At 45.6% G+C, this 134,383-nt stretch overlaps 1 protein-coding gene, 3 long non-coding RNA genes and 2 other non-coding genes across 9 annotated transcripts in view; 2 read left to right on the top strand and 4 right to left on the bottom strand.

The window, feature by feature from the left end:
• The window catches only part of LOC114674913 (uncharacterized), an 8,425-nt gene extending 7,716 nt beyond the window's left edge, over nt 1-709 (bottom strand). The window contains exon 1 of the long non-coding RNA XR_003726007.2: nt 593-709. This is a non-coding gene — a long non-coding RNA (uncharacterized LOC114674913). The remainder of the gene's footprint in view (nt 1-592) is intronic.
• A 46,010-nt stretch (nt 710-46,719) lies between these two features.
• On the bottom strand, nt 46,720-46,822 carry LOC114675164 (U6 spliceosomal RNA). The gene has a single exon (XR_003726259.1). It is a non-coding gene; the product is annotated as a U6 spliceosomal RNA (small nuclear RNA).
• Nucleotides 46,823-61,496: 14,674 nt separating this feature from the next.
• On the top strand, nt 61,497-118,924 carry ZNF157 (zinc finger protein 157). 4 transcript variants are annotated; one of them, XR_013412807.1, is made up of 7 exons: nt 61,497-61,739; nt 65,780-65,966; nt 105,414-105,540; nt 105,732-105,913; nt 107,127-107,249; nt 107,517-109,203; nt 117,980-118,924. XR_013412807.1 is itself a non-coding variant. In XM_077988617.1 (6 exons), exons 2-6 carry the CDS (start codon nt 65,895-65,897, stop codon nt 108,740-108,742), a joined length of 1,644 nt encoding a protein of 547 aa, XP_077844743.1. In that variant the 5' UTR covers nt 61,497-61,739; nt 65,780-65,894; the 3' UTR covers nt 108,743-108,875. The 4 variants fall into 4 exon arrangements, 2 of the variants coding, with proteins under 2 accessions (XP_077844743.1, XP_014982776.1); XM_077988617.1 differs by lacking the exon at nt 117,980-118,924 and having other exon boundaries at nt 105,818-105,913; nt 107,517-108,875; XM_015127290.3 differs by lacking the exons at nt 107,127-107,249; nt 117,980-118,924 and having other exon boundaries at nt 105,818-105,913; nt 107,517-109,652.
• LOC144338583 (uncharacterized) lies at nt 61,515-63,288 on the bottom strand. Its single transcript, XR_013412823.1, has 2 exons — nt 63,040-63,288; nt 61,515-62,214 (listed from the first exon to the last, which is right to left on the bottom strand). It is a non-coding gene; the product is annotated as an uncharacterized LOC144338583 (long non-coding RNA).
• Nucleotides 84,379-84,507, top strand: LOC114675246 (small nucleolar RNA SNORA11). Its single transcript, XR_003726333.1, has one exon. It is a non-coding gene; the product is annotated as a small nucleolar RNA SNORA11 (small nucleolar RNA).
• LOC144338577 (uncharacterized) lies at nt 89,568-97,894 on the bottom strand. The gene is made up of 3 exons (XR_013412818.1): nt 96,698-97,894; nt 91,716-91,895; nt 89,568-90,673 (listed from the first exon to the last, which is right to left on the bottom strand). It is a non-coding gene; the product is annotated as an uncharacterized LOC144338577 (long non-coding RNA).
• Nucleotides 118,925-134,383: the final 15,459 nt, after the last annotated feature.

A 134,383-nucleotide genomic window follows, 5' to 3' on the forward strand; every position in this document is an offset into this window, starting at 1 on the left:
AAGGGGTTCCAGGGGAAGGAGAGACCTGGGGAGGGTTTTCATTAAGAAGAAGGATTTCATGAGGGGTGAAAGCTTGACATAGGGAGGGTCGGGATCTAAGGTAGAAAAAAGCCTGAATATAGAGAATCTCTTGCCATTTGCCATTCCTGGTTATAAAGTTGTCAAGATCCCTGAGAATTTGAAAGTTAAAGGTGCCATTTTTGGGCCATCGTCTGTTGTTATTTAATCTGTATTGGGGCCAAGCCGTGTTGCAGGAGAAAATTAGACGCTTTGGCTTTAGGGTCCCCTGTAAGCCAAATTTGGTGAGGTTGTGAAGGAGACAGCCCAGTGGGGAGGACATAGGAATGTGGGATTGTTTGGCACCCATGTGGACTGATAAGAGGAAGCCAAGGGTGTCTGTTTTGTTTTAGGCATCCCCAGACAAAAGACAGAGACCCAGAATCTTCTTTCCAAAAGAGGATAGTTAAGCTAAGAAGAAACTGGGCTTCCCCAGGATTTCCTCTAGCTTAGTCCTGTTGGTCCTCTGAGGACCTGGATAGCAGGCTGGACTTTTTCTGGTACTGGGAGAAAGCCAGGAGAAGGCAGATCTTACCAGTCAGCTGAATTAGTGTCCGATGTTGGATGTTCCGGTTGGAATCAGCAAGGGGCCTCCCAGACTGGAGCCACACAAGGAAGAGAGAGAGAGAGCAAGAGAGCGAGAGAGCAAGAGAGAGAGAGAGAGAGAGAGAGAGAGGAGACAGAGAGAGAGAGAGAAAGAAGAAGGAGGAAGAAGGAGCAAGGGTTAGGGAGTGAAATACCTGTTACAGGCGGTCGGAGGTAAATTCCTGAGACCTGAGGGTTTTGAAAGCTCATGGGGGAGTAGCCCCAGCCTGAGCCTTGCAGTCCCCTTCAAGTCAGTTGTCCTCCTCATGCAAATCACTAGAAAATTGAAGTGAAAGAAAAGACTGGGAGGGTGGCCAGAGACCCTCAGGATCCGGGAGTTAACTCAGGATGCACTGCCATTGTCCATTGGTTCCTGGGTTGCAAGAGAGTCTCTGCCCCCAACACCCGTCCTGGGTTTCAGATCAAATGTAAGAATTAAAGAAAGAGGAGAGAAACATGGAGGGTAGCTTGACAGTCGACAGGTTTATTTTAAACCTGGGAGGGACTTCTGGCTTCTGGTCAGAAGCTGCACTCTCTTACTTTAAGGGTTCAGGGCAGGAGAGTTTATCAGACGCTTGGACTGCTTCTGTGTCTCTTTGTTGTGCTTATCTGGGAGGGAGAGTTTTGTGTCTGTTCACATACATCTTCCTGCAGCTGCAGGCATACCCCCACCCCCCCGAGTCTGCCTTTAGCTTCCCTATCTTAGTGCACCTGAAGGGAAAGGAATGTGCTTATTAAGGCCCACTGTTTTACTGGGGCCCCGTTGTACGGGGGTGAAGTTTGGCAGTTACCCAAGAGACTTTCTCCCTGCCTTCCTCTGTGCCTGAGCTGTCTTGTCTGTGTCTTACTGTCTGTTCTTTTCTGGCTGCTTGTAGTTAGAAAAGAAGTGATTTCCTTGAAATGCATGAAGCTGGAAAGGCAGCTGGAATTTAAAGTGGCAGTGTTTGAGATGACGGTGCTCCTGCTCTGTCAGCCTCGACCTCCTGGGCTTAAGCAATCTTCCCACCTAAGCCTCCCAAATAGCTGAGACTACAGGCATGCAGAGCTAGTTTTGTTATTATTAATATTATTATTAACTTTTATTTTATGTTCAAGGGTAAATGTGCAGGTTTCTTATATAGGTAAACTCATGTCATGGGGGTTTGTTGTACAGATTAATTCATCACCCAGAGGCCTAGTACTTAATAGTTATTTTTTCTGATCCTCACTCTCCTCCCACCCTCCACCCTTAAGTAGGCCTCAGTGTCTATTGTTCCCTTCTTTGTGTACATGAATTCTCATCATTTAGCTCCCACTTATAAGTGAGAACATGTAGTATTAGGTTTGCTGTTCCTATGTATTATTATTTTCTTTTAGAGATGGCATCTCCCTATGCTGTCCAGGCTGGTCTTGAACTCCTGGGCTCAAGTGATCCTCCTGCCTTGGCCTCCCAAAGTGCTGTGATTGCAGGCATGAGCCACTACACCTGGCCTGAATCATTTATTAAAACAGGAATAAACCAATTGTGTGTCCCTCATAGGAAACAAACTCTTTGAGCAGAATTAAATAGCTGGAGGCCAGGTGTGGTGGCTCACGCCTGTAACCCCAGCACTTTGGGAGGCTGAGGTGGGCAGATCACTTGAGGTCAGGAGTTCAAGACCAGCCCGGCCAACATGGTGAAACCCTGTCTCCACTAAAAACACAAAAATTAGCCAACTGTGGTGGCACATGCCTGTAATCCCAGCTACCCAGGAGGCTGAGGCAGGAGAATCACTTGAGCCCAGGAGGTGGAGGTTGCAGTGAGGCAAGATCATACCACTGCACTCCAGCCTGGGTGACAGAGCAAGATTCTGTCTCAAATAAAAATAAAAATAAAAAATAAAAAAGTAAACAGCTGCAAAGCAGGCTGGAGTGCTTCTGAAGAGGACGATGATGCTATCACTATGACCTGAATATTTGCATCCTCCTGACCCCCAAAAATTCATCTGTTGAAATCCTAACCACAAGATAATGGAATTAGGAAGTGTGGCCTTTTAGAAGGTGATTGAGTGATTAGGGACTAGTGCCCTTATGAAACAGGCCCAGGGAAGCTTGTTGGCCCCTTCCACCATGTGTGGACACAGTGAGAAGGTGCCATCTGTGAACCAGAAGGAAGGTCCTCACCAGACACTGAATCTGCTGATGCCTTAGTCTTGGACTTCCCAGCCTCCAGAACTATGAGAAATCCATTTCTGTTGTTTACAAGCCACCTACTTTGTGGCAGTTGGTTACAGTAGCCCAAACAGACTGAGACAGCCCTTAGAGTCAGCAGGGCCCCACCACTATGGCCTCCTCAGAGTGCACTGGATTTTGTTAATAGGTTCGTTACCACCTCAGCAGCAGCATTTTTTTTTTACTTAAGGTCTAGGACAAGGTTACCAAAGCATTCGGAGACAACAGGTCAGGCCAGGAGATAACTGTAAGCAAGAGCCCAAGAGAGACTAAAATGGTTCCAGCTCTACACCTCTCCTAGGCCACTCGCAAAACCCAGAACCCAGTTTCCATGAGGTGGGCATGGAAGGGACAAAGGTAGAGTGGAAAGGATTCCTTGTGTGGTTTGGGTCTCTTACAGCCAGTTTGGGCCTCTTCCTCTTCCCCTTGAATGCATAATTAAACATTTTATCCAAATGGGAAATGCTTTTTGGACAATTGCCACATTTAGAGCCTATATTGCCTGTTTTAGATATATACTTTGCTAGGAGCTAAACCTTGGTGATCCAGTTATCTTTTTTTTTTTTTTTTTTTTTTTTTTTGAGACAGGGTGTTGCTCTGTTGCTCAGGCTGGAGTGCAGTGGCACAATCATGGCTCACTGCAGCCTCAACCTCCGGGACTCCTGTTATCTTCCCTCCTCAGCCTCCTGAGTAGCTGGGACCACAGATGTGTGCCACCACATCCAGCTAATTAATTTTTCTTTCCTTTCCTTTCTTTCTTTCTTTCTTTTTTTTTTTTTTTTTTTTTTTTTTGTACAGACAAGGTCTCCCTATGTTGCCCAGGGTGGTCTCAAACTCCTGAACTCAAGTGATCCTCCTGCCTCAGCCTCCCAAAGTGCTGGGATTACAGGTGGGAGCCACCACTCACTGCCTTTTTAACTATTAATTTAGAAATAATGAGCCGGGTGCGGTGGCTCATGCCTCTAATCCCAGCACTTTGGGAGGGCAAGGCGGGTGGATCACGAGCTCTGGAGATTGAGACCATCCTGGCTAACACAGTGAAACCCCCCATCTCTACTAAAAATACAAAAAATTAGCTGTGCGTGGTGGCAGGCACCTGTATTCCCAGCTACTCGGGAAGCTGAGGCAGGAGAATGGCGTGAACCTGGGAGGCAGAGCTTGCAGTGAGCCGAGATCACGCCACTGCACTCCAACCTGGGCGACAGAGCGAGAGTCCATTTCAAAAAAAAAAAGAAATAATGATACATTCTGTTGAAGTTGGAAAAAAAAAAGTACAAAGTTTCTGTGAATAATTTACGCAATTTTTGCATAACTATAGTATAATATCAAAAGGAGGAAATTGATACTGGTACAATCCACCAATTTAATTCAAATTTCTTCAGTTTTACAAGCACTAATTTGTGTGTGTGTGTGTGTGTGTGTGTGTGTACTGCTATGCAATTGCACCACACACATAGATACACACAAATAATTCGTTACATGAATCACATGCGTAGATTCATGTAACAACCACTACCATTGAGATTCAGAATCATTCCCTCAGCACAAAGAGCTGCTGCTAGCCTTTCATAGCCCCTTTTCCCCATCCCTGTCTCCTTGACAACCACTAATCCCTTCTCCATTTCTGTAATTGTGTTATTTCAAGAATGGTACATAAATGGAATTACACAGTACAAAACCTTTGAGATTGGCTTTTTTTCACTCAGCATAATTCTTTTGAGATCCAACTAAGCTGTTGCATTTATCATATGGAGGTACCACCGTTTGTTTAACCATTCACTCACTGAGCAACATCTGGGCTAATTCCAGTTTTTGGCTGTTATGGATAAAGCTGCTAAAGCCATTCATTGTACAGGTTTCTGCGTGAACGTAAATGTTCATTTTTCTGGGATAGATGCCCAGGAATGTAATATTGGGTCATATGGTAGTTACATGTTTGGTTTTATAAGAAACTGTCAAAATATTTTCTGCCAATCTGTAGCTTGTCTTTTCACTCTCTTCAAAGAGTCTCTCTGAGGGCAAAAATTTTTGGTTTTGAAGCCCAGTTAATCACATTTTCTTTTTATGGACTGTGATTTTGCGTCATGTATGACACTTCGTCAGGCCTGAGGTCATGAGGATATTTTAGGCTGGGGGTGGTGACTCATGCCTGGAATCTCAACACTTTGGGGGTCCGAGGCGAAAGTATGGCTTGAGCTCAGGAGTTTGAGATCAGCCTGGGCAACATAGTAAGACTCTGTCTCTATAAAAAGTACCAAAGGCTGGGCGCAGTGGCTCACGCCTGTAATCCCAGCACTTTGGGAGGCCGAGGCGTGTGGATCATGAGGTCAGGAGATCGAGACCATCCTGGCTAATGCGATGAAACCCTGTCTCTACTAAAAATACAAAAAAATAAAAAATTAAAGTACCAAAAAATGAGCTGTGCATGGTGATGCATGGAGACTGAGGTGGGAGGATCGCCTGAGCCAGGGAGGTTGAGGTTGCAGTGAGCCAAGATTGTGCCACTGCACTCCAGCCTGGGTGAGAGAGCGAGGTCCTGTTTCAAAAATAAATTAATTAAATTAAATAATAAAAAATAATAGTGTACTCTATTGCAAAGGTTTCTGATCAGCTTGTGACAGGCTATTAGTGTTGTCACTTTCCTATGTTACTCTTATCTCTAAAGCAAAACCTGTTCTTAAACTAAGAATGCTTTTTCTTGTTAAAGTACTAGGACATTTCCATAAGTTCTGGGTCTTTATTCAGTTAGTTAACATTATTACCTTGTTCCCTCAACCACGAACATCTTGTGACCAAGAGTGCCCAACCCTCGGGGAATGTAACCCAGCAGGTTTGGCTTTTTCTGGCCTTTATTTTTTTTGAGACAGAGTCTCACTTCGTCATCCAGGCTGGAGTGCAGTGGTGCAATCACAGCTCACTTACAGCCTTGATCTTCTCCCGGGCTCAAACAATCCTCCTACCTCAGCCTCCTGAGTAGCTGGGACTATAGGTGCACACCATCACATCTGACTATTGTTTGCATTTTTTGCAGTGAGAGGGTTTCACTATGTTGCCCAGGCTGATCTTGAATTCCTGGCCTCAAACCATCCTCCCACCTAGGCCTCTCAAAGTGCTGGGATTACAGGCGTGAGCCACTGCACACTGCTCCTTTCTACCGTGTTGTCTTCCAATCCGTGAACATGATATGTCTCTATTTATCTGGATCTCCTCTGATTTCTTTCATTTATATTTTGTAATTTTTTTTTTTTTTTTTGAGAAGGAGTTTCACTCTGTCACCCAGGCTGGAGTGCAATGGTGAAATCTCTGCTCACTGCAACCTCCGCCTCCCAGGTTCAAACGATTCTCCTGCCTCAGCCCCCCAAGTAGCTGGGATTACAGGCATGCGCCACCATGCCTTGCTAATTTTTGTATTTTTTAGTAGAGATGGGATTTCACCATGTTGGTCAGGCTGGTCTGGAACTCCTGGCCTCAGGAGATCTGCCCGCCTCAGCCTCCCAAAGTGCTGGGATTACAAGCATGAGCCACCATGCCTGGCCTATATTTTGTAATTTTTAAAATACTAACCCTTTACATGTTTTGCTAGCTGTATACCTAAGTATTTTATCTTCTCTGGAGCAATTATGTATGGTATTGTGTTTCAAATTTTGGTGATAATATATAGAAATGCTAATCATTTTTTGTGTTCCAATAAAACTTTATTTACAAAAGCAGAGGTCCACCAAGGTCAGGAGTTTGAGATCAGCCTGGCCAACATGGTGAAAACTGTCTCTACTAAAAATACAAAAATTAGTGGGTGTGGTGGTGGGCACCTGTAATCCCAGATACTTGGGGGGCTGAAGCAGGAGAATCACTTGAACCCAGGAGGCAGAGGTTGCAGTGAGCCGAGATCATGCCATTGCACTCCAGCCTGGTCCACAAGAGCGAAACTCCATCTCAAAACAAAAACAAAACCAGAAACAGTGGTCCATATTTGGTCACAGGCCATTGTTGGCTGGGCCCTACTCTAAGAGAACATAACAATAACTAGGCCGGGCACGGTGGCTCATGCTCATAATCCTAGCACTTTGGAAGGCCGAGGCAGGCGTATCACCTGAGATCAGGAGTTCAAGACCAGCCCAGCCAACATGGCAAAACTCCGTCTCTACTAAAAATACAAAACTTAGCTGGGCGTGGTGGTGGGTGCCTGTAATCCCAGCTACTCAGGAGGCTGAGGCAGGAGAATCGCTTGAACCTGGGAGGCAGAGGTTGCAGTGAGCGGAGATCGCGCCATTGCATTTCAGCCTGGGCAACAAGAGCAAAACTCTGTCTCAAATAAGTAAGTAAATAAATAAATAAAACTTAAAGCAGATATACTCAGGGTTTCTTCTCACAGGCAGAGTTCCATTATTTCTAAATAAGCAAAAAATGACAATTATCTTTTCCATTTAAAAATTTTTCTTTTCTTTCTTCCTTCTTTCTTTCTTTCCTTCTTTTTTTTTTTTAGACATAATTTTGCTCTGTTGCCCAGGCTGGCAGGCTGGAGTGCAGTGGTGCAATTTCAGCTCACTGCAACCTCTGCCTCCCAGGTTCAAGCGATTCTCCTGCCTCAGCCTCCCAAGTAGCTGAAATTACAAGTGCATGCCACCACACCTGGCTAATTTTTTGTATTTTTAGTAGAGACAGGGTTTCACCATGTTAGCCAGGCTGGTCTTGAACTCCTGACCTCAAGTGATCCACCCACCTCAGCTTCCCAAAGTCCTGGGATTACAGGCATGAGCCACCACACCTGGCCCATTTTTAGAAATTTCTAACATATGACTGTCAGAAATATTATGATTAGTCCTGGTGCGATGGCTCAAACCTGCAATCCCAGCACTTTGGGAGGCCGAGGTGGGAGGATCATTTGAGGTCAAGAGTTCCAGATCAGCCTGGCCAAGAGTTTGAGACCAGACTTGGCAACATAGTGAGACCCTGTCTCTACAAAAATAAAAAATGAAAGAAAAATTAGCCAGTCATCATGGCATACAACTGTAGTACCAGTTACTTGGGAGGCTGAGTGGGGAGGATTGCTTGAACCCAGGAGTTCAAGGCTGCAGTGAGCCATGACCCACTGTACTCCAACCTGGGTGACAGAGTCAGATTGTCTCTAAAAAAAAAAAAGCTGCGGGCCGGGCACAGTGGCTCAAGCCTGTAATCCCAGCACTTTGGGAGGCTGAGGCGGGTGGATCACGAGGTCAAGAGATGGAGACCATCCTGGCCAACATGGTGAAACCCCATCTCTACTAAAAAATACAAAAATTAGCTAGGCGTGGTAGGCACACGCTTGTAGTCCCAGCTACTTGGGAGGCTAAGGCAGGAGAATCACTTGAACCTGGGAGGCAGAGGTTGCAGTGAGCTGAGATTGTGCCACTGCACTCCAGTCTGGTGACGGAGCAAGACTCCGTCTCAAAACAAAAAAGCTGGGTGCAGTGGCTCATGCCTGTAATGCCTGCATTTTGTGAGGCTGAGGCAGGTGGATCATCTGCAGTCGGGAGTTCAAGATCAGCCTGGCCAACATGATGAAACCCCGTCTCTACTAAAAATACAAAAAAAAATTAGCCAGGTGTGGTGGCAGGTGCCTGTAATTCCAGCTACTCAGGAGGCTGAGGCAGGAGAATCCCTTGAACTCAGGAGCTGAGATCTCGCCACTGCACTCCAGCCTAGGCAACAAGAGGAGAACTCCTTTGAAAAAGAAGAAGGAGAAGAAGAAGGAGAAGGAGAAAGAGAAGAGGATGAGGAGGGGGAGGAGGAGGAGGAGGGGGAAGGGGAAGGAGAGAGGGAAGGGGAAGGGGAAGGGGAAGGGGAAGAAGAAGAAACAATATGGTTAATTTTAGGCCAGAGTCACATAGGCTAACACATATCTCCATGACTAAACCATATCAGTTCTGAATCCCTTTTACATATCTCCTCATCAAATGAAAATAATCTCTTTTATGCTTTTTCCCCTGGATGAAACCTTTAGATGGAAGATCACACATGGCCAGAAATTCAAGTGTGGGGGCCACAAGCTGTTGGCCCTTTAAAGGTTCACTGAAAATCACTGACACGAGGTGAATGGATTGACAGGATAAAAGGCATCCAGATGTATTTAACAAGTGTACACAGGAGGCTCCTTAAATACCACTTTGAGGTTACAGGAAGAATGGAGTTTTAGATTCTGGTCACCCAGATTATGGGAGGGGGAGAAGAGGCTTGGCTGGCAAAGGTGGCCTTGTTATGCAGATGAAGTATCCTCCCTCAGAGAGAATTGATGGTGAAGTCTTTTTTTTTGAAACAGAATCTGTTGCCCAGGCTGGAGTGCAGTGATGCGATCTCAGCTCATTGCAACCTCCGCCTCCCGGGTTCAAGCAATTTTCCTGCCTCGGCCTCCGAAGTAGCCGGGATTACAGGTACGTACCATCACGCCAGGCTAATTTTTGTATTTTTAGTAGAGACAGGGTTTCGCCATGTTGGTCAGGCTGGTCTCGAACTCCTGACCTCAGGTGATCTGGCCTTCTTGGTCTTCCAAAGTGCTGGGATTACAGGCATGAGCCACCGCACTCAGCCTGATGGAGACTTTTAAAGGTGCCGGATTCTCAATCTCTCCTGGATCCAGGAAAAGGCAGAGAAAGGGAGGGGACATGGATGCATTTGTGAAGATTCTCTACAGATGCACATTCTCCTCACTTCAGACAGCTCTGCCAGGCTGCTGCTGTCAAGATGGCCAAGCGGCAGCCATTTCCAAATATGTCAAAGAAATGTATTCTGGGGTAAAATATTTTCATTTTTTTCATAAGCAACCTGTTGGTCTTTGTTATATACATAGCAAATTTGTTGTCAAGCCCTTTTGTATTATCATATGTTGTGTATCAATTCTCTTTTTTTTTTTTTTTTTGATGGAGTTTCACTCTGGTATCCAGGCTGGAGTGCAGTGGTACGATCTTGGCTCACTGCAACCTCTATCTCCTGGGTTCAAGTGATTCTCCTGCCTCAGCCTCCCGAGTGGCTGGGATTACAGGCATGCGCCACCCGCCCAGCTAATTTTGGATGTTTAATAGAGACGGGGTTTCGCCATGCTGGCCAAGCTGGTCTCGAACTCCTGATCTCAGGTGATCCGCCCACCTCAGCCTCCCAAAGTGCTGGGATTACAAGCGTGAGCCACTGCACCCGACCCATATGTATCAATTCTGACATTTACCTTTCTTCCCCTTGTGAAAGGAAACTAAAAACGCAGGACCCCAATTCACTCTTCCAAAAGGAAAAAATTAAGCTGAAAGCTGAGTCATGCAACTAACTGTCTTTCCTTTTGTTCCTAAGCCAATAGCTACAGATAGAAGGTTAAATATCTGTAGGGGTAGCTACTCTGTGCTCCCTTATCTTATGTAAAGTGATTTACTGAGATGAATACATAATTGACTCTTCCTCTGCCTGTTCCTTTCCTCTTGCAGCATGTGGATGACCCATACCCTCCTCCCTCTTTCCCCTCCAGTCCGCTTTTCCCCTTTAAATATTGAAGCCCTCAAAATCATCTTTGGAGAAAGGCACAGATGTGTCTCCTGGGCATTGTCCTTAACCTTGGCAAGTAAAAAAAACATTTTTTTTTAAATTGAGACGGAATCTTGCTCTGTCACCCAGGCCAGAGTGCAGTGGCACGATCTTGGCTCACTGCAACCTCTGCCTCCCAGGTTCAAGCGATTCTCCTGCCAGCAGATAGCCAGGGAGTAAGACTCGAGAAATGACATGGTGCTGAGCCCTGTGGGTTTTCTTACATATCCAAGACCAGGTGCTAGAGAAACCAACAACCCAGAACATCAAGCGGTGCAGACAAAAAAGACCCAGGAAAGCCTGGCGGGCACGGTGGTGCGCGCTTGTAGTCCCAGCTATCCAGGAGGCTGAGGCGGAAGGTTCGCTTGAGCCTAGGAGTTCAAATCTTACATGGGCAACATAGTGAGACCCCCATCTCTAAACAAACAAAGACCCAGAGACCCAGGGAAACTTCTTCCCCTTAGCCAAAGGACCAGGTAAAGAAGGGGCAACCTCGTAAGAGGGTGTAAACCAAAAAGCATCTCAGACAGGTCTCAATCAGTTTCGAAGCTTACTTTGCCAAGGTTGGAAAAAAAAATCATGTACATTTAAAGTAATTAGTAATATATGTTTTTTATTTTTTTATTGAGACAGAGTCTTGTTCTGTTACCCAGGCTGGAGTGCAGTGATGCAATCTCAGCTCACTGCAACCTCTGCCTCCTGGGTTCAAGTGATTCTCCCGCCTCAGCCTCCTGAGTAGCTGGGATTAAAGGCATGCCCACCACACTCAGCTAATTTTTGTATTTTTAGTAGAGACGGGGTTTCCCCACATTGACCAGGCTGGTCTTGAACTCCTGACCTCAGGTGATCCACCCGCCTCAGCCTCCCACAGTGCTGGGATTACAGGCGTGAGCCACTGCGCCTGGCCAAAAGTATCCCAGACAGGTCTCAATCAATTTCGAAGTTTACTTTGCCAAGGTTGGCCAGGCATGGTTGTTCATGCCTGTAATCCCAGCACTTTGGGAGGCCGAGGCGGGCAGATTACCTGAGGTCAGGAGCTCAAGACCAGCCTGGCCAACATGGTGAAACACCCTCTCTACTAAAAATACAAAATTAGCCTGGTGAGGTGGCGCACACATGTAATCCCAGAGACTCTAAAGGCTGAGGCAGGAGAATCCCATGAACCTAGGAGGCAGAGGTTGCAGTGAGCCGACATTGCACCACTGCACTCCAGCCTGGGCGACAGAATGAGATTCCATCTCAAAAAAACAAACAACAAAAAAAAATGTGCATGCTAAGTAATTAGTAATATGTTTAGGCTTGTGTCTGCCATTTAATTTTATTTTTATTGTAAATTGGCAAATTATAATTGTATTTGTCTATGGAGTTCAAAGTGATGTTAGGATATATGTATACAATGTGGAATGATTAAATCAATCTAATTAACATATTCATCACTTCAAATACTTGTCATTTCTTGTGATGAGAAATTTGAAATTTACTGTTAGCAATTTTAAAATATATAATATGCTATCATTAATTATAGCAATCATACTATGCAAAAGGTGTCAAAAAACTTTTTCCTGTCTAACTAAACTTTGTACCCTTTGACCGACATCTCCCCATTCCCCTCACCTTCAGCCGCTGGTAACTACGATTCTATTCTCTGCTTCTATGAATTTGTTTGTTTTAAATTTCATACACAAATGAGAACATGTGGTATTTGTCTTTCCGTGTCTGGCTTATTTTACTTAGCATAGTGTCCTACAGGTTCATCCATGTTAGTGCAAATGACAGAATTTCCTTCCTTTTAAAGGCTGAATAGTGTTCCATTGTGTGTATTTACCACATTTTCTTTATCCATTCATGCGTTGATGGACACAGGTTGATTCCCTATCTTGGTTATTGTGAATAATGATATCATGAACATAAGAGTGCAGATATCATTTTAACAAATTGATTTCAAATCCTTTGGATGTATACCCAGAAGTGGGATTTTTAATTTTTAAGGAACCTCCATACAATTTTCCATAATGGTTGTACTAGTTTACATTCTCCCCAACAGTGGGTAAGTGTTCCCTGTTCTCCACATTCTCACCAACATTCGTTATCTTTCATCTTTTTAAAAATTGTATTTTATGGTCTGGGTGTGGTGGCTCATGCCTGTAATCCCGGCCCTTTGGGAGGCTAAGGTGGGTGGATCACGAGGTCAGGAGTTCAAGACCAGCCTGACCAATATGGTGAAACCCTCTCTCTACTAAAAATACAAAAATTAGCCGGGCATGGTGGTGCATGCCTGTAATCCCAGCTGCTCGGGAGGCTGAGGCAGGAGAATTGCTTAAACCCGGGAGGCAGAGGTTTCGGTGAGCCAAGATCGCACCACTGCACTCCAGCCTGGGCAACAGAGCAAGACTCTGTCTCAAAAAAAAAAAAAAAAGGAATTGTATTGTTTTGTTTTTAGAGATGGGGGTCTCACTATGTTGCCCAGGCTAGCCTAGAAGTCTTGGGCTCAAGCAATCCTCCCATCTCAGCTTCCCTAGTAGCTGATACTAAAGGCATCCACTGCTGTGCCCAACTTCGTCTTTTGGGTAACAGCCATTCTGACAGGTGTGAGGAGATATCTCATTGTGGTTTAAATTAGTATATTTTATTACTTTTTTCTGTTTGTTCCATCTGATTCTTATTCCTTTGTTTCTCTCCCTTTGCCTTCCTTGGGGTGGATACGTTACCATTTTTTTAGAATTCCATTTTGACTTATTTATATAATTTTTGAGCATATCACTGTTATGATTTGAATGTTTTTGTCCCTTCCAAAAATTCATGTCTAAACTTGATCCCCAATGCAACAGTGCTGGGAGGTGGAGTCTTTTGGGATGTGTTTAGGTCATGAGGACTCTGCCCTTATGAACAGATTAATGTTGTTAGAATAGGGCTTGATGGAGGGAATGCCTCCCTTTTTGCCCTTTCCCCTTTTTTGCCATATGAGGATACAGTGTTTCCCCTCTCCAGAGGATGCAGCATTCAAGGCACTGTCTCAGAAGCAGAGAGCAGCCCTTCCCAGATGCCAGACCTCTTGGTGACTTGATCTTGGACTTCCCAGCCTCCAGAACTGTGTGAAATAAATGTGTTTTATAAATTTTCCAGTCTCAGGTATTCTGTTACAGCAGCACAGAATGTACTACGACAATCACTTTGTATGGTCTTCTTAGTGATTGCTGTGGGTATTACAACCTGCAACTGTGTAACTTATCACAGTCCACCCATGTCAGTGTTTCACCACTGTAATTGACATGGAGGAATTTACATCCCTTTAGATCCCTTTACCCATCCTACTTTCAAAATGTAATTGTCCTAAGTATTCCCTCTATATACATTGAGAACTGTATCAAATGTTGTTACAATGTTTTGCTTCAAACATCAAATATGGTTTAAAAACCTCATGAGAAAAAAAAAAAGTTCATGAGAAGAGTATTTACTCCTATTGTAACCCATTCTGTTGTTCTCTTTTCCTTTCTGAAGTTCCAAGTCTTTGTCTGTTATTTCACTTCTGTTTGAAGAACTTCCTTTCACCTTTCTTTAATAGCAGGTGTCCTAGAAACAAATTTGATATGGACTGAATTTGTCTCCCCCAAAATTCATGTGTTGAAGCCTTCACCCCCATGTGACAGTATTTGGATGTGGGACTTTGGGGAAGTAATTGGGTTTAGATGAGGTCATCAGAGGCCCTTGTGATGGGATGAGTGGCCTTATAAGAGACACCAGAGAGCTTGCTTCCCCTACCCTTCTCTCTCCTCCCACCATGGAAGGACACGGCCAGGAGGCAGCCCTCTGTAAGCTGCGAAGAGAGCCCTTTCCGGGAACCAGATCAGCCAGCATCTTGACTGAGGACTTCCCAGCCTCCCGAACTGTGAGAAATGAATTCATGTTGTTCAAGCCACCCATTCTATGGTATTTCGTCATGGTAGCCTGAACTGATTAACACAGACTTGTTTTAGTTTTCCTTCGCCTGAGAATGCCTTTATTTCTCTCTCATTCCTGAAAGATACTTTTGCCCAATGTAGGACTCTCAGTTGACAGTTCTTTCAGTACTTGAAGAATATCATGCCACTTCCTTTTAGTTTCCCTAGTTTCAGATGAGAACGCCACTGTCATTCTAATCAGTATCCCCTATGCCTCGTGTGTGCGTCGTTTCTCTCTAGCTGCTTTCAAGGGTTTTCCTTTGTTTTTAGTGTTAAGACGTTAAATGATGACGTATGGGCGTGGTTTTCATTTGGTTTATCCTACTGGGCTTTGCTCAGCTTCTTCAATTGGTAGCTTTATATCCTTTGCCAAATTTGGGAAGATTGGGCCGGGTGCGGCGGCTCATGCCTGTAACCCCAGCCCTTTGGGAGGCCAAGGCGAGTGGATCACCTGAGGTCAAGAGTGAGACCAGCCTGGTCAACATGGTGAAACCACGTCTCTACTGAAAAAAAAAAAAAAAATTAGCTGGGCGTGGTGGCGTATGCCTGTAGTCCCAGCTACTGAGGAGGCTGAGGCAGGAGAATTGCTTGAGCCCAGGAGGCAGAGGTTGCAGTGAGCTGAGATCGCACCACTGCACTCTAGCCTGGGCAACAAAGGGAGACTCTGTCTAGGGGGAAAAAATAAAAAATATAAAATATATATACATGAAGCTTTCAGCCGTTATTTCTTCCAATATTTTTTCATCACTACTCTGTTTCTTATCTACTTGTAGAAGTCCAGTCCAGTGATATAAATCTTAGATCTTTGTTATTGTTCTGTAGGTCTCTGAGACTGTCCATCTTTTTTTCAGTGTATTTTATCTCTGTTGATGAGATTGGACAATTTATACTGTTCTGTCTGCAAGATCACTTCTCTGTCACATTCATCATGACATTGAACCCTTTGCATTAGTTTTAACTTTTTTTTTTTTTTAAGATGGAGTTTCGCTCTTGTTGCCCAGGCTGGAGTGCAATGGCACGATCTCGGCTTACCACAACCTCCACCTCCCAGGTTCAAGTGATTCTCCTGCCTCAGCCTCCTGAGTAACTGGGATTACAGGCATGCGCCACCACGCCTGGCTAATTTTGTATTTTTAGTAGAGACAGAGTTTCACCGTGCTGGCCAGGCTGGTCTCGAACTTCTGACCTCAGGTGATCTTTTTGCCACAGCTTCCAGTCTGCATAATTGTCAGTCTCTGGCATTCAAAAGGCCCATTAGGCCTGACCTGCCCAAGTGTGATGGCACTCTGTATATCCCGTTGGATTTTTTATTCAGAGCACTGCCATCTCTATTAGGTTTTTTGTTTATATACAATGATCTTCCCCCCACCCCTCCTCCATCTTGTGTTATTTTACTGATACCTCATGGTTGGGCGAAGGAAGCCAGATGGACTCCTGCTTGTGTTCTATCCCACGGCTGCTGTTTTAATTGTAGCATTCCTCCATTGAGAACATCTCATATAATCTGGAGAAGGTGGGGCATAGTGGCTCATGCCTATAATCCCAACACTTTGGGAAGCTGGGGTGGGAGAATTGCTTGAATCCAAGAGTTTGACACCAGCCTGGGCAACATAGCAAGACTATGTTTGTACAACAAATACAAAAATTAACTGGGCATGATGGTGCACACCTGTAGTCCCAGCTACTCGGGAGGCTGGGCAGGAGGATTGCTTGAGCCTGGGAGGTAGAGGCTGCAGTGAGCCATGATTGTACACTACACTCTAGCCTGAGCAACAGAGTGAGACCCTGTCTAAAAAAAAAAAAAAAAAAAAGAAAGAAAGAAAACCAGGAGCAGTATTACACATCTATTATTACAGTATTTTTATTATTTATTTATTTTTCTGGAGACTGAGTCTTGCTCTGTTGCCCAGGCTAGAATGCAGTGGAGCAATCTTGGCTCACGGCAACCTCTGCCTCCTGGGTTCAAGTGATTCTCCTGCCTCAGCCTCCCAAGTAGCTGGGATTACAGGCATGCACCAAGGGCTAATTTTTTTTTGTATTTCAGTAGAGACGGGTTTCACCATGTTGGCCAGGCTGGTCTTGAACTCCTGACCTCAGGTGATCTGCCTGCCTCGGCCTCCCAAAGTGCTGGGATTACAGGCTTGAGCCACCGCACCCAGACTATTGCAGTACTTTTAGCAGCATCAGTGCAAACCACTTGGGTGTGTGTCCATCAAGTAAAACATGACACAGTTTGAACAAGTATTGTTCGCAGTGGCAAATCCATGTGGGTCTGTGGCAACCTCAATCCTTGCCTCATAAGAAGAAAGAATTCAACCGAGGGGCATAAAACAGAAAGAGAGACTGAGGCAAGTTTTAAAGCAGGAGCGAAAGTTTATTAAAAACCTTTAGAGTAGGAACAAAAGGAAGTAAAGTATACTTGGAAGAGGGTGAAGTGGGCGACTTAAGAGTCAAGTGCATGGTTTGACCTTTGACTTGGGGTTTTATACTTTGGCATGCTTCCAGGGTCTTGCGTCCCTTCTCCCCTGATTCTTCCCTTGGGGTGGGCTGTCCCCATGCACAGTGGCCTGCCAGCACCTAGAAGGGGCCACATGCACACTGGTTTACTGGAGTTGTACGCAAGCTCACTCGAGGCATTCTTCCCTTACCAGCTGAAAGGTCAGTACCAGTTAAACTCCGCCTCTTAGTGCGCATGCTTGAGTCAATTTGCCCAACTCCTGGGATCTTATCAGAAAGCTGCTGATCTCCAGTTTCAGGTGTTTTCTATTTATTGGGAGACCACCTTTCCCTGGTGCCAATCTCAACCAATTACCATTTTAGAAAAACAGTTTAACAACCACCTGACCGTCGTCACCTGATGGTCGCCTGACATTCCTGGGGGTGGGGAGTGGGGGCTCTCCTGCCCTGCTCGTGTCTGCCTGACTACCTACTGTAACAGTATCAACCATAGTGAGGCACCCCTGAGAACCTGAGAGGGTGTCACAGTTTCGATGTGGTCAATCTATTAGGAGCAGGTGGGGGCCAATGCCTAGTGTAATGGGGACTCTGTAACCACAAGACTAATGGACTGATGGTCTGGCATCCAAATCAGAAATGTAGAGTTCTCTACTTTGTAACAAACAGCAATTTTCCCCCCTCTTGGCTTCCAGAGAGCTGAGTATTTTGAATCCACCCCTGCAGATTCAGTATAAGAAACTTTACTTGGCAAGCAGGGCTCTGGATTTTGTTGGGGTTGACCAGCTACCCCTGCTGGTGGAGGCGAGACAACACCTTAGTTGGGGCTGTTGAGACTAAGGGTTTTTGTTTTGTTTTTTTTTGTTTTTTTTTTTTTTTTTTTTTTTTGAGACGGAGTCTTGCTCTGTCACCCAGGCTGGAGTGCAGTGGCCGGATCTCAGCTCACTGCAAGCTCCGCCTCCCGGGTTTACGCCGTTCTCCTGCCTCAGCCTCCCGAGTAGCTGGGACTACAGGCGCCCGCCACCTCGCCCGGCTAGTTCTTTTGTATTTTTTAGTAGAGACGGGGTTTCACCGTGTTAGCCGGGATCGTCTCTCGATCTCCTGGCCTCGTGATCCGCCCGTCTCGGCCTCCCAAAGTGCTGGGATTACAGGCTTGAGCCACCGCGCCCGGCTTGTTTTGTTTTTGTGTTTTTTTTTTTTTTTTTTGAGACAGAGTCTCGCTGTGTCCCCTAGGCTGGAGTGCAGTGGCGCGATCTCGGCTCACTGCAAGCTCCGCCTCCCGGGTTCACGCCATTCTCCTGCCTCAGCCTCCTGAGTAGCTGGGACTATAGGCGCCCACTACCGCGCCTGGCTAATTTTTTGTATTTTTAGTAGAGACGGGGTTTCACCGTGGTCTCGATCTCCTGACCTTGTGATCCGCCCGTCTCGGCCTCCCAAAGTGCTAGGATTACAGGCGTGAGCCACCGCACCCGGCTTGTTTTTGTTTTTTTGAGATGGAGTCTCATTCTGTCACCTAGGCTGGAGTGCAGTGGCGCAGTCTCGGTTCATTGCAACCTCCACCTCTTGGGTTCAAGTGATTCTCCTGTCTCAGCCTCCCGAGTAGCTGTGATTACAGGCACCCATCATCATGCCCGGCTAATTTTTTGGTACGATTAGTAGAAACGGGGTGTTGCCATGATGGCCAGGCTGTTCTCGAACTCCTGACCTCAAGTGATCCACCTGCCTCATCCTCCCAAAGTGTTAGGATTACAGGCGTGAGCCACTACGCCCAGCCATGACTAATGCTTTTGAATTGCCACCCAACAGAACATCAGCTATGTAGTGAAAGCTCCGGACATCAGAGGGTAGAGGCACTTGCACTGATAACTCACCCACTGGTGACAAACGGTAGTAGAGTTTTCCCTGTGAGTGCTTTTTACATGTGGCAGTGCCCTGAAAAGAGAAAAAAAGCATGTGTGATCAGACCTGGGCGGCGGTGAAGGGCGTGGTGGGGGATGGACGGTGTCACCTCATTGCCCTTAACTTGGCTTGCAGAGCTCCTCTGTCTTCTCTCCAAAAAGACATTATGACCTTACTTGGCTTCACATTGGATGCCAATTTGTCAAGCGGCCAAGCAGTTGTTAAGCAGCAGCACAGTAAAGTTGGCTTGTCACATTTCTATAGATTCAGCTGGTAAGGAGACAACAAACTCATTTTTATTTTTGTTTTCATTTTTATTTTTTTTTTTTCAGACACGGTCTTGCTCTGTCACCCAGGCATGAGTTCGGTAGCACAAGCACGGCTTACTGCAGCCTCGACCTTCCAGGCTCAAGCGATCCTCCCACCTCAGCCTCCTGAGTAGCTGGGACTACTGGTATGTGCCACCATGCCTGACAATTCTATTTTTATTTTTTGTAGAGATGGGGTCTTGCTATGCTGCTTCAGCTGGTTTTGAATTCCTGGACTTAAGCATTCCTCCTGTCTCAGTGCTGGGATTACAGACGTGAGCCACCGCGCCCGGCTTTAATGGGCAAATCTTAAATTTAGCTGCTTAAAAGAAAAAAAAAAAAAAATGAGAACAGGTGCAGTGGCCACGCCTGCAATTTCAAGCACCTTGGGAGGCTGAGGCGGAAGGATCGCTTCAGTCCAGGAGTTCAAGGCTGCAGTGAGCTATGATCGCACCACTGCAATCCAGCCTGGATGACAGAGAGAGGCCTTCTCTCAAAAAAAAAAAGAAGGCCGGGCGCGGTGGCTCAAGCCTGTAATCCCAGCACTTTGGGAGGCCGAGACGGGCGGATCACGAGGTCAGGAGATCGAGACCATCCTGGGTAACACAGTGAAACCCCGTCTCTACTAAAAATACAAAAACTTAGCCCAGCGAGGTGGCAGGCGCCTGTAGTCCCAGCTACTCGGGAGGCTGAGGCAGAAGAATGGTGTGAACCCAGGAGGCGGAGCTTGCAGTGAGCTGAGATCCGGCCACTGCACTCCAGCCTGGGTGACAGAGCGAGACTCCGTCTCAAAAAAAAAAAAAAAAAAAGAAAACTAAAAACTAAAGGTCCTTTGCATTCTGACATTTATCCTTTGTACAGTTGCTGTGTATTCATAGCATAGTGACTTTATTTTATTTTATTTTATTTTGAGACAGTTTCACTCTTGTTGCCCAGCCTGGAGTGCAATGGTGCCATCTTGGCTCACCGCAATCTCTGCCTCTCGGGTTCAAGCAATTCTCCTGCCTCAGCCTCCCAAGTAGCTGGGATTATAGGCTTGTGCCACCACACTCGGCCAATTTTTGTATTTTTAGTAGAGATGGGCTTTCTCCATGTTGGTCAGGCTGGTCTCGAACTCCCGACCTCAGGTGATCCACCTGCCTCGGCCTCCCAAAGTGCTGGGATTACAGGCGTGAGCCATCGCGCCTGGCCATAGTGACTTTTTGCAAACCCTCAAGGGCTGTAAATAAAACAACTTTCCATTGCCAGAGAATTATATTTAAATCAATGTTCCTCTCCAAACATTTAAATGTCTTTTAACACATGGTTACTTGTTTATTTCTTCTCTATTCTTCTATGCAGGATAAATTCAGACTCTTGTCCTCAGGAGTCTGTATTAAAAATATACTTTGTATTGCTGGTAATATTGTCATAAAATTAAATTTTCTTAAAAGGATACATTAAAAAGCACAGGGAGGCCGGGCGCGGTGGCTCAAGCCTGTAATCCCAGCACTTTGGGAGGCTGAGACGGGCGGATCACGAGGTCAGGAGATCGAGACCATCCTGGCTAACACGGTGAAACCCCGTCTCTACTAAAAAATACAAAAACCTAGCCGGGCGAGGTGGCGGGCGCCTGTAGTCCCAGCTACTCGGGAGGCTGAGGCAGGAGAATGGTCTAAACCCGGGAGGCGGAGCTTGCAGTGAGCTGAGATCCGGCCACTGCACCCCAGCCTGGGCGACAGAGCAAGACTCTGTCTCAAAAAAAAAAAAAAAAAAAAAGCACAGGGAGTGCTGGGCTTGGTGGCTCATGCCTGTAATCCCGGCAATTTGGGAGGCTGAGGCAGGTAGATCACTTGAGGCCAGGAGTTCAAGACCAGCCTGGCCAACATGGTGAAACCTTGTCTCTACTAAAAATACAAAAAAAAGTAGTGGGGAGTGGTGGCATGGACCTGTAATCCCAGCTACTCGGGAGGTTGAGGCAGGAGAATCGCTTGAACCTGGGAGGCAGAGGTTGCAGTGAGCTGAGATCACGCCACTGCACTGCACTCCAGCCTGGGAGACCCCGTCTCAAAAAAGAAAAAAAAGAACAGACAAAATGAATCTACAGTGCAACAGGTGAGAAAAGTGGTTACTTTGAGGAGGTAAGAGGCAAATGCTTGGGAAGGACACAAAGGGAGGTTCCGGGGGTGCTGGTGATGTTCTGTTCCTTGACCTAGGCATTGTCACTGTGGGGAGTGTGTATTCACTTTGGAATAATTCGGTCAGTTGGACCCATGGGTTGTGTATATATTTTTTCCTGGCAGGTGAGTGGTTACACACTCCACTCCTTAGTGGATTTTGGCTTCCATGGCTACCATCCCGCTGCTTTGTACATTTTTCTGATAAAAGCTTCAGTGAAAGGTTTTACGAATCAACCGAAAGAATAAACTATGAAGAGGAAAATGGCCTGGGAAAAAAATGATTTCATACAGATAAGCTTCCCAGATGCTCTTGTTTCCTGGCTCCTGTCCAAGCGCGGTGACCAGCCATCTAGGCAGCCTTCCTCAGGCTTTCTCTCGGCTTCCGCCTTTGTCTGCAGCCCTCCTTTCCTTTCACTACAGGGGCTCTTTATTGATCTCCTTGCTGCCATGCCTTCTGTTCCCATGGTAACGCAGGGACTGCCCCATGCTGTTATGCACTTTTCTCTCCTAGGCTCAAAACAAGCATTGCAGAAACGGTTCTTTGGAACGTGAGTCCCCCTAGATACTCTATGGAAAGAGAAACCGGTTCGTCGTCAAAATAATTTTCGGGGGGCAGATATGGTGGCTCACGCCTGTAATCCCAACATTTTGGGAAGTCGAGGTGGGAAGATCGCTTAAGGCTAGCAGTTCAAGACCAGCCTGCGCAGCAAAGTGAGAGACCACCCCCTCCCCGCCCCCCCCACCCGCCGCCACACACACACAATCTCTAAAAATAAATAATGAATGCCCTTACTCTTGGAATTTCCCAGTAGATATTAGCATCTTAAAGGCTCTGCACCTGTTTAACTACAATTTTCCCTAACTTCTTTGACCCTGGAGAGCCCTCCCACCGCTTTCCCTTTAACATTTGTTGGTGTCCTGGGGGACTATCTTTTGTGGCAACCTTTTTGGGAAACGCTGCCCTTAGCCCTTTTATATAACTATTTGATGGATAGCTCTATCTGGATGTCACAACGATACATCAAACTCATCTTGTTCAAAACAGGTCTGATACTGTCCCTATAATCTTCAGTTCCTACATCTAATCAGTCCTCCAACCCTAGGATTTACTTTCTTCAATGTCTCTCAACCCCCTGACACACCTCATGCTTACTGTTTTTTTTTTTTTTTTCCCCAATGAGATCTCCCCCTGTTGCCCAGACTGGAGTGCAATGGCACGATCTTGGCTCACTGCAACCTCTGCCTCCTGGGTTCAAGCAATTCTCCTGCTTCAGCTTCCCAAGTAGCTAGGATTACAGGTGCCTACCACCACGCCCAGCTAATTTTTGTATTTTTAGTAGAGATGGGGTTTCACCATGCTGGCCAGGCTGGTCTCGAACCTCCAGCCTCAGGTAATCTGCCGCCTCAACCTCCCAAAGTGCTGGGATTACAGGTGTGAGCCACCATGCCCGGCTGCTCACTGCTTTTTAAAAAATTTATTGATTTTTATTTTTATAGAGACGGGGGTCTCCATTATGTTGCCTAAACAGGTCTTGAACTCCTGGCTTCAAGCAATCCTCCTGCCTCAGCCTCCCAAAGTGCTGGGATTACAGCCAGGTACTACCATGCCCAGCTAATTTTTGTATTTTTAGTAGAGACAGGGTTTCACCACATTGCCCAGCCTGGTCTTGAACTCCTGGGCTCAAGTTATCCACCCACCTCAGCCTGCCAGAGTGGTGGGATTACAGGTGTCAGCCACCACGCCCGACCTAATACTCCAATTTAACAAGCTCTGACTTTGCAAAAGAAGATCTTGGTTCCAGTTGTCAAGAAAAGGTTTCCCTGGGGTCAGGGTGTATGGGCCAGGAGGTGCGCATGCAGTGAGCTAACAGGGAAACTGGCTAAGAGTGCTCCCTATTTTTACTTCAGGCCTTGATTACATTTTGCACCTGAACTACTGCAGTAATATCTTAAATATCTCTCAGATCCCCACTTCTCTCCCACTCCTTAAATGTACACTTTGCACGGCAATGTGACTGCTGGAAATACACCGTGATTATGCTATTCCCACTAGTTAAAACTTCCCATTGGGCCAGGCACCGTGGCTCACACCTATAATCCCAACACAGGGAGGCTGAAACGGGCGGATCACTTGAGCTTAGGAGTTGGATACCAGCCCAGCCAACATGGCAAAATCCCATTTCTACAAAATATACAAAATTGGCCGGGCGCGGTGGCTCAAGCCTGTAATCCCAGCACTTTGGGAGGCCGAGGCGGATGGATCACGAGGTCAGGAGATCGAGACCATCCTGGCTAACATGGTGAAACCCCGTCTCTACTCAAAATACAAAAAACGAGCCGGGCGTGGTGGCGGGCGCCTGTAGTCCCAGCTACTCGGAGGCTGAGGCAGGAGAATGGCGTAAACCCGGGAGGCGGAGCTTGCAGTGAGCCGAGATCGCGTCACTGCACTCCAGCCTGGGTGACACAGCGAGACTCCGTCTCAAAAAAAAAAAAAAATAAATAAAAATAAAATATATATATATATATATATATACAAAAATTAGCCAGGTGTGGTGTTGCGTGCCTGTAATCCCAGCTACTCGGGAGGCTGAGGCACGAGAATCACTTGAACCCAGGAGGAGGAGGGGGATGTAGTAAGCCGAGATTGCACCACTGCATTCCAGCCTGGGTGACACAGCAAGTCTCTGTCTCCAAAAAAAAAAAAAAAAAAAGCGAAAGAAAGAAAAAGAAAAGAAACAAGGTAGGGTGTGGTGGCTTACGCCTGTAATCCTAGCACTTTGGGAGGCTGAGGTGGGCGGATCACAAAATCAGGAGTTTGAGACCAGGTTGGCCAACATGGTGAAACCCCATCTCCACCAAAAATACAAAAATTAGCAGGGCGTGGTGGCAGGCACCTGTAATCTCAGCTACTTGGGAGGCTGAGGCAGGAGAATTGCTTGAACCCGGGAGGCAGAGGTTGTAGTGACCCGAGATCACGCCACTGCACTCCAGCCTGGGCAACAGAGCGAGACTCTGTCTCAAATAATAATAATAATAATAATAATAATAATAAATTTGAAAAGAAACAAACCTCCCATTGGTTTCAATGAAAAGCTTGAATTCCATCACCTCTGAAGCCTCTCATGCCCCACCTTCTCTTCCCCTGCTCCGTGTACAGATCACAGAAGGTAGCAAAGGTATTCCCACCCTCCACTCACTCTGCCTAGAATTTCTTTATCATCTTTATAGTTTAGTAAAGTCAGACCTGGGTTCAAATCCTTGCTTTACATCTTGCTAGTTATGTGACCTCATGCAAGGTATTTCAGCACTACAGGCCTAATTTTCCTCACTTCTTAAATTGGGAATCATCATAGACCCGGTGCTTAGCAAAAACAAGCAAACAGGCCAGGTGCAGTGGCTCACGCCTGTAATCCCAGCAGTTTGGGAGGCCGAGGTTGGTGGATCACATTAGGTCAGGAGTTTGAGACCAGCCTGGCCAACATGGCAAAACTCTGTCTGTACTAAAAATACAAAATTTAGCTGGGCATGGTGGCATGCGTCTGTAATCCCAGCTACTTGGGAGGCTGAAGCAGGAGAATCACTTGTACCCAGGAGGTGGAAGTTGCAGTGAGCCGAGATCGTGACGTTGGACTCCAGCCTGGGCAACAAAAGCAAGACTCCGTCTTAAAAAAATAAAGAAATAAATACAAATAAAGCTGTGGCCGGGCACAGTGGCTGATGCCTACAATCCTAGCACTTTAGGAGGCTGAGGCGAGAGGATTGCTTGAGCCCAGGACTTCAAGACCAGACTGGGCAATATAGCAAGACCCTGTCTCTATAAAAAATACAAAAATTAGCTGGGTGTGGTGGAGCGTGCCTGTGGTCCCACCTATTCAGGAGGCTGAGGTGGGAGGATCACCTGAGCCCGGGGAGTTGGAGGCTGCAGTAAGCTGTGATCGCGCCACTGCACTCCAGCCTGGGCCATAGAGTGAGACCCTGTTTCAAAACAACAACAACAACAACAACAATTTTAAGACTCAGTGTTAGGCCGGGCGCGGTGGCTCAAGCCTGTAATCCCAGCACTTTGGGAGGCCGAGACGAGCGGATCACGAGGTCAGGAGATCGAGACCATCCTGGCTAACACGGTGAAACCCCGTCTCTATTAAGAAATACAAAAAAAACTAGCCGGGCGAGGTGGCGGGTGCCTGTAGTCCCAGCTACTCGGGAGGCTGAGGCCGGAGAATGGCGTGAACCTGGGAGGCGGAGCTTGCAGTGAGCTGAGATCTGGCCACTGCACTCCAGCCTGGGTGACAGAGAGAGACCCCGTCTCAAAAAAAAAAAAAAAAAAAAAAAAAAAGAAGACTCAGTGTTTTGTATACAGTCCTTATTCTAACTCTGAATCTAATATTTAACCAAAAGTTACACATCTCAAGCCAGGTTCACCCAGAACACTGCTAGAGAGAATCAACCACCTTAACCCCACCCAGCTTCAAGCTTTACAAGGAGACCCAAGCTGCACACGGGCCTCTGCTTACAATGCAGAAGAGAAGGTATGTTGTGAGCCTGCATGCCCCTTCACTCTGAGATCTGATTCCCTGTCATCTCCGACATCCTCTCTTTCTTCTCTCTTTCTGGTCGCCCCCCTCCAACTTCCCTCAAGCCCCATGCCTCTATATTACACCCAGTAACTTCTCACTTCAAGCCTTTGTGTTTGATCTTTCCCAGGTGCCTCGGTGGCTTCCTGCTCCCTCCTGTCTTTGCTCCAATATCACCTCTGCATGGAGGCCTGCCTTGACCTTCTTTCCCCAAGTCAGAAAGCCATCATCCAGAATTTGAAAATGATAGCTTTTCGTTGGTATATCCATACCGATGGATCTATTGATTTACCTATTGATAGATATAGTGCCTTCTTTAACTTTCTTTTGGCCTGACCTGTCTGGAGTGCAGTGGCATGATTTCAGCTCACTGCAGCCTCCACCTTCTGGGCTCAAGCGATCCTCCCACTTCAGCCCCCTGAGTAGGTGGGATTACAGGCATGCGCCACCACGCCCGGCTAATTTGTGTATTTGTAGTAGAGACGGAGTTTTGCCATGTTGCCCAGGCTGATCTCAAACTCCTGAACTCAAGTGATCCGCCCCCTCGGCCTCCCAAAGTGCTGGGATTACAGGTATGAACCACAGCACCTTGGCCTTGAGGAGATCCTTAATGTAATTGTTCACTTTACATTATATAAAAGTGTAAAATGATTAATTTCTATATAATTATATATGTATATCTCTAAATTTATACTTTCTCGGTTTCCCATGTTGATATAAGAGCTGTTTTCTTTATTTAATTAATTTATTTATTTGAGACGGAGTTTTGCGCTTGTTGCCCAGACTGGAGAGCAATGGTGTGATCTCATCTCACTGCAACCTTCGCCTCCCGAGTTCAAGAGATTCTCCTGCCTCAGCCTCCCGAGTAGCTGGGATTACAGGCATGCGCCACAACACCCAGCTAATTTTGTGTTTTTTGTAGAGATGGGATTTAGGCTAGTCTCGAACTCCCCACCTCAGGTGATCCACCCGCCTCGACCTCCCAAAGTGTTGGGATTACAGGCGTGAGCCACCGTGCCCAGCCTTCTTCACTTTAAAAGTATGGTCTGCCATTGAGATTTTATTAAGTTAACCATGTTCTTAAACCTGGCACAATCCCCATAGGCTCCATCTAGGAAGCTGACAGTCTCCTTCGGGCAAGCTCACTAGGGATTTGCGGTTGTAGACGAGGGGAGTAGGGCGGTGCTATTCATCCTTTAGCATCCTTTGCTTCAACCTCAAACAAAATGGCGGCGCCCACACTGTAGCCTTCCTCGGGAGCCGCCATGTTGGATGACTTTTAGCTTCTCACTCCCCCGAGAGTCAGCTCGGTTTTAGCCACGCCCACCCCTGGGCTTGCGTGATTCCCCCTCCCCCAGATGCTCTGGGCCTCAATCCCATCCTCCTCACCACACCTGGCCAGGCCTGGGTACGATACAGTCTCCAGGACAGATATACTCTGCGGAGCATTCTGTCTCTGATCCTGACCTCCAGGCCTCAGCGTGACCTGCCAAACGTTCCCAGGGGAGGTCCGAGGCCTGCATTGCTAGTGCCCCCACTGTAACTAAGGGGCTGGCTTGTTGCTAGGAGTTTCCCTGTAGCTAAATTCCAGTTTAGGAACTTAAGCTGCTTGATTGCAGGACAAAACCCTAAATCCCAGGCCTAAGCGTAGTGTTAATGTCAGTCCCTAGACTGATCACCAAGCCCAAGCTTGCGCCCCTCAACCGATTAGACGCCCACACACCAAGGGGAATGCCTTGCCTGAGTCCACTCTCAGCACTCCCAACGTCACCCCACCCCCGCTAGCGTGACACTCTTGACCCTGTCTGAGCCTCCGTGTGGCCACCTGGTCCCATTCAGAGGTGGAGAGCAAGTGGTGAGACGCACAAGAGTTTATTCTGAGCTCCTTGCGTTGGCCCCTCGCACACCGCTCAGTAGCTTTGTCTCGAGGCTTTCTCAGTCCTCGCATAGTGAGCCGCGAGCAACGGTCGGCTTCTGCCGTCTGCCTGGGTGGATCATGCACACTGAGAGGAGAGACATGGTACCTGCGGGGAGAGCAGCTGGGGGCCGCTGAGGAGAAAGGGAAAACAATACAAGAGAGGATGAGGGCCAGGACACAAACATCCCTACACTCTCTCCTCAGGCTGTCCCCTTCACCTTAGGACACTGTCTTTCCCTCTTCCTCCCTCCCACACTGCCTCCCAGGCATCCCTCCCTGCTCCTGGGGACAAGCAGGTCCCTGACATCATTTTTGGCCTTTCAGGCCCACTCACAAGTGCCAACCTGTTCTGGCTGCAGTTCACAGGTCGGCCCGGGGAAACAGCTTTAACTCTTATACAGGAGTACACACCTCTCATGCCCATCCAGGAAAGAATGGGTGAGCCTCTGCCTGAATGACCAACATTCACCACTGCCACCCAGGACCTTCAGAGACGTCTTGAGGCAGGAACTGGCGTCTTGGGAGGTGATGGTCATGATCGTAGAGTCCCTGAGACCTGCCCACTGATATTTGTCATCCATGAGACTGTTAATGCCCACTGGGGGCACAGTGGGGGAGGACTTGCAATTGTCATCAGCAGCAAGAAGTTACTTCTGGGGTAATGACTCATTTGGAACGCAGTGGCTCATGCCTGTAATCCCAGCACTTTGGGAAGCTGAGGCGGGGGGAATCAGTTGAGGCAAGGAGTTCAAGACCAGCCTGGGCAACATGGTGGAATCCCTTCTCTACAAAAGTACAAAAACTAGCCAGGTGTGGTGGTGGGCACCTGTAGTCCCAGCTACTCAGGAGGCTGAGGTGGGAGAATTGCTTGAACCCAGGAGGTGGGGGAGGTGGAGGTTGCAGTGAGCCGAGATCACCCCATGGCTCTCCAGCCTGGGCAACAGAATGAGACCTCAGGTGATCCACCTGCCTCAGCCTCCCAAAGTGTTGGGATTACAGGTGTGAGCCACCACATCTGGCCAGCTCACATTTATTTCAATATTTGATATGAGAAGTATCTGGGGTCTTTATTTAGAAGTTTGGTGATATTTTGGTGATCAGAAATATGCCATAGGAGCTTAACTCTTGTTATGTCAATTAGTCTATGGAAAGATTGGTTTTTGTTATATGTCGTTTCTTCTAAAGTCAAAGTTTCCAAGAACCTATGGAGAATGTTAAGTGAGGACTCCCTGTATACCAGATGAGTTGAAGAAAATTTCAAGATGTGAGTGAGAAAGCAACTAGGGTTTTACAATGTGATCTTATCTTTGTAAAAAAAAAAAAAAAAAAAAAAAATGCCGGGCGTGATAGCTCACGCTTGTAATCCCAGCACTTTGGGAGGCTGAGGCAGGCGGATCACCTGAGGTTGAGAGTTCAAGATCAGCCTGACCAACAAGGAGAAACCCCATCTCTACTAAAAATACAAATTAGCCAGGCATGGTGGCACATGCCTGTAATCCCAGCTACTTGGGAGGCTGAGGCAGGAGAATCGCTTGAACTCTGGAGGTGGAGGTTGCAGCTAGCTGAGATCGCGCCATTGCACTCCAGCCTGGGCAACAAGAACGAAACTCCATCTCAAAAAAAAAAAAAAAAAAAAAAATACAACCCAACCAAAAACAGTTCAAATATGTGTTGGTTGTGTGCCCTTGAGAAATTTCCTCAGCTTCTCTGTTTGGCAACACCATGGCAATAATAACAGTATGGGGTTTTTGTAAAATATAGTATATATGTAAAGTCCTGGTTCTTGCTTTGTAGTAAACGTTCAATACATGTCAGCAACTTATCAGAAAAAGGCATGGAAGGACATTGCCAATCGAGAAAAATGATAAGATAAGTCTCAATCATTTTAGAAGGTTTATTTGCTAAAGGTAAGGAAGTGTGCCATGACACAGCCTCAGGAAGTCCTAATGACATGTGCCCAAGGTGGTTGAGACACAGCTTGGTTTTATACACTTTAGGGAGACATGAACATCAATCAATACATGTAAGAAGTACACTAGTTTCATGCAGAAAGGCAGGGACAGCTCTTGAAGCTGAGAGGGGGTTTCCAGGTCACAGGTAGGTGAGAGAGAAATGGTTGCATTCTTTTGGTTTCTGATAAGCCTTTCCAAAGGAGGCAATCAGAATATGCATCAATCTCAGTGAGCAGAGGGATTACTTCGAATAGAATGAGGCAGATTTGCCCTGAGCAGTTACCAGCTTGAAGGGGCCCAAGATATTTTCCTTTCACAACATAAACCAAGATGCAGAAACTGGTTACCAAGTGGAAGGAAGAAAGAAAACAAAATAAGATTAAAATAGATAGCTGTGAAAAATCATTATAATGACATAAATATTATGATCCACTTTGGTAGAATTACGTGTGTGTGTGTAGTGCTAACTGTACGGTGGTAGGATTTCAAGTCATTAATACTTTTTTTCTTTCCTTTTTTTTTTTTTTCTTGAGATGGAGTCTCGCTCTGTCACCCAGGCTGGAATGCAGTGGCATAATCTCGGCTCACTGCAACCTCTGCCTCCCAGGTTCAATGATTCTCCTGCCTTAGCCTCCCAAGTAGCTGGGATTATGGACCCATGCCACCACACCCGGCTAATTTTGTGTTTTTAGTAGAGATGGAGTTTCATCATGTTGGTCACTCCTGACCTACAGTGATCCACCCAACTCGGCCTCCCAAAGTGCTGGGATTACAGGCATAAGCCACTGTGCTTAGCCTTTTCTTTCTTTTTTTTTTTTTTTTTTTTTGAGACGGAGTCTTGCTCTGTCACCCAGGCTAGAGTGCAATAGTGTGATCTCGGCTCACTGTAACCTCCGCCTCCCGGGTTCAAGTGATTCTCCTGCCTCAGCCTCCCAAGTAGCCAGGATTACAGGTGCCCGTCACCATGCCTGGCTAATTTTTTGTATTTTTAATAGGGATGGGGTTATGCCATGATGGCCAGGCTGGTCTCAGAGTCCTGACCTCAGGTGAATCACAGGCGTGAGATACCACACCCAGCCCCAAACCATTTGAAAGTTAGTTGTACACGGTAATACCCTTCAAGTCTAAATAATTGTAAATAATTCCCTAATATTCTAAATAACTCCCTAATATCGCCTGATATCCAGTCCATATTTAATTTTCCCCAGTTGTCCTTTTTTTTTTTTTTGAGACAAAGTCTCACTTTGTTGCCCAAGCTGGAGTGCAGTGGTGAGATCTCGGCTGACTGTAACCTCCACCTCTTGGGTTCAAGCAATTCTCCTGCCTCAGCCTCCTGAGTAACTGGGACTACAGGCATGTGCCACCATGCCTGGCTAATTTTTGTATTTTTAGTAGAGACAGGGTTTCACTATGTTGACCAGGATGGTCTTGAACTCCTGACCTCGTGATCCGCCTGCCTTGGTCTCCCAAAGTGCTGGGATTATAGGCATGAGCCACTACGCCCGGCCCCCATACATCTTTTATAACTTTTTTTAAAACACAAGACTCAGTCCAGGCTCATTTATTCCATACGGTTGCACCTCTTTAGTCTCTTAAACTAAAACGATGTGTTCATTTTATTTTTATTTATTTATTTATTTATTTTTTTGAGACGGAGCCTCTCTCTTGTCACCCAGGCTGGAGTGCAGTGGCACGATATGACTCACTGCAACCTCTCTTCCTGGGCTTAATCGATTCTCTTAGCCTCAGCTTCCCAAATAGCTGGGATTATAGGCACCCACCACCATGCCCGGCTAATTTTTGTATTTTTAATAGAGACGGGGTTTTGCCATGTTGGCGAGGCTGGTCTCGAACTCCTGACCTCAGGTAATCCACCTGCCTCGGCCTCCAAAAGTGCTGGGATTATAGGCGTGAGCCACTGTGCCTGGCAGTGTGTTCATTTTAAAGATGCTGACCCCCAGCATTTAAAGACCCCTGTAATCCCAGCATTTTGGGAGGCTAAGGCAGGCGAATCACTTGAGTTCAAGAGTTTGAGATCAGCCTGGACAGCATAGTGAGACTCCTCAATCTCTACAAAAATAAAAATAAAAAAATTAGGCAGGCATAGTGGCAGTATTTTGTTTTGTTTTGTTTTTGAGACAGGGTTTCAGCCTGTCACCCAGGCTTGAGTGCAGCAGTGCAATCTCAGCTCACTGTAGCCTTGGCCTCCCAGACTCAGATGATCCTCCCATCTCAGCCTCCCGAATAGCTGGGACTACAGGGGTACACCACCACGTGTGGCTAATTTTTGGTATTTTTTTTTGAAAGGACGGGGTCTCACTATGTTGTTGACAATGTCATCCGACTCATTTTTTAACTTTTTCCTTGAAGAAGACAAAATGCCACCATCAGGCATGGTGGCTCATGCCTGTAATCCCAGCACTTTGGGAGGCCGAGGCTGGCAGATCACTTGAACCCAGGAGTTCCAGACCAGCCTGGGCAACATAGCAAGACCACCTCTCGATTAGAACATTATTACTTTTTTTAAAATGCCACAGTTCATGTATTTAGACAACTTTATCACTATTGCTCAGAGGAAAAGCCTGTCTTGGTCTAGCAGAATTCCACAGGACATTCTTTTATTTGGTAAAGTAGGAAATTCTAGGATCTGGTAGCGCATTAATCTAATTACTAAAATGATACCACTCATACCAGCTTGGATTAGTAACTTTTCAAGTAATTTGGAAACAAACAAACAAAAAGCCCATTTAACACTGAAAGTGAAAATAATTCCAACTTTGTTTCACTTGAAGCAAGTTTCACTTGAAGCAACACAATCCTGTTGTGTTGCCAGTGTCCACCTTGTAGCTTTTTGCTAATCAACAAAGCCATCCTTTCTGTCTCACAAACTGTTCCCTGGCCATTTCACAATCTTTGTTGCAAGCATTAGGGCTTTGTGGGTGATGCTAAAAAGGGGATGTTTTGTTTCATTTGATCATTAGGACCTTTAAAAGAGTAACAAGTTATTCTGCTGGGATTCCCAAAAATGTAGCTGGGAAGAACAATGTAGCCGATCAAAAGCTGAAAATTACTTTCAAGGACTCAGGAAGGGAACATGTGGTACGTGCTGCAAGATATCTGTTAAAACAACCACTGTGCTGAAATTCCTTTGTGGGGAAAGGTAGAGATTTTTACAAATGCAAGACAAAATGTTACTTCTCTGGGTATGACCACAGTAACAAGGACACAGAAAAATAGGTCAGAACTAGAGGAAAGATGGGGTTATCTGTCCTGAGAATCAAAGCCTCCTGTGGATCCTCACTCTGAGAGTGCCTGGGAATAAGAAGCTGAGTTTCATCGACAGCAGCAGGAAGCACAGAATGAGAAAAGCAGGAAGAAAGTTCTAGTAGCCGCAGAAGTTAGTTGCTTTGACCATAGGCATGATACCAGAATTTCAGAAGTGACAGAAAAAGCAGGCAGCCAGATGGCAGAGATGTTTGCTGGAACCCTCAAGCCCTAAGGAAGAGTCTTGATTATGTTATCATCGCTTCTGAACACTTTAGCAACCACAGCTCAGTCTGTGAGGAAAAGCCCTGCTGGCCCTTGAGACTGGTGTGAGGGACTGTCCTGCTCTGGGAAATGCGGGAGGGCTAAATCGGAAAAGTCCAGGTGGGGTGTCCAATCTTTTGGCCTCTCTGGGCCATATTGGAAGAAGAAGAATTGTCTTGGGCCACACATAAAATACACTAACACTAATGATAGCTGATGAGCTTAAAAAATCACAAAACATCTCATAATGTTTTAAGAAAGTGTTGGGCCACATTCAAAGCCATCCTGGGTCACATATGGCCCGCGGGCCGAGGGTTGCACAAGCTTGGCCTAGGGTATATTGGTGAGATGGGAGCTGTGATGGGGAATTGAAGCCCAAAGCATCATTTTTCACAGTTGTTTTGGAAGGTAACCAATTAGCATTTTCTGCGTGGTTGTTTGGGCATCACAAGAAAAGGGCTTCTGAGAAAGCCCCGGCTCCTGGGACAACAGCGCAGGTCACTCCTTCAATCTCCAGCCCCTGCAATGCACAATGAGAGAACAATCGTGCTTCCTGTAGCCAATATGGAAACATGATTGTTCCAACACCTTTATCACGGCCCATGAGTCACAGAGGGACTCGGGCCCTGTCTGGCTCCTTTTTAGAATGTGCATTCTCACAGCTCATGGGGCAGGTGCTGGTGAAACTGGCCCCTTCTCCAGGGAGCATTGACGCATTTCTAATACCAGGATGAAAACCAGTGCCAGGCCAGGCCATGGAGACAAGCGATTTCTCAAATGCTGGTGGCTTGCAGATACTGTGGCCTGAATTTTTTTTTTTTTTTTTTTTTTTGAGATGGAGTCTCGCTCTGTCACCCGGGCTGCAGTGCAGTGGCTTGATCTTGGCTCAATGCAACCTCCGCCTCCCGAGTTCAAGCAATTCTCCTGCCTCAGCCTCCCGAGTAGCTGGGACTACAGGCATGCGCCACCACACCCGGCTAATTTTTGTATTTTTAGTAGAGATGGGGTTTCACCATGTTGGTTGGCCAGTAGGGTCTCAATCTCTTGACCTTGTCATCCGCCTGCCGTGGCCTCCCAAAGGACTGGGATTACAGGCTGAGGCTTCACGCCAGCCTTTTTTTTTTTTTTTTTTTTTTTTTTAAGAGACATGGTCTGGCTATGTCGCCCAGGCTGGGGCACTGTGGTGTGACCTTGGCTCACTGCAGCCTTGACCTCCTGTGGTCAGGCAATAATTCTCCCACCTCAACCTCCAGAGTAGCTGGGACTACAGGCACATGTCACCATGGCTGGCTAATTTTTTTAATTTTTTGTAGAGACAGGGTCTCACTATGTTACCCAGGCTGGTCTTGAACTCCCTGCCTCAAGGGATACTCCCACCTAGGCCTCCCAAATCATTAGGATTACACTTGTGAGCCACAACACCCAGTCATGGTCTGAATCCATAACTCACTGTCCCATTTATGACCCCAGGAAGCCTCAGATTTGTCATGTCAGAGTCTGTGTGGCCATCTGGTTTAATGGGGCTGATGATGATGCTTCTTAGCAGTTCTTAAATTCCCATGATGAGATGTTAGCAATTGAGGCCCCCAAAGAGTTGTCCCCAACAAGCATAAGACAACCCAGTGTCTCACCAAAAAATTTTCCCTAGACTTACTTAAATACAGAAGGTGGCAGGGTACAGTGGCTCATGCCTGTAATCCTAGCAGTTTGGGAGGTCAAGGTATAAGGATCCCCTGTTCAAGACCAGCCTGGGCAACATAGCAAGACCCCATCTCTACAATAAATTAAATAATAATACTAATAATAGTAATTAGCCTGGGCTGCAGTGAGCCATGAAGTGAGGAGACTTACTTGAGGCTGGGGTGTTGAGGCTGCAATGGGCCATGGTCATGCCACTGCATTCAGGCTGGGTGACAGAGGGAGACCCTGTCTCAAAATAACAATAATAATAATCTCTACATAATCTGTACATTATGCCACTGCACTTACTCCAGCCTGGGTGCATTCCAGCCTGAGTGACAGAGCGAGACTCTGTCTCAAAGAAAAACAAAATAAAAATATATATATATTTTGATATACACAAAGTATGTACAGATTTTTAACAAAATGTGTACAGATTTTTTTTTTTCTTGAGACAGGGTATCACTCTGTCACCCAGGTTGTTGAATGGCACAATCATGGCTCATTGCAGCCTTGACCTCCCAGCCTTAAGTAATTCTCCCTACCTCAGCCTCCCAAGTATCTGAAACTACAGGCGTGGATCATCACACTCTGCTAATTCATGTTTTGTTTTTAGTAGAAACTGGGTTTTGCCATGATGCCCAGGTTGGTCTTGAACTCCTGGGCTCAAGTGATCCGCCCATCCTTGGCCTCCCAAAGTGCTGGGATTACAGGTGTGGCTAACACTTTTTTTTTTTTTTTTACTTTTTTGTAGAAATGGGGTCTTGCTATATTGCCCAGGACGGTCTTGAACTCAAGTGATGCTCCCACCTCGGTCTCCCAAAGTGCTGAGATTACTGGCATGAGCCACTGTGCCCAGCCCATGTGCAGAATTTTAAAAAAATGTATTATTTATTATTATTTTTGTATGTACAGAATTTTTATGATAATAATTACAAAATGCCAATCCAAGAAATCAAAGGACAAAATCAATGTAGAGATATACCATGTCCAAGACTTAGTAAAGTCAATACAATAAAGATGTCAGTCCTCCTAAAAGGATCTACAGGCTTAATGCAATTCCTAGCAAAATCTCAGCAAGGTTTTCTTTTTGTAGGCACAAGCAAGCTTATTGTAGAATTAATATGCAAAGGCAAAAGAACTAGAATGGCCAGCACAATTTGGAAAAGAAGAAAAAAGTGAGTGGGCTCACTCCACTTGATATTAGGGCTTACTGTATAGCTATAGTAATTTGGGTGGTGTATTCGTGCAGGAATAAACATATAGATCGGCGAAATGGAATAGAGCCCAGAAATAGATCCACGCACAAATCTGATTTTTTTTTTTTTTTTTCTGTGATGGAGTCTTACTCTGTCACCCAGGCTGGAGTGCAGAGGTGCAATCTTGGCTCACTACAACCTCTTCCTCTTGGATTCAAGCAATCCTCCCACCTCAGCCTCCCAAGTAGCTGGGATTATACAAGTGTATGCCACCACACCTGGCTAATTTTTGTACTTTTGGTAGAGAAGGGGTTTCACCATGTTGGCCAGGCTGGTCTTGAACTCTTGACCTCAGTGATCCGCTTGCCTCAGGCTCCTAAAGTGCTGGGATTACAGGCATGAGCCACCACACCCAGATTTTTGACCAAAGGTGTAAGAACAATTCAGTGGAGGAAATACAGCCTTTCCAACAAATGGAGCTGGAGCTATTGGACATCCACAGACAAAGAAAAAAAAAAAAAGCCTTGGACACACTTTATAGAAAAACTATCTCAAAGTGAATCAGAGTTAAATGCAAAATGTCAACCTGCAAACTTTTAGAAAAAAATGTAGCAGAAAATCTTTGGGGTCACAAGCTAGGCAGACTTCTTAGACTTGACACCAAAAGCATGATCCATAGAAAAATTGGATTAACTGGACATCATCAATATTTAAAACTTTTGGCCAGGTGTGGTGTGGCTCATGTCTGTAATTATAGCACATTGGGAGGCCCAGGAAGAACTGCTTGAGACCAGGAGTTTGAGAGCAGCCTGAGCAACATAGTGAGACCCTGTTTCTACAAAACAAAGAAACAAAAATAAACAAAAAAACTTGTGCTCTGCTGAGGACCCCATTAAGAGGATGAAAGACATCTGCAAGCTACATACCCTATGAAAGACTAGGATTTTGAATATATAAAAAACTTTCAAAATTCAATAGTAAACAAAAAATCCAATGAAAAAGTCTCCACAAGAGATGAACAGACATTTCCCAAAAGGATATATAGATGAAAAATATTCACATGAAAATATATTTTAAGGGCTGTGTGTGCTGGCTCATGCTTATAATCTCAGCACTTTAAGGGGCCAAGGTGGGAGGATCACTTGATCCTAGGAGTTTGAGGCCAGCGTGGGCAATATGGTGAGATGCTGTCTCTAAGAAGGAAGGAAGGAAGGAAGGAAGGAAAGAAGGAAGAAAGGAAGGAAGGAAGGAAGGAAAGAAGGAAGAAAGGAAGGTAAGAAGGAAGGAAGGAAAGAAAGAAAGAAAGAAAGAAAGAAAGAAAGAAAGAAAGAAAAGAAAGAAAGAAAGAAAGAAAGAAAGAAAAGAAAAGAAAAGAAAAGAAAAGAAAAGAAAAGAAAAGAAAAGAAAAGAAAAGGAATTAGCCAGTCATGGTGTTGTGTGCCTGTGGTCCCAGCTACTCCGGAGGCTGAGGTGGGAGGATTGCAAAAATTACAACCCTGTACATGAACGTTCATAGCAGCTTCATTTGTAATAGCCACAAAGTGAAACAGCCCAAATGCCTTTTCTTTTTCTTTTTCTTTTTTTTTTTTTTTTTTGAGGCGGAGTCTCACTCTGTCACCCAGGCTGAGTGCAGTGGCGTGATCTCAGCTCACTGCAAACTCCGCCTCCCGGGTTCAGGCCATTCTCCTGCCTCAGCCTCCCGAGTAGCTGGGACTACAGGCGCCTGCCACCATGCCCAGCTAATTTTTTGTATTTTTAGTAGAGAGGGGGTTTCATCGTGTTAGCCAGGATGGTCTTGATCTCCTGACCTCGTGATCCACCCGCCTCGGCCTCCCAAAGTGCTGGAATTACAGGCTTGAGCCACCACGCTCGGCCCCAAATGCCTTTTCAACATTAGGGATGAATGTTTATCTCTGTGATATGTCCATGCTATGGAACAGTGCTCAGCAATACAAAGGAGCAAACCCTTGATACATACAACGATTTGGATGGATTTCCACGGGATTATGCTGAGTGAAAAAGCCAATCTGAAAAAATTGCTTATTGTATGATTTATTTTCTACAATAATCCTGAAATAAGAAAACAGAGATTAGGTGCTGCGAGGGATTAGGGTGGTGGAGAAGGTAGGTGTCTGTTCCGTTTATAAAGGGGTAGCACAAGGGAGCTTTATGGGGATGGAAGCCTTCTCTGTCTTGAATGTGGTGGTGGTTACATGTGAAATAACTGAATGGAATTAAACTCGCACAAATAAGTGCACATAAAACTGGTGAAATCTGAATACACTCTGGATTGCACCGACGTCAATATCCTGGTTTTGACGTGGTACTATAGTTATGCTGGATGTTACCAACTGGGGAACTGAGTGAAGAGTGCATGGCTCCTCCCTTATAATTTTTGTTACCACTGCATGTGAATTTATAGTAACAATAATAATTATTATTATTTTGAAATGAGGTCTCACTCTGTCCCCCAGGCTGGAGTGCAGTGGCACGATCTCAGCTCACTGCAACCTCCACTTCCCAGGTTCAAGCGATTCTCCTGCCTTAGCCTCCCCAGTAGCTGGGATTACAGGCAAGTGCCCCACTACGCCTGGCTAATTTTTTTTTTTTTTTTTTTTTTTTTTTTTTTTTTTTTGAGACGGAGTCTCGCTCTGTCGCCCAGGCTGGAGTGCAGTAGCGCGATCTCGGCTCACTGCAAGCTCCGCCTCCCGGGTTAACGCCATTCTCCTGCCTCAGCCTCCTGAGTAGCTGGGACTACAGGAACCCGCCACCGCGCTCGGCTAATTTTTTGTATTTTTAGTAGAGACGGGGTTTCACCATGTTGGTCAGGCTGGTCTCGAACTTTTGACCTCGTGATCCGCCTGCCTCGGCCTCACAAAGTGCTAGGATTACAGGCATGAGCCACAGCACCTGGCTTTACAATTATTTTAAAACAAAAAATTAAAAATCAAAATAAATAATAAAAGGAATGAATTATAATGTATTGAATAAAATAGAAAACTGCGATAAATAAATTAATGAATAAATGGAAAGTTTGATGAGGAATGGGGTACTGATATAGCCTGAAAGTACCTCCCCACTCCATATTGGAATAGGAAAATAATAACTTTAATGTAGAGAAACTTGGCAAATACTATCTTAATAAAGGAATCAAAATGAATACCACCAGTATGAAAATCATGTGCCACCTCATAGGCTGAAATGAGGAGACAGCATCACCTCTGTGATCTTCCTATCCAAGATGAGAACTTGAACCTAACCACAAGGAAAGGTCAGACGCACCCAGACTGAGGGACATTCTACAAAATAACGGGCTTGTAATTTTCAAAAGTATCAAGGTCACAAAATCAATAATTTTTTTTTTTTTTTTTTGAGACAGAGTCTGTTGCCTAGGTTGGAGTACAGTGGCACGATCTGGGCTCACTGCAACCTCTGCCTCCCAGGTTGAAATGGTTCTTCTGCCTCGGCCTCCCAAGTAGCTGAGATTACAGGCGCCCACCACCATGCCCAACTAATTTTTGTATTTTTAGTAGAGACGGGGTTTCACCATGTTGGTCAGGCTGTTCTTGAACTCCTGACCTCAGGTGATCTGCCCATGTCGGCCTCCCAAAGTGCTGAGATTACAGGCGTGAGTGAACTTTTTGAATTACCAGTTTATTTACGTATTTTTTTTATTTGAGTCAGGGTCTCACTTTCTCGCCCAGACTGGAGTACAATGGCGAAATCTGGCTTGCTGCAGCCTTGACCTCCCAGACTCAAGTGATCCTCCTACCTCAGCCTCCTGAGTAGCTGGGACTACAGGTGTGCACCACCACACCTAGCTAATTTTTAATTTTTTTTGTAGAGACAGGGTCTTACTATGTTGACCAGGATGGTCAAACTCCTGGCCTCAAGTGATCCTCCCACCTTGGCCTCCAAAAGTGCTGGGATTACAGGCATGAGCTCAACCTGATTGTGTTTTGAACATCTTCTATAACCTTGCTGATTTATGTCTAGTAGTTGTATAAAATGGGGAGCAGTGGGTATTGATGTTTCCAACTATAATTGTGGATTTAAGAATTTCTCCTTTTAGCTCTATCATTTTTTGCTTAATGTATTTTGAGGCTCTGTTGTTTAATGCATAAATAATTGGGATATTTATGATTTGCTGGTGGATTGATTGATACTTCTATCATTATGCAATATTTCTTTTTTTTTTTTTTTTTTTTTGAGACAGAGTCTCGCTCTGTCGCCCAGGCTGGAGTGCAGTGGCCGGATCTCAGTTCACTGCAAGCTCCGCCTCCCGAGTTTACGCCATTCTCCTGCCTCAGCCTCCTGAGTAGCTAGGACTACAGGCGCCTGCCACCTTGCCCGGCTAGTTTTTTGTATTTTTTAGTAGAGATGGAGTTTCACCGGTTAGCAAGGATGGTCTCGATCTCCTGACCTCGTGATCCGCCTGTCTCAGCCTCCCAAAGTGCTGGGATTACAGGCTTGAGCCAGCACGCCCGGTCCATTATGCAATATTTCTCTTTTTCTCTAGTAATTTTCTTTTCTCTGAAGTCTACTTTATCGAGTTTTAATAAAGCCACTTCATTATTTTTCATTAATATTTGCATGGTATAGCTTTTGTTTTGTTTTGTTTTGTTTTTCTTGAGACAAAGTCTTGCTCTGTTGCCCAGGTTGGAGTGTCGTGATGCGATTATGGCTCACTGCTGCCTCGACCTCCTGGGCTCAAATGATCCCCCCACCTCAGCCACCCCTGGGACCACAGGTGTGCACCACCACATCCGGCTAATTTTTCGATTTTTTTGTAGAGATGAGGTCTGGCTGTGTTATCTGGACTGGTCTTGAACTGCTGGACATAAGCAATCCTCTTGCCTCAGCCTCCCAAAGTGCTGGAATTACAGGTATGAGCCATCCAGCCCGGCTAAATGTCTGTCTTTGAATTGGCATATTTTACATTTGAGGCAGTTATTGTTATGTTAACACTTGTGTTTTTCATTTTATTATTTGTTTTCTGTTTGTTTTCTTTGGTTCTTGGTCCTTTGCTTTTCTTGTCTTACTGTGGGTTACTTGAATACTCTTTAGAATTCTATTTTGATTTATTTAATGTTTTTGAGTGTATCTCCTTCCTTGTATACTTTTCATAGTGATTGTTCTGGGTATTAAAATACGCATGTGTCTCTTAGTCTCTTGTCACAGTCTACTGTGTGTTTTTATTTTTTTTTAGAAGGAGTTTTACTCTTCTCTTGTCGCCCAGGCTGGAGTGCAATGGAGCGATCTAGGCTCACTGCAACCTCCGCCTCCCCAAGTTCAAGCGATTCTCCTGCCTTAGCCTCCATAGTAGCTGGGATTACAGGCGCCTGCCACCACGCCCAGCTAATTTTTTGTATTTTTAGTAGAGATGGGGTTTCACTATGTTGGCCAGGCTGGTCTTGAACTCCTGACCTCAGGCAATCCACCCGCCTAAGCCTCCCAAAGTGCAGGATTTATAGGCATGAGCCACCACGCCCGGCTCAGTCTACTGTGTCAATAAAGGTGTCTTTTTTTTTTTTTTTTTTTTTAATAGCGGTAACCTTCCTGCTATTAACCGTGTCTTTTACTTTCTGTTTTCTGATCCTTTACCATCTGGAGCCTTCCTGACTATGGAGGGGCTGTCCCTTTCAGGCTTCACCAATTCCTAGAGATATTAGGCAACTTGTCCCTGGGTGTGCCTTTCAAACGCAAACCAGCCAATCCAGAGTCCGTAACTCCAACCATCTCTTCTATGGGGCTGTCACATTCTTGGCCACTATGCCCCTGTCCTAACCTTGCCAGGGGCAGGCAACTAGAAACTACCTCTATGCCCCGTATGCTGAAATTATTCAAACAAGCTAATGCTAAACCTTCTTACCCTGCATTGTCAGAGACAGAGACATGGAGATGCATGTTATGGTGTCTTTTTTTTTTTTTTTTGAAACAGAGTCTGGCACTGTCACCCCAGCTGGAGTGCAGTGGTGCGATCTTGGCTTGCTGCAACCGCCACCTCCCGGGTTCAAGCAATTCTCCTGCCTCAGCCTCCTGAGTAGCTAGGATTACAGGTGCGTGCCACCATGCCCGGCTAATTTTTTGTATTTTTAGTAGAGATGGGGTTTCACCATGTAGGCCAGGTGGTTGTTCTTGAACTCTTGACCTCGTGATCCGCCCGCCTCGGCCTCCCAAAGTGCTGGGATTACAGGCGTGAGCCACCGTGCCTGGCCTTTTTCTTTTTCTTTTCTTTCTTTTCTTTTCTTTTCTTTCTTTTTTTTTTTTTTTTTTTTTTTTTTTGAGGCAGGATCTCACTCTGTCGCCCTGGCTGGAGTGCAGTGACATGATCTCGGCTTACTACAACTTCTGCCTCCCAGGTTCAAGCAGTTCTCCCACCTTAGCCTCTCTAGTAGTTGGGATTACAGGCATGCACCACCATGCCCAGCTAATTTTTGTATTTTTAGTAGAGATGGGGTTTCACCATGTAGGTCAAGGTAGTCTTGAACTCCTGAGCTCAAGTGTTCCGCCCACCTCAGCCTCCCAAAGTGCTGGGATTACAGGCACGAGCCAAAACACCTTGCCTCATATTTTAAACCTACAGGTACTAACAATTTTTCACTTTATGTGAAATGTGGAAACCTCACTTTCACTTAGGTCCTTTACCTAACCCACTTTTAAATATCATTGTTTTAATATCAAATGCTGTTATAATTTTTGTTTCAATAATCAAATATGGTATATAAAACTCATGAAGAAAAGGAGAGTCTGTTTTATGTACCCATATTTCTGCTGTTTTCATTGAGCATTTTTCCTTCCTGATGCTTCAAGAATTTTTTTCTTTTTCTTTGTTTGTTTTTCTTTTTCTGTTTTTTTTTTTTTTTTTTTTTTTGAGACAGGATCTCACTGTGTTGGCCAGGCTGGAGTGCAGTGGTGCCATTATAATTTCCTGCAACCTTGAACTCCTGGGCCCAGGTGGTCCTCCTGCCTCAGCCTTTGGAGTTACTGAGACTACAGGAGTGCACCACCATGCCTAGCTAATTTTGAATTTTTTTTTTTTTTTTTTTTTTTGAGACGGAGTCTCGCTCTGCCGCCCAGGCTGGAGTGCAGTGGCCGGATCTCAGCTCACTGCAAGCTCCGCCTCCCGGGTTCACACCATTCTCCTGCCTCAGCCTCCCGAGTAGCTGGGACTACAGGCGCCCGCCACCGCGCCCGGCTAGTTTTTTTTTTTTTTTGTATTTTTTAGTAGAGACGGGGTTTCACCGTGTTAGCCAGGATGGTCTCGATCTCCTGACCTCGTGATCCGCCCGTCTCGGCCTCCCAAAGTGCTGGGATTACAGGCTTGAGCCACCGCGCCCGGCCCTGAATTTTTTTGTAGAGATGGGGGTCTTGCTATGTTGCTCAGGCTAGTCTTGAACTCCTATCCTCAAGCAATCCTTCAGCCTCAGCCTCCCAAAGTGCTGGGATTACAGGTGTGAGCCACTGCACCTGGCTAAATCTGTCTTTTCTCATTTTCTTTTTCTTTCTTTCTTTTCTTTTTTTTTTTTTTTTATGAACTTCCTTAGCCAATTGTTAAGGGTAGGCCTGCTAGCAACACATTATTTAGTTTTCCTGTCTATGTCTTTATTTCCCTTTTTTTTTTTTTTTTTTTTTTTTTTTTTTGAGACGGAGTCTCGCTCTGTCGCCCAAACTGGAGTGCAGTGGCTGGATCTCAGCTCGCTGCAAGCTCCGCCTCCCGGGTTTACGCCATTCTCCTGCCTTAGCCTCCCGAGTAGCTGGGACTACAGGCGCCCGCCACCTTGCCCGGCTAGTTTTTTGTATTTTTTAGTAGAAACGGGGTTTCACCGGGTTAGCGAGGATGGTCTCGATCTCCTGACCGTGTGATCCGCCTGTCTCGACCTCCCAAAGTGCTGGGATTACAGGCTTGAGCCACCGCGCCCGGCCTTTATTTCCCTTTTTACCTGACAGTTTCACCAGATGTAGAATTGGTAGTTGACAGCTCTTTTCTTTCCAGCACTTTGAAAAATGTTATGCTACTTCCTCCTGACCTCCAGATGAGAAATCTCCTGTCATTTATCTTTATTTATTTATTTTTTTTCCCGTTCAGGAAAGGAAGAATGCTGGCATTTAAAGTGGTGTTCTACTATGAGTAACGCTTGTTTCTCTCTGGCTGCTTTCATGTTAGTTTCATTTTCTTTTTTTTTTTTTTTTTTTTTTTTTGAGACGGAGTCTCGCTTTGTCACCCAGGCTGGAGTGCAGTGGCGCGATCTCGGCTCACTGCAAGCTCCGCCTCCCGGGTTTCCGCCATTCTCCTGCCTCAGCCTCCCGAGTAGCTGGGACTACAGGCGCCGCCACCACGCCCGGCTAATTTTTTGTATTTTTAGTAGAGACGGGGTTTCACTGGGTTAGCCAGGATGGTCTCGATCTCCTGACCTCGTGATCCGCCCGTCTCGGCCTCCCAAAGTGCTGGGATTACAGGCTTGAGCCACCGCGCCCGGCCATTAGTTTCATTTTCTTTAGCTTTCAAAAGTGTTTTCTATTTGTTTGTTTGTTTTAAGATGGAGTTTCGCTCTTGTTGCCTAGGCTGGAGTGCAATGGCATCATCTCGGCTCACCACAACCTCCGCCTCCCAGGTTCAAGAGATTCTCCTGCCTCAGCCTCCCGAGTAGCTGGGATTACAGGCATGCACCACCATGCCTGACTAATTTTGCATTTTTAGTAGAGACAGGGTTTCACCATGTTGGTCAGGCTGGCCTTGAACTACCAACCTCAGGTGATTCACCCATCTTAGCCTCCCAAAAGTGCTGGGATTACAGGTGTGAGCCACCATGCCCGGCAAAAGTTTTATTATAATAGACATGGACTTCTTTGAATTTATCCTCTTTGAGGTTCCCCCTGCTTCTTGGATTTGTAGGTTGGTGACCTTTGCCAAATTTGGGACATTTCATTCATTATTTCTTCAAATACTCTTTTGGCCTCATTGCCTTTCTCATGTCGTGGGACTTCCATGGTATGAATACTGGGTAATATGGTTTGGCTCTGTGTCCTCATCCAATTTTCATGTAGAATTGTAATCCTCACATTTCAGGGGAAAGACCTAGTGGGAGGTGATTGGATCATGGGGGCAGATTTTCCCCATGCTGTTCTCTTGATAACTAGTAAGTTCTCACAAGATCTGATGGTTAAAAAGTGTAGCACTTCCCCTCTTTGTGTGCTCTCTCTCTTTCTCCTGCCACCATGTAAGACGTGCCTTGCTTCTCCTTCCCCTTCCACCATGATTGAATTGTAAGTTTCCTGAGGCTTCCCCAGTCATGTGGAACTGAGTCAATTAAACCTCTTTTCTTTATAAATTATCTAGTCTCAGGTAGTTCTTTATAGCAGTGTGAAAACAAATGAATAAGGCTGGGCGTGGTGGCTCATGCCTTTAATCCCAGCACTTTGGGAGTCCAAGGCTGGTGGATCACCTGAGGTCAGGAGTTCAACACCAGCCTGACCAACGTGGAGAAACCCCATCTCTACTAAAAATGCAAAATTAAAAATACAAAAAAATTAGCCAGGCATGGTGGCAGGCGCCTGTAGTCCCAGCTACTCAGGAGGCTGAGGCAGGAAAATAGCATGAACCTGGGAGGCAGAGCTTGCAGTGAGCCGAGATCACACCACTGCACTCCAGGCTGGGCAACAGAGCAAGACTCCATCTGAAAAAATAAATAAATAAATAAGTAAACAAACAAAATTAGCCAGGCATCATGACTCATGCCTGTAATCCCAGCTACTTGGGAGGCTGAGGCAGGAGAATCGCTTGAACCTGGGAGGTGGAGGTTGTGGTGAGCCAAGATCACACCATTGCACTCCAGCCTAGGCAACAGAATGAAATGCCATCACAAAAAAAAAGAAAAAAAAAGAAAGAAAAAAAGAAAAAGAAAAAGAAAACGAATGAATACACTGGGTCTTTTGTTGTTGTCTCACAGGTTTTCGAAGCTCTGTTCACTCCTTTATTCATATTGGGTGAATTTTACTGATCTGTCTTCAAAAGTTAACTGATTCTATCTTCTGTCATCTCCATTCTACTATTGAGCCCATCCAGTGAGAGGTGTTTTTTTTTTTTTTTTGAGATGGTGTTTCATTCTTGTTGCCCAAGCTGGAGTGCAATGGTACAGTCTTGGCTCACTGCAACCTCTGCTTCCCAGGTTCAAGTGATTCTCCTGCCTCAGCCTCCCAAGTAGCTGGAATTACAGGCATGCTCTGCCACACCTGGCTAGTTTTTGTATTTTTAGTAGAGACAGGGTTTCACCATGTTGGCCAGGTTGGTCTCGAACTCCTGACCTCAAGTAATCTGCCCGCCTCGGCCTCCCAAAGTGCTGGGATTACAGGTGTGAGCCACCACACCAGGCCCCAGTGAGATTTAAAAAAATTTTTTGTTGTTGTTATTTTGTTGTTGTTGTTAATAGAAATGGGGTCTCACCATTTTTCTCAGGCTAGTCTTTAACACCTGGGCTCCCCACCTCGGCCTCCCAATGCTGGGATTACAGGTGTGAGCTACTGCCCCCAGCCCCGGTTTTTATTTCTGTTATTGCACTTTTCAGTTCTATATTTGCCTTTTTTTTGTATTAATAATTTCTATTTCTTTGCTGAGATTTTTCTGTTTTCTTGTTTGTTCCAAGAGAATTTGTAGAATTTGTAGTTGATTGTTGAAACTTTTTATGATGGCTGCTTTAAAATCCTTGTCAGATAATTCCATCATCTGAGTCATCTTTAAACAAACTTTTTTTTTAATTTGCATGTCATCCTTGCACAGGGGCCATGCTAATCTTCTCTGTATCATTCCAGTTGTAGTGTATGTGTTGCCAAAGCGAGCACATCTGAGTCATCCTGATGTTGGCGTGAGTTGGTTATCTTTTCGTATTCAAGTTGTGATTTTCTTGGTTCTTAGTATAATGTGTAATTTTCTATTGTATTCTGGCAATTTGTTTTTAATTAAAATTTTACAATGGCCAAAAATTGTGTGTGTATATATATATAGTACAACATAATGTTTTGAAATATATATACACTGTGGAATGGCTAAATTGAGCTAATTAACATGTATTACCTCACATATTTATAATGTTTTCATGAGAATACTTGAAATCTATTCCCTTAGCAATTTATTTTATTTTATTTATTTATTTATTTTTTGAGACAGGGTCTCACTTTGTTGCACAAGCTGGTGTGCAGTGGTGCAATCTGGGTTCATCTCAGCCTTGACCTCCCCGGCACAGGTGATCCTCCCATTTCATCCTCCTGAGTAGCTGGGACTACAGGCAGCTGCCACCATGCCTGACTAATTTTCGTATTTTTTGTGGAGACAGGGTTTCTCCATGTTGTCCAGGCTGGTCTTGAACTGTTGGGCTCAAGTGATCCTCCCGCCTCGGCCTCCCAAAGTGCTAGGATTACAGGCATGAGCCACTGCACCCAACCAGCAATTTTCAAGAATACAACACCACCAGGCACACGGTGGCTCATGACTGTAATCCCAGCACATTGGGAGGCCAAAGCAGAAAGATCACTTGAGCCCAGGAGTTTGAGACCAGGCTGGGCAACATAGCAAGAACTCGTCTCTACAAATAAAAAAATCAGCTGGGCATGGTGGCACGCACTTGTGGTCCCAGCTACTCAGGAAGCTGAGGCAGGAAGATCACTTGAGCCCAGGAGATCAAGGCTGTAGTGAGCCGTGGTTGTGCCACTACACTCCAAAGACACAGGGAGACCCTGTCTCTATTTAAAAAAAAAAGAATACAATACATTACTCTTAACTATAGTCACTGTGTTGTACAATAGATCTCACTTATTCCTACTATCTAATTGAAATATTGTATCCTTCACCAACATCTCCCCAACCCCCTTCACCCCCAGCCCCTAGTAACCACCATTCTACTCTCTGCTTTTATGACTTCAACTTTTTTAGATTCCACATGTGAGACCATGTGGTATTTGTCTTTCTGTGCCCGGCTTATTTCCTTATATACCGTCCTCCAGGTTCATGATATAGTTTCCTTTGGTTATGTATCTAGTAGTGAGATTGCTGGATCATATGGTAATTCTATTACATTTTTGTGTGTGTGTGAGATAGGATCTTGCCCTCTCCCCCAGGATGGAGTGCAGTGGCGTGATCAATCACAGCTCACTACAGCCTCCACCTCCTGGGGTCAAGTGATCCTCTTGCCTCAGCCTCCCAAGTAACTGGAATTACAGGCGTGTGCCACCATGCCCAGCTAATATTTGTATTTTTTGTAGAGACAGGGTCTTGCTATGTTGCCCAGGCTGGTCTTTACCTCCTGGGCTCAAGTGATACTCCCTCCTTACCCTCCCAAAGTCCTGGGATTACAGGTGTGAGCTACTGTGCCTGGCCTATTTTTAATTTTTTTGAGGTGCATCCTGGTCTATTATGTTAGGAGACTCGGAGTCCTATTTAAGTCTTTTATTTTAGCAGGCAGTCACTCTATTTAGGTTTATCATGTAGGTTTTGGCCTAGTTTTTCTGCTGTGTTTCTAATGGCGGTTTAGTCTTCAGAGCCTTTGTGGTGTTATTTTTGTCTGTTTGGTCTATCTGGTACCTCTGAGGCGCCCACTTGTCTCTGCTTGGTGCTGCCTGAGGGAACAGGAGAGCTTTCTACAGGCCAGGTCTCCACGTGTTTCTTTCTTTCTTTCTTTTTTTGACAGAGTCTCACTCTGTCACCTAGGATGAAGGAGAGTGGCGTGATCATGGCTCACTGCAGCCTCGACCTCCTGGGCTCAAGTGATCCTCCTGCCTTAGCCTCTCGAGTAGCTGGGATCACAAGTGCGTGACGTCATGCCTGGCTAATTTTTAATTTTTGGTAGAAACGAGGTCCCCTCATGTTGCCCAGACTGGTCTCAAACTCCTGGGCTCAAACAATACTCCCGCCTCAGCCTCCCAAAGTGCTAGGAGTATAGGAAGGAGCCACCGCGCCCAGCCTCTGGGTGTTTCTTGATGGTGGGGCGATGTGATGAGATCCCCCTACCAGTGCCTTCTGGCTGCCCAGGTGTCTCTGCAGGGAAGCGGAATCCCAGGCCTGCAAGGCCAGTGGGGCTTCCTGGGCCAGGATGCTTGTTGTAGCTGGGTCCCTTTTGCTGGTTCTGCCTGTTTGCCCTAGTGCTTCTGAGCAGGAGAGGGGTTTTCTGAGTCTGGTCACCTGCTGTGGTTATATCATTTCTGCCAGTTTCACCTACTAGTCCCAAGCCTCCTGTTGGGAGAAGGGAGTCTCGAGTCTTCAAGGCACCTAAGGTAAGGGATTGTCCAGGCCTGGCCTCTTGCTATGGCTGTGTCTTTTTGATGCACTACAGGTTCTCTCTGTTGGCCTGGGCAGGGTGGGGTCGAGGGGAGGTCCCTTACTGGGGAGGGGTATCCCTGGCCCTGTGGAGAAGGACAGCACTTCTCATGACCACTTACTGTTAATGGGTTCCCGATCCACCCTCTCACTGTTGGTGTTGGGTTTGCCTCACGTTATCAGAGGGACTTCCCTTTCATCCAGGGGAGGAACTAGCCTATTAGGGCTGCCTTCCATGGCTTGGATCAGGGTTAGGAAATGCTGGGCTCGAGTTGCCTTCTTCTGGTGAGTGGGGGGACATAAGATGCCCTGTAGTAGTGCTGTTTTTCCAGTCTTGGAATTCTAAATGAGTTAACTTTCTTTTTCTTTCTTTTTTGAGATGGAGTTTCACTCTTGTTGCCCAGGCTGGAGTGCAATGGCGTGACCTTGGCTCGCCGCGACCTCCACCTCCCGGGTTCAAGCCATTCTCCTGCCTCAGCCTCCCGAGTAGCTGGGATTACAGGCATGCGCCACCACGCCCAGCTAATTTTGTATTTTTAGTAGAGATGGGGTTTCTCCATGTTGGTTAGACTGATCTCAAACTCCTGACCTTAGGTGATCTGCCTGCCTTGGCCTCCCAAAGTGCTGGGATTACAGGTGTGAGCCACTGTACCTGGCCAAGGAGTTCAGTTTTTTCTTACTGCCATTCATAGTTTCCCTTTGGTTGTCTCTTGTACTATTTCCAGGGTTGATAGTTGTGCTCAGCAGGAAGGAGCAGGGAGAAATAGGTCTATGTTACCTCATCCAGACTGGAAAGCTCTGTTTTTTAGCCACCAATGCCTCTCAGGTCTGACCTTAAACCCAAGCCTCTGTTAACTATTCCATCAACAATGCCTACTCTTTTATTATTACTTTTTTTTTAGACAGCGTATCACTCTGTCACCCAGGCCGGAGTGCAGTGGCACGATCTCGCCTCACTGCAAGCTCCACCTCCTGGGTTAACACCATTCTCCTGCCTCAGCCTCCCCAGTAGCTGGTACTACAGGTGCTCGCCACCACGCCTGGCTAATTTTTTTTTTTTTTTTTTTTTTTTGTATTTTTAGTAGAGACGGGGTTTCACTGCGTTAGCCAGGATGGTCTCGATCTCTTGACCTTGTGATCTACCCGCCTGAGCCTCCCAAAGTGCTGAGCTTACAGGCATGAGTCACCATGCCCGGCCTTTTTTTTTTTTTTTTTGAGATGGAGTTTCGCTCTTGTCCCCCAGGCTGGAGTGCAGTGGCATGATCTCAGCTCACTGTAACCTCTGCCTCCCAGGTTCAAGCCGTTCTCCTGCCTCAGCTTCCTGAATAGGCATGCGTCACCATGCTGAGCTAATTTTTGTATTTTTAGTAGAGACACAGTTTTACCATGTTGGCCAGGCTGATCTCAAACTCCTGAACTCAAGTGATCCGCCTGCCTCAGCCTCCCCAAGTGCTGGGATTACAGCCTTGAGCCACCGCACCTGGCCTCTTTTTTTTTTTTTTTTTTTTTTAAATACAGAGTCTGGCTCTGTCACCCAGGCTGGAGTGCAGTGGCATGATCTTGGCTCACTGCAAGCTCCGCTTCCCGGGTTCATGCCATTCTCCTGCCTCAGCCTCCCGAGTAGCTGGGACTACAGGCGCCCGCCACCACGCCCAGCTAATTTTTTTAAAATATTTTTAGTAGAGACAGGGTTTCACCGTGTTAGCCAGGATGGTCTCGATCTCCTGACCTCATGATCCGCCTGCCTCGGCCTCCCAAAGTGCTGGGATTTCAGGCGTGAGCCACTGCGCCCAGCCTCTTTTTTTTTTTTTTTTTTTTTTTTTTTTTTTAGAGACAGGGTCTTGCTATGTTGGCCAGGGTAATCTCGACCTCCTGGCCTCAAGCAATCCTCCTGCCTTGGCCTCCAAAAGTGCTGGGATTACAAGTGTCAGCCACTATACCCAGCCTACAATGCTACTGTTGTCTGTCCTTGAATATGGGCTTCTGTCAATAGTTCACCCTCAATGCCCATCTTTTATACATCTTTAACTCTGGCCTCTGTTAACTCTTATCATTCATGGTCCTCTGGTCTACAATAAAAAATCATGTCTCTCTCAGCTTGATGTGATTTACGATTCTCCTGCCTCAGCCTCCTGAGTAGCTGGGATTACAGGCACGTGCCACCGCGCTTGGCTAATTTTTGTATTTTTAGTAGAGACAGGGTTTCACCATGTTGGCCAGGCTGGTCCTGAACTCTTGACCTCAGATGATCCACCTGCCTCGGCCTCCCAAAGTGCTAGGATTACAGGTGTGAGCCACCATGCCTGGCCGCTAATTTTTTTTTTTAAGAAATGGTACATTAGGGCCAGGCGCGGTGGCTCACTCCTGTAATCCCAGCACTTTGGGAGGCCAAGGTGGGCAGATCACGAGGTCAGGAGATCGAGACCATCCTGGCTAACACGGTGAAACCCCATCTCTACTAAAAATACAAAAAAAATTAGCCGGGCATGGTGGCGGGCACCTGTAGTCCCACCTGCTGGGGAGGCTGAGGCAGGAGAATGGCGTGAACCTGGGAGGTGGAGCTTGCAGTGAGCCAAGATCGCGCCACTGCACTTCAGCCTGGATGACAGAGCAAGACTCCCTCTCAAAAAAAAAAAAAAAAAAAAAAAAAGACAGAAATGGTACATTAGGATGTTCTTGCACTGCTCTAAAGAAACACCTGGGGCCAGGTGCGGTGGCTCATGCCTGTAATCCCAGCACTTTAGGAGGCCGAGGCGGGCAGATCACGAGGTCAAGAGATCAAGACCATCCTGGTCAACATGTTGAAACCCTGTCTCTACTAAAAATACAAAAATTAAGGCCGGGCGCGGTGGCTCAAGCCTGTAATCCCAGCACTTTGGGAGGCCAAGACGGGCGGATCACGAGGTCAGGAGATCGAGACCATCCTGGCTGACACGGTGAAACCCCGTCTCTACTAAAAAAATACAAAAAACTAGCCGGGCGAGGTGACGGGCGCCTGTAGTCCCAGCTACTTGGGAGGCTGAGGCAGGAGAATGGCGTAAACCCGGGAGGCGGAGCTTGCAGTGAGCTGAGATCCGGCCACTGTACTCCAGCCCCGGCGACAGAGCAAGACTCCATCTCAAAAAAAAAAAAAAAAAAAAAAAAAAAAAAAAAAAAAAAATCCTTAAAAAGGCCGGGCGCGGTGGGTGGCTCAAGCCTGTAATCCCAGCACTTTGGGAGGCCGAGACGGGCGGATCACGAGGTCAGGAGATCGAGACCATCCTGGCTGACACAGTGAAACCCCGTCTCTACTAAAAAATACAAAAAAACTAGCCGGGCGAGGTGGCGGGCGCCTGTAGTCCCAGCTACTCGGGAGGCTGAGGCAGGAGAATGGCGGAAACCCGGGAGGCGGAGCTTGCAGTGAGCCAAGATCACGCCACTGCACTCCAGCCTGGGCGGCAGAGCGAGACTCTGTCTCAAAAAAAAAAAAAAAAAAAAAAAAAAACAAAAATTAGCCAGGCGTGGTGGAGCGCACCTGTAGTCCCAGCTACTCAGGAGGCTGAGGCAGGAGAATCACTTGAACCTGGGAGGCAGAGGTTGCAGTGAGCTGAGATCGCACCACTGCACCCCAGCCTGGCGACACAGCAAGACTCCATCTCAAAAAAAAAAAAAAAAAAAAAAAAAAGGCTGGGCGCGGTGGCTCACGCCCGTAATCCCAGCACTTTGGAAGGCTGAGGCGGGTGGATCACCAGGTCAGGAGATCAAGACCATACTGGCCAACACAGTGAAATCCCGTCTCTACTAAGAAACATACAAATAAATTAGGCGGGTGCCGTGGCAGGCACCTGTACTCCCAGCTACTCGGGAGGCTGAGGCAGGAGAATGGCTTGAACCTGGGAGGCGGAGCTTGCAGTAAGCCGAGATCACGCCACTGCACTCCAGCCTGGGAGACAGAGCGAGACTCCATCTAAAAAAAAAAAAAAAGAAAAAAAAAAAAAAAAAAAGAAAGAAATACCTGAGACTGGGTAAAGAAAAGAGGTTTAATTGGCTCATGATTCCACAGGTTGTACAGGAAGCATGGTTCTAGCATCTGCTCAGCTTCTGAGGAGGCTTCAGGAAACTTACAATCATGACAGAGTGTGAAGAGGAAGCAGGCACAATTTACATGGCTGGAGCAGGAAGAGAGAGGGTGAGGTGCTACATACTTTTAAATAACCAGATCTTTTGATAACTCATTCACTCACTATAGTGAGAACAGCACCAAGAGGATGATGTTAAACCACTCATGAAGGAACACCCCTGTGATCCGATCACCTCCCACCAGGCTCCATCTCCAACTTTGGGGATTACAATTCAACATGAGATTTGGGAGGGGACACAGATCCAAACCATATCAGATGGGGGTCTCACTATGTTGCCCAGGCTGGTTTCAAACTCCTGACCTCAAGTGATCCACCTACCTCCGCCTCCCAAAGTGCTGGGATTACAGGGATGAGCCACCACACCCGGCCCCAGGCTAGTCTTGAACTCCTGGGCTCAAGCAATCCTCCCACCTCGACCTCACAAAGTGTTTGGATTACAGGCATGAGCCACTGCCCACAGTGCTTTTGTTTTTTTATGGAGGCTTCATTACCTAGACATGATTAGTTAAACCATTGGCCATTGGTGATCAAGTCAATCTTCAGCCACTCTCCCCTTCCAGGAGGTTGAGGGTGGGTCTCAAAGTCCCAGTTCCCTATTTAGTTGCTCAGCCCCCAACCTGAAGCTATCTGGAGGCCCCCAGCCACCAGTCGTCTCATTAACAAGCAAAAGACACTCTTATCATTCTGGATATTCCAAGGGTTTTTGGAGCCACTTGTCCGGAAACTGGGACAAAATCAAATATATATTCCACAATATCACTCAGCTCCATCACCGTCAATGGCATGTTTGTTGAGGCTGGGCGCAGTGCCTCACCTCTGTAATCCTGGCACTTTGGGAGGCTGAGATGGGAGAGTCGCTTGATCCCAGGAGTTTGAGATAAGCCTGGGCAACGTGGCAAAACTCTGTCTCTACAAAAATTAGCTGGGGTGTGGTGACTTGCAGCTGTAGCAGCAGCTACTCAGGAGGCCGAGATGGGAGGATCAACTGAGCCTGGGAGGTCAAGGCTGCAGTGAGCTGTGGTCATGCCACTGTACCCAAGCCTGGGCGACAGAGTAAAACCCTGTCTCAAAAAAAAAAAAAAAAAAATGTAATTTTGTCTAGAATTGTGCCATCAGATAAGGCCAAAATAGTCACATGGTTATTGAGCACTTGAGGTTAATGAGGCCAGGTGCAGTGGTCATGCTGGTAATCTCAGCATTTTGGGAGGCTGAAGCAGAAGGATTTTTTGAGCCCAGGAGATGGAGGCTGCAGTGAGCTATGATTGTACCACTGCCTTCCAGCCTCAGCGACAGAGCAATATCCTGTTTCAAAACAACAACAACAACAACAACAAAAAAACTATGGGGCTAATAAGACTGAGGAACTGAATTTTAAAATTTATTCATTTTAGGCCGGGCGCGGTGGCTCACGCCTGTAATCCCAGCGCTTTGGGAGGCCGAGGCGGGCGGATCACAAGGTCAGGAGATCGAGACCACAGTGAAACCCCGTCTCTACTAAAAATACAAAAAATTAGCCGGGCGCGGTTGTGGGCGCCTGTAGTCCCAGCTACTCGGGAGGCTGAGGCAGGAGAATGGCGTGAACCCGGGAGGCGGAGCTTGCAGTGAGCCGAGATCGCGCCACTGCACTCCAGCCTGGGCGACAGAGCGAGACTCCGTCTCAAAAAAAAAAAAAATAAAATAAAATAAAATTTATTCATTTTAGTTAATTTAACATTTAAATTAGATACACACCCACTGTGTACCCACAAAAATAAAAAATAAAAATTTAACACACACAATAAAATAGATAATTCAATTATTGGAAAACTTTTAAAGTATATTTGGAACGACTTACGAATTTGTTGTTGTTTGTTTGTTTATTTATTTATAGAGACAGAATCTTTCTTTGCTGCCCAGGCTGGAGTATGGTGGCACAATCATAGCTCACTGCAGCCTGGAACCTCTGGCCATAAGCCATCTCCCCTCCTCAGCCTCCTGAGTAGCTGGGACCACAGGGGAGCACCATGATGACTAGCTAATTTTGTTTAGTTTTTGTAGAGACAGGGTCTCACTATGTTGCCCAGGCTAGTCTGGAACTCCTGGCCTTAAGCAATCCTCCCTCCTTGGCCTCCCGAAGTACTGGGATTACAGGCATAAACCACTGTGCCTGGTCACTTGTGAATATTTTTGTCTTGTTTTTTGAGACAGAGTTTCGCTCTTGTTGCCCAGGCCAGAGTGCAATGGCGTGTTCTTGGCTCACTGCAACCTCCACCTCCTGGGTTTAAGTGATTCTCCTGCCTTAACCTCCCAGGCACACGCCACCACACCCGGCTTTTTGTATTTTTAGTAGGCACGGGGTTTCTCCATGTTGGCCAGGCTGGTCTAAAACTCCTGACCTCGGCCGGGCACGGTGGCTCAAGCCTGTAATCCCAGCACTTTGGGAGGCCGAGACGGGTGGATCACGAGGTCAGGAGATCGAGACCATCCTGGCTAACACAGTGAAACCCCGTCTCTACTAAAAAATACAAAAAATGAGCCGGGCGAGGTGGCGGGCGCCTGTAGACCCAGCTACTCGGGAGGCTGAGGCAGGAGAATGGCGTGAACCCGGGAGGCGGAGCTTGCAGTGAGCCGAGATCGCGCCACTGCACTCCAGCCTGGAGGATAGAGCGAGACTCCGTCTCAAAAACAAAACAAAACAAAACAACAACAACAACAAAAAACTCCTGACCTCAGGTGATCCACCCACCTCGGCCTGCCAAAGTGCTGGGATTCCAGGCATGTGCCACCATGCCAGGAATGTTAACCGATGTTTTCAACTAAATTTTGTGAAAGATATCTGAGTACAAATAAAGTACTTCTGATGAAAATTTAGCTTTCAAAATTGAGATTTGCTGTCAGTGTAAAATACACATCTGATTTCACAGTCTTATTACCACAAAAATAATGCCAAATATCTAGGTAATTTTAAAAATTAATTACATGTTGAAATAAGAATGTTTGGTTATGTAGTTCAAACAAAGTATGTTATTAAAATTCATTTAACTTATTTCTTTTCCTTTTTGTGTCATCTGTCTGCAACGTCTCATGTTACATCTCCTCCCTGTCTTCCACTAGGATTGGAAATTGAGGCTGCTGTTCTGTGTCAAAGTGATTTAGTCTCTCAGGCATTAAGATGCTTCATTCTTAATGATGTAATTTGAACTGCAAAATTATTTCGCCTAGTGACAAGGATGTTCGCACTTCATTGGCCATGGAGACTAAAGCCTGCCTCCCACACAGAGCCATTGGCTAGCTGCGCCATCTCTCCAAAGCAACCTCGGGCTGTGTTCCCACCCACTTCAACTACCTCCAGCTGTGCCATTTACCTGCATCCCCGTCAGGCTATGTCCGACTGGCCCCTTCCTTGCACTGGACAATGGGGACTTCTGCTGATTTATAGATCAGGCAGCCTCATATTGACCTGGGAGACCAGAGCCTGTTTCTTATATTCAGCCATTAGCTAACTGCACCTTCAGTCCACAGCTTCTCAAGCTAGGCTTTGGCTGCCTCACTTCACATGGCAACGGGGTTAGTTACTACCTAGTAACAGTTTACCGTTACTGCCATAGGCTGAAGAGACAAACGCCCAACTTCTCGTGCATTCATTGGCTAACTATTTGCAGCAACTCAGGTCCTTTCCACCCTGCACATAGCAACAGGGGCTTCTCCCTAGAACCGGCTGCTTCATCCCATTGGCCACCAGAAACCAGATCCCACCTCCCCGATGCAGCCATTGGTCAGCTGCACCATCTATCTACAACCCCCCCCCCCCCCCCGATTTGGTCTAGACAAGAAATCTCAAACTGCTGGTTTCTATGAACTCTGCTGCCACCACTGCTCATCTGGCTGGACCTCGAACTTGGTCATCTGTTATCTAATCCACCGTCAATAATTCCCTTGTCAAAATCTAAAATCTAGGCCCCTGTTAACATTTTCACCACTTCTGGACCAACTTCAAACCCCATCTTTTTTTTTTTTTTTTTTTTTTTTTTTTGAGACAGTCTCGCTCTTTCTATCGCCCAGGCTGGTGTGCAGTGGCGCGATCTCGGCTCACTGCAACCTCTGCCTCCTGGGTTCAAGCGATTCTCCTGCCTCAGCCTCCCAAGTAGCTGGGATTACAGGTGTGAGCCACCACATCCAGCTGATTTTTTTATTTTTGGTAGAGACGGGGTTTCACCACGTTGGCCAGGCTGGTCTTGAACTCCCAATCTCAGGTGATCTGCCCGCCTCGGCCTCCCAAAGTGCTGGGATTACAGGCGTGAGCCACCACGCCCGGCTTCCCAGCAGTATTAATTTAGTCTGACCTCAATCTAGTGCTCTAATAACTCTTCCACCATCAATGCCTTTCTGGTATAGCTTAGCATTCAGCCTTTGACTAACTATTCCCCCAGCAATGCCCCGCTGACCTGGAGCCTGAATCAGGCCTATTCATTTTTCCACCGTCAATGCATACTAGGAATGATCTCAAACTTCACCTCTGTGAACTCTTCCAACATTAATGACCTTGATAAAGACTACCAAGGTCACATTTCTAGTCCCGAAAGAAATGGGTTTATTAACCTGCTGCAGCAATGAAGACCACGCCCCACAGGAACTGTGGGGATGTCTCACCTAAGGTAACTTAACTTGTTCCAGTTTGCCCAGGACTTTCCTGCTTTTAGAACTGAATGCCCTTGTCCCAGTAAACCCCATTCCTAGGCAAACAGGGATGGCTGATCACCTTAGTGTCAATGAACAAAGGAAGGAATGGGATTACTATAAGATATAGGAGTGGAATTTAGGTAAAATGTAAATGAAGCAGTGTTTTGACAAGCCCAAAGCAAAGGAGGTTGGTATGGAAAAGGATCAACATTAGGTTCAGACTGTGAAGCAGACCTAAGGTCCTTTTTCTTTAGAAACACAAAAGAAGCTGGGCGCGGTGGCTCAAGCCTGTAATCCCAGCGCTTTGGGAGGCTGAGGCGGGTGGATCACTTGAGGTTAGCAGTTCGAGACCAGCCTGGCCAACATGATGAAACCCTGTCTCTACTAAAAATACAAAAATTAGCTGAGTGTGGTGGCACACACCTGTAATCCCAGCTACTTGGCACACACCTGTAATCCCAGCTACTCGGGAAGCTGAGGCAGGAGAATCACATGAACCTGGGAGGCAGAGGTTGCAGTGAGCCGAGACCACACACTGCACTCCAGCCTGGGCAACAGAGCAAGACTCTGTCTCAAAAAATGAAAAATGAAAAAAAGAAACAACAACAAAAAAGAAACACGAAAGATAGGCTGTGTGCAGTGTCTCAGGCCTGTAATCCTAGCACTTGAGGTGGGCGAATCCCTTGAGCCCAAGAGTTCAAGACCAGCCAGGGCAACATAGTAATATCTTGTCTTTACAAAAAACGAACAAAGGTAGCTGGGTGATGTGGTGTGTGCCTGTAGTCTGTCAGCTACTTGGAAGGCTGAGGTGGGAGGATCACTTGAGTCCAGGAGGTTGAGGTTGCAGTGAGCTATGATCATGCCACTGCACTTCAGCCTGGGTGACAGAGTGAGACCCTATCTCAGCAAAACAAAAAAAAAAAAAAAAAAAAAAAAAGAGAGAAAAAGAAAAGAAAAAAAAATAAACACTAAACATAGATGTGAAGTTTTGACTTCAGATACCCATTATCTGAAGCTCTGCACCTGGGTCAGAAATCAAGGCTATTTCTCTGTGTCACAGTAGCTTAGATCCTCCAGGGAAGAGTAGGCGGTTTTATTCTTATTGATATTGTTTCAAACAGGAAAATTTCCGATAGTCTATGATTTTAGAGAACAAGGTTTCTCTGCAGGGCTAGGACTAGGGTAAGGTGAGGGAGGCATTTGCCTTAAGTGTAAAATGTAAGGGGGTATTAAAAAAACTCAGTAATCAAGATCAATACCATTTGATTGATTGATTGATTGAGACAGTGTCTCCCTCTGTCCCTCAGGCTGCAGTGCAGTGGTGCAGTCATGGCTTACTGCAGTCTGGACCTCCCAGGCTCAAGAGATCCTCCCACCTCCTCACCTCCTGAGTAGCTGGGACTATAGGCACACGTCACCATGCACAACTAATTTTGCTTATTTTTTGCAGAGATGAGGTCTCACTATGTTGCTCAGGCTCGTCTCAAGTGATCTGCCCACCTCGGCCTTCCCCAAAATTCTGGGATTACAGGCGTGGACTATCGCGCCCAGCCAAGATCAATAACATTTTTTGTTTGTTTGAGATGGAGTCTCGTTCTTTCACCCAGGCTGGAGTGCGGTGATGTGATCTCAGCTAACTGCAACCTCCACCTCCCGGGTTCAAGCTATTCTCGTGTCTCAGACTCCTGAGTCACTGGGATTACAGGCACGCACCACTACGGCCGGTTAATTTTTATATTTTACTAATACAAGAGACAGAGTTTCACCATGTTAGCCAGGTTGGTCTCAAACTCCTGACCTCAGGTGATCCACCCACTTTGGCCTCCCAAAGTATTGGGATTACAGGCCTGAGCCATGGCGCCAGGCTCCTCTTCTCTCTTCTCTTCTCTTCCCTTTCTTTTCTTTTTTAGACAGGGTATCACTCTGTTGACCAGGGTGGAGTGCTGTGTCGTGATCTCTGCTCACTTGCAACCACCACCTCCCAGGTTCAAGCCATCCTCCCACCTCAGCCTCCTGAGTAGCTGAGACTACAGATGCACACCACCACACCCGTTAAGTTTTGTATTTTTGGTAGAGACGGGTTTTGTCATTTTGCTGAGGCTGGTCCTGAACTCCTGACCTCAAGTGATCCTCCTGCGTCCCCTTCCCATAGTGTTGGGATTACAGGCATGAACCACCATACCTGGCCGCGCCTGGCCATTTTCTAAGCATTTTTCTTAAAAAAAAAAAAAATTGAAATGGGGTCTCACTCTGTCACCCAGGCTGGAGTGCAGTGGTGCAATCATAACTCCCTGCAGCCTCTAACTCCTGGGCTGAAGCGATCCTCCCACCTCAGCCTCCTGAGTAGCTAGGACTACAGGTGTGTGCCACCACACCCGGCTAATTTTTGTATTTTTAGTAGAGACGAGTTTCATCATGTTGCCCAGGCTAGTCTTGAACTCTGGATCTCAAGTGATCCGCCCACCTCAGCCTCCCAAAGTGCTGGGATTAGAGGTGTGAACCACCGCGCCTGGGCTTTAAGCATTTTTCTATTGATAATTTGCTAAAAAAAACCATTGGTTGTCCATGGCCCCGCGCGGTGGTTCACGCCTCTAATCCCAGCACTTTGGGAGGCAGAGGCGGGTGGATTACCTGAGGTCGGAAGTTTGAGACCAGCCTGACCAACATGGAGAAACTCCGTCTCTACTAAAAATACAAAATTAGCCGGGCGTGGCGGAGCATGTCTATAATTCCAGCTACTCCGGAGGCTGAGGCAGGAGAATCGCTTGAACCCGGGAGGCGGAGGTTGTGGAGAGCCGAGATCGTGCCATTGCACTCCAGCCTGGGCAACAAGAGTGAAACTCCATCTCAAAAAAAAAAATAAAATAAAAAAATAAAAAAATTTAAAAAAAGGAAAGAAAAACCATTGGTTGTTCATATGAAAGACTATTATTATTATTATTATTATTATTATTCCTAACTACTATCATTGTAGTGGGGCAAGGAGGGTAATGGAGATGGGGGAGTTCAAGTCTTCTCCATGGTAACCGCAGCATATCGGGAGATTGTACACCCTGACTCCTTTCCCCTCTTCTCCAGTGGTATCGCCCACGACGGGCACCTGTGTTAACCTGATTTCTCCCCCTCTTCCCAGTGGTATCGCCAAGGGGGAGATTGTACCACCCTGACTTCTTCCTCTTGCCCAGTGGTGGATCCCTTGAACATCAGAACACGCCCCATCCTCCCTGGGTAGGAGGCGCACCTCTGCTTCTTTAAAATTTGCCCAAACTTATAGAACCGAGTTCCAAAGACCAGCTTCTCCCAGAATCTTGCCCCTAGAAGGATTCTACCCGTGAACGCCCTCTCGCCCCCGCCTTCTGTGGAACAGCCCACTGTACGGAATGGGTGCTAAGATGGCCGCCCCCATGAGACACAACATAGCGCAGCCATATTCCTCGCCTGACAACGCCACTCATGGACCAAGTCTCCGCCGATCCGTAACAGGGCTGTGTTCAGTGAGTAGACTACAACCTCTCAGTTCTACTGATCGTGTGCAAAATCAACAGCCCTAGAAGGTGCAGTGTCGGGGTGAGGACAGGAAACGGAAATCCCCCTCAGAGGCCGTTTAAGCCTTCTTGGCGCGCGACGCTAAATGCAGTGCACGAGGTTTTATGGCGTGATAGTCGCTCAGGTGATTTTGAAGCTTTGTTGGCTTCGGGGGATGATGCGTTGGCAGTTGTGGTGTCAACTGGTGGGGAAATAAAGAACCTAATGAATGGGAATCTATGAGTGTCAGGGATGAGGGCCTCTGGAGTAGTCAGGTTTTAGATTCCCTGCTGTGTCTTGATGTCCAGCCTTAATAGTGTGCGCTTTGGGTTTTTCCTTTATCAGTATTCCCAGAGGTTTGCTAATTTTATTAACCTTTCCAAAAAAAAACAACTTTTGACGTTGTTGCTCCTCTGATCACATATCTCTTCTGATGTACCTTTGTTTTCTATTTCTTTAATTTCTGCTCTTATCTGTACTGTTTTCTCTTTATCTAACTTCTTAAATTGAATGTTAATTCATTAATGCTCAGCCTTTCTTTGTTAAAGAAAATTTTAAGAGCATGCCCTTTTCCTTAAGAATATCTTTAGCTGCAATCAAGAATATGTTGTATACACCGTCTTTTTTTTTTTTTTTTTTGACGGAGTCTCACTCTGTCGCTCAGGGTGGAGGGCAGTGGCGCGATCTCGGCTCACTGCAACCTCCGCCTCCCCGGTTTCCAGCGATTCTCGTGCCTCGGCTTCCTGAGTCGCTGGGATTACTGGCGCGCGCCACCAAGCCCGGTTAATTTTTATATTTTTAGTGGAGATGGGGTTTCGCCATGTTGCCCAGACTGGTCTAGAACTCCTGGATTCAAACGATCCACTCGCCTCGGCCTCCCAAAGTGCTGGGATTACAGGCGTGAGCCACCGCGCCAGGCCGACTATTTTATATTAGTCAAAATTTTTCTCTTTTTGTAATCGTATAGGCCCACCTCCTTAAAATGTTTATTCTGGCCGGGCGCAGTGGCTTACCCCTGTAATCCCAGCACTTTGGAAGGCCGAGGAGGGCGATTGCTTGAGTCCAGGAGGGAACAGCCTGGGCAACACAGGGAGACTGCCGTCTGTACGGAAAAAAAAAAAAAGCTGAGGTGGAAAGATCGCCTGATTGCGAAAGCCTTGATTGCACCACTGCACTCCAGCCTGGATGACAGAGGGAGACCTTGTCTCAAAAAAAAAAAAAAAAACAACAACAACAACAAAGTTACACTTACGTATTTTATATAGTTTTTGCTATCATTATTTATGCAATTTTGTTTCCATTGGCTCGTTGTTATTGTAGAGAGAAACTGTCTGCTTTTGACCAGGCGCGGCGGCTCATGCCTGTAATCCCCGCAGTTTGGGAGGCCGAGGTGGGCAGATCACGAGGTCTGGAGTTCGAGATCAGCCTGACCAACATCGTGAAACCCCGTCTCTACTAAAAATACAAATATTAGCCGGGCATGGTGGCGCTCGCCTGTAATTCCGGCTACTCAGGAGGCTGAGGTAGCAGAATCTCAGAATCGCTTGAACCTGGGAGGTGGAGGTCGCAGGGAGGTGGAGATCGCAGTGAGCCAAGATTGCACTACTGCACTCCAGCCTGGGTGGCAGAGTGAGACTCCATCTCAAAAAAAAAAAAAACAAAAAAAAAAACAAAAGAAGCTATCTGCTTTTATAATTTTACCTTGTATCCAGCCCCTTACATTGTATTATACCCTATGAATTTTAGTAGTCTTTTAGCAGTCTGGTAGGTTTTCTATGTATAAAATAATCTTATTGGCAAGAAAGCTACATTTTCATTTTCATTTCTTTCCAGTGTTCATGTTCACCCTAATTATTTTTTTCTTTTTTCTTTCTGCCTTTTTTTTTCTTTCTTTCTTTCTTTCTTTTTTTTTTTGTTTTGAGGCAGAGTCTTGCTCTGTTGCCCAGGCTGAAGTGCAGTGACGCAATCTTGGCTCACTGCAATCTCTGCCTCCCAAGTTCAAGCAATTTTCCTGCCTCAGCCTCTCGAGTAGCTGGGATTACAGGTGTGTTGCCACCATGTCTAGCTAATTTTTGTGATTTTAGTAGACACGGGATTTCACCATGGTCTCGAACTTCTGACCTGCTGACCTCAGGTGATCAGCCTGCCTCGGCCTACCAAAGTGCTGGGATTACAGGCGTGAGCCACCTCGTCCGGCCTCTTTTTTTTTTTTCTTTAATAGAGACAAGGTGTCACTCTGTCGCCTAGGCTGGAGTATAGTGGAGTGATCTCAACTCACTGCAACTCTGTGTGTGTTTTTTGTTTGTTTGTTTGTTTGTTTGTTTTTTAAGGATACTGGGTTTTGTCATGTTGTCCAGGTTAGTTTTGAACACCTGGGGGCTCAAGGGATCCTCTTGCCTCGGCCTCCCAAAGTGTTGGGATTAAAGCCATGAGCCGCTGTACCTAGCCTGATTATTTATTTCTTTTCTTTTCTTTCTTTTTTCTTTTTTTTTTTTTTTTTCTGGAGACGGAGTCTCGCTCTGTCGCCCAGGCTGGAGTGCAGTGGCCGGATCTCGGCTCACTGCAAGCTCCGTCTCCCGGGTTCACGCCATTCTCCTGCCTCAGCCTCCCGAGTAGCTGGGACTACAGGCGCCCGCCACCTCGCCCGGCTAGTTTTTTGTATTTTTTAGTAGAGACGGGGTTTCACTGTGTTAGCCAGGATGGTCTCGATCTCCTGACCTCGTGATCCGCCCGTCTCGGCCTCCCAAAGTGCTGGGATTACAGGCTTGAGCCACCGCGCCCGGCCTTTTTCTTTTTTCTTTTAGAGACAAATTCTTGCTCTGTCACCCAGGCTGGAGTGCAGTGGCACCATCAGAGGTCACTGCAGCCTCCACCTCTCAGGCTCAAGTTATCTTTCTGCTTCAGCTTCCTTAGTAGCTGGCACTACGGGTGTGGACCACCACACTTGGATTATTTCACTTCTTGTAAAGACGGGGGTCTCACTTTGTTGCCAATGCTGGTTTCGAACTACTGGACTCAAGCAACCTTCCTGTCTTGGCCTCCTAAAGTTCTGAGATTACAGGCATGAGTCACTGTGCCCAGCCCACTCTAATTATTTCATCTTCTCTTGTGTGAGCTAGAGCCCACAAAACAATTTTGGGTTATAGCAGGCAGTACTAATTTTATGGCAATAGCTTCATCATTTTACTTTTTAGCATGGTGTTTCAGGGTTATGTTTCATAATTGATTTTTGTGGCATTTAAGTGATTTCCTTCTTCCCTGATTTCAGTTTGAGCTTACATTAGTAATGGCTGCTTAATTGCGTTGGATGCTTTTTTGGTGTAAGTTAATAGCAGAGTGTTTCCCCCTGTAATTTGTTGATGTAATATATAGCATTAGGCCAGGCGCAGTGGCTCACGCCTGTAATCCCAGCACTTTGGGAGGCAGAGGTGGGAGGATCACTTGAGGTCAGGAGTTTAAGACCAGCCTGACCAACATAGTGAAAACCCGTCTCTACTAAAAATACCAGCATTAGCTGGGCGTGGTGGCGGGCACCTGTAATCCCAGCCACCAGGAAGGCTGAGGCAGGAGAATTGCTTGAACCTGGGAGGCGGAGGTTGCTGTGAGCAGAGATTGCACCATTCCACTGCAGCCTGGGCGGCAAGAGCGAAACTCCATCTCAAAAACAAAAACAAAAAAAAAAAAAAAAAGAAAATACATAACATTATTAAGATTGAACCATTTTTTTTCTGGAAAGAAAAGGCTAAAAGCTTCCCAATAGAAGAATTTAAGAGGGATATTTCATCTAAGAGTGGAAAAAAAACAAAAGAAGGCAGAAGAAAGGATCGGCTAATTTCCTTTCATTTAGATTATCAGCTTTCCAGGTTTCCTGCCCTCACAGTCACCCACCAGGTCCCCTTGAACATGCCCATCACCTGCCCACCCCATGGGCCTTCAGCACCCTTAAGCACTGCCCCGGTTCTACTTCTCCTAAACCCAGATCTGCTTTGAACTTGAACTGAGGTGTAGGCTGGCTGAGTAGCAAGTGAAGCACCTGGTAGAGCCACTCAAGAAGAGACCCCAAGCTCATTAATTTGGCTCCAAATTTGATCATTTCATAATCCACCTTGGCTAATGCTCTGGGGATGCTGAACATTGTGGCATGAATGTGGGATGACACTGATGATACGGATACTGTCCTTTTAGGATTTCTTGGTGTCCCTGTGGAGCCATTGAGCCTTACCCCTTACTGGAGGCTGCAGGACCCTCTACACACAGACAGCTGTCCAGCACGGAAGGTGGCCTGAGGCCCAGGGTGAACATGCCAGCTAATGGGACATCACCCCAGGGATTCCCTGCCCTGATTCCAGGAGAACCTGGCAGATCTTTTGAGGTGAGGAGGAGGATCCTATATTTTTTTCTATATGTTGTTTTAGTTTATCTATTTTTAGTTAAATTTATATTTTGGGATAATTGTAGATTCAAATGCGATGTACCATTTACCTAGTTTTTGTCCCCAGTAGTAACATCTTGTAATACCCAGGATATTGACATGCAGAGCATTTCCATCCTCACAAGGATCCCCCATGTTGTCATTAAACAGACACAACCACTTCACTTCCTCCATCACTCCCCTCTTAACTCCGGGGCACCACTAATCTGTTCTCCAATAGTATAATTTTTTCATTTCAAGAATGTTGTGGCTGGACGCGGTGGCTCACGCCTGTCACCTGTAATCCCAGCACTTTGGGAGGCCAAGGTGGGTGGATCACTTGCAGCCAGGAGTTTGAGACCAGCCTGGCCAACATAGTGAAATCCTGTCTACTAAAAATACAAAAATTAACCGGGTGTTGTGGTGCGCACCTGTACTCCCAGCTGCTCAGGAGGTTGAGGCCGGAGAATCGCTTGAACCTGGAGCCGGAGGTTGCAGTAATCTGAGATCACATCACTACACTCTGCCTGGGTGACAGAGTGAGACCCTGTCTCACAAAAAAAAAAAAAAAGAAATGTTGTATTTGCTGGGCATGGCGGCTCATGCCTGTAATCCCAGCTCTTAGGGAGGCAGAAGCAGGAGGATAGTTTGAGCCTAGGAGTTTGAGACCTGCTGGGCAATATAGTGAGACCCTGTTCTCCATGAAAAGGAAAAAAAAAAAAAAAGGACAAAAACAAAAACAAGATACTGTTGTATTATTCAGATTGTACAATATGTACCTTTTGGGACTGGCTTTCGTCATTCAGCAAAATTCTGTGGAGATATCAATAGCTAACAGTATATCAATAGTTCATTCCTTTTTTTTTTTTTTTTTTTGAGACAGAGTCTCGCCCTGTCACCCAGGCTGGAGTGCAATGGTGCGATCTTGGCTCACTGCAACCTCTGCCTCCCCGGTTCAAGCTATTCTCCTGCCTCAGCCTCCCAAGTAGCTGGTATTACAGGTGTGCACCACCACACCTGGCTAATTTTTTGTATCTTTAGTAGAGACGGGGTTTCACCATGTTGGCCAGCCTGGTCTCTAACTCCTGACCTCGTGATCCACCTGCCTCAGTCTCCCAAAGTGCTGGGATTACAGGTGTGAGCCACCGTGCCCTGCCCATTCCTTTTTCTGCTGATACTTTTCCATGGCATGGATGTACCACACAGTGTAACCATTCACTGGTTGAAAGACATCCTGGTTGTTTCTAGTTGTTGGATATTATGAATAAAGATCCTATGATAGTTTGTGTAAGGTTTTTGTAGGGATGTGATATTGTGAAATATATAATGGTATTTCCTGGCAAACAACTCCTAATATCCTCAGAATCTCTAAAGTAGTAAAGTGTCTTTTTGTATGCTAATGAGTTGACTGATGCCTGGCAGTCCCTAGGCAGCTTCTGAATGGGGCTGGTCACAAGAAAGACTAAGGTAGGTTTAGAGGGTTGGGACCCTCCAACCACCTGGGAGGGGAGAGGGTGCTGACAGTCAAGTCGATCCACAAGGGCAAATGATTTAATCAATCATGCCTACATAATGAAGCCCACCTAAAACCCCAAAAGAATAGTTTGGAGAGCTCTGGGTAGCCGAACGCATGGGGATTCCTGAAGGGTGGTGCACCCAGAGAAGGCATGAAGACTCCAGGCCCCTTCCCCCATGCCTTGCCCTGTGTATCTCTTTATTTGACTGTGATTTGTTTGTATTTGTTTTTTGTTTTTGTTTTTGTTTTTGTTTTTTTTGAGATGGAGTTTCGCTCTTGTTGCACAGGCTGGAGTGCAATGGTGTGATCTCGGCTCACTGCAACCTCTACCTCCCGGATTCAAGCGATTCTCCTGCCTCAGCCTCCCGAGTAGCTGGGATCACAGGCATATGCCACCACGCCCAGCTAATTTTGTATTTTTAATAGAGATGAGGTTTCTCCATGTTGGTCAGGCTGGTCTCAAACTCCCGACCTCAGGTGATCCGCCTGCCTCGGCCTCCAAAAGTGCTGGGATTACAGGTGTGAGCCACCAAGCCTGGCCTGAATTTGTATTCTTTAAAATATCCTTTATTGGTGGGAGAGGTGGCTTATGCCTGTAATCCCAGAACTTTGGGAAGCCAAGGCTGGAGAATTGCTTGAGTCCAGGAACTCAAGACCAGCCTGGGCAACAAAGTGAGACCTCATCACTGCAAAAAATAAAACAGGTGGGGCACGGTGGCTCATGCCTGTAATCCCAGCACTTTGGAAGGCTGAGGTGGGAGGATTGCTTGAGGTCAGGAGTTCGAGACCAGCCTGACCAACACGATAAAACCTCATCTCTACTAAAAATACAAAATTTAACTGGGTGTGGTGGCGGGCACCTGTAATCCCAGCTACTCGGAAGGCTGAGGCAGGAGAATCACTTGACCCTGTGAGGCGGAGGTTGCAGTGAGCCGAGGTCACACCACTGCACTGCAGTCTGGGCAAAAGAGTGAGACTCTGTCTTAAAAAAAAAAAAAAATCCTTTATAATAAACCAGTAAACATAGTCAGTTTTGTGTTTCCTGTTGAGGGTAAGCGGCCACTGTCTGGGCCGGTGGCTCACAGGTAAAAGAATTTACCACGACAGTTGTAGGTAAAGAAAGGCAGATTTATTAGAGAAAGTAGGAAAATACATTGCAAGAGAGCAACGGGTAGAATCAGCAAAAGAGGAACTGACTTCGAGGAAACGAAGGCTTGCTGGAGATTTTATAGGACGGTTCTTGATCTGTTTGATAACGCCAAGGTAGCAGGGAGCTAACTTGCATTCTTCTATCAGCCGAGGTGTTTGATGATGAATTGGAGTGTTTGATGATAAGCAGGAAGTTTATGAGTTATGTACGTTATTTGCTCAAGAGGACTATATGTCCTGGGCCATAAAGAAAGACAGGGCCATAACTTAAACTTACCTGCGTCTTCTTTTTGTTTATATGCCCTGGACCAACTCCTTTTCCCTAATTAGGACTGCACATTTCCCTGAACTTTTTTTTTTTTTTTTTTTTGAGACGGAGTCTCCTCTGTCGCCCAGGCTGGAGTGCAGTGGCACAATCTCAGGTCACTGCCACCCCCGCCCCGGGTTCAAGCAATTCTCCTGCCTCAGTCTCCTAAGTAGCTGGGATTATAGGCACCCATCACCATGCCCGGCTAATTTTTTTGTATTTTTCGTAGACACAGGGTTTCACGATGTTGGCCAGGTTGGTCTCGAACTCCTGACCTCAGGTGATTCGCCTGCCTCAGCCTCCCAAAGTTCTGGGATTACAGGCGTGAGCCCCGAGCCAGGCTGACAATCTTGGCTCACTGAAACCTCTGCCTCCCGGGTTCAAGTAATTCTCCTGCCTCAGCCTCCCGAGTAGCTGGGACTACAGGTGTGCGCCACCATGCCCGGCTAATTTTTGTATTTTTAGTAGAGACGGGGTTTAACCATGTTGGCCTGACTGGCCTTTAACTCTTGACCTCGTGATCCACCCACCTCGGCCTCCCAATGTGCTGGGATTATAGGCGTGAGCCACCACGCCTGGCCGACAATCATTTTTAATACAGTTTTAGAGGTACAGAAGAGTTAAGATACTACCTGTAATTCCATGTACTGTCACCTCCTCAACCCCGCAGTTTTCCCTGTTATTCACATCTTGCATTAGTGTGGTACATTTGTAAAAATTAATGAACCAATAGTGATATATTACTATTAATTATAGCCTACAGTTTACAGTAAGGCTCACTGCTTTGTGTTGTACATAGGGGTTTTGGCAAATAGATCATGATATATATCCACCAGTGCAGCTTCGTACAGTTTCATTCCGTTTCACCTGTGCTTCAGCGATTCATCTTGCCTCTCCCTCTGCCTGAACCTCTATCAACCACTCATTTTTTACTGTCTTTGTAGTTTTGCCTTTTTTTTTTTTTTTTTTTTTTTGGACACAGTGCCTCACTCTGTGACCCCGGCTGGAGTGCCACGGTGTGATCACTGCTCACTGCAGCCTCCACCTCCCAGGCTCAGGTGATCCTCCCATCTCAGCCTCCTGGGTAGTTAGGACCACAGGCACATGCCACCATGTCTGACTAATTTTTAGGATTTTTTTATAGAGACACAATTTTACCATGTTGCCCAGTGTGGTCTTGAACTCCTGGGCTCAAGCAATTTGCCCACTTCAGCCTCCCAAAGTGCTGGGATTTACAGGTGTGAGCTATCATACCAGGTCTAGTTTTGCCTTTTCTAAAATGTCATATAGTTGGAATCATGGAGTATGTAGTCTTTTCAAACTGGCTTCTTTCACTTAGCAATTTGTATTTAAGGTTCCTCCATGTTTTTTTGTGGTTTGATAGTTCCATGGATTGCAGTGCCAGTTTGCTTAATTCCTTCACCTACCGAAGGGTACTTTCATTGTTTTTAGGTTTTAGCAATGATGAAAAAAGCTACTATGAACATTTCATGTGCGGATTTTTGTGTGAACATGTTTTGAACTCAATTGGTTAAATAACTAGGAGCATAATTGCTATGTCATATAAGCTTTATAAGCTTTATAAGAAACTGCCCAGGCGGAGCACAATGGCTCATGCCTATAATCCCAGCACTTTGGGAGGCTGAGGTGGGTGGATCACCTGAGGTCAGGAGTTCAAGACCAGCCTGGTCAACATGGTGAAACCCCATCTCTACTACAGATACAAAAAATTAGCTGGGTGTGGTGGCAGGTGTCTGTAATCCCAGCTGTTTGAGAGGCTGAGGCAGGAGAATGGCTTGAACCTGGGAGACAGAGGTTGCAGTGAGGCGAGATCGTGCCATTGTACTCCAGCTTGGGCAACAAGAGTGAAACTCCGTCTAAAAAAAAAAAAAAAAAAAGGAGAGAGAGAGAGAGAGAAAGAAACTGCCCAACTGTCTTCCCGTTTTTCACCATTTTGCATTTCCACCAGCAATGAATGAGTATTACTGTTGCTCCACATCTTCACCAATGAAACCACTATTGCAAAATTGTAACTGAGACAGTGAAAGAGATCTGATCTAATCAGCTGCATCTTGCTTCATGCCTCGGAGCTGTCCTTGTTCATTCCTGGGCGTAGGCTGAACTAATTTAGGGAGGAACTTAGTTTGTAGTTTAAAACAAAGATGTTAACAGGCCTTTCCCAAGGCAAATCCCCTGCTTGCCTGGGGACTAGATTGCCTTTGTAGGACTAACAAATTAGCCACCCGACTAGAAATTATGGTTTAGGAGTCATGCAGCCGGAGACTACAAGATTCTGACCCTCCCTAAACTGCTCCTAAGATCAGTGCTTGAGATATTTTGCAGACCCTGCACTTGATGGATCAGCTGGCACCACCCAGATCGATAAACTGGCTCATCTGATCTTGTGGCCCCCACCCAGGAACTGACTCAGCACAAGAAAACAGCTTCGATTCCCTGTGAATTCATCTTTGACCTGACCAATCAGCACTTCCGGCTTACACTGCCTCTCCGCCCTCCACCCCCCAAATTATCCTTTAAAAACTCTGATCCCCAAATGCTTGGGGAGACTGATTTGAGTATTAATACAACTCCGGGTCTTTGCGAATTACTCTGTGTGAATTACTCTTTCTCTATTGCAATTTCTGTGTCTTGATAAATCTGCTCTGTCTGGGCAACAGGCAAGGTGAACCCATTGGGCGGTTACACCAGCATTTGGTATTGTCAGCTTTTAAATTAATTAATTAATTATTTTGAGAGTGCAGTGGTATGATCACAGCTTGCTGTAGCCTCAACCTGCCTGGGTTCAGGTGATCCTCCTACCTCAACCCCCCAAAAGTAGCTGGGACTACAAGCATGTGCCACCATGCCTGGTTAATTTTTGTATTTTTAGTAGAGACGGGGTTTCACCATGTTGCCCAGGCTGGTCTTGAACTCCTGGCCTCAAATGATCCTCCTGCCTCAGCCTCCCAAAGTGCTGGGATTACAGGTGTGAGCCACCGTGCCCACCCATTTAAAAAAAAAAAAAACCATTCCAATAGGTGTGTGGTCGTATATCCTTGTTTTAATTTGCAATTCTCTAGTGACATGATGTTGAGGACCTTTTTATATGCTTATTTACCATCTGAATGTCTTTGATGAGGTTATCTTTTCAGATCTTTTGCCCATTTTTTAATTGAGTAGTTTGTTTTCTTATTGTTGAGTTTAAGAGTTCTTTGTATGTTTTGGATACTGTAACCTCCCAATGGGTTCACCTTGCCCGCTGCCTAGACAGAGCTGATTTATCAAGACAGGGGAACTACAATAGAGAAAGAGTAATTCAGGCAGAGCCAGCTATAGGGGAGACTGGAATTATTATTACTCAAATCAGTCTCCCTGAAAAGTCGGGGATTGGAGTTTTTAAGGATAATTTGGTGGGTAGGGGCCAGTGAGTTGGAAGTGCTGATTGGTCAGGTCACAGATCAAATCACAGGAGTTGAAGCTGTCCTCTTGTGCTGAGTCAGTTCCTGGGTGGGGGCCACAAGACCAGATGAGCCAGTTTATGGATCTGGGTGGTGCCAACTGATCAATTAAGTTCAGAGTCTGCAAAATATCTCAAGCACTAATCTTAGGTTTTACAATTGTGATGTTATTCCCAGGAACAATTTGGGTAGAGTCAGAATCTCGTAGCCTCTAGTTGCATGACTCCTAAACCATTATTTCTAATCTTGTGACTAATTTCTTAGTCCTACAAAGGCAGGCTAGTCCCCAGACAGGAAAGGTGTTTGTTTTGGGAAAGGGCTGTTATCCTCTTTGTTTTAAACTATAAGCCAAGTTCCTCTCATGCTGGGCTCGGTGGCTCATGCCTATAATCCCAGCACTTAGGCTCACACAGGCGGATCACCTGAGGTCAGAAGTTTGAGACCAGCCTGGCCAACATGGTGAAACCTCATCTCTACAAAAATACAAAAATTAGCCAGGTGTGGTGGCCTGCACCTGTAATCCCAGCTACTCGGAAGGCTGAGGAAGGAGAATCGCTTGAACCCAGGAAGCAGAGATAGCAGTGAGCCAAGATCGCGCCACTGCACTCCAGCCTGGGAGACAGTGCCAGACTCCATCTCAAAAAACAAAACTAAGTTCCTCTCAAAGTTAGTTTGGTCTGTGCCCAGGAATGAACAAAGACAGTTTGAAGGTTAGCAGCAAGATGGAGTTGGTTTAGGTTGGATCTCTTTCACTGTAATAATTTTCTCATTATAATTTTACAACAGTGGTTTCAATACAAGTCCTTTATGAGATAAGTGTTTTGCAAATATTTTCTCCCAGTCTGTGGCTTGTCTATTCTGTCAGCAGTGTCTTTCACGGAAGATAAGTTTCTAATTTTAATAATGTACAACATGGCTGGGCGCGGTGGCTCACGCCTGTAATCCCAGCACTTTGGGAGGCTGAGGCGGGCGGATAACAGGGTCAGGAGATCGAGACCACGGTGAAACCCCGTCTCTACTAAAAATACAAAAAATTAGCCAGGCGCGGTGGCGGGCGCCTGTAGTCCCAGCTACTCAGGAGGCTGAGGCTGGAGAACGGTGCAGTGAGCTGAGATCCGGCCACTGCACTCCAGCCTGGGCGACAGAGCGAGACTCCGTCTCAAAAAAAAAAAAAAAAAAAGAATGTACAACATACTTTTTTTTTTTCTTTCACAGGTCATACTTTTGCTCTTGTATTCATATACATATATATATTTACAGAGATGGGGTCTCACTAGGTTGCCCAGGCTGGTCTTGAACTCCTGGGTTCAAGCGATCCACCCACCTCAGCCTCCCAAAGTGCTGTGATTACAGGCACGAGCCACTGCACTTGGCTGGTGTTGTATTTAAAAACTCATCACCAAACTCAAGGTTTCTTGGATTTTCTTTTTTGTTATCTTATAGAAATTTTATAGTTTTCATTTTACATATAGGTCTATAATCCATTTTGAGTTAATTTTTTTTTTTTTTTTTTTTTTTTTTGAGACAGGGTCTGCATTCTAGCCTTTGTCACCCAGGCTGGAGTGCAGTGGTGCGATCTCGGCTCACTGCAACCTCTGCCTCCTGGGTTCCAGCAATTCTGCCTCAGCCTCCTGAGTAGCTGGGACTACAGGTGCACACCACCACAACCGACTAATTTTTGTATTTTTAGTAGAGATGGGGTATCACCATGTTGGCCAGGCTGATCTCGAACTCTTGACCTCAAGTGATCCGCTGTATTGGCCTCCCAGTTTTGAGTTAATTTTTGTGAAACATATAAGGACTGTGTCTAGATTATTATTATTTTTGCATATGGATGTCCAGTTGTTCCAGCACCATTTGTTGAAAAGACTTATTTCTTCACCGAATTTCTTTTGCTCCTTTGTCAATGATCAGTTGACTGTTTTTCTGTGTATATATATTTCTAGGCTCTGTATTCTGTTCCATTGATCTATTTGCCTATTCTTTCACCAATACCTCTGCCTTGATTACTCTAGTTTTATAGTAAGTCATGAAGTTGGGTAGTCTCAGTCCTCTGACTTTGTTCTTGTTTAGTACTATGTTGACTATTTTGGATTTTTGCCTTTCCATATAAACTTTAGAATCAGTTTGTTGATAGCCATAAAATAATTTGGTGGGAATTTGATTGGGATTATGTTGAATCTCCTGATCAAGGTGGGGACAACTGACATGTTAACAGTATTAAGTCTTCCGTTTAGCAGCAGAGAATCCATACGGGTCTGCAGCAACCTCAATTCTTGCCTACTCAGAAGAAAGAATTTGAGGGGCATAAGACAGAGTGAGAGACCGGGACAAGTTTTAGAGTTGTAGTGAAAGTTTATTAAAAAGCTTTAGAGCAGGGATGAAAGGAAGCAAACTACACTTGGAAGAGGGTCAAGCAGGCGACTTCAGAGATCAAATGTGCGGTTTGACCTTTGACTTGGGGTTTTATGCTTCCTGGGTCTATTTTTTTTTTTTTTTTTTTGAGACAGAGTCTCGCTCTGCCGCCCAGGCTGGAGTGCAGAGGCCGGATCTCAGCTCAATGCAAGCTCCGCCTCCCGGGTTCCCGCCATTCTCCTGCCTCAGCCTCCCGAGTAGCTGGGACTACAGGCGCCCGCCACCTCGCCCGGCTAGTTTTTTGTATTTTTTAGTAGAGACGGGGTTTCACCGGGTTAGCCAGGATGGTCTCGATCTCCTGACCTCGTGATCCGCCCGTCTCGGCCTCCCAAAGTGCTGGGATTACAGGCTTGAGCCACCGCACCCGGCCTTCGTGGGTCTATATTACTCCTCTGATTCTTACCTTGGGGTGGGCTGTCCGCATGTGCAGTGGCTTGTCAGGGCTTGGGAAGGGGCTGCATGCACATTGTGGTTACTGAAGTTGTACGCATGCTCACTTGAGGAGTTTTTCCGTTACCAGTGGAGTGTTCCTAAAGGAAGGTTACATACCAGTTAAACTCGGCCATTTTGCATCGTAGTGCACATGTCTTGAGCCCACTGGCCCAACTCCTGAGATCTTATTGGGAAGCTGCTGATCACCAGTTTCAGGTTTTTTTGTATCTGTTGAGAGACTGCCTTTCCCTGGCGCCAGCTGCAACCAATTATTATTTTTATTTTTTATTGTTTTTTTTTTCTTTTTTTTTTTAGGAGCAGCAGGAGGAGGAGGATTAGCAGGAGAAAAAGGAGGAGGAGAAGGAGGAGGAGCAGGAGGAGGAGAAAGAGAAGGAGAAGGAACAGGAGGAGGAGGAGAAAGAAAAGGAGGAGGAGCAGGAGGAGGAGCAGGAGGAGGAGCAGGAGGAGGAGGAGCAGGAGGAGGAGGAGCAGGAGGAGGAGAAGCAGGAGGAGAAGCAGCAGGAGGAGGAGGAGGAGGAGGAAGAGGAGCAGGAGGAGGAGAAGCAGGAGGAGGAGGAGGAGCACCAGGAGGAGGAGAAGCAGGAGGAGGAAGAGAAGCAGGAGGAGGAGGAGCAGGAGGAAGAGAAGGAGGAGGAGCAGGGAGCAATTATTATTTTAGAGAAACAATTTTAACTGCCTGACCATCACCTCCTGGTGGGATTTGGGGGGTGGTGCTCTCCTGCTCTGCTCATGTCTAACTACCTAAGATAACTACCTAACCTAACATTTCTGTCAATAAACATACAATATCTCTCTGTTTACTTATATTTTCTGATATATTTCATGTCAAATTTTGTTTGATTTTCCTCATGTATGTCTTCTAGATATTTTGTTAGGTTTATGTATATTTTATCTTTTTAGTGCTAACGTAAATGGTATTGTGTTTTTAATTTCAAATATCAATTGTTCATTTCGGGTATATAGGAAAACAATAGACTTTTATTAAGCCTGTATCCTGTGACTTTACTATAATCACTTAATAGTGCCAGAAAATCCTTTACTGAAATGGATTGTGAGAGTAGCTAATTTATAGTGGTAGTATGTTTGATTTTGAATGCTGTAGAGTGGAAGAGCATGTCTGGGTTGATGCAGGACCCACAGCTCATAGTGACCAATCACAGATGGCTATACTTGAGCCAGACACACAAAAACACAAGAAGTTATTCATGAGGGAAGACCTAGCATGCCAGACTCGCCCAAAGCCCCTGTAAAGTGTGTTTACCCTGTCGACGAAAAGACTCAAACTCTGTAAAATATTTGAAGAGATTTATTCTGAACCAAATATGAGTGACCAATGGTAAGTGACACAGCACTCAGGAGATACTGAGAACCGGTGCCCAAGGTATGTGTTAGATGTCCATTGATTCCGTTTGGAAAGGCGGGACAACTTGAAGTGGGGGCTTCCAGGTCATAGGTAGATAAGAGACAAAAGATTGCATTCTCTTGGATCTTTGGTCAGCTTTTCACTGAATACATAATTTACATGTGAGCGGGGATAGAATAGTCTGCCTAATGAAACAACAGGGCAGAGGAAGCAATCAGATATCCTTTTGTCTCAGGTGAGCAGAGGGAGGACATTGAGTTCTGTGTGTCCTTTGTCATCCTGCACCTGTGAAGATAAGCTATCAATTTACGTTGCCAGGGTGAAATTCAACAGAACTTTTTTTTTTTGAGACGCCCAGGCTGGAGTGCAGTGGCGTGATCTCGGCTCACTGCAACCTCTGCCTCCCGGGTTCAAGCGACTCTCCTGCCTCAGCCTCCAAGTATCTGGGATTACAGACCACGCCCGGCTAATTTTTGTATTTTCAGTAGAGACGGGGTTTTACCATGTTGGTCAGGCTCGGCCTCCCAAAGTCTGGGATTATGGGTGTGAGCCACCGCGCCCAGCCCAGAACATCTTAAGGTAAAGGTCTTGAGGCCCACAAGGTATTTTCTTGTGGTCAAATTGTGAGGGAGGCATGTAGCCTTTTTTTTTTTTTTTTTTTTAATCTTTGTAGCTATCTTACTTGGGAATAAAATGTGAAGCAGGTTTGCCTAACACTCCTTGGCTTAATGATTTTGGAGTCCCGAGATTTATTTTTCTTTCACAACCCTAAGTACGGGACTGTGTAACATATGCCAAGAGGAGCACCCCTGATGAAGCAGCTGATATGATGGACTGGCTTTATGGTGCCTGTGATATTCACCTGCTGAATATGCCCGTTACCCAGGCCATATTCAGCTATGGTTAAGGGGTCTTTTTGCATAGGCACCTCATGTAAACTTTTAGCTGCAAAATACAGCAATAGTCCCAAAAACCTCATTGAATTTGCTGCCCCAGCTTCCCTTCAGGGATCCCACAGCTGCTAATGAAAACATTAAGTCAACATGAAAATGAGGAGAAGCCTAGGGAAGAGTCAAGTCTACCAGCAAAGTGGAAATCTCTCAGTGGCTATTAAGAAATGGGATGGCCGGGCTCAGTGGCTCATGCCTGTAATCCCAGCACTTTGGGAGGCCGAGGTGGGTGGATCACAAGGTCAGGAGTTCAAGACCAGCCTAGTTAATATGGTGAACCCCCATCTCTACTAAAAAATACAAAAAAAATAGCCGGGCATGGTGGCGGGTGCCTGTAGTCCCAGCTACTCGGGAGGCTGAGGCAGGAGAATTGCTCGAACCCGGGAGGCAGAGGTTGCAGTGAGCCGAGATCGCGCCACTGCACTCCAGCCTGGGTGAGAGGGAGAGACTCAGTCTCAAAAAAAAAAAAAAAAAGAAAGAAAGAAAAAATAAAAAAAGAAAAAAGAAATGGGATGGCTGGGCTTGGTGGCTCATGCCTGTAATCCCAGCACTTTGGGAGGCCCAGGCAGGCAGATCACCTGAGGTCAGGAGTTTGAGACCAGCCTGGCCAACATATAGTGAAACCCAGTCTCTACTAAAAAATACAAATTAGTGGGCGTGGTGGCGCATGCCTGTAGTCCCAGCACTTGGGAGGCTGAGGCAGGAGAATCGCTTGAACCTGGGAAGCAGAGGTTGCAGTGAGCCAAGATCACACCACTGCACTCCAGCCTGGGTGACAAAGCGAGACTCCGTGTCTCAAAAAAAAAAAAAAAAAAAAGGGATGAATAAAATGGAAACTGATGATGTTGAAACAGAAGTCTTAAAACAGCACCATCAAGGTTGGGTGGGCCAAAGGGATCCTCCTTAGTCCCCAAACACTAAAGGGTCCTTAACAAGTTGATTCCATTTATCACAGTGTGGGAGGAATTTAAAAAGCTGGAAAGGCAAAGATTACAATGGGAACTCCGCCATCAACTGCCTGGGGCATTAGCCAGGCAGATTAGTCGAGGTAAAAAATTGACCGGCTGGCGCGGTGGCTCACGCTTGTAATCCCAGCACTTTGGGAGGCCGAGGCGGGCGGATCACAAGGTCAGGAGATGGAGACCATCCTGGCTAACACGGTGAAACCCTGTCTCTACTGAAAATAGAAAAACTAGCCGGGCGTAGTGGCGGGCGCCTGTAGTCCCAGCTACTCAGGAGGCTGAGGCAAGAGAATGGCGTGAACCCGGGAGGCGGAGCTTGCAGTGAGCCGAGATCGTGCTACCGCACTCCAGCCTGGGCGACAGAGCGAGACTCGGTCTCAAAAAAAAAAAAAAAAAAAAAAAACCCAAAAATATTGGCCAAGGTCAGTCCGGGTGCTGTAGTTCAGGCCTGTAATCCCAGCACTTTGGGAGGCTGAGACAGGTGGATCACTTGAGCCCAGGAATTCAAAACCAGCCTGGGCAACATAGCGAAATCCCATCTCTACAAAAAAAAAAAAAAAAAAAAAAATTAGCTGAGCGTGGTGGTGCACGCCTGTAATTCCAGCTGCTTGTGAAGCTGAGGTGGGAGGATCACTTGAGCTGGGGAGGTCAAGCCTGCAGTAAGCCATGATCGCACCACTGCACTCTGGCCTGGGGGCAGAGCGAGACTCTATCTCAGAAAAAAAAAAAAAAAAAAAGTAAATAAAATAAAACAAAATAAAATAAAATAAAATAAAAAAGACCAAGGGCAAAGGTTCTTTGGCTCCACCCCGGGATGGGGACTCAAAGCTTTATGCACACAAAATGGGTGGCAAAGAGAAGTCTCTGGGTAAAATGGGAGGAAAAGAGAACTTTCTGGGACTCCTTTACATGGAAGCCTCATATATGGAGGTACCAAAATCCATTAGTGAAGGTGTAACATGGGCTACAACTAGATTGGGAGAATATAGAAATGTAACAGTTGATAGGATTAAGGTGTACATTTGGGTGAAAATTGGAATGTGTTTAAACAGGCTTTGTGGCTGGGTGCAGTGGCTCACCCCTGTAATCCCACCACTTTGGGAGGCCGAGGCGGGTGGATCACTTGAGGTCAGGAGTTCGAGACCAGCCTGCCTCACGTGGTGAAACCCTGTTTCTACTGAAAATTAAAAAAAAAAAAAAACAATTAGCTTGGTGTGGTGACACGTGCCCGTAGTCCCAGCTTCTTGGGAGTCTGAGGCAGGAGAATCGCTCGAGCCTGGGAGGGGGAGGCTGCAGTGAGCCGAGATCGCGCCACTGCACTCCAGCCTAGGCGACAGAGCGAGGCTCAGTCTCAAATAAATAAATAAATAAATAATTAGGTTTTTTTTTTTTTTTTTTTTTTGAGACGGAGTCTGGCTCTGTCGCCCGGGCTAGAGTGCAGTGGCCGGATCTCAGCTCACTGCAAGCTCCGCCCCCCGGGTTTACGCCATTCTCCTGCCTCAGCCTCCCGAGTAGCTAGGACTACAGGCGCCCGCCGCCTCGCCCGGCTAGTTTTTTGTATTTTTTAGTAGAGACGGGGTTTCACCGTGTTCGCCAGGATGGTCTCGATCTCCTGACCTGGTGATCCGCCCGTCTCGGCCCTTCCAAAGTGCTGGGATTACAGGCTTGAGCCACCGCGCCCGGCCAATAATTAGTTTTTTTAAAAAATAAAAACAAACAGGTTTTACCTGAATGTTTTATGGGAATGGATGTTATGACTGACAGGGAATACTTCCTCTAACTAGTATTGTGACACTCAAACCTGTTGATGAAATCCCAGTGGAGGAATGTAAGGGTTGATGGGATTAAGGTGAAAGTTTGGAAAATTTGCAGATTTGAACAGGCTTTATTTGAAATGGTTGCATCTCTTTTACCTCAATGTATTATGGAGATTGAAATTGTATCTGACTGCGGAATGTTTCCCCTCTCTAGTATTGTAAATCCACCCTTCAAGCAGTATTACTTGGACATGCTAAATGGGAACCAATAAGATTGCCCAGGCCTACGAAGTATAGAATAGAACCTGGGGTGCCGGCACAGACAGATTATCTGTACAATAGCCCTTTGTGGAACAGAGACCGGCGTTTATGGCAAAAGCCTAAGAGCGCCTCCTAGTGGTAATCTGGGACTTTGGACTAGAGAATTTCCAGTTGAGCTTGGATTAGACATTAATTGAAAGTGCCCTTATGATTGAAGGACATAAAATAATTTTAAAACCTAAAATATCCATGATGTCTTGGGTGATAGTGTAAAGCTCCAATAGGGAGTGCAGTGCCCAGAGGAGTTCCATAATTACATGGAAATGGTTCGTACAAGAATATGCTGCCAGGGGAGTGCAGAGTTAGCAGTTTTCACAACCAGGTAGACTCTTCCGCCAGGACTAATGAAGGAGGAGTTGGTCAGTTCTATCATCGACTGGACAATGCTCCAGCTCTCAATTGACCAACAAAAAGATGCTTGGTTTGTGGATGGCAGTTCCAAGGCGAATGGACTGCGTCGTGTTTGGATGTCCCAATAGCATCCATTATAGCAAAAGGATCCAATTTAGGATTATGTTTAGCATTTACTTGTCATCACTTTAGTGTTATTCACTTGAGAAGGGTCCTTCTTTGCCTTTCATAACTCTTTGAAGATTTAATTAAATAATAGTATTTAAGTATTTACAAATGTATATTCTTCTCATAACAAACTCTTGAATGCTGGCTCTGTGTCAGGTACTGCCCTAAGCGATTCCACGTGTGTGTGTGTGTGTGTGTTTGAGACAGAGTCTTCTCATGTTGTCTAGGCTGGAGTGAGGTGGCTTGATCTTGGCTCACTGCAACCTCCACTTCCCGGCTTCAAGCCGTTCTCCTGCTTCAGCCTCCTGAGTAGCTGGGATTACAGGTGCACGCCACCACGCCCAACTGATTTTTGTATTTTTAGTAGAGACAGATTTCACCATGTTGGCCAGGCTAGTCTCAAACTCCTGACCTCAGGTGATCCACCTGCCTCGGTCTCCCAAAGTGCTGGGATTACAGGTGTGAGCCACTGCACCCGGCCTTGATTCCACATATGAATTCACCCAAGTTTCACAGATGACAAGACTGAGGCTCAGAGGAAGGCAGTAACTTAGCCAGAGTAACAGCACAAGCATGAGTCAGAGCCAAGATTCAAACCTAGGCAGCGTGGCTCCCACCACCATGTTCTTACTTGTTCTCTTCTGTGTCCAGGAGATTCCCTCCTACCCGACCTTGTTCTCGACACTCTCTGGTTACTACTGCGTAGCCACAGTCTAAAGCAGTTATGCAACCATCCTAGGTGAGCTATGCATTTTTAAAAATTAAACTTTGATTTTGAGATCAGTATCGATTCCCAGGCAATTGTAGGAATAATACAGAGAGATCCAGTTTCCTCCAATAGCGACACCTTCCAGAATAACATCACAACAAGGATGTGGCCATTGACACAACCCCGAGATGTCTCCTGCTGCCATTTCACAACCAGACCTGCTACCCTTGTGCCTGCCATCTATCGCCTCCAGGTTCCTAACCCCGACACTAATCTGTTCTCTATCTCTAGAATGTTATCATTTCACGACTGTTATATAAATGAAATTATACAGTATGTGACTTTTTTTTTGAGATGGAGTCTTGCTCTGTCGCCAGGTTGGAGTGCAGTGGTGTGATCTCGGCTTGCTGCAACCTTTGCCTCCCAGGTTCAAGCAATTCTCCTGCCTCAGCCTCCCAAGTAGCTGGGACCAGAGGCGTGCACCATCACACCGGGCTAATTTTCGTATTTTTAGTAGAGATGGAGTTTCACCATGTTGGCCAGGCTGGTCTTGAACTCTGGACCTCAAGTGATCCGCCCATAATCCCAGAGTCCTGGGATTATAGGCGTGAGCCACCGCGCACGGCTCCCAATCTGCCTTTTATTTATTTGTTATTTATTTGCTTGTTGCCTTTGTTTCCTGTGTATTTTAGGATGCTTCTAGGTATAAATAAATATTAGAATAAAAGGAAGAAAAAAAGAAGAAAATATCAATACAAGTTTTAGAAAGTAGGCATGCGTGTCAGCAATCCTACTGAACTTACCGAACAAGAAAACTTTGCAGTCTTTTTTTTTTTTTTTTTTTTTTTTTTTGAGATGGAGTCTCACTCTGTCACCCAGACTGGAGTGCAGTGGCATGATCTTGGCTCACTGCAACCTCTGTTCAAGCAATTTCGTCCCTCAGCCTTCCAAGTAACTGGGACTACAGGCGTGCACCACCAGTACCTGCTAATTTTTTTTTTTTTTTTTTTTTTTTTTTTTGAGTTGGAGTTTCGCTCTTCTTGCCCAGGCTGGCAACAAGTGGGGCGATCTCAGTTCACTGCAACCTCCGCCTCCCGGATTCAAGTGATTCTCCTGCCTCAGCCTCCCGAGTAGCCTGGGATTACAGGCATGCACCACGATGCCTGGCTAGTTTTGTATTTTTAGTAGAGATGGGGTCTCTCCATGTTGGTCAAGCTAGTCTTGAACTCCCGACCTCAGGTGATCTGCCCACCTCCACCTTCCAAAGTGCTGGGATTACAGGCATGAGCCACCATGCCCAGCCTGATTTTTGTATTTTTAGTAGATGGAATTTCACCATGTTGGTCAGGGTGGTCTTGAACTCCTGAGCTCAAGTGATCCACTCACCCCAGCTTCCCAAAGTGCTGGGAGTACAGGCGTGAGCCACCATGCCTGGTCCTGAAGTCTTGCTTAATCTGTATATTCTAGGAAGACACAGCAGAGCAGGAGCTGCAATCAAGAATTACAATGCCTCAGTCGGGCGCGGTGGCTCACACTTGTAATCCCAGCACTTTGGGAGGCTGAGGTGGTCTCAGGAGTTCAAGACCAGCCTGGCCAATGTAAAACCCCCATCTCTACTAAAAATACAAAAATTAGCCAGGCGTGGTGGCGCATGGTAGAACCCCCATCTCTACTAAAAATACAGAATTAGCCAGGCGTGGTGGCGCATGTGTGTAATCCCAGCTACTTGGAAGGCTGAGGCAGGAGAATCACCTGAACCCAGGAGGCAGAGTTTGCAGTGAGCTGAGATTGTGCCACTGCACTCCAGCCTGGGTGACAGAGCAAGACTCTGTCTCAAAAAAAAAAAAAAAAATTGCAATACTTATACAGAGAAATCAATAATTCCTTTATAGTGGAGAGTTCCTGATACCTAATTTTTTATTACCTTATTATTATTATTTTCTTAGAGACAGCATCTTGCTTCATCTCCCAGGCTGGAGTGCAGTGACACAATCATAGCTCATTGCAGCCTCGAACTACTGTACTCAAATGATCCTCCCACCTAAGCCTCCTGAGTAGCAGGGACTGCCGGTGCTTGTCATCACATCCAGCTAATTTTTTAAAAATTTTTAGTAGAGATGAGGTCTGTGTTGCCCAGGCTGGTCCTGAACTCCTGAGCTCAAGTCATCCTCCCGCCTCAGCCTCCCAAAGTGCTGGGATTCCAGGCCTGAGCCACTGTGCCTGGCTATGTTTTTTTTTTTTTTTTTTTTTTTTTCAGTCAGAGTCTTCCACCTGAGTCTCCCGAATAGCTGGGACCATAGGCGCACACCAACATGCCTGGCTGATTTTTTAATTTTTATTTTTGTAGAGACAGAATCTCACTACGTTGTCCACTCTAGTCTCGAGCTCCTGGCCTCAAGCACTCCTCCTGCCTCAGCCTCCTGAGTTGGTGGGATTACAGGTGTGAACCACTGCATGCGGCAGTTCCTAATACTTGAGTGTCAAGAAATCTTCTGGGGTGTGCTCAGAGCACGGGGCCTGAAGAATGCTTCCTCTGTTTACAACACACCCAATGGGAATCTGGGGTCATTGTGATGAGGGGCACAAAACTTGTGACCTCTCTCTGAACAAATGCCCCACATATGAAAAAAAAAAAGAAATCTTTGGTTAAATCTTCATATGGATGATAGAAACAATATTTTCTTTTCTTTTTCTTTCTATTTTTTTTTTTTTTTTTTTGAGATGGAGTCTTGCTCTTTTGTCCAGGCTGGAGTGCAGCGGTGTAATCTCAGCTCACTGCAACCTCCACCTCCCAGGTTCAAGCAGTTCTCTTGCCTCAGCCTCTCAAGTAGCTGGGATTATAGGTGTGCACCACCATGCCTGGCTAATTTTTGTATTTTTAGTACAGACAGGATTTTACCATGTTGGCCAGGCTGGTCTCGAACTCTTGACCTCAAGAGATCCTCCCATCTCAGCCTCCCAAAGTGCTGGGACTACAGGTGTGAACCACCACACCCGGCCGGAAACAATATTTTCAATTACAACCTTTTCATAAGTGATATTACTGGTCTTCTATGGCTGTTTGTCTTTTTGAAAAGATTTTTTCATCAATTTCTTTCTTTCTTTTTTTTTTTTGAGACAGAGTCTTGCTTTGTCGCCCAGGCTGGAGTGCAATGGCAGGTCTCAGTTCACTGCAACCTCTGACTCCTGGGTTCTAGCGATTCTCCTGCCTCAGCCTTCCAAGTAACTGGGAGCCATTAACTTGTTTTCAAGACAGAGTCTTGCTCTGCTGGCCAGGCTCAAGTGCAGTGGCCTGATCACAGCTCACTGCAGCCTCAATCTCCCAGGCTCAAGCAGATCTTCCCACCTCAGCCTCTCGACTAGCTGAGACTATAGGCGCACGTCACCATGCCTGGCTAATTTTTTAATTTCTTGTAGATAGGAGGTCTCTCTATGTTCCCCAGGCTGGTCTCGAACTCCTGGGCTTAAGTGATCCTCTTTCCTTGGTCTCATTCAGTTTTTAAGTAAGATTTTAAAAACTACAGGATGAAGGGTGGGCACAGTGGCTCACACCTGTAATCCCAGCACTTTGGGAGGCCGAGGTGGGCAGATCACTTGAGGTCAGGAGTTCGAGACCAGCCTGGTCAACTTGGCGAAACCCCGTCTCTACTAAAAATACAAAAATTAGTTGGGTGTAGTGGCACATGCCTGTAGTACCAGCTACTTGGGAGGTTGAGGTGAGAGTATTGCTTGAGTCCAGAAGTTCGGGGCTGCAGTGACACAAGATCATGCCACTGCACTCCAGCCTGGGTGACAGAGGGAGACCCTGTCTCAAAGAAAAATAAAAGGAAGCCGTGGTTATTGCATACTGTACTATACTTGCCTCGATATATCTGAGTAGAATTTGCATTCCACGTGTTTTCATCTTTACCATCCTCTTGAATCTTCAGTCTATCTTCCCTTCCTTTTTGATGTCTTCATGCTTTTCCAACACTCTTCTTCTGGCTGGTTCTATTTTTTTCTGAGTTGGTAGATGATGCACAATTTGAGTTTTCTGATGATTTTGTTCTCAAATAAGTCTGTGTGGGAGGAGCATTACTAAATAAGGAAGTGCTAGTCAATATCCAGATGACTAGGAATGGATAAAGTATTGTTCCCAACAGGGACCCAGTGTCCCCATGGGAAGAGCATACCTTGGATATAGTCAGTCTTCCTATCTGTGCCTCAAAATGCTGTGCTGCTTCTTAAGGAGCTTCCAAAGGGAAACTGATTTGTGAAGTGAGAACCACCAAAAAGACAGAATTGAATGACCGCAGTAGTGCTTCTTTCTCTTGCATAAGATTTCCTCTTGGGCCAGGCACAGTGGCTCACGCCTGTAATCCCAGCACTTTGGGAGGCTGAGGCGGGCGGATCACCTGAGGTCGGGAGTTCGAGACCAGCCTCACCAACATGGAGAAACGCCGTCTCTACTAAAAATACAAAATTAGCCGGGCGTGGTGGCACATGCCTGTAATCCCAGGTACTCGGGAGGCTGAGGCAGGAGAATAGCTAGAACCTGGGAGGCGGAGGTTGCAGTGACCTGAGATCCTGCCATTGCACTCTAGCCTGGGCAACAAGAGCGAAACTCCGTCTCAAAAGAAAAAAAAACTTTCCTCTTGAATTCCATTTCTGCCTGTTTTTAGCAGAACAGCAGCTTTGGCAGCTTCTGTCTCTGTCTCTGTCTCTCTCTCTGTCTCTGTCTCTCTCTCTCTTTTTCTGGTCTTTGTGAAATGAGCAGCACTCTGTGTGATTCCATGTGGTTGTCTGTTTCATATGTCTTTCAGCTGCCCTATATTCTGCCTTTCCCGTTTCTTTGTTCTTACATTCTTTTTGTCGATTGTTCTTGTTTCTTTTGATATCCAGCATTTCTCTTTCAGTTTTCCTTCTCAATTTCCCCCTTGATCTCTTTGTTCTTCCACTCACCTTTTCAAGTATTTTGGTTAGTCTTAGTCTGTTCACTCTGACAGTGAGGTTCTTGGTAGGTCTTTGATTTGACCTTCCTCTAAGCTCCCTTTGAGGCAATGACATGCCCTGATCTGTTTCCTCTTGTTTAATATATATGACTTTGTGTCAGGAGAGGTAGGTGGTATATCACAAAACTCAACATTTCTGCACTGAAAGTTTTCCGAAGTGTTACTGGTTTCAAATGAGGGATGAAACAGTTACTAAACTTTCCGACTGGCTCACATTTGCAACTCATGTTTCAATTTTTAGTTAGTGCATCTTTTGGTTTACTCTCTTGTCTGAAATACTCGGGACCAGAAGTGTTTTGGATTGTTTTTTTCTTATTTTGGAACGTTTGAGTTATATTCACTGATTCGGGATCCCTAATCTGAAAATCTGAATCCAAAATGCTTTAATGAGCATTTCCTTTGAGCATGATGTTGGTGCTCAAAAGGTTTTGTATTTTGGAGCATTTCCGATTTTGGATTTTTTTTTTTTTTTTTTTTTTTTTTTTTTTTTTTTGAGACAGACTCTTGTTCTGTCTCGTCCAGGCTGGAGTGCAGTGGTACGATCTCGGCTCACTGCAACCTCTGCCTCCTGGGTTCAAGCAATTCTCCTATCTCAGCCTCCTGAGTAGCTGGGACTATAGGTATATGCCACCACACCTGGCTAATTTTGTATTTTTAGTAGAGACTGGGTTTCACTGTGTTGGCTAGGCTGGTCTTGAACTCCTGACCTCAGGTGATCCACTCACCTCGGCCTCCCAAAGTGCTGGGATTACAGGCGTGAGCCACTACACCTGGCCAAGATTTTGGATTTTTGGATTGGGGATACTGAAACTGTATTGATTTTTTTTTTTTTTTTTTTTTTTTTGAGAGGGAGTGCTCTGTCACCCAGGCTGGAATGCAGTGGTGGGATCTCGGCTCACTGCAAGCTCCACCTCCCAGGTTCACGCTATTCTCCTGCCTCAGCCTCCCGAGTAGCTGGGACTACAGGTGCCTGCCACCATGCCTGGCTAATTTTTTGCATTTTTAGTAGAGACGGGGTTTCACCTTGTTAGCCAGGCTGGTCTCAATCTCCTGACCTCGTGATCCACCCACCTCGGCCTCCCAAAGTGCTGGGATTACAGGCATGAGCCACTGCGCCCGGCCCTGAACCTGTATTGATTTTAATAGCAACAGAACTGTTTGAGGATGCTTCTGTCACTTTGTCGTCTTCCTAACCTGCAGCCATCTGTGTAGGCTGTTTATCATCAGCTGCCATGACACTATGACAACTGTGATGCTACTCTTGGCCACTGTGATGACGACCTGAATGGTGCCCTGGAAGTATAGCATCATTCCCCTCTCCTCTTCTGGAAAAAGACACTTGTCATTTCATTTAGGGGCTACCCAGTTAATCCAGAATGATCTCAACTCAGATCCTTAACTACATCTGCAGAGATCCTTTTTCCAAATAACACCCAGGTAACATTCACCATGCCTGGGTGTTAGGATGTGGATATATCTTTTGGGGGAGCATACCATTCAACACTATAGTTTTTCCTCTAGCCTCCAAATTTATGTCCATCCCACATGCAAAATACATTCATCCCATCCCAACATACCCCAAAGTCTTAACCCATTACGGCATCAGTTTCTGCCTGTGGATCTGTGAAACTGGAAAACAAGTTACCTGTTTCCAAAAGTACAATGGTGGGATAAGCATAGGATAGATATTCCCATTCCAAAAGGCAGAAATTGGAAGTCATAAAGGGTTCACTGATCCCAATCGAGTTTGAAACCCAGTAGGGAAAATATCGTTAGATTAAGGCCTGAAAAGAATCCCCTGTTGAGGCTGGGCATGGTGGCTCACACCTGTAATCCTAGCACTTTGGGAGGCTGAGGCAGGTGGATCACCTGAGGTCAGGAGTTCGAGACCAGCCTGGCCAACATGGTGAAACCCCGTCTCTACTAAAAATACAAAAATTAGCCAGGCATGGGTGGCGCACCCCTCTAATCCCAGCTACTCAGGAGGCTGAGGCAGGAGAATCACTTGGACCCGGGAGGCGGAGGTTGCAGTGAGCTGAGATCCTGCCACTGCACTCCAGCCTGGGGGACAGAGCAAGACTCTGTCTCCAAAAAAAAAAAAAAAAAAAAAAAAATCTCCTGTTGCTTTGCTCTCTTGGCCTCTGCCTCACCCATGCCTCTGCACCTGTGGTTCTGCCCTTGGAGTCATTCTTCCTTTTTCTTGAAGGTAGCACATGTTTATAACCAGATAGTTCGATTAGCCCATTTCCTGCCTGTAAAATTTTGGAAGTCTGACAGCCTTCTGTCATTTTGTCTTTTCTCTGTTTCTTTCCGTTTAAGCTGGCAGTGTTTGTACTGGTATAACATTCTCAAAAGCCTTGTCATTCTCCTGTGTGTGTTCCTATTAGACAGGAAGGCCATCCACAGAGCTTTCTTGGATAATCCCATCTCTATTCCTGATTCTGCTGAAATGGGTCATCAGATCCTTGAGTCACATATCTAATCTTTCCAGGAAAAGAGCATGCTTTCCCAACAGTGAATTTTCTTTTTTTTCTTTTTGAGACAAGGTCTCACTCTGTCATCCAGGCTGTAGTGCAGTGGCATGATCACAGTTCACTGCAGCCTCAACTTCCTGGGCTCCAGCCCAGCTATCCTCCTGTCTCAGCCTCCTGAGTAGCTGGGACTACAGGCGTGAGCTACCACCCCCAGCGCCCCCCCTCTTTTTTTTTTTTTTTTTTTTGAGGCAAAGTCTTGCTCTGTCGCCCAGGCTGGAGTGCAATGACGAGATCTTGGCTCACTGCAACCTCTGCCTCCCGGGTTCGAGTGATTCTCCTGCTTCAGCCTCCCAAGTAGATGGGACTACAGGTGTGTGCCACCATGCCCGGCTAATTTTTTGTATTTTTAGTAGAGACAGGGTTTCACCATATTAGCCAGGATGGTGTCAATCTCCTGACCTCGTGATCCGCCTGCCTTGGCCTTCCAAAGTGCTGGGATTACAGGCATGAGCCACTGCGCCCCTTTTGTTTTTTATGGAGGCTTCATTACCTAGGCATGATTGATTAAACCATTGACCACTGGTGATTGAGTCAACCTTCAGCCACTCTCCCCTCCCAGGAGGTTGAGTGTGGGGCTCAAAGTTCCAACCCCAATCAGGCACTTGGCTAATTCTATTATTTTTTGTAGAGATGGGGTCTCACTTTGTTGCCAAGGCTGGTCTCGAACTCTTGAGCTCAAGTGATCCTCCCACCTTGGCCTCCTACAGTGCTGGGATTATAGGCATGAGCCACTCTACCTGGCCAACAGTGAATTTTCTAATTTTAGCATCTATTACAATCTGGATCGGCTGAGAATCTCCCAAATCATCAAGTGCTGGTTCCTTTTTGCTTAGCAGTTTCTTACTCAATGTATCTCTTATGTCTCACATTTTTCTGTAAGCTGTAAGAAAAAACCAGGCCGCCCCTTCAAACACATTGCTCGAAAATCTCTCAGCTAAATAAATACCGAAGTATTTGTATGGAAAGTACCTCTGGGTATTTCCAGAATAAAATTCTGTTAAGTTTTCTGCCATTATATAACAAGGATGGGTTTTCATCTAGTTTCCAATATCATGTTCCTCATTTCCTTCTGAGTCAAACTAGAAGCACTTTTAACATTCATATTTCCAACATTTTGTGCAGGATGATGTTTGTATTTTGTAAGATGATAGAAGCTTTCTTAGTTGTGTTACTTCCTTCCTTCTGAGCCCTCCTCAGCAGTGTTTTTGTTTTGTTTTGTTTTGTTTTGTTTTGTTTTTGGTAAGATCTCATTCTATTGCTCAGGCTGAATGGAGTACAGTGGTGTGATCTCAGCTCACTGCAGCCTTGACTTCCCAGGCTCAAGTGATCCTCCTACCTCAGCCTCCCAAGTAGCTGGGACTACAGGCGCACACCACCATGTCCAGCTAACTTTTTGTATTTTTGTTTATAGAGACGGGGTCTCACTATGTTGCCCAGGTTGGTCTTGAACTCCTGGGCTCAACCTATCTGTCCACCTTGGCCTCCCAAAATGCTGGGCTTACAGGGGTGGAGGCATCGCCATGTTTCCCAGGCATTGCTCAAACTCCTGGGCTCAAGAAATCCTCCTGTCTCAGCCTCTCAAAGTGTTGGGAATATAGGCATGAGCCACTGCTCCTGGCTAGATTTTTTTATTCAAGAGATGGGCATCTTGCTATTATGTTGCCCAGGCTGGTTTTGAACTCCTGAGCTCAAGCTATCCTCCTGCCTCAGCGTCCTGAATAGCTGGGGCTACAGGTGTGTGTCACCATGCCTGGCTTAATTGTAGATGTTAATCACATCTACAAAATATCTTCACAGCAACACTTAGATTAGTGTTTGATTGAATAACTGGGGCATATATCCAGTCCAATCGACACATCAGATTGATTATTGCAGTCCACCCCTCATTATCTTGGCACCTATACACATCTCTTTAAATCATACTTAATCTCTAAATAAATATGACAAGCTCGTACTTCTGTCTAACGTGATGCAATTGTCAAATATACAACTAAAAACACCTTCTTTTCCTCAGAAGAGGAGACAAAGTCAGTGGGCGATGCTCATACTTTCCCCTCATGTCCTGTAACTTAAATAAATATTGTGGTCCAGGAGTGGTGGCTCACGCCTATAATCCTAGCACTTTGGGAGGCCGAGGTGGGAGGGTCACTTGAGGTCAGGAGTTTGAGACCAGCCTGGGCAACATGGTGAAAACCCATCTCTATAAAAAATGCAAAAATTAGACAGGTGTGGTGGTGTGTGCCTGTGGTCCCAGCTACTCAGGAGGCTGAGATGGGAGGACCGCCTGGGCCTTTGGAGGTCGAGGCTGCAGTGAGCTGTGATTGAGCCACTGCACTCCAGCCTGGGTGAGAGAGCGAGACCTTGTCTCAAAAAATAAATGTCATACTACAAAGTTAAGTATTAATAGATTTTATGTTAGATGATAAGAGGATAAGAGAGGGAACAAAACAAATACTTGGGATGTACATGCATATATATTTATATATCTACACACATATGCCTAACAAAATAAGGAAGAAATACTCATAAAAATTATAGTCCTGTAGCCAGGGGCAGTGGTGCATGCCTGTAGTCCCAGCTACTTAGGCGACTGAGGGAAGAGGATCCAGTCCAGCCTGGGTGACATAGCAAGACCTTGCCTCTAAAAAAAAATTATATTGGCCGGGCGCGGTGGCTCAAGCCTGTAATCCCAGCACTTTGGGAGGCTGAGACGGGCGGATCACGAGGTCAGGAGATCGAGACCATCCTGGCTAACACGGTGAAACCCCGTCTCTACTAAAAAAAATACAAAAAGCTAGCCGGGCGAGGTGGCAGGCGCCTGTAGTCCCAGCTACTTCGGAGGCTGAGGCAGGAGAATGGCGTAAACCCGGGAGGCGGAGCTTGCAGTGAGCTGAGATCGGCCACTGCACTCCAGCCCGGGCGACAGAGTGAGACTCCGTCTCAAAAAAAAAAAAAAAATTATATATTGGCCGGGTGCGGTAGCTTATGCCTGTAATCCCAGCATTTTGGGAAGCCAAGGCGGGCAGATCATCTGAGGTCAGGAGTTCCAGACCAGTCTGACCATGGTGCTGGGATTATAGATGTCAGCTACCACTTCTGGCCTATTCTTTCTGTTTCTCTCTATTTGTCACTGATTTCTACCCACTTCAACCAACATGGTGAAACCCCATCTCTACTGAAAAGACAAAAAATTAGCTGCACGTGGTGGTGCATGCCTGTAATCCCAGCTACTCGGGAGGCTGAGACAGGAGGATTGCTTGAACCCAGGAGGCGGAGGTTGCAGTGAGCCGAGATCGTGCCATTGCACTTCAACCTGGGCAACAAGAGTGAAACTCCATCTCAAAAAAAAAAAAAATTATATATTTATATACAGACGTAATTTCTGAGATTTGGGTGGGGACACAGCCAAATTATATCAGCCGGCTACTGTTAGTCCTGCCTGAATTGGGTTGTTGTAGTTTTCAATTGACTTTAATCACAGGGCATTGTAGTGTGCTTTAAGGGGTCCTCTGTATTCCAGGCCTACTCTTCTTTATCTTCATTGTTTAATAGCAACTCAATGTCTTTTTTCTTTCTTTCTTTCTTTTTTTTTTTTTTTTTTGAGACGGAGTCTCGCTCTGTCGCCCAGGCTGGAGTGCGGTGGCGCGATCTCCACTCACTGCAAGCTCCGTCTCCCGGGTTCACGCCATTCTCCTGCCTCAGCCTCCCGTGTGGCTGGGACTACAGGTGCCCGCCACCACGCCCAGCTAATTTTTGTATTTTTAGTAGAGACGGCGTTTCACCGTGTTAGTCAGGATGGTCTCGATCTCCTGACCTCGTGATCCGCCCGTCTCGGCCTCCCAAAATGCTGGGATTACAGGCGTGAGCCACCGCGCCCGGCCTTTTCTTTCTTTCTTTTTTTTTTTTTTGAGATGGAGTCGCACTCTGTTGCCCAGGCTGAAGTGCAGTGATGCGATCTTGGCTAACTGCAACCTCTGCCTCCCAGGTTTAAATGATTCTCCTGCCTCAGCCTCCCAAGTAGCTGGGATTACAGGCATGTGCCACCATGCCTGCCTACTTTTTTTTTTTTTTTTTTTTTTTTTTGAGATGGAGTCTTGCTGTCACCCAGGCTGGAGTGCAGCAGCACGATCTCAGCCTACTGCAACCTCCGCCTCCTGGGTTCAAGCGATTCTCCTGCCTCAGCCTTCCAAGTAGCTGGGACTACAGGTGCTTGCCACCACGCCTGGCTAATTTTTGTATTTTTAGTAAGGACGGAGTTTCACCATGTTGGCCAGGGTAGCTTAGAACTCCTGACCTCAAGTGATCTGCCTGTCTTGGCCTCCCGAAGTGCTGGGATTACAGGCGTGAGCCATCGTGCCCTGCTGCAAGTCAATTTAATCTTGGTAGTTAGGATCAGATGCTCCAGCCAATACAGCAACTCCCTTCTTTTCCTGTTACCTCAGAGGCATGAGAAGCCTCAAGTGGCCGTGTGGCAGTCTTAGCTTCCAGTTCAATGAAATCACTGTTGTGTGCCTTGGTGAAAGCTTTCCTCCTTTTGGAGCAAAGGCCCCTATACCAGTGGAGCATAAGATCACGAAGGTAGGAAATAAAAATTTTGCTAGTGGGTTACTAGGGGTAATAGTGAGTAGTGCCATTTGCATTTCTGTTTGTTTTTGTGGGTTTTTTTTTTTGAGACGGAGTCTTGCTCTGTTGCCCAGGCTGGAGTGCAGTGGCGCAACTTTAGCTCACTGCAACCTCTGCCACCCGGATTCAAGTGATTCTCCTGCCTCAGCTTCCTGAGTAGCTGGGAGCCATTTGCATTTTTGCCCCCTTGATTCCTGGACTTGTGAATCCTGGCTATGGGAGAAATCACACCATATATTAAAATGGATTCAGAGAATATTCAGACTCTTGCAGGACATTGCCCCAGCCCGGCAAGGTATTGTCACCTAGTTGGCACTGTAACTGAGTCTTCAAAAAGCATGGTGAGGAACATGGTGAGACTTGTGAATTCCATGAGCATGGTCCCATTGCTCCACTGCTTTTGCTATGAAGTAAGTTCCTTGGTCAGAAGCAATGCTTTGTAGAATACCATGATGGTGGATTTCCTTTGTTGCATAACCCATGTATTCATTCCTTTACTTTCAGCTATTATTTCTTTTCTTTCTTTCTTTCTTTTTTTTTTTTTTTGTTGAGAGGGAGTCTAGCTCTGTCGCCTAGGCTGGAGTGCAGTGGCCGGATCTCAGCTCACTGCAAGCTCCGCCTCCCCGGTTTACGCCATTCTCCTGCCTCAGCCTCCCGAGTAGCTGGGACTACAGGCGCCCGCCACCTCGCCTGGCTAGTTTTTTGTATTTTTTTAAGTAGAGACGGGGTTTCACCGTATTAGCCAGGATGGTCTCGATCTCTTGACCTCGTGATCCGCCCGTCTCGGCCTCCCAAAGTGCTGGGATTACAGGCTTGAGCCACCGCGCCTGGCCTTTTTTTTTTTTTTTTTTTTTTTTAAGAGACAGTCTTACTCTGTCTCTCAGGCTGGAGGCTGGAGTGCCATGGCACAATGTCGTCTCAACGCAACCTCCACCTCATGGCTTCAAGCAATTCTTCTGCCTTTGCCTCCCGAGTAGCTGGGATTACAGGCTCGTGCCACCACACCCAGCTAATTTTTGTATTTTTGTTTTTTTTCAGACGAAGTCTCACTCTTGTTGCCCAGGCTGGAGTGCAATGGCGCGATCTCAGTTCACTGCAGCCCCTGCCTCCCAGGCCCAAGCGATTCTCCTGCCTCAGCCTCCTGAGTAGCTGGGATTACAGGCGCCCACTACTTTTTGTATTTTTAGTAGAGACAGGCTTTCACCATGTTGGCCAGGCTGGTCTTGAACTCATGACCTCAGGTGATCCACCCGCCTCAGCCTCCCAAAGTGCTGGGATTACAGGTGTGAGCCACCACGTCTGGCCTATTCCTTCTGTTTCTCTCTATTTGTCACTGATTTCTACCCACACACTGTTCTGGTCCAGGTTGCTGGCAGCAATATTGATCTAGCAAATGCCTCCCCGTTGGTCTTTTCCCATTCATATAGCATATGGTTATATTGGTACTGAACTCATGGGGTATCTCAACCACTAGACAGTGCATCTGGATTCACTGTCAACCCAAATTTTGTCAGATAGGGTGAAGGCACGATCTATCTCATTAGGCCCATAGGAATTTTGGCATATATATTTTTTAAAGTATAGTTACAGATTCTTGCTGAGGATCATATCTGCTTCCAGCACCCACAGTTGTAGCCCTGGTCCTAGAACCATTGCAACAAGCAGTAAGAAAGAAAGTTTAGGTAATATAGGGGAGAATTGTATAGTCATATTAGCATCTTCCCCCATCACCTTTACACCTTATCTCTCAGAAAAGTGGAGGAATCTCGGAATCTATCTAACAAGAATGTTCCATTGATTCTGCTCATGTTGACTGTGAGCACAAACTTGGGAAGGTGTGTAAGCCAGCTCTTTAGGCCCATGTCTCCTCTCTCTCTCTCTCTTTTTTTTGAGTTAGGGTCTGGATCTGTTGCCCAGGCTGCAGTGCAGTGGTGTGACCTTGGCTCACTGCAGCCTCAACCTCCAGGGCTGAAGCCATCCTCCCACTTCAGCCTCCTGAGTAGCCGGGACTACAGGCGTACACCATCATGCTTAGTTAATTTTTGTATTTTTCGGTAGAGATGTGGTCTCCCATGTTGCCCAGGCTGGCCTCAGATTCTTGAGCTCAAGTGATCCTCCCGCCTTAGCCTCCCAAAGTGTTGGTATTAAGGCGTGAGCCATGTTGCCCACTTTCTGTTCTCTCTCTCTCTCTCTTTTTTTTTTTTTTTTTTTTTTGAGATAGGGTCTTGCTCTGTCACCCAGGCTGGAGTGCAGTAGCGCAATTTCGGCTCACCACAACCTCTGCCTCCCGGGTTCCAGTGATTCTCGTGCCTCAGCCTCCCAAGTAGCTGGGACTATAGTTGCACACCACCACACTCAGCTAATTTTTATATTTTTAGTTGAGACTGTTTTGCCATGTTGGTCAGGCTGGTCTTGAACTCCTGACCTCAGGTGATCTGCCTGCCTTGGCCTCCCAAAGTGCTGGGATTACAGGCATGAGCCACTGTGCCCAGCCTTTTCTCTCTCTCTCTCTCTCTCTCTCTCTCTCTCTCTCTCTCTCTCTCTCATTATTATTATTATTTTAGAGACAGGATCTAGCTATGTTGCCAAGGCTCATCTCAAACTCTTGGGCTCAAGGGATCCTCCCAAGTCGGTCTGCCAAAGTGCTGGGATTATAGGCATGAGCTACTGCACCCAGCCTTTGACAAATGTTTCAACTGTCCGTTCCAATTCTGTGCCAAACTACAGCTCTGAGGATGATATGCAATATAATATGTCCATTTGATGTTTTATCTTTTTGCCCATTGTTGGATACTATGTGCTGTAAGGTGTGTTCCTTGATCTGAAGAAATGTAACATGGCAGTCTAAATTGGTATAGTATCTTCTGTTTCTTTTCTTTCTTTTTCAAGACAGAGCCTTGTTCTGTAACCAAGGTAGAGAGCAGTGGTGCTATCAGGGCTCACTGCAGCCTCAACCTCCTGGGCTCAGGTGATTCTCCTGCCTCAGCCACCTGAGTAGCTGGGACTACAGGCATGTGCCGCCATGCCTGGCTAATTTTTTGTATTTTTTGTAGAGATGGATTCTCCCTATGTTCTCCAGGCTGGTCTTGAACTCCTGGCCTAAAGCGGTCCTCCCATCTCGGCCTCCCAAAGTGCTGGGACTACAGGCATGAGACCCTGTGCTCAGTCATGAGAGCGGTTCCTAGGGTGCCATCCTTGTGGCAGTAGGAGCTGTCAGTTCCTCTGGTGGTTTCAAAGTTGGCTGTAGAGGAAATGCTGAATACGATGAGTACTGCCTTGCAATCCTCCAGTAGCATGTTCTCGTATAAACTGTTTCCATTATATTATGGAACTCTTCTGGGCATTGCCTTCTTTATTAGAATGTTTCTCTGACATCACCTAGGACATTATGGGTATTTCAGGTTTCAAGATTATTTTATATCTTTCATTCACAAAAAAATCACCATACCACCACATCTGGAAATTCTCTGATCCAAAACCTCAGCCATTGCTGTTGGGTAGCACTCACGGGCTTTTGCCACAATCTCGTCTCTATAAATACAAGTTGCAGACATTTTTAAAATCATGTCTGCATGTGGATCTTATATAAGTGCTCAAAAGCATCAAGAGAGCTTCTCTTTGCAATTCAGACACAGCCTGCTTAAATGTGGACTTCTTTTGTGTTGTTTAATGGAGGGAAGCTAGCAATATTCTCAGATGTGGAACATGCATCCTGCAAATGACAAGTAACCTGATTAGGTACTGTGTTTCTCGCGTAGTACCAGGGGTAGTAGGCAGTGACAGCAGTTCATTGTTTTGTTGGTTGGGGAATGTTAGGGGTGGATCCTGCCCAGGTTTTTCCTAAGAATTTCACCATTTGAGTGGTGCATTTTTGTTGCATTTATCAACCACCTCTGTTGGTCATGTATGTCACTATTGTATATAAATCAGTCCTAGCTTGCTCTTCAGTTTTTTGTTTTTTGAGACAGGATCTCACTATGTTGCCCAGGCCAGAGTGCAGTGGCACAATCACAGTTCACTAAGGCATCCACCTCCCTGCCGCAAGCGAACCTCCCACCTCAGCCTCCCAGGTAGCTAGGACCACAGGTGTGCACCACCACACCCACTAATTTTTTATATTTGGAGAGATAGGGTCTCACTATGTTGCTGATCTTGAACTCCTGGGCTCAAGCAGTCCTCCTGCTTTGGCCTCTCAAAGTTCTGGGATTACAGGCAAGAGCCACCATGCCTGACCGAGAACTGTAGCTTTATAGTAAGTGTTGAAATTAGGTACTATAAATCCTCTAGCTTTTTTCTTCCTTTTCAAAATTGCTTTGGCTGTTCTGGGCCCTTTTTTTTTTTTTTTTTTTTAATTTTTTTTTATTTATTTATTTATTTTTTTTTATTGAGACGGAGTCTCTTGCTCTGTCGCCCAAACTGGAGTACAGTGGCCTGATCTCGGCTCACTGCAAGCTCCGCCTCCCGGGTTTACGCCATTCTCCTGCCTCAGCCTCCCGAGTAGCTGGGACTACAGGCGCCCGCCACCTCACCCGGCTAGTTTTTTTGTATTTTTTAGTAGAGACGGCGTTTCACCGTGTTAGCCAGGATGGTCTCGATCTCCTGACCTCGTGATCCGCCCGCCTGGGCCTCCCAAAGTGCTGGGATTACAGGCCTGAGCCACCGTGCCCGGCCATGTTCTAGGCCCTTTTAATTCTCATATGAATTTTAGAAGCAGCTTGTCAATTTCTAACTATTAATTTTGTTTTATTGATTGTGATCAGTATTGTTTGTAATATATATATCTTAAGGAATCTTCTGAGGTTGTTTTCTTTGTGCCCTAGTATTTGACCAAGTTTTGTGAATATTTTATGTGCACGTGAGAAAAAGTATATTCTGTATGATCAGGGTGTGGTGTTCAATATATATACATCCAAAAGATCAACCTTACTGATTATGTGGTTTAGGTTCTTTATGTTATTACTCATATTTTGTCCATTTAATCTGTCTCATTCTGTGAATGGTATGTTAAAAGTCTCCCATTAGAGAATATTTATATTTCTTCTTGCATTCTTTTTTTTTTTTTTTTTGAGACAGAGTCTTGCTGTGTTGCCCAGGGTGGAGTGCAGTGGTGTGATCTCAGCTCACTTTTAGCTTTCTCTAATTCCTAACCAAGTGTCCTGGATATTATTCTTATTCTCTATTGTCTTGACTTTGTTTGTTTATTATTTATTTAAAAAAATTTTTTTTTAACTTTTATTTTAGATTCGGGTACTGTATTAGTCTGTTCTCACACTCCTATAAAGAACGACCTGGGTAGTTTGTAAAGAATAGAGGTTTAGGCCAGGCGCAGTGGCTCATGCCTGTAATCCCAGCACTTTGGGAGGCCGAGGTGGCTGGATCATGAGGTCAGGAGATCGAGACCATCCTGGCTAACACAGTGAAATCCCGTCTCTACTAAAAATGCAAAAAATTAGCCGAGCGTGGTGGCGGGCACCTGTAGTCCCAGCTACTTGGGAGGCTGAGGCAGGAGAATGGTGTGAACCCGGGAGGCGGAGCCGAGATCATGCCACTGCACTCCAGCCTGGGTGAGTAAGTGAGACTCCGTCTCAAAAAAAAAAAAAAAAAAAAAAGAATAGAGGTTTAATTGACTTATGGTTCCACAGGCTGGACAGGCTTCTGCTTCTGGGGAGGACTCAGGAAACTTACAATTATGGTGGAAGGTGAAGGAGAAGCAAGGCATGTCTCACATGGCAACAGGAGAGAGAGAGCAAAGGGGGAAGTGCCACACACTAAACAACCAGATCTTGTGAGAACTCTCACTATCACAAGAAGAAGGGGGAGGCCGGGCGTGGTGGCTCACACCTGTAATCCCAGCGCTTTGGGAAGCCAAGGTGGGTGAATCACCTGAAGTCAGGAATTCGAGACCAGCCTGGCCAACATGATGAAACCCCATCTCTACTAAAAATACAAAAAGTTAGCTGGGCATGGTGGCATGCGCCTGTAATCCCAGCTACTCAGGAGGCTGAGGCAGGAGAATCGCTTGAACCCCAGAGGTGGAGGCTGCAGTGAGCCAAGATGGCGCCGCTGCACTCCAGCCTCAGCAACAAGAGCAAAACTCTGTCTTTAAAAAAAAAAAAATGAACAAGAGGGAAATCTACCCCCATGTTCCAATCACTTTCCAGCAGGCCCCTCCTCCAACGCTGAAGATCGTAATTCAACATGAGATTTGGATGGAGTCACAGAGCCAAACCGCATCAGGAACACGTGCAGGTTTATTAGGCATTTGGTAAATTTTTGTCCAACCCTTTTAATTTTAGCCTTTTGCATGAATGTGTTTTAAGCATGTCTCTTGTATGCAGCATAGTGCTGGGCTTTGCTTTATGAGGCAATGTTAAACCCTTTTTATTTTATTTATTTATTTTTTGATTGTATATGTTTTTATTTTATTATTCACCTAAATATTGCTGACCCATCAACAGAATAGCCCAGCCAGACATATGTAATAGTAGTAATTAAATGCAGTTGTCTTTGATACTTTGCTGACTTTACATGGAAAACGTAGCTTTTACATATTTTTAGGTTTTTTTCATTTTTATTTTTCAGTTTCTTTTTTATTTCAGTAGGTTTTGGGGAATGGTTGGTGTTTGGTTACATGAATAAGTCCTATAGTGGTGATTTCTGAGATTTTGGTGCACCCATCACCCAAGCTGTATACCCAATGTGTAGTCTTTTGTCCCTCACCCCCCTCCCACCCTTTCTTCTCAGTCCCCAAAGTCCATTGTATCATTCTTATGCCTTTGTGTCCTCGTAGCTTAGCTTTAATATTTTATTAAAAATATTATTATTATTATTTTAAATAAATAAAGATGGTGTCTTCCTATGTTGGCCAGGCTGGTCTTGAACTCCTGGCTTCAAGCAGTCCTACCGCCTCAGCCTCCCAAAGTGCTAGGATTATAGGTGTGAGCCACCACATTTGCCCCCCTTTTTCTTGTAATAAGTGAATTAAGCCCATTTGTATTTATTCACATTACTGTTAAGCTTGGTCTCAGTTCTCTCATTTTATTTTATGTTGTAATTACTGTGTGTATATATTACATTTACTGTATTTCTTTCTCACTCTCTCTCTCTCTCTTTTTTTTTTTTTTTTGAGACAGAGTCTCACTCTGTCACCCAGGCTGGAGTATAGTGGCACAATCTTGGCTCAATGCAACTTTGACCTCCCCAGTTGAAGCGATTCTCCTGCCTCAGCCTCCTGAGTAGCTGGGATTACAGGCACGCACCACTACACCTGGCTAAGTTTTAAAATTTTTAGTAGAGACAGGGTTTCGCCATGTTGGCTAGGCTGGTCTTGAACTCCTGACCTCAGGTGATATGCCTGCCTGGGCTCCCCAAAGTGCTGGGATTACAGGTGTGAGCCACTATGCCCAGCCGAAACATGATTGACTTCGATGAGTTGACTTTGTGTCCTGCAGTCTTGTTAAGAGCTTCTTTGTAGATTCCTTGGGATTTTCTACATAGACAATCATATTGTGTGAGAACAGAGACAGTTTTATTTATTCTTTCCAACCAGTTATATGCCTTTTATTTCCTTTTTCTTGCCTGATTTCACTAAAGTAGGACTTTGAGTAGGATTTTGATTTCAAATAGGATTTGTAAAAGTGGACGTCTCTCGCCTTTTTCCTGATCTTCTAGGGAAAGCATTCAGTCTTTTTCATTACGTATGATGTCAGCTGTAGGTTTTTGGTAGATGATCTTTAGCAGGTCAAAGAAGTTTCCTTCTATTCCTACTTTGATGAGAATTTTTGTCAGGAATCAATGTTGAATTTTGTCAAATGACTTTTCTGTATCAATTGATGATTGTGTGGTTTTTCTGTTTTAGTTTCTTAACATGGTGGATTATATTGATTGATTTAAAAATGTTCAGCCAACCTTGCATACTCTGGATAAACACCAACTGATCATGCTATGTGTTTACATATGTTGCTGGATTTGATTTGCTAATATTTGTTGAGGCTTTTAACTTCTATGTTTATAAGGGATATTGGACTGCAATTTTCTTTTCTTGTCATGTCTTTGTCTGATGTTGTAATCAGGATAATGATGGCCTCATAAAATGAGAAGTGTCCTTGTCTAGAAAATGGAAGAGGAAGGATTGTATAGAACTGATGTATTCCTTAAATATTTGGTAGAATTTACTAGTGAAACTATCAAGGCCTGGGAATTTCTTTTTTGGAAGGTTTTAAACCACAAATTCAGTTTCTTTAATTGATATTCCATTCAGTTGTCAGTTTCTCTTTGGGTAAGTTTTGGTGTTTTATATATTTCATGGAATTGGTCCATTTCATCTAAGTTGGTGAATTTATGTGAATAAAGATGTTCGTGGCATTCTCTTATTCTCATTTTAATGTCGTTGGGGGTATATAGTAATATATCTTCCATTTCTTTTCTTTCTTTCTCTTTTTTTTTTTTTTTTTTTTTTTGAGATGGAACTTGGCTCACTGCAACCTCCACCTCCCGAGTTCAAGAAATTCTCCTGCCTCAGCCTCCTGAGTAGCTGGGATTACAGGCCTGCACCACCATACCTGGCTCATTTCTTACCTATCACTTTAAACTGGAAATGGCACTGTTACTTGACACTGTCTCCCCTCCTACCTTCCAAGACCCCACACTTTCCTGGTTCTATTTCTACCATCTAATAGTTGTATTAGTCTGTTCTTGCATTGCTATAAAGAAATACCTGAGACTGGGTAATTTATAAAGAAAAGAGATTTAATTGGCTCATGGTTCTGCAGGCTCTACAAAAAGCATAATGGCTTCTGGGGAGGCCTCAGGAAACTTCCAATCCATAGCAGAAGGCAAAGAGGAAGAAATAACTTTTTTTTTTTTTTTTTTTAAACGGAGTTTCACTCTTGTCACCCAGGCTAGAGTGCAAGGGCATGATCTCAGCTCATTGCAACCTCCGCCTCCTGGGTTCAAGTGATTCGCGATTCTCCTGCCTCAGCCTCCTGAGTAGCTGGGATTGCTGGGATTACAGGTGTGCACCACCACGCCCCGCTAATTTTTGTATTTATAGTAGAAACGGGGTTTCACCATGTTGGCCAGGCTGGTCTCAAACTCCTGACCTCAGGTGATCCACCCACCTCAGTCTTCCAAAGTGCTGGGATTATAGGCGTGAGCCACCATGCCCGGCAGCATATCTTTGTGTGTGTGTGTGTGTGTGTGTGTGTGTGTGTATAAGATAGGATCTCGCTCTGTCACACAGGCTGGAGTGCAGTGGTGTCATCTTGGCTCACTGCAGCGTCGACCTCCTGGGCTCAAGTGATCCTCCTGCCTCAGTCCCCCAAGTAGCTGGGATTATAGGCATGCACCACAATGCCCAGCTAATTTTTGTTTGTTTGTAGAGACAGGATTTCGCCATGTTGCCCAGTCTGCTCAAATTCCTGGGCTCAAGCTATCTGCCTGCTTCAGCCTCCCAAAGTGCTGGGATTACAGGCATGAGCCACTGTGCCCAGACAGCAGGCACATCTTACATGGCCAGAGTGGGAGGAATTGGGGCACAGGTGCCACACACTTTTAAACAACCAGATCTCATGAGAACTCACTATGGCGATGACAGCACCAAGGGAGGATGGTGTTAATTTTTTTTTTTTTTTTTTGAGACGGAGTCTCGCGCTGTCACCCAGGCTGGAGTGCAGTGGCCGGATCTCAGCTCACTGCAAGCTCCGCCTCCCGGGTTCACGCCATTCTCCTGCCTCAGCCTCCCGAGTAGCTGGGACTACAGGCGCCCGCCACCTCGCCCGGCTAGTTTTTTGTATTTTTTAGTAGAGACGGGGTTTCACCGTGTTAACCAGGATGGTCTCGATCTCCCGACCTCGTGATCCGCCCGTCTCGGCCTCCCAAAGTGCTGGGATTACAGGCTTGAGGGGAGGATGGTGTTAAACCATGAGAAACTACCCCCATAATCCAATCCCCTCCCACCAGGCCCCACTTCCAACATTGGGGATTACAATTCAACATGAGATTTGGGTGAAGACGCAGATCCAAACCATATCAAGAATTTACTCTGCAACCTTCATAGCATATTGGTGCTCCCTCAAACTCTGTACTTGGTGCTTCTCTCAAACTGTGCTCTTTCTTAGCTATCCAATTTATTCTGGTGGTTTCAGCTGGTACTGAAATGATCTTACCCTCCCCAAACCTTGGCCTCTGCTAGCCTTCTCTCCTGAGCTCCAGCTGGACATCTCCGTCAGTATGTTCCATAAACACTCTAACATCAATCTCAATTTTTCTTCCATCAACTCATTGTCTATCCTGTTTTGCTAATGTCTATATATGGCTCCAGCCTCATCCCAGCTGTTCATGCAGTTATCCTGGGAGCAATACTGTCTCCCTTTCTCCCACAGAACAGCACTTCTGTATTGTTTATAAGTATAAATACATTTTGTTTGTTTGTTTTGAGACAGGGTCTCTCTGTCACCCAGGCTGGAGTGCAGTGGCACAATCTCAGCTCACTGCAGCCTCTACCTCCTGAGTTCAAGTGATTCTCTTGCCTCAGGCTCCTGAGTAGCTGGGACTGCAGGCACCCTCCACCATGCCCAGCTAATTTTTATTTTTTATTTTTTATTTTTAGTAGAGATGGGGTTTCACCATGTTGGCCAGGCTAGTCTGAACTCCTAACCTCAAGTGATCTGCCTGCCTTGGCCTCCCAAAGTGCTATGATCACAGATGTGAGCCACCATGCCCAGCCAGCTTCTTCTTCTTCTTCTTCTTCTTCTTTTTTTTTTTTTTCAAGATGGAGTCTTGCTCTGTCACCCAAGCTGGAGTGCAGTGGTGTGATCTTGGCTCACTGCAACCTCCGCCTCCTGGGTTCAAGCGATTCTCCTGCCTCAGCCTCCTGAGTAACTGGGACTACAGATGTGCACCAGCAAGCCCAGCTAATTTTTGTATTTTTAGTAGAGATGGGGTTTCACCATGTTGGCCAGTCTGGTCTTGAACTTCTGACCTCAGGCGATCTGCCCAGCTTGGCCTCCCAAAGTGCTGGGATTACAGGCGTGAGCCACTGCGCCCAGACTGCTTCTTCATTTTTTAACCCAGCAACTTGCACATGTCCGGACACATAGTGTTTGTTTGTTTTTTTATTGGTTTTCCAGAAATATGCTTACTGAGGCACATAGTGTTAACTCAGGAGTGCAGTGGTCTTTTCTTCATGCATTAATAAATTAACACAGTAACAGAGCTGTTCTGGGTACCCCCCACCCCAAAAGTATATCAAGCAAGACACGAAATCAGGTATCCAGTGTAGCTCCTTTTAGTCGACTTTCAACAGGGCTCCACTGAGAAGATTAGTTCCTGCACATCTTTTTCATGCATCCCATTCTGATCACTGGAGATTGTTATTACAGGGGTCCGTGTCATTCGAGGACGTGGCTGTGGATTTCACCCGACAGGAGTGGCACAGACTGGACCCTGCTCAGAGGACCATGCACAAGGATGTGATGCTGGAGACCTACAGCAACCTGGCATCTGTGGGTGAGGATGATTGTCCATGTAACTCCTAGGAGCACGTGTTTCCTTTCTTGGTTGCTGTAACATATGCAGCCTTGTGAGGGTTTAATGACATTGAGAGTCACAGATGAGTAGTCAGTTTAGGGCACCGGGAAAAATGTGTGTGTTCTTACTTCCCCAATGAAAGCTTTAAATGGGCCCCCTTCCTTGTGCAGCTCATGAAGATGCACCTTCCTCCTCCATCAGAGGCCCTAGAGCTCAGACAACTTGGCCCACGTCCTGTGCCATTTCCCATTAACAGGCCTCTGCGTGGCCAAACCAGAGATGATTTTCAAGTTGGAGCGAGGAGAAGAGCTGTGGATATTAGAGGAGGAATCCTCAGGCCATCGTTACTCAGGTAAGTGGGCAAGAACTGGACATATGGAAAATAGGGGAAATAAGAGCCCGGAAATTCAGGTCAAAGGGTGCAACACTTTCTAGGAATCTCTTTGTAGAGGTCCTAGCTCTTTGAAAATAAGGACGGAAGGTCTACATGCTTCAGATACCAAAGTCACACATCTTAATATCACACTCAAACTTCAGTGCTTTCTCCTGTTTTATCTTGATTTTTTTTTTTTTTTTTGATGGAGTCTCACTCTGTCACCCAGACTGGAGTGCAGTGGTGTGATCTCAGCTCACCACAACCTCCGCCTCCTGGGCTCAAGCAATTCTCCTGCCTCAGCCTCCCGAGCAGCTGGGATTACAGGTGCATGCCACCACGCCTGGCTAATTTTTGTACTTTTAGTAGAGATAGGGTTTCACCATGTTGGCCAGGTTGGTCACAAACTCCTGACCTCAAGTGATCCACCTGCCTTGGCCTCTCAAAGTGCTGGGATTATAGGCGTGAGCCACCGCACCTGGCCTTTATCTTGATTTTTAAGTTATTTACCACTGTTATTTATCTCTGCCTCATCTTAAGCATTTATTCTTTTATTTTTTTGAGACAGAGTATCTCTCTGTTGCCCAGGCTGGAGTGCAACGGTGCAATCATGGTTCAACCTCAACTTAACACCTCAACTGCCCCGTTTTAAGTGACCTTTCCAAGGCAGCCTCCCTAGTAGCTGGGACTACAGGTGCACACCACCATGCCTGGCTGATTTTTGTATTATTATTATTATTATTTTTGTTGAGACAGAATCTCACTATGTTGGCCAGGCTGGTCTTGAACTCCTGGGCTCAAGTGATCCACCTGCCATGGCCTCTGGAAGTGCTAGGGTCAGAGGTATGAGCCACCACACCTGGCAACATTTATTCTTCCTTCCCTCCATTGCCTTGGATGCTTTCTGTTATCAGGCATTCGTTCATATATTCATTTAGTCATCCATGAAACTTTAAATGAGTATCAGTTATATGCTGGGTATGTTCTAGGTGTGGGAAACTGGTAGTGAATAAAATAATATCTCTGTTCTCTTGGAGATTACAATATAGTAGGGGAAAGTGACCAGAAACAAATAAATACATCATATGTTTGATGTTGAAAAGAAAATCAGTGCAAGGTAAGAAGGATAGATATTGATATGTGCTTTTAGGAAATAGAGGGTTTTTTTTGTTTGTTTGTTTGTATTTTTCAGATGGAGTCTCACGTCTGTCATCCAGGCTGGAGTGCAGTGGCACGATCTCGGCTCACTGTAACCTCCACCTCCTGGGTTCAAGTGATTCTCTTGCCTCAGCCTCCCAAGTAGCTGGGATTACAGGTGGGCACCATTATGGCCAGCTAATTTTTGTATTTTTAGTAGAGATGGAGTTTTGCCATGTTGGGCAGGCTGATCTCAAACTCCTGACCTCAAGTGATCCGCCCACCTTGGCCTCCCAAAGTGCTGGGGTTACAGGCATGAGCCACTGTGCCCGGCTGGAATAGAGTTTTAAAGGTTGTGTTAAGGAGTTTAATTTTATACTGTGACAAGAGAAGCCAGTTTGGGATTTTACATAAATGAGTGACATGCTGTGATTTGTTTTTAAAGGATCTCTCTCACTGCTGTGTGGCAATGGTTCTGTTGGGGATAATGCCCTCAGACATGATAATGACTTTCTTCACCATCAGAAGATTCAAACATTGGATCAAAATGTTGAATATAATGGATGCGGGAAAGCCTTCCATGAGAAAACAGGCTTTGTTAGACGTAAAAGAACACCCACAGGAGATAAAAACTTTGAATGTCATGAATGTGGGAAAGCTTATTGCAGGAAATCAAACCTTGTTGAACATCTGAGAATACACACAGGAGAGAGACCCTATAAATGTGGTGAATGTGCAAAAACCTTCAGTGCAAGATCATACCTCATTGCTCATCAGAAAACTCACACAGGGGAGAGACCCTTTGAATGTAATGAATGTGGGAAATCTTTTGGCAGGAAGTCACAACTCATCCTACATACAAGAACACACACTGGAGAGAGACCCTATGAATGTACTGAATGTGGGAAAACCTTTTCTGAGAAGGCAACCCTCACAATTCATCAGCGAACTCACACAGGGGAGAAACCCTATGAATGTAGTGAATGTGGGAAAACATTTCGTGTAAAGATATCCCTTACCCAACACCACAGAACTCACACAGGGGAGAAACCTTATGAATGTGGGGAGTGTGGGAAAAACTTCCGTGCAAAGAAATCCCTAAATCAGCATCAAAGAATTCACACAGGTGAGAAACCCTATGAGTGTGGTGAATGTGGGAAATTCTTCCGAATGAAGATGACTCTCAATAATCATCAGAGAACTCACACAGGTGAAAAGCCCTATCAGTGTAATGAATGTGGGAAATCTTTCAGGGTGCACTCATCTCTTGGGATCCATCAGAGAATTCACACAGGAGAGAAACCTTATGAATGTAACGAGTGTGGTAATGCTTTCTATGTGAAAGCACGCCTAATTGAACATCAGAGGATGCATTCAGGAGAGAAACCCTATGAATGTAGTGAATGTGGGAAAATCTTCAGTATGAAGAAATCCCTCTGTCAACACCGGAGAACTCACACAGGAGAGAAACCTTATGAATGTAGTGAATGTGGAAATGCCTTCTATGTGAAAGTACGCCTCATTGAGCATCAGCGAATTCACACAGGAGAGAGACCCTTTGAGTGTCAAGAATGTGGGAAAGCTTTCTGCCGGAAAGCACATCTCACAGAACATCAGAGAACTCACATAGGCCGGTCCTGGCGTTATACAATGAAGAAAGCCTCTGTCTGAAGACTTCCCTCACCATTGGATCAAGTTCCTTGGGGCATATGATCACCAGGGCACACAGTGAGCCTGTGAAAATTTGGCACCTACATTTGTATCAAAATATGTCCTGATCCCCTTAGGGGATAGCTCATTGCTTTTATTCAGATTTCCCTAATTAGTGGTGTGTGAACATCTTATCTGTTGATTGGCTATTTGGGTTTTTTTTTTCTGTGCATTGACTGTTCATGTCCTCTGCTCATTGTTTTCGAATGGGCTGTTCATCTCTTGCTTTTTGGTTTAAATGTTGTTGTTTTTTAACATATGAGAATATAAAAATCCTTTTTTTTTTCCAGTCATGTGTGTTGCAAATATCTTCTCCCAGACTGTCATTGGTTTTTAAAATTTTGTCATCTGTTTTCTTCTGCTGAAGTTTTGTTTTATTTATTTATTTATTTATTATTTTTTTTGAGATGGACTCTCACTCTGTGGCCCAGGCTGGAGTGCAATGGCATGACCTCAGCTCATTTCAACCTTTGCCTCCCGGGTTCAAGCATTTCTCCTGCCTCAGTCTCTTGAGTAGCTGGGATTACAGGTGTGCACCACCATGCCTAGCTGATTTTTGTATTTTTGGTAGAGATGGGGTTTCACCATGTTGGTCAGACTGGCCTCTAACTCCTGACCTCAGGTGATCCACTCACCTTGGCCTCTGAAAGTGTTGGGATTACAGGTGTGAGCCACCGTGCCCGGCTAAAGTTTTATGTTTTAATATTATCAGTTTCAAGATGATAATATTCTCCTATACTTTCCTCTAAAGGTTTTCCTTTCAACATTTAGAATTTCAATCTCCTGTGAGTTTTTTGGTATAGCATGAAGTGTGCAATACATACTACTATATTGTCTTTATATAATTTTACATAAATGGGATCACACTGTATTTAAAGTTCTGCAGCTTGCTTTTTTCATGTAATGTTACCTTTCCAAGATCTGTCCTTGTTGATAAGTATAGGTCTGAGTAAAAGACATTTGTAAAAGACATTTGTATCTTTTTCAAGTTTAGTGTCTAAATCTAGAAGTGGAACTGATGGGTCATAGGATTTAGGCAATGTGCTGGTTATTAAGCTATTGTGTCCCAGCTCCAAACCCACCCTTCTTGACTGTGCTTTGTGACTCTATAAACTACATTTTGGCTTTGCCAACTGCTCCCTGTTGGGCCTTGCCAATAAGAGATACTAGATATACACTTTGGGGCTGGAGAGGGAAGAAGGGACTTGATCCTTTTTTTCTATTCCTATTAGCTCTTGGTCATTGGAGTGTCTGCTCAGCATTGCTTCTTCACTCAGACACCAGCAGTTCCTTGTCATAGCAGCGGTTTAATCTAGTTTGCAGCTTTCCAGCACTCACAGATGGTAGCCCATCCCCTCTGAGACACAAGTATCAGCTGGCTGGTGTCACCTCCTTAGAGATGTGAATTCTAGCCACGTGGGACCCCTCCTCCATCTTTCTAAGTTTTAGTAATTTCAACTTATGGTTGGGTGTAGTGGATCGCGCCTGTAATCTCAGCACTTTGGGAGGCCAAGGTGGGTGGATTGCTTGAGCCCAGGAGTCAAGACCAGCCTGGGAAATATGGTGAAACCCTATCTCTACAAAAAAATTCAAAAATCAGCTAGGCATGGGACCACACCTGTGGTCCCAGGTACTTGGGAGTCTGAGACTGGAGGTTGAAGCTGCAGTAAGCCATGATTGCGCCACTGCACTCCAGCTTGGGCAACAGAACAAGACCCTGTCTCCAAAAAAATTGTCAACTTCTTCCCTTTGTTATTCCAGCCCAGCTGTTTTCTGCAGTTGCTACCTCCCTGATAACTTTAATGTTCTCTTTTTGTCTCTTCACTTACTTGGTTTACAACCTCATAACTAGTTAAAGTTATTTATAAGTTCTCTCTGTTAAAATAACTAGTGTGGTTTTTGTCTCCTTGTTGGCTCTGATTGATACAGAAGGTTTTTTTTTTTTGTTTTTTTTTTTTTTGTTTGTTTTTTTTTGAGACGGAGTCTTGCTCTGTCACCTAGGCTGGAGTGCAGTGGCCGGATCTCAGCTCACTGCAAACTCCGCCTCCCGGGTTTACGCCATTCTCCTGCCTCAGCCTCCCGAGTAGCTGGGACTACAGGCGCCCGCCACCTCGCCCGGCTAGTTTTTTTGTATTTTTTTAGTAGAGACGGGGTTTCACCGTGTTAGCCGGGATCGTCTCTCGATCTCCTGGCCTCGTGATCCGCCCGTCTCGGCCTCCCAAAGTGCTGGGATTACAGGCTTGAGCCACCGCGCCCGGCCCAGAAGGTTTTTTTTTTTTAAACTTTATTAAGTATTGACATTTCCCTTCCAAATTGTATTAATTTATACTCCCATGAGCAGTTTGAGAAAGTTTTCATTTTGCCATTCAGCAGCACTTATTATCAGTCCTTTAAATTATTGCCAATCTGAAAGGTATGAAATGGCTTTGAGCCTTGGCTCCCATGAATGTGGTTTGTCTTTCTTTCTTTTGTTCTTTCCTTCTCTTCTCTTCTCTTCTCTTCTCTTCTCTTCTCTTCTCTTCTCTTCTCTTCTCTTCTCCTCTTCTCTCTCTCTCTCTCTCTCTCTCTTCTTTTCTTTTCTTTTCTCTTTTTATTTTTTGAGACTGAGTTTCACTCTTGTTGCCCAGGCTGGAGTGCAATGGCGTGATCTTGGCTCACTGCAACCTCTGCCTCCCGGGATGGAACAATTCTCATGCCTCAGCCTCCCGAGTAGCTGGGATTACAGGCGCACATGACCACACCCAGCTAATTTTTGTACTTTTAGTAGAGACGGGGTTTCACCATGTTGGCCAGGCTGGTCTCAAACTCCTCACCTCAGGTGATCTGCCCGCCTCAGCCTCCCAAAGTGCTGGGATTACAGGTGTGAGCTACTGCACCTTGCCTATTTATTTATTTATTTGAGACAGAATCTCGCTCTATCACCCATGCTGGAACGCAGTTGTGCAATCTTGGCTCACTGCAACCTCTGCCTCCTGGTTCAAGTGATTCTCATACTTCAGCCTTCCGAGTAGCTGGGACTATAGGTGCACACAACCACGCCCACCTGATTTTTGTATTTTTAATAGAGATAGGGTTTTGCTGTGTTGGCCAGGCTGGTCTTGAACTCCTGACCTCAAGTGATCCGCCTGCCTCAGCTTCCCAAAGTGCTGGGATTGCAGGAGTGAGCCACTGCACCTGGCCTGTCTTTATTTATTTTTTAACTCATCTTTCCTACCCTTCAGTAGTATTTTATGGTTTTCTCCAAGAAATTGTCTATGAAAGTTAACTTTTTAATAGCAGCTTTGCATTTATACAGGTATACACACATATATTTCTAAATATAATGATGTGGGGTTTATATATATATACTTATATATAATATTTGTGTCTCTCTCACACACACACACATCTCCCTGCACAACATTTTTGTTTGATGTGGGCAGTTTTCATTTCATTTTACCCAAATATTTACCACCTTGATTGCACTTCATTACTTTCTGCGTTTCATCCAGGATCATTTTCTTCTGTGCCTGAAAAATACTCCAAAGAGTTTCCTTTAGTAAGAGTCTGTTAGTGGTGAGCCTCTCAGTTTTGTCTTAAAATGTTTTTCATTGTACCTTTTGTCGGTGACTGGGGCCGGCATCGCGGGTGGTAAAAGATTTACCAAGACAGTCATGAATTAAAGAAACCAAGTCTATTAGAGGGAAAGTAGGTTGCAAGGAGGCAATGGGCAGCACAGCAGAGAAAGGGGCTGTCTGCAAAGAGGCAAGAGCTGGAGGGAAGTTGTATAGGGTTGTGCTGGAGGGGCTATGTGAAGAATGAGTTTGTGCTGCTGGGGCTTTGCACAGAACAAGGTATTTGGGAACAGGTTGTTGTGCCAGCAGGTTGTTTGCAATTGGATTAGTCATCTCTCAAAACAATGGTTCTTCCCCACCTTCTTGCTTATTTATCTTATTGGGACTCTATACCTTTTTGATAAGTAAAAGTGAATCCTTTACCTTAAATATTTGGTAGCACTGCACTATGTCACAGTAAGTTGATAAAAAATTAAGTACTTGACTGGGTACAGTGGCTCACACCTGTAATCCCAGCACTTTGGGAGGCCGAGGCGGGTGGATCACTTGTGGTCAGGAGTTCGAGACCAGCCTGGCCAACATGGCAAAACCCCGTCTCTAGTAAAAATTAGCTGGGTTTGGTGGTGCATGCCTGTAATCCCAGCTACTCGGGAGGCTGAGGCAGGAGAATCACTTGAACCCAGGAGGCAGAGGTTGCAGTGAGCTGGGATGGTTCCACTGCACTCCAACCTGGGCGACAGAGCAAGACTCCATCTCAAAAAAAAAAAAAAAAATTTTAAATTAAGTACTTTTTTGCTTTTTTCCTGAGTATCCTTTAATGATTATCGTGACCCAAGGTATTTGAATTACTCATCAGCTACCCCACAATACAGCATATATTTGAATATATATAAAATATATTTTTTGTGTTTTCTGTGCAGTATGCCCTCACTCTATTAAGTATTAATTAACTATATCAAGATGCCATTTCATCAATACTTCCGATCTTTAGCTCACTGCTTCTCCCCCCCTTTTTTTTCTCTTTGAGATGGAGTTTTGCTCTTGTTGCCCAGGTTGGAGGTGCAATGGCATGATCTCTGCTCACTGCAACCTCTGCCTCCCGGGTTCAAGTGATTTTCCTGTCTCAGCCTCCTGAGTAGCTGGGATTACAGGCATGCACCACCACACCCAACTAATTTTTTGTCTTTTAAGTAGAGACAGAGTTTCACCATGTTGGTCAGGCTGATCTTGAACTCCTGACCTCAGATGATCTGCCCACATCGGCCTCTCAAAGTGCTGGGATTATAGGTGTGAGCCACTGCGCCTGGTTGATGTTTTTAAATTTTTATTATGGAATATGCCAAACATAAATAAAGATAATTTATAGTGACACAAAACAGAACAGTTGTTGCCTCTGGAGTGAAAATTGACTTGTAAGGGATAGGAGGGAACTTACTGGGGTGATGGAGATACTCCATATCTTCATTGGAGTGTGAATACAATAGTCATCAAGTGGGTAAACTTAAGGTTTATTTATTTTATTGTATATAAATTATATCTCAATTGAAATGTGAAAACAAAGCAATAAAACATCCCCTGTTCCCATTTCAGGAGTCATGTCTGGGCTGCCTGGGAGGAAAACAGAAATACTGATTGCTAGAGCAAATAAAAGACTCTTGGCAGTGGGCGACTTGGTCCTCCTAAGGCTTTAGAAATTGTTTTGCCCCATGAAAATGACATGTTCTGAGGCCCCAGTCTGGGGTATACTGACTTTCATCAGCTACTGTCGCCATCTGTGGTGCTCCCTCACTTGCCAACACTGCACTGTAGATTTGACTCCCAAGAGCCTAAGGATAGTCTCTGCCAATCCTCCAGTAGCCACCATCATAGTAGTTTTTACCCCCATGAGTCAGCAGTCCAGTGTCTACTAACCCCTCCATTAATTCAGAGCAGTTCTTACCACCCCTTTAAGCCAGAGCACGATGTCTGATCACCCACCATTAGCTCACATCATGTCTTATCACCAACCTTCACCCTCAGCTTAGTGTCTGATGATCTTCCATTAAGTCAGTATCATGTCTTACTTCCCTCCTTTAGACTTAGCATGATGACAGCTGACTCCCATTAGCTCACAGCCCTGTGTTTTGTCTTCCTGTTGACCTAATGTAGTGTCTGTTGACTCCATGTTAGCTTCACCATTTTGTTTGCTAATTCCCCATTGGCTACAGCCTCCCAAGTTGCTGGGACTACAGGCATGCGCCACCATGCCTGGCTAATTTTTAAATTTCTTTGTGGAGACAGGATCTTGCTATGTTGCCCAGGCTGGTCTCAAACTCCTAGACTCAAGAGATCCTCCTGCTTCAGCCACCCAAAGTGTTGGGATTGCAAGTGTGAACCACCGTGCTGGGCCTCTCTGCTGATTTTTTATTAGCTGTGGGTGCCGTGTCTTTGCCACATGAGCCCACAGCACAGTGGGCTCAGCACAGCACAATGGCACCCAATGGCTGTTCCCCAATTAGCTACCAATATGATGACTTTGGTCCTCTTGGGCCTTAGCACAATGTCTCCAGAACTCACATGACCATGTCACTGTCTTTTGATCTCCCCTTATCGGGTTGCAAGAATTTTAAGCTTGAGGACCCAGTGGTGTCTGCTTTCCCTAAAATAGCCCCTAATGGTGTGTCAACTGCCCATATATTACAGCCCATGAGTATATCTGCTAACCATACGTGAATGTCTTCTGGTTTACTTGCCACCAGCACAGATGCCCTGCTTTTGGGCCCATCACCATATTTTTGTCCTTACCATAGTTCCATCATTTTGTCTGCTGAATCCCCCCATTAGCCACTAGTATTGTATCATTGGCCCACTGAGGCCTCAGTGGAGTCTGCTGACCCCAGATTAGCTCTTATCACTGTTCGTTGCTCCCCCATTAACCAACAGTACAGTTTCCTCAGCACCCATGAGGCCCCAGCAATGTCTTTGCTGACCCAACTTTAGCAACTATTACTCTGCTGATCCCCACTTAGTCACAAGAACAGAGACTTTAACCTCCATGAACTCCCAGTACAGTATCTGCTGATTCCACATTAGCTTTGGCTTTCTGGTCACCCATTGGCCATGAATACAGTGGCTTTGGCTCTCATAAGACCCAGTCACAGTGTTTGCTGACCCTGTATTGACTGCCATCACTGCCTGGTGATCCTCCATCAACCATGCATAGAATGTCTTTGAATGCAATGGTGCCCCATCACAGCACATGCTGCCCTGCATTGGAGCCCATCACTATGTCTGGTAATCTGATTATATGAGCCTCAGCACTGTGTCTGCCGTCTACTAGACACCACTATGGAGTCTGCCTCATGTTTCTCAATCACAGTATCTGTCAATCCTATCTTAGTGTCATCACTGTATCTGCTAATCTTTTTTTTTTTTTTTTTTTTTTTTTGAGACAGTTTCACTCTTGTTGCCCAGGCTAGAGTGCAATGGCACAATCTCGGCTCACTCCAACCTCCACCTCCCAGATTCAAGCAATTTTCCTGCCTCAGCCTCCCCAGTAGCTGGGATTACAGGCACCCGCCACCACGCCCGGCTATGTGTCTGCTAATCTTGGTCACAAGTACAGCGTCTTCAGTCTTCATAAAAAATCAGCCTATTGTCTGCTCTCCCCACATTAGCCCTTAGTCACTCTTTGCTGATTAGCCACCACTAAAGTGGTTTTGTCTCCATCACAGTATCAGCCCCATCCCTGCCACACTGATGCGTCATTGTCCCTTAGTACAGTGTGCTGACCTCATGAGCCCCGGCATAATGCCTGGGGTTCATTAGAGCCTACCCGTCATGAAAGCACGTCATGGTTTCAGATGATCCTGTATTAGCTACCTGTACAGTGTCTTTGACCGTCATGTGTTCCCACAGCCATGTCTGCTGATGCTACAGTAGCTCCCAACACTGTGTCTGTTGATTCCCCATTGGTCATCAGTATAGTGGCTTTGATCTCTGTGATGACACTACAGTTTCTGATGACCCTCTATGAGGTGCAGTTATTGTTCCCTGATCTCTTTACACTGGTTTGTTGACTGTTCTTTCAATCTCAGCAATGCTTCCTTCAACTCTGGCAGTTCCCCAGGCCTTCAGGCTATTTTCTTATTTTTCTGACTGTTTATTGAGCGTCAGGGATTGTCCCTTGGTCTTTTTTGGCTGTGGAGTCTTATCCCCTTTTCCTCTGTCTTCCAAATGCAAGGACTGTTTGTGGTCTCCAGATGTTCAACAATCCTGCTGTTCTTCAAGGCCAGACACTTTTGCTTTAAGCCTCCGGCTGTTTGTTTGTTTCTTTGGCTGTTTCCAAGGTAGTTCTCACTGTTGCATGACATGTGGTGACAATTGCCTCTTCTGTTTGACTATTGTAGAGTCTTTGCCTGTCCGAACTACAAGGACTGTACTCTGGCTGTTCATGTCACTGCAAGACTCTTTCTCAGTCCCTGTGGCTGTTTTCTAGTGTCCTGGCATGTTTGCTCAGCCCTGAGCTATTTTCTGGAACCAGACTGTTCAAGCTGCTTCTAGTGACTCCCCAAAGCCTGGAATAGGCTACCTTACCCTCCCTCTTGCTACCTCAATCCTGGGTGTGTTCAGGCTTCCTCTTGCCTCTTTTCTGGTCTCCTACTGTTTCTCCATCCCAAGGACTGTTGCATACCCTGGATGCAGCTGGGTGGCATTAAACAGCAAGTGGGAATGGCAGGCTGCAGGGCAGCACCTTCCTTCCAGGTAGACCTCTTTAGCTGTGGCTGCCCTGGGGAAACAGTCCCTGCAGAGAGGCTGCCTGCTCCAGAGCCCTGGTGTGGCCTCCTGGCAGGATATCTATAGCCCTAGAGTCACTAGATTTGCTTCCATCACCCTGCTAGAAAATTCGTTAAAGTGAACACCTCCCAGCATTAGGGGTGTCTGTGTGTGAATCTCTGTTTGGGAGAAACTGTGATGGCCGAGAGGAAGCACATGGAGGTCACAGTGGTGTGCGGTGTGCAGCATGGGGACCAGTCCTGCTCTCACCCGAGACTCATTCCTTCTCCCTAATACATGGCATCACAGTTCTAGCCCAGAATCCTTCAGAAGTCTGTGCTGATGTTGGAGGATGAATATAGGGTGTCTGCCCCATGGGTGTTTTTTAGCTCAAAACATGAAACCCTTGTAATAACTTAATGTGCAATGTTACTAACAGCCATTTAGTTTCTAGACAGGCAGTGTAGTGTAATGGTTAAGAATATGAATGCTGGAGCCAGATATGCATTCAAATCCTGTGCCTTAATGGTTTCTTAGATATGGGACAAAAAGCACACGCAAAGAACACTTAAACTTTGCTAAAAAAACAAAAACAAAAACAAAACCATAAATAACCCAACTAAAAAATGGGCAAAGGCTGGGCGGAGTGGCTCATGCCTGTAATCCCAGCACTTTGGGAGACCAAGGTGGATGGATCGCTTGAGGTCAGGAATTCGAGACCAGACTGGCCAACATGGTGAAACCCCATCTCTACTAAAAATACAAAAATTAGACAGATGTGGTGGCATGGACCTGTAATCCCAGCTACTCGGGAGGCTGAGGCAGGAGAATCGATTGAACCCAGGAGACAGAGGCTGCAGTGAGCTGAGATCGTGCCACTGCACTCCAGTCTGGCTGACAGAGCGAGACTCCATCTCAAATAAATAAATAACTGTAAACAAAAATGGACAAAGGACTCAAATAGACATTTCTCTATGGATGATATACAAATGCCCAGTAAGCACATGAAAAACTGCTCGACATAACTAGCCATCAGGGAAATGGAAATTGAAACCACAATAACACTACACACCCACAGGATGGCTAGAATCCAAAAGACAGATAACAACAAGTGTTGGAGAAGATGTGGACAAATTGGAACCTTCTACATTGCTGGTAGGATGTAAAATAGTGCAGCTGTTTTGTAAAACAGCTTGGCAATTTCTGAAAATGTTAAAAATAAATGTATCATGTGATCCAGCAATTGCATTCTTGGGTATCTACCTGGGAGAAATGACAACATATGTCCACACAAAAACCTGAACACAGATGTTCACAGCAGTGCTATTCCTGCTTGCCAAAAAGTGGAAACAACCCAAATGTCCATCAAATGATACACAAAATGTGGTATGTTCATAAAATGAAATATTAATCAGTAATAAAAAGAAATGAGGTGCTGATACATTCTGCCAATGTGGATGAATTTTGAAAACATGTTAAATGAAAGAAGCCAGTCGGGAAAGACCACATATTGTATAATTCCATTTATATGAAATGTCCAGAATAGGCAAAACTGGGGAAACAAAAAGTAGATTAGTGGTTGTCTAGGACTGGGGTGGGGGTAGGTGGTAGAAATGGAGTGACTGCTCACAGGTGCTGGTTTTCTCTTGGGGGTGATGAAAATATTCTAAAATTCTATTGTGATGGTTGCACAACTCTGAATGTACTAAAGCTAATTTAATTGTCATGTTAAGTGGATGAATTGTATTGTGCGTATGTGAATTACATCTCAATAAAGTTTTAAAAATAGGAAATTATAAAAATAAAGATTTGAGCTAGATCAGTATTTTTAAAAGTTGAGTCTTTGTAATATTATTTTTAAGAAAAAATTATTTATGTATTTATTTACTTTTATTTTTAATTTTTGAGATGAAGTCTTGCTCTCTCGCCCAGGCTGGAGTGCAGTGGCGTGATCTCGGCTCACTGCAACCTCCGCCTCCTGGGTTCAAGTGATTCTGTCTCAGCCTCCCTAGTAGCTGGGATTACAGGAGCGTGCCACCACTCCTGGCTAATTTTTGTATTTTTTTAGTAGAGATGGAGTTTCACCATGTTGGCTAGGCTGGTCTCCAACTCCTGACCTCAGATGATCCATCTGCCTTGGCCTCCCAAAGTGCTGGGATTACTGGTGTGAGCCACCACACCCCACCTCATTAAGAAAAAAAATTAGGCTGGGTGCGGTGGCTCACGCCTGTAATCCCAGCACTTTGGGAGGCCAAGGTGGGCAGATCACGAGGTCAAGAGCTCAAGACCATCCTGGCTAACATGGTGCAACCCTGTCTTTACTAAAAATACATAATTAGCCGGGCAAAACTCCATCTCAAAAAAATAAAAAAAAATACAATAATTAGCCGGGCATGGTGGCGTACTCCTGTAATCCCAGCTACTCGGGAGGCTGAGATAGGAGAATCGCTTGAACCTGGGAGGTGGAGGTTGCAGTGAGCCGAGATCACGCCACTGCACTCCAGCCTGGGCGACAGCGGGACTCTGTCTTAAAAAAAAAAAAAGGAAAAAAGAAAAAATTTAATTAGTGCCTGCATTAAATTTTAGGAAAAACATTTCTGTTTCTGCCTTGACTTAGCTATGTGTCCCTGGGGAAATAATATTTACCTCTCTATGCCTCAGTTGCTGCATCTGTAAAATGGGGACAAAAATGATGCCTAAATCTGAGGGACAGTGAAGTCATATATGTACAGTACTTAGAATAGTGCTAGGCACATATCCAGCTCTCTGTATTGGTTATTATTATTACTAGTAGTGGCAAATATACTTTAATTTATAACTTAGTAGTGATACATTTTAGTAATGGCAACTTACGATAATAACAATAATTTTATTCACACTGACAACTTTAACTCAATGATTTTGACAATCTCTCCCAAAGATGTCACAAATATAATATGTTCATTTGTAATGTTTTCTTTTTTTTGAGACAGAGTCTCACTCTGTCGTCCAGGCTGGAGTGCAGTGGCGTGATCTTGGCTCACTGCAACCTTCACCTCCTGAGTAGCTGGGATTACAGGCATACACCATACGCCACCATGCTCAGCTAATTATTATTTTGTTTTTTGTTTTTTTTGAGACGGAGTTTCACTCTTGTTGCCTAGGCTGGAGTGCAATGGCACAATCTTGGCTCACTGCAACCTCCGCCTCCTGGGTTCAAGTGATTCTCCTGCCTCAGCCTCCTGAATAGCTGGGATTACAGGCATGCACCATCACGCCTGGCTAATTTTGTATTTTTAGTAGAGATGGGGTTTCTCCATGTTGGTCAGGCTAGTCTCGAACTCCTGACCTCAGGTGATCTGCCCACCTCAGCCTCCCAAAGTGTTGTGGATACAGGCGTGAGCCACCTCGCCTGGCCTAATTTTTGTATTTTTAGTAGAGATGGGGTTTCGCCATGTCATTCAGGTTGGTGTCGGACTCCTGGCCCCAAGTGATCTGCCCACCTTGGCCTCCCAAAGTTCTGGGATTACAGGCGTGAGCCACTGGGCCCAGCCTGTAATGTTTTCATTCTTATTATGATGCTTGTACACTAATTTTTAGTGTGAACATCTCCCCACTGACAAGTAGCAACATTTCAAAGACTTCTGAGGACAGTTATTCTCCCGGTGATAATGTGCCTGTTTTCACATTCTAAAGTATTGGGGGTTAGGACTTCAATGCATCTTTTGGGGAGACACAGTTGAACCCATAACAGTTCCTCAGTATGCAGTCCTCACATGATAAGTCTCCAGGTTTAAAAATCTCTACTGGGCTCGGCACAGTCTAATCCCACCACTTTGGGAGGCCAAGGTGGGAGGATTGCTTGAGACAAGGAGTTGGAAACCAGCCTGGGCAATAGGGAGATCCCCATCTCTTCAAAAAGTAAATAAATGAAGATCTGTACTATTGCCAACTATTGCCAAGACTATAACTTGCAAATCCCTAAGCCCTTGGTAAACAATTATCTTAAAGAGCCCCCTCTCCTCAGTGTGACATATGTCCTCTTTTACAAATACCCAACTGGCAAATACTAACTGTATTAGTTTTCTTTTTCTTTCTTTCTTCCCTTTTTCTTTTCTTTTTTTTTTTGAGACAGAGTCTCATTCTGTCACCCAGGCTGCAGTGTAGTGGTACAATCTCAGCTCACTGCCACCTCCGCCTCCCAGATTCAAGCGATTCTCATGTCTCAACCTCCCAAGTAGCTGGGATTACAGGCACGCACCACCACACCTGGCTAATTTTTGTATTTTTAGAGATACGGGGTTTTGCCATGTTGGCCAGGCAAGTCTCAAACTCCTGGCCTCAAGTGATCCGCCCTCCCAAAGTGCTAGGATTACAGGCATAAGCCACCTCGCCTGACCAACTGTATTAGTTTTCTATTGATGTATAACAAATTACCACAAACTTAGCAGCTTAAAACAATACCCATTTATTATCTCACAATTCTGTAGGTCAGAAGTCCAGGCAGGTTGTATTGGGTTCTCTCCTTAATGGTCTCACAAGGCCAAGGTCAAAGTATTTGTTACCCTGGACTCTTATCTGGAGGTTCTCAGAAAGGACCCACTTTTAACCTTGTTCAGGTTATTGGCAGACTTCAGCTCCTTGCCGTAAGTAGGACTGATATCCCCATTTCCTTGCTGGCTGTCAGCCAGTGGCTGTTTTCTGCTCCTAGAGGCTGACTGAGTTCCTCACCGTGTGGGCCTCTTCATCTTCGAAGCCAGCTAGGACGTGTCAAATGCTTCTCATGCTTCCAATCTCTCTGACTTCCTCTTCTGCCGCCAGCAGGAGAAAATTCTGCTTTTGTGATGGACTCATGTGCTTATATTAGGCTCACCTGAATAATCTCCCTATTTTAAGGTCAACTGATGAGCAACCTTAGTTATATCTGCAAGATCCCTTTTTTATATAATGTAATATAACCACAAGTGAGATCTCATCATATTCACAGATTCTACCTGCAATCAAGGAGTTTATATAGGGGTGAGGGATATGGGGGCACATTTCTAGAATTCTGCCTACTGTGGCCACTTCTGAGCCTTTCCTTTTCATGAATATCCCACCGACATATCCCCACTGATGACCCCCTGACTGGCAAATATCCCCTTTCAGAGATATCTACCCATTGGCAAATCTTTCATTCATGAACCTGTTGCGGAAAAAAAATCACCCCATTCAAAAACATCTATCAAAATATCCCATTCATGACGCCTCTTAACAAATCTCCCCATTTAGAAATAAGCACATTGACATATCGCCTATAGATGACTTCCACTGAAAACTCTTGTTAATAAACGCCATTTGGCATATTTCTTATTTGTAATTTCTTTCTTTCTTTCTTTCTTTCTTTCTTTCTTTCTTTTCCCTCCCTCCCTCCCTCCCTCCCTCCCTCCCTCGCTCCCTCCCTCCCTCCCTCCCTCCCTCCCTCCCTCCCTTCCTTCCTTCCTTCCTTCCTTCCTTCCTTCCTTCCTTCCTTCCTTCCTTCCTTCCTTTCTTCCTTCCTTCCTTCCTTTTGAGATGCAGTCTCAGTCTGTCACTCAGCCTGGAGTGCAGTGGCGTAATCACAGCTCACTGCAGTCTTCACCTCCCGAACTCAAGTGATCCTCCCGCCTCAGCCTCCCAAGTAGAAAACAGGACACAATTGAGAATAGTCTATCAATCAATAAACTGACCCAGAGCTGACACAAATGTTAAAATTAGTAGACAAGGATATTAAAAGTTATTGTAACTTTTCCATGTGCTCACAAAGTTAGTAGAGACATGGGAAATGTTTGTAAAAGACCCAAATCAACTTTATAAGACTTCTACTCCTGGGAAAATGAGGTAGATGCATTTTTTTTCTGTTCCTCCCACTAAGTACAACTAAAAATCCTAGATTGATGTTTCTAAAACAAACATAAGAAGATTCTGGGCTGAGCGCAGTGGCTCACACCTGTAATCCTTGCACTTTGGGAAGCTGAGGCAGGTGGATCACCTGGGGTCAGGAGTTCAAGACCAGCCTGGCCAACATGACGAAACCCCGTCTCTACTAAATATACAAAAAGTAGCCGGGCGTGGTGGCAGGTGCCTGTAATCCCAGGTACTTAGGAGGCTGAGGCAGGGAGAATCACTTGAACCCGGGAGGTGGAGGTTGCAGTGAGCCAAGATCACACCACTGCACTCCAGCCTGGGCAATGGAGTGAGACTCCATCTCAAAAAGAATAAAGTAAAATAAAAATAAAAGTGTGGCACTTCCCCCTGCTTGGCTCCCGCTCTGGCTATGTGTTGCACCTGCTCCCCCTTCGCCTTCTGGCATGATTGTAAGTTTCCTGAGGCCTCCCCAGACGCTGAGCAGATGCCAGCACTATGCTTCCTGTACAGCCTGCAGAACTGTGAACCAATCAAACTTCTTTTCTTTTTTTTTTTTTGTTTTTTAGACAGGGTGTTGCTCTGTCACCCAGGCTGGAGTGCAGTGGCATGACCTCAGTTCGTTGCAATCTCTGCCTCCCGGGTTCAAGCAATTCTCTGTCTCAGCCTCCCAAGTAGCTGGGATTACAGGCACCTGCCACCATGCCCAGCAAATTTTTGTAGTTTTAGTACAGATGGGGTTTCACCATCTTGGCCAGGCTGGTCTTGAACTCCTGACCTCGTGATCCACCCCCTTGGCCTCTCAAAGTGCTGGGATTGCAGGCATGAGCCACTGCACCCTGTGCTAATTTTGTATTTTTAGTAGACATGGTTTCACCATGTTTGTCAGGCTGGTCTCAAACGCCTGACCTCAAGTGATCCACCCACCTTGGTCTCCCAAAGTGTTGGGATTATAGGTGTGAGCCACTGTGCCTGGCCTTCCTCTTCTTTTTATCTTTAAAAATATATATATATATATAATTAATTAACTGAATGCTTGCCACAATCTTCCTCTTGTAAGGACATCAGTCCTATTGGATTAGGGCTCCACCCTTTTTTTTTTTTTTTTTTTTTTGAGACGGAGTCTTGCTGTGTCACCCAGGCTGGAGTGCAGTGGCGCGATCTCGGCTCACTGCAAGCTCCGCCTCCCGGGTTTACGCCATTCTCCTGTCTCAGCCTCCGAGTAGCTGGGACTACAGGCGCCCGCCACCACGCCCGGCTAGTTTTTTTTTTTTTGTATTTTTAGTAGAGATGGGGTTTCACCATGTTAGCCAGGATGGTCTCGATCTCCTGACTTCGTGATCCACCCGCCTCGGCCTCCCAAAGTACTGGGATTACAGGCTTGAGCCACCGCGCCCGGCCAGGGCTCCACCCTTTTAACCTAATTTAACCCAAATTATCTCCTTCAAGGCTCTATCTCTTTCAGTCACATTGAGGGTTAGGGCTTCAACATATGAATTTGAGAGGGCACAATTCAGTCTGTATCAACAACCCTCGGCTGGGTGTGTTGGCTCACGCCTTTAATCCCAGCACTTTGGGAGGCCAAGGCAGGTGGATTGCTTGAGGTCAGGAGTTCAAGACCAACCTGGCCAACAGGGTGAAACCCCGTCTCTACTAAAAATACAAAAATTAGCCGATCATGGTGGCACATGCCTGTATCCCCAGCTACTTGGGTGGCTGAGAAAGAAGAATCGCTTGAACCTGGGAGGCAGAGGTTGCAGTAAGCCAATATCATGCTGTTGCATGATATTGCAACATGATATTGTTGCAGTAAGCCAATATCATGCTGTTGCATGATATTGCAACATGATATTGCAACATGATATTGTAGCATGATATTGGCTACAGAGCCAAACTCCGTCTCAAAAACAACAACAACAACAACAAAAACAAAAGAAAAACACAAACAAAAAGCTGGGGGCAATAAAGGCATGAAGGGCTAATGTACACGCCTTCACAATTGTGTGCTCACCATCAAAATGAGGAGGGCCAAGGGAGGGTCTCCACCAGATGGATTCATTCACTTTATAGAAGGATCTGGGGAAGAGGAGGTCAGAGGGGATGCTGGTACAATATACAGTTTCCTCCCACACTACCCCATCTTTCTGTTTTCCCCTGCCTGACACAGTAGTGTCAGGACCAGAACTGCAACTGTCGCTTCCAGAAGCAGGGATAAACCCTAACCAAGAAACTTTAACTGTACTTTTACATGTTTGTGTCAGAAATCCTAAGGGCTTGATATAGTTTGAATATTTGTCCCTGCCCAAATCTGTTTTTTTGTTTGTTTGTTTTTGTTTTTGTTTTTTTCAGTAGAGACGGGATTTCGCTGTGTTGACCAGGCTAGTCTGAAACTCCTGGGCTTAAGTGATCCAGCCACCTTGGCCTCCCAAAGTGCTGGGATTACAGGCGTGAGCCACCACACCAGGCCTCAAATCTCATGTTGAAATGTAATTGCCAGTATTGGAGGTGGGGCCTGGTGGAGGGTGTTTGGTTCACGGAGGTGGATCCCTTGTGGCTTGGTGCTGTCCTCACCATAGTGAGTGAGTTCCCCTGAGATCTGGTTGGTAAGTGTGTGGCATCTCCCCATGCCATGCTGTCTCTTGCTCTCCTGCTCCCACCAGATGAGACGCCTGCTCCCGCTTTGCCTTCCGCCATGATTGGAAGCTTCCTGAGGCCTCCCCAGAAGCTGAGCAGACATCAACACCATGCTTCCTGTAAAGCTTGTAGAACTAGACCGGGTGTGGTGGCTCACACCTGTAATCCTAGTACTTTGGGAGGCCAAGGTTGGGCAGATTCCTTGAGCTCAGGACTTTGTGACCAGCCTGGACAACATGGTGAGACCCCATCTGTATTAAAAATACAAAAAAATAGCCAGGTGTGGTGGTGTGCGTCTGGGTCCCAGGTACTTGAGAGGCTGAGGTGAGAGGATCGCTTGAACGCGGGGATTGGAGGTTGCAGTGAGCCGAGATTTCACCACTACCCTCCAGCCTGGATGACAGAGTGAGACCTTGTCTCAAAACAAAATGAAACAAAACAAAAGCCCACAGAATTGTGAGCCAATTAAACCTCCTTTCTTTATAAATTACCCGGTCTCATGTATTTCTTTATAGCAATGCAAGAACAGCCTAACACAGGGCCTGATGTGATAGACTGCACCTTCACCTTATCTGGCAAATTAGGGTTGACACTGAATGTATGCAGCTGTGTTACCTAATGACTGAGGTAGCCCACTGGTTCCATACCTATGTAACTATACCCTACATGGATGGGGGTAGACCGAGGCGGAAGCATTTGCTAGACTGGTATTGCTGCTGATAATCTAGACTAGCACAGAGGCTGAACCTAATGTCCCTTCCAAAGGTGGAAAAGTAGGGTCAAATTCAACCATAAATGGAGAGAAAGAGGAATGGTACCTGAGAGTAAAAGAATGAAGAAGTGTGTTGTGCAATAAGAAAAGTCATTACATTGATGCCCTGAAAGAGGCTGAGAATAAGAGGTGACTTTATTTATTGGCTCAGTTATACCGGATATCTGAAAGAATGAAGTGACCAGGCATGGTGGCTCAAGCCTGTACTCCCAGCACTTTGGGAGGCTGAGGTGGGAGGATCGTTTGAGGTCAGGAGTTCAAGACCAGCCTGGGAAACCTGGCGAAATCCCATCGCTACAAAAATTACCAAAATTAGCCAGGCATGGTGGTGCATGCCTGTAGTCCCAGTTACTCAGGAGGCTGAGGTGGGAGGATTGCTTGAGCCCAGGAGGTTGAGGCTGCAGTGAGCTGAGATTGAGTCCACTGCACTCCAGCCTGGGCAACAGAGCAAAACTCCATCTCAAAAAAAAAAAAAAAAAAAGATTGAAACCCTGTGTTGCGAAAACTAACCTCAACATGTATAACCTAACAAGGTTGATGCCTGTAAACCTCAGTGGCATTGCTCTGGGAGATTAACTGGACCAACTGTTAACGGAACTCCACTAAATGTATCTTTTGACTCTTACTCTGCAGGTTACATTTACTACTATAGCATGATATAATGTAACACTGGCATTGTTGCTAAGATCATAATATCTACATTGATGGTCAAACATATTGGTAAGTTGAGTTAAAGCCTTTTCAAGATACAATACTAATAGAAAATGACTGCCTTGTGGAAAAACTGGTTTTGGCTAACCATCAGCTAATTTCTATGCTAAATAGTTTTTTTTTTTAATTTTATTTATTTATTTATTTATTTATTTATTTATTTTAAAGACGGAGTCTCGCCCTGGAACTCTGGAGTGCAATGGCATGATCTCGGCTCACTGCACCCTCCACCTCCTGGGTTCAAGCGATTCTCAAACCTCAGGCTCCCAAGTAGCTGGGATTACAGGCACACGCCACCATGTCGGGCTAATTTTGTGTTTTAGTAGAATTTCACCATGTTGGCCAGGCTGGTCTCAAACTCCTGATCTTGGATAATCTGCCCGCCTTGGCCTCCCAAAGTGCTGGGATTACATGCGTGAGCCCCCACGCCCAGCCTGCTAAACAGTTTTATACAAGTTTATATAAGATACAAATAGAAGGAGATCAAAGAGGAAGAATAATCAAATTAGCCACCGGCCTAGCCTCTAGTGAATTGTTGAACTTGAGGGTCTTGGAGACCTTTGAGTTGGTGTCAGAAGTGGATACAGTCTTGTATGGTGATTATTCCCTCTAACTTTTGCACAAGGTAAACATACAAACATCCATTTATTGTCCATAGACTAGCAATTAACAATAAGAAATTGAACTTAAAAATGAATACCACACAATAAAGTGGAAATAGAACAATACCAAGTAAAACAGCATAAAAATATGAAATATGTAGGGAATAATTTGTCAAAATATGTGAAAGATCTGTACACTGAAAAATACAAAATATTACTGAGATAAATTACAGAAATGGAGAGGGGGCTGGGCATGGTGGCTCTTACCTGTAAGCCCAGTGCTTTGGGAGGCTGAGGTGGGAGGATTGCTTGAGGCCAGGATTTTGAGACCAGCCTGGGCAATATAGCAAGATGCCCATCTCCACAAAAAATAATTTTTAAAAAATTAGCCAGGTATAGTGGCACATGCCTGTAGTCCCAGCTACTCTCAAGGCTGAGGCAGGAGAATTGCTTGAGCCCAGGAGTTGGACGCTGCAGTGGGCTATGATCATGCCACTGTACTCCAGCCTGAATGACAGTGAAACTCTGTCTCAAAAAAAAAAAAAAAAAAAAAAAAAAAAAAAAACCAAAAAAAAACCAAAAACAGAAAAGAAAGAAAGAAAGAAATGGAGAGGCATCCTGATTTATGAGTCAGAAAATTCAATATTGGCCAGGTGCAGTGGCTCACGCCTGTAATCCCAGCACTTTGGGAGGTCGAGGTGGGTGAATCACCTGAGGTCAGGAGTTCGAGACCAGCCTGGCCAACATAGTGAGACCCCATCTCTATTAAAAATACAAAAAATTAGCTGGGCATGGTCATGGGCATCTGTAATCCTAGCTACTTGGGAGGTAGGAGAATCGCTTGAACCAGGGAGGTGGAGGTTACAGTGAACTGAGATCACGCCATTGCACTCCAGGCTGGGCAACAAGAGTGAAACTCCATTTCAAAAAAAAAAAGAAATCCAAAAAAAAGAAAACTCAATATTGTTAAGATTTCAATTCTGGTCAGGTGCAGTGGCTCACACCTGTAATCCTAGCCCTTTGGGAGGCTGAGGTGGGTGAATCACTTGAACCCAAGAGTTTGAGACCAACCTGGGCAACATGGCAAAACCCCATCTCTACAATAAATACAAAAGTTAGCTGGGCATGGTGGTTCACTCCCGTAATCCCAGTTACTCAGGAGGCTGCGGTGGGAGGATCATCTGAGCCTGGAAAGGTTGAGGCTGCAGTGAGCTGAGATCAAGTCACTGCACTCCAGCCTGGGCGACAGCAAGACCCTGTCTCAAAAACAAAAAAAGATTTCAAATAAATCTCTCCAATTGATCTATGGATTCAAACCAATCCCCAAAAAAATCACAGCAGCCTTTTTTTTTTGGCAGAATTGGATAAACTTATCTTACAATTCATATGGAAATGTAAAGGATCTACAATAGCCAACACAGCTCTGACTTTATTAAATTTACCTACTTGTGCAACCGTCACTACATTCAAGTTCTAAAACATTTATGTAGTCCCAATAAGATCTCTTTTGCTATTTTTTTTTTTTTTTGAGACAGGGTCTTGGTCTCTCACCCAGGCTGGAGTGCAGTGGAACGATCACGATTCACTGCAGCCTCCACCTCCTGGGCTCTAGCGATCCTCCCACCTCAGCCTCCCGAGTAGCTGGGACAGCAGCCATTATGTATCACCATGCTCAGCTAATTTAAATTTTTTTTTTAATAGAGACGGGGTCTTGCTTTGTTGCCCAAGCTGGTCTTGAAGACCTGGGTTCCAATAATCCTCCCACTTCAGCCTCCCAAAACACTGAGATTTTAGGCGTGAACTACTGTGCCTGGCACCTGGTGTTAATTTAGTTAATATCCATTAATTGCAATTCCCACCTTCAGACAACCACTAATCTACATATCACTATAGGTTTGTTTTTTTTTTTTTCTTAGAAGGTCTTGCTCTGTCGCCCAGGCTGGAGTGCAGTGGCACGATCTCGGCTCACCACAACCTTCACCTCTCGGGTTGAAGCAATTCTCCTGCCTCAGCCTCCTGTGTATCTGGGATTACAGGCACACGCCACCATGCCTGGCTAATTTTTGCATTTTTAGTCACTTAATATGTTTTTGAGGTTCATCTCTGTTGTATTTCCCAACATTTTATTCCTTTTTCTTGGTGATTGTACCACATTTTGTTTATTCATTTGCCAATTGACAGGCTTTTGGGTTCTCTCCTTTTAGCTAGTTTGAATAATGCTGTTCCAAAGATTCAAGTGCAAGTGTTTGTGTGAACATTTGTCACATTTCTTTTGGATAGATATCTCGGAGTAGCACTGCTGGGTTGTATATATGATCAACTTTCTTTGTTTTTTGAGACAGTCTCGCTCTGTCACCCAGGTTGGAGTGCAGTGGCGTGATCTCAGCTCACTGCAACCTCTGCCTCCTGGGCTCAAGCGATTCTCATGCCTCAGCCTCCCAAGTAGCTGGGACTACAGGCACCTGCCCCATGCCCAGCTAATTTTTGTATTTTTTAGTAGAGACGGGGTTTCGCCATGTTGGTCAGGCTGGTCTTGAACTCCCAACCTCAGGTGATCCACCCACCTTGGCCTCCCAAAGTGCTGGGATTACAAGTGTGAGCCACTGGGCTCGGTTAAATTTTTGATCAATTTTCTAAGAAGCTGCTAAACTTTTCCAAAGTGGCTATTACATTTTACATTCACAGCAGAAATGTATGAAGGTTTCTTATTCTCCACATCCTTGCCAACATTTCTTATAATTGACTTTTTAATTATAGCTACTTTAGTGAATATCAAGTATTTCATTGTATTTCATTGTGGTTTTAATTAGAATTTCCCTAATGACTTATGATGCTATGCATCTTTTCATGTGTTATAGGTTGTTGTTGTTTTGAAATGAGGTCTCTCTGTCACCCAGGCTGGAGTGCAGTGGCTCCATCACAGCTCACTGCAGCCTCGATCTCCTGGGCTCAAGGGATCCTTTCGCCTCAGCCTCCCAAGTAGCTGGGACTACAGGCTTGTGCCATTGAGCCCAGCTAATTTTTTTTTTTTTTTTTTTTTTTTGAGACGGAGTCTCGCTCTGTCACCCAGGCTGGAGTGCAGTGCCCGGATCTCAGCTCACTGCAAGCTCCGCCTCCCGGGCTCAAGCCATTCTCCTGCCTCAGCCTCCCGAGTAGCTGAGACTACAGGCGCCCACCACCACGCCCGGCTAGTTTTTTGTATTTTTTAGTAGAGACGGGGTTTCACCATGTTAACCAGGATGGTCTCGATCTCCTGACCTCGTGATCCGCCCGTCTCGGCCTCCCAAAGTGCTGGGATTACAGGCTTGAGCCACCGCGCCCGGCCCCAGCTAATTTTTAAATTAGTTTGTGTAGAGCCAGGGTCTCGCTTTGTTGCCCAGGCTGGTCTCGAACTCCTGGGCTTGAGCAATCTTCCTGCGTCAGCCTCTCAAAGTATCATGTGTTTATTTGTATATTTTCTTTGGTGAAATGTTTTTGCAATATTTTTGCCCATTTAAAAACATTTTGGAATTTTCTTAATTTTTTTTTTGTTTCAACAATGAAAGTAATATGAACCATTTTAATAAAAGGGGGGATTTAAACAGTATAGAAATTGGCCAAGCATGGTGGCTCACATCTGTAATTGCGGCACTTTGGGAGGCTGAGGCAGATGGATCACCTGAGGTCAGGAGCTTGAGACCAGCCTGGCCAACATGGTGAAACCCCGTCTCTAATAACAAGACAAAAATTAGCTGGGCCTTGTCGCGCGTGCCTATAATCCCAGCTACTCGGGAGGCTGAGGCAGGAGAATCGCTTGAACCCAGGAGGCGAAGGCTGCAGTGAGCCGAGATCACACCACTGCACTCCAACCTGGGTGACAGAGCAAGACTCCGTCTAAAATAAATAAATAAAAAAAATAAGACAGTATAGAAATATATAAAGAGAAGCACTTCCTTCCTCAGCGCATTTGCATACTCTTCCCATTAACAGTCTGATATGACTTTCCAAACTTTTCACTGTGCATTTATAGAAACAAACATCAAAAACTGTGTTTGTTGTGTGTTTTTACATAAATGAGGTCTTGCTGCGCATACTATCTTGTAATTTGGTTTTTCCTCCTGGCAATGTTTCTTCGTTAGCGTCACTGTGCACCCCTGCCATATGGATGTGCCCCAGTTTCTCAACCAATACCCAAGTTATGCATTCAGGATGTTTCCAGTTCTTCTCTACTACACGCTAAACACTTTGTTTTCTTCTTATTCTGGTATAAGGTATGCCACACTATTCTCATCCTCTAGTGACTGAGGAGGAGTCTCAGCTCAGAGAGGACTAGGACAGACCAGGATCGCTCAGCAGGACCCTAGCAGGCAGGAACCTGACCTGGCCAGAGACATGCCTGCTTGGAGCTGAGCGGGTGGCAAGGCAGGCAGGGGCCTGCAGGAATATCTGCCTGGGACAGAGTGGGCGTGAGGGGCGCAGGGGCAACCTGGCATTTCCCTGCCCTATGCACTCCCTTTAGCCTCAGCATGGGGACACTGACACCTACACCCATCCTCTGTTGCCCATTTTTTAACTGGGTTGTCTTCTTTTTAAATTCTTTTAATTAGAGACCAGGTCTCCCTAATGTTGCCCAGGCTGGTCTCCATCTCCTGGGCTCAAGTGATTCTCCTGCCTTCACCTCCCAAATTGCTGGGATTACAGCGTGAGCTACTGCGCCCAGCCTGAGTTGTGTTCTTTATAGATTCTGGATACAAGTCCTTTATCAGATACATGATTTGCCAGTGTTTTCTCCCCGTCTGCGTTTTGTTTCATCTTTTTTTTTTTTTTTTGAGACAGAGTCTCGCTCTGTCACCCAGGCTGGAGTGCATTGGTGTGATCATAGCTCAATGCAGCCTTGAACTCCTGGGCTCAAGCGATCCTCCCGTCTTGGCTTCCCAGAGTGCTGGGATTACATGTGTGAGCCACCGCACCCGGTCAAATTTTTGCTTTAATGTCTTCTATAGTACTGGGTCCTGTCAATGTTTTAGGAGGTTTTTTCCTGTTTTTGGAAGGATTCTTGACTTCTGATCTTGGTGTTGATGGTAGTGAGTCATTTTCATCTCGTTTGATTTTTGTGCATTTTTGGCTGGAGTACCTCGGATAGATTTCTCCACTGGGGCTTTTTCTTCAGTTTCCTCATTATGTTCATCATCTTCATCATCTTCCTCATCATATTCATCAGTAGCAAGTTTCAGTTTTTTAATGTGGAAACTTGCTACGGCTCCCGGGGCAGATTCCTTTCCAGACAGACTTAGGGATTTGACATCCTCCTCTTCATCTGACTCCTCCACAGCTGCTAAGTGGTACTAATATGCATAGGCCCTAGACCACACTTCAATTGTAAGACAACAGCCAGTGTTATTTCCAAGCCCCCAAGAGAAGCTGTTGGCTGTACAAACATTTGCAAAGTTGCCAGTGTTACTTTTTTTTTCAGAGACAGTCTTGCTCTGCCGCCAGGTTGGAGTGCAGTGGCGCGACTGTGGCTCACTGCAGTGAGTGGCATTACCTTGGCTTACTAAAACCTCTGACTCCCAGGTTCAAGCAATTCTCCCGCCTCAGCCTCCTGAGTAACTGAGATTACAGTCACCCGCTACCGCGCCTGGTTAATTTTTGTATTATTAGTAGAGATGGGTTTCACCATGTTGGCCAGGCTGGTCTCGAACTCCTCGCCTCAGGTGATCCATCTGCCCTCGGCCTTCCAAAGTGCTGAGATTACAGGCATGAGCCATTGTGCCTGGCCAACCAGTGTTACTTTTAATTGGACTGCTTTCATATCCATTGCCTCTGCTTCAGCAATGTGCAATTCACCCTTTGCACCAGCCTCTAAACTGTCCTTTCTGAAAGATAACTGGTGCTCATTTTCATCATTATCCACTTTAAAGTGATCAATCTTTGTCTGCCTTTAGTTTGCAACCAAAAAGATACTTCTGGGAGCTCAGGGGGCTCATATCCATGTCCACTGAATCTTCCATGGGGTGGTGGCATGCACTTAGATGGGAGGGAAGGTGGATGGAGCTAAATGGCTACTGTTCCAGAGAACGGCCACACAGAATTACGTCGGTGCAAGCTACTTTGATTCAATTTTGAATGTTGGCTGGGTGCACACACCTGTAATTCCAGCACTTTGGGAGGCTGAGGCAGGTGAATTGCTTGAACTCAGGAATTCAGACCAGCCTGGATAACATGATGAAATCCTGTCTCTACAAAAAATACAAAAATCAGCTGGGCGTGGTGGCGTGTGCCTGTGTTCCCGTCTACTTGGGAGGCTGAGGTGGATTACTTGAACCCAGGAGGTTGAGGCTGCAGTAAGCCTGGTGATCACCCCACTGCACTCCAGCCTGAGCGACAGAATGAGATACTGTCTCAAAAAAAAAAAAAAAAAGTTCAAACAGCCTTGAATCACTGGATTAAACCTCACTTAGTCATTATGTATAATTCTTGATAGGTTGCTAAATTTAATTTGCTAGTTTTCTCGTGATGTGTTTGTTTGGCTTACATCTCAGAGGTCTCTTAGGTCTCAATAGTGGCTTCATAGGGTTGTAGAGTGTTCATTCCTCCTCTCTCTTCTGAAAGATTTTGTAGTGTTGGTATTATTTCTCCTGTAAATGTTTAATAAAATTAATCAGTTAAACTATCTGGCTTTGGGTTTTTCTTGTGTGAACAGATTTTAACTTACTTATTACAACTCTTCATA

Source organism: Macaca mulatta, chromosome X, assembly GCF_049350105.2.
Source record: "Macaca mulatta isolate MMU2019108-1 chromosome X, T2T-MMU8v2.0, whole genome shotgun sequence".
NCBI lineage: Eukaryota > Metazoa > Chordata > Mammalia > Primates > Cercopithecidae > Macaca > Macaca mulatta.

Bases quoted from the DNA above. Each gene is read 5' to 3' on its own strand.
- ZNF157 (XM_077988617.1), top strand. From the start codon at position 65,895: ATGCCAGCTAATGGGACATCACCCCAGGGATTCCCTGCCCTGATTCCA. The intron at 105,541-105,817 runs GTGAGGATGATT...TCCCATTAACAG, and splicing joins CAGCAACCTGGCATCTGTGG to GCCTCTGCGTGGCCAAACCA. The intron at 105,914-107,126 runs GTAAGTGGGCAA...TGTATTTTTCAG, and splicing joins CTCAGGCCATCGTTACTCAG to ATGGAGTCTCACGTCTGTCA.